Here is a 144179-nt window from a genome sequence, read left to right as displayed (position 1 = left end):
CGTGGTGCTGGCAACCCACCCCCTCGCGTGTCATGCTTCCCTTCATAGATTCACGAAAACAGCGGCTGCCCCAACAGTCTTTTAAGACTATATTGGGGATCTTTGTTTTTGTTGGTGTGTGTGTGTGTGTCTCTCTCTCTCTCCGTCCAGCAACATTTCTTCTCCATTTCAACGGAAAATGAAGACCAGGTTTGTGTTGCTCTCAACCTTGTGGCGGAATTGAAGACGTTCGCGCACGTGCAGACACAGACATGCGATGATGAAGACAACAATAATGTCAGCAATTATAACGATCGCCATGATTATTGTCATGAATAAACTAAACTATTAAATGTTTACATTTAAATTTTACCAGGTAAGGCCCACTGAGCTATATAGCTCTGTGTCAGAAGCGTCCTGGCCACAAATTATAGCTCAACGAAGTGGCTCATCATACAGAAATTTATAGCAGCCAAATACTCTAAAAGTGTGCTTCTAAATGTGGAGGGAAAAACTGGAGGACCCGGAGAAAAATTCACACGATCACGGGAGAAGAAGCATGCACACTCCAAATATACAGGCATCAGTCGGGATCGAACCCACGACCTCCTGCATTCCAGGCGAGGGCGTTAACATTTCACCACCGTGGCAAGAAAAACGCATGCGTGTGCATGCACACAGGCATGCAGACACATCAGGGATAAATTTTCCTTTAAGAAAGGTCGATACCACGAGAATACTGTGTGTTCTAGATTTAAAGCTTTCGTGACTGCTAGGATCCATACTCTTTGGTTCTATTGGGTAAAGTCACGTAGGTAAAAAATAAAATAACAAAAATCACGACGTTTCGGCCACAACACAAGCGGCCTTCATCAGGTGAAGGGACGAGACTGTCTGGAGGACAGCGCCGGAGTGAAAAAGCCACGCTCAGATCACGACCTTTAAGCTGTGTGAGAAGAAACAAAGCGCCTTGACAAAGGGATTAGCATATAATTTAGCATTGAAATGGCTCATTGAAATAGCTAAGTTAATGTATACACATCCGCAGAGGCACCCCTTGACAAAGGAATTATCATAGAATTTAGCATTGAAAGTTGAACGCCAGGGCCCTCAGTGCGCACAGCGTGAGCTAACCACTAGGCCCCTGTGTGCTTATAGCGTGAGCTCACCACTAGGGCCCCCCAGACCCCTCAGCGCTTACAATGTGAGGGCGCCCGGGCCCCTTGGTGTTTAAAATGTGAGCTCACCACTAGGGCCCCCCAAACCCCCTCAGTGCTTACAATGTGAGGGCTCCCCAGACCCCTTGGTGTTAAAAACATAAACTGACCACTAGGGCCCCCCAGACCCCTCAGCGCTTACAATATGAGGGCGCCCGGGCCCCTTGGTGTTTAAAACGTGAGCTCACCACTAGGGCCTCAGGGCACCCTCAGCGTTTACAGTGTGAGGGCCCCCAGGCCCCTTGGTGTTTAAAACGTGAGCTCACCACCAGGGCCCCTGGGCCTGCTTAAAACGAGAGCCTCTCGGAGAGTGCAGTGCTTCTGTACAACTGAGCCACTGGTTTGGCACGCTACAATATGCTGTGACATGATATAATATTCACCAACAAGTCAGTTCATTCTGCATAACAGGACAGTTTGAAGGGCGTCATACATATGGCAAGCCGTTCGTTATTTGACTTACCGTAACTAGCTATCCCTTTATTTTAGCTAGCTGCCCATTTTCCCTAGCTAGCTGCACATATGATTCAGCGTGTTAACAGAAATTAGTTAGCTAGCTGCCATTTTTGCCAGCTAGCTGCCCTTACAACCAAATTAGCTGCACTAAAAAGCCAGCTAGTGAGACCAAGGGCGTGTCGTTTGCTGAGCTTAGTTAGCCGTTGAAAAATCAATTATTAAAAATACACCGCGGTTTTGTGCAACATTAAAAAAATATGCCAAAAGCTATATTTTTTCATACACTAACGCATATATGAGACCCAATCCATACTTAAAGATTAAGGAAAACCCCATACATTTTTTTCCATAAACTGTCTGTTTTTAGATCCACAAAAGTAGATAATGCTGACGTTGACATGCAAATTGTCGACAGCTCTTATGAGGTCTTTTCATCCCCTCCCCATCGGTGGGGTGTGGCCTATGTGCATAGTCTCCACCAAGTCATTTCGCTGACTTATCAAAAACTTCGTTGGTTGTTAAGCCAATGAAAAAAAAGTTATCTTTTGAAATTCAAGCAACATAATTCTCTCTGTGTCAGGCAGGTATACAAGACATTTCTTGGTCGGAAAAGCCACAGACAGATGCCTGTTTTCTTGCTTGGTATGCCACAGCCATATAGTCAGAGACTTTTTTCATTTTTTTCTAAAACAACAGCCTTTTTAAAGGCTATTTCAACAATCCCTCATAAGGGATATTTTCTAACAGCCTTTTTAAAGGTTTAGGGTTATTATTTTACGTGCTTTACAATTTTTTTTATTTTATCTACTCAAAACTGCCTTTAGGAACCAATAGACTATAAAATACTACCACTTGATTGTATTTTCTAATAACAGTATTTGAAGGGTGTTATTATTAATAATATATTAATTAAATTATTATTTAATCAGTATTGAGATATGCTATGAATACATTCATATAAATAGCATACAAGTTCTGAAATATGGACCACAAGCGTTGGTGCTTCCAAAAAGGAAAACCAAAAAAGAAAAGGAAACAAGAGAAGCAGGTCTGCTTCAAAGTGTTCCACTCATTGTCAACTACTTTTAAAAAAAACCCTCTGATAGTAATAATGATGACAGCAGCACTCTTGTCAGCTGTGAGGAAGGAACTAGCACGAGTTCAATTTCCAGTAACGTTGTCACTCCGCAAGAGCCATCCATTGAAGGCGAACCCTCAACAGCTGATGGTATGCAAGAACCATCATTTACACCTCAGGAGCAATTGGGCAGTTCACAAGAATTAAATCAGCAACCAAACCATTCCTGGTGCTATGAGGTCACTGACCCTGCATTATGGCAAAGCACATCCAGTGACATTGTTATGTCAGTGCTTATTGAAAGTGAAGCAGTCCCCTTCCAAACCGCAGTGAAAAATACCCAGCTTTAGTCCGAAATAGAGCGCTTGGTGGAAAGACTAAAAGTTTCAACAATGAACTTCTGAACTGTATATTGCCAAATGGGCAGAAGGCTTCTTGACAGTGGCTACTGTACTCAACCTCAACAGGTTGTGTGTACTGTTCTGCATGCAAACTGTTCTCCAGCAAGCTCGGTGGCTTTAGTCAGGTGTTTAGTGACTGGAAGCACTCTGAAAGAATAGGGGAACACGAAAATAGTGCAGAACACAGATCATGCATGATTGCCTTGCACCAGCGGACAAAGGGCCGTGCTATAGATGCAGATCTCGTGCAGCAACTTGATGGGGAACGTAAATACTGGAGGGACATTTTGAAAAGAGTTGTAGCAGTGATCAACTTCTTGGGTGAAAGAGGACTTGCGTTTAGGGGAGATGATGAACGGTTTGGGTCGACCCATAACGGTAATTTCCTTGGCATCCTTGAATTGCTTTCACAATTTGACCCATTTTTTTGCTGAACATATTAAAAAGTTGGCGGAAAAGGAAGAGGCACAGTGTCCTGTTTGTCATCAACAATATGTGAATACCTCATTGAGCTAATGGGTCAGAAGACTCGCCAAACAATAGCAGATGAGATTCGGGATGCCAAATATTTTTCAGTAACTGTTGACTCCACCCCAGACCTGTCACATGTGGACCAATTGACGTTCATTTTTCGGTTTGTTAACAGCAGCGGGAATGTGGTGGAGCGATTCCTGGGCTTTGAGCCAATTGAGAGCCACACTGGTCAAAGTTTAGCAGACTGTGACTTTGATGGTGGAGGGCCTTGGGTGGGACCTCTCAAACTGTAGAGGTCAGTCATATGACAATGCCAGCAACATGTCAGGAAAATACAATGGGCTACAGGCCCACCTGAAAAAGTTGCCCAGAGGCTGACGAGTCTTTTTTTTTACATGTTGCAGTCACTATACACATTTTGCTCTTCATCCACACACAGATGGGGGAAAGTATTCCGGAAGACAGATGTCAGACTGACTTTAGAATCGTTGTCCAGTACTCGATGGAGTGCTCGGGCAGAGCCAACCAAGGCTCTGTGACCGGTTCCACGCTACAAGCATGCACCTACAGAAAAGTGACATTGACATCTCTGTAGCAGCACAGCTTTTGTCTTCATTGAGGGAGTTTGTGGCGGGACAGCGAGACCAGTTTGAGGCGTTTTAAAGGGCAGCCTTAAATGTGACAGGTGTCTCTCAGTCATATAAGCAACATCTTCAGCGAAAGAGGAAACGCAAAACATTTGCAGATGAGAGCTCAGAGCCAGGTGTAACACTTGAGAGGAAGGTTAAGTTCAAAATAGAAACATTTTATGTGGTCATTGATAAGCTAGTGACATGCCTTCAACATCGCTTGGACCCTTACATTCGTTTGACCAGTCTCTTTAGGTCTGTTTATGTCAGATCAGGTGTCTAACAGTGATGTCATAGTGGAAAAGGTAAATCCACTCTCCGCTGCATATTCACCAGACCTGGACATGAACTTTGCCAATGAACTCATCAATTCAAGTCTTTCATGTCTGACTTTGAGGGTGAGAAATGCCCAACTAAATTGCTTGAGACGTTTCAGGCACTAAATCTGCAGTCAGTGTTCCCCAATGTGTTTGTGGCACTTTTTGCTAACTTTGCCAGTGAAAAACTGCCAGGGTGAGCACACATTTTCCCCTTTTAGGCAGAATAGAAAATGAGCTGCAGAGTAGCGTGTTGCCAAACACGTCTCAGCTCTAGGAATAGGTTTTACCCTTTTAACTGGCACAAAAACTGACACCTTTATTCAAGGCATCATGTTTGCAATAACCACAACACAAGCAGTCAAAATGCAAACAAAAAAAAGACAACTCTGATAATAATATGCACTGTTACATTTCGATTAAAAGCTTTCGTGACTGCAAGGATTCATTCACCGAAAGAACCAAAGAAGGATATGCACTGTCCTTGAATTTGATTGGTCCACACCCGAGACAGCTTTTCTTAGAGCCTAGTCTCCATTGGTGTTGGACCAGAAGACGCCAAAAGGCGTGCAACTCAAAAACAGCGCACTATCAGAATATTGAGGGCTCGGGGTGAGCATTTACATTATGAGACCTCCTTTGACAGTAACAAAATATAGGAATAGGTTTTACCCTTTTTACTGGCATAAAAACTGACACCTTTATTCAAGGCATCATGTTTGCAATAACCACAACACAAGCAGTCAAAATGCAAACAAAAAAAAGACAACTCTGATAATAATATGCACTGTCCTTGAATTTGATTGGAATTTGATTGGTCCACACCCGAGACAGCTTTTCTTAGAGCCTAGTCTCCATTGGTGTTGGACCAGAAGACGCCAAAAGGCGTGCAACTCAAAAACAGCGCACTATCAGAATATTGAGGGCTCGGGGTGAGCATTTACATTATGAGACCTCCTTTGACAGTAACAAAATATAGGAATAGGTTTTACCCTTTTTACTGGCATAAAAACTGACACCTTTATTCAAGGCATCATGTTTGCAATAACCACAACACAAGCAGTCAAAATGCAAAAAAAAGACAACTCTGATAATAATATGCACTGTCCTTGAATTTGATTGGAATTTGATTGGTCCACACCCGAGACAGCTTTTCTTAGAGCCTAGTCTCCATTGGTGTTGGACCAGAAGAGACCAAAAGGCGTACAACTCAACAACAGCGCACTATCAGAGTATTGAGGGCTCGGGGTGAGCATTTACATTATGAGACCTCCTTTGCCAGTAACAAAATATAGGAATAGGTTTTACCCTTTTAACTGGCACAAAAACTGACACCTTTATTCAAGGCATCATGTTTGCAATAACCACAACACAAGCAGTCAAAATGCAAACAAAAAAAAGACAACTCTGATAATAATATGCACTGTCCTTGATTTTGATTGGTCCACACCCGAGACAGCTTTTCTTAGAGCCTAGTCTCCATTGGTGTTGGACCAGAAGACGCCAAAAGGCATACAACTCAAAAACAGCGCACTATCAGAGTATTGAGGGCTCGGGTTGAGCATTTACATTATGAGACCTCCTTTGCCAGTAACAAGATATAGGAATAGGTTTTACCCTTTTAACTAGCATTTTGACTGCTTGTGTTGTGGTTATTGCAAACATGATGCCTTGAATAAAAGTGTCAGTTTTTGTGCCAGTTAAAAGGGTAAAACCTATTCCTATATCTTGTTACTGGCAAAGGAGGTATCATAATGTAAATGCTCACCCCGAGCCCTCAATACTCTGATAGTGCGCTGTTTTTGAGTTGTACGCCTTTTGGCGTCTTTTCGTCTAACACCAATGGAGACTAGGCTCTAAGTAAAAGCTGTCTCGGGTGTGGACCAATCAAATTCAAGGACAGTGCATATTATTATCAGAGTTGCCTTTTTTGTTTGCATTTTGACTGCTTGTGTTGTGGTTATTGCAAACATGATGCCTTGAATAAAGGTGTCAGTTTTTGTGCCAGTTAAAAGGGTAAAACCTATTCCTATATCTTGTTACTGGAAAAGGAGGTCTCATAATGTAAACGTCTCAGCTCATTGTCACCTATGTCCATAGAGTCAGACCTTGTCAGACAGCTAGATTTTGACGATCAAGTGGATGATTTTGTGAGGAGAAGGCAAGAAAGACACCAATATAGGAAAGTGGGGAGGGGGGGGCATCCAAAAGACATGTGCCCAGGGGCCTCATGGGACCATGATCAGGCCCTGGGACTTAGACTAACCAAAGAGAGGTTCTGGCTTTGTAATTACACTACGTAATGTGAGCCCACCTAATATAAGCCTTGCTTACCTTTCACCTTCTTGCCTGCAGAATTCAGAAATTGTGCAAATGAAGCAGAAAAGGAAGATCAAAACAATGCAAGGAATGTGACACTCTCATACAGAATGCTCGATTCACAAATACTCTAAACGCGTGTTTCTAAATATGGAAGGAAACTACTGGAGGATCCGGAGAAAAATCCACACGACCACGGAGAGAGAGGCATCAAAACTCCAAATATACAGGCATCAGGGTCAGGATAAAACCCATGAACTCCTGCATACCATGCAAGGGAGATAACATCTCGCCACCCCGGCGAATAGGGCTCCATCCACTCATACATCACAGCTAAGTGACCCAACAACTGCTACATTTTAAGTTTTATAGTGCGCCGTCGTTGGTGGAAATTTCATCTTACAATCGCTGAGGAATCACAGCCAGGCAGTGAGCCGGCACAAACAATTATCTAAGCTTTGTAGTCCCCTATGTATGAGGATGTTTTTTTACTGATAAATGAGTGTTTGCCAGTGCAACTAGAGAAAAACCACATGCACGAAGAAGATAAGTGTTGTGTCTTGACCCTACAGAGCAACCCCTGACTCAATCATTCAGACCAGCGGCAATGAAGCTTCAGCATTAACGAGTGCTTTACTGAACGACTCCAGGAAGTGGCCTTGAACCCCAGGGATCATTACACGCTAACAACGAAACATAACACATCTTCCCCCTTAAATGGTAATGTCCACATTAACACACACAAGAACTTTCTCTAACTTGGAAGAGAGGGTATGCAGCCTCAACATTCCGCTAAACCCAAAGGGGTATTATTCTGCCCCTCGCTTCCAGGGTTAGCACTAACTATAACATACTGGAAGTTTTCTTTCTCTGGGTGGGCTGCGCCACAACACCAGAACAGGCTCAGGCGTAGATGTAGGCTCAGGCTGAGCCTCAGGTGTACTTGGAGGAGTGGTCTCCGTTGACAGTGGTGTGGAAGGGACTGGCGTAGGTGCTGACGTATTTGAGTAGGGTGTCAGCTTACTTGTGAAGGTAAACGCTGGCGTATTTATTTCAGAGGTTGTAGCCGCAGATTCCCGAGGAAGTAACTGGTCGACATGTCTCCTCCAGGTCTGGTTGTCTTGGGTGCTGGCTCTGTATGAGACAGGTCCAGTCTTTTGAAGAACAGTTGTAGGAACCCTCTTTTCCTTAGTGGTGTAGTTCCATGCATAGACATGATCTCCGACAGAGAAATGTCTGTCCTTAGCCTGCGCTTGCTCGTACATTGACTTGATCTTGCTACTTGTCTTGGACCAACATTTTTGTAGGTGTTGGTCTCAATAGATAAAAGCGAGTCCGGAGCTGTCTTTTCATGAGTAGGTAAGCAGGGGACGTTCCAGTTTATCGCATGTGGAGTGTTGCGATACTTGAGTAGGAAAGTGTCGAGTCGCTGCTTCGGTGGTCCCTCGCTTCTGGATGCTTTTAAAGCATGTTTGATTGTCTGAACCATTCCCTTTCTGCCAGTTCATTAGTAGATGGATGATAAGGACATGAGAGGATGGGCCTGATTCCCTTGTTCTGTAGGAAATGTCTGCATTTCTTTAGATGCAAAAGATGGCCCATTGTCCGCGACTATCTGCTCAGGCAGTCTTGGACATCCAAAAATCACCCTCAGAATCTCGATGGTCTTCTCCGATGTTAGATGTTATGGTGAACACCACTGAGATCTCTGGCCACTTTGAATGAGCGTCAACGGAAACCAGCAACATCGCTACTTCCACTGGTCCTGCAAAATCTAGGTGAACACGCTGCCACGGGCTCGCTGGTCAATCCCAAGGATGCAGTGGGGCCAAGCTTGGCGTGTTTCTGTTGATTTGACATGAAGTGCAGGATCTGGCTGCGGTTTCAATATCCTGGTCTAGCCCCGGCCACCAGAAATATATGTGCGCTAACTCTTTCATCTGGACGATGCCACAATGTGCACAGTGCAGCGCATTCAGGACAGGTTTCCTCAGCTTTGGCGGTACGATGACACGCATACCCCACAGTAGTCATCCCGCAGTCACCGTCAACTCTTTCCCCTGAGAAGGGTAAGGTCATAGATCAGGCGGCGCGTCAGAGACACGTGGCAGGTCACTGCTCATCCCTCGGTCGAACAATCTGGACAGTGTTTGATCTTCTTTTGTTTCCTTTTTGATTTGTTGAGCGGCCACAGGTGTGTTCTCTACCATATCGAAGGAGAAAACGTTCCGTTCGCTACTTTTAGGGCAGTTAGGGAGGGGAAGTTGTGACAAGCCATCAGCGTTGGTGTGTTCTTCAGACCATCGAAACTTGATCTCATAGTTGTGAGCACTCAAGAGGAGTGCCCAAAGCTGCAGGCTGCTCGCTGCTAGAGTTGGTATTCCAGAGTACGGACCAAAGATAGAAGTCAGAGGACTATTGTCTGTCAGCAAGGTGAATCTCCATCCGAACAGGTAGGAATAAAACTTTTAGATTCCAAAGATAATTCCCAATGCTTCTTTTTCCATCTGCGGGTATTTCACCTCCGCTTTGCTCAGCGTCCTTGACGCGAACGCGATGGGCCTTTCTGTTTCAGCAGGTGTGATGTGCAACAAAACAGCCCAAACTCCAAATGGAGAGGCATCACACGCCAGTTGAATTCGCAAGGACGGGTCGACGCTGCCTTTGCCTTCTTGAAAGCAATGTTACACTCCTTGGTCCATGCCCATGATTTGCCCTCTTTAAGTAGCCTAAGCAAAGGGCTTCAGCTGTGTCGTCAGCTGTGGAATAAATTTGCCATAATAGTTCAGGAGACTCAGGAACGACCGCAGCTGGCTGACATCCTGGGGAACAGGAGCCTCTGCAATGGCTGTCACCTTCGATGGGGCTGTGTGGAGACCTTCAGCATCGATCACATGGCCTAAGTACTCCACAGCAGGCTTTAAAAAGTCACATTGCTCTTTGCAAAAACGCAGACCGTACACTTCACGTCTTTCTAGAGTCTTTTCTAAGTTCTGCAGATGTTCCTCATCATCTTTTCCTGTGACAAGGATATCATCAAGGTAACACTGTACTCCAGGAAGACCACTCAAAACCTGATCCATGGCCCTTTGGAACAGGGCAGGTGCCGAAGTAATACCAAAAGGCAAGCGACGGTATCTGAAGAGTCCTCTGTGGGTAGTGATCGTGAGGTACTACTGTGACTCCTCAATTACATGCATCTGAATTTCTTCCCACCAGCCAACCCAGCAAACAGTTCTTTGATGATGGGAATTGGATATTGTACGACCTTTAGTACCGGATTAACGGTCACCTTGACATCTCCACATAAGACGAACGGAGCCATCACGCTTTATCACTGAAACTACAGGTGTTGCACACTCGCTATGTGGAACCGAATCCAGGACTCATATCTTGACCAGCCACTGTAAGTCGGCATCCACCTTTGGTTTGAGGGCATAGGGAATGTTTCTAGCCCTCATGTACATGGGGTGAGAGTCAGGCTTGAGCTGTAGTTTCACTATAATCCCCTTCATACTTCCCAGTTCATCTTTAAAGATAGCGCCATGTCAATGCAACAAAGCTGGCAACCCTGTTCCTTCTTGTGCCAATATGTTTACCTTCATCCAATCCAGACTAATCTTTTCCAACCAAGGCCGGCCCATCAGCGCTGGATAGTCTCCTTTGACCACGTAGATGGGAAGTCTAGCTTTTTGTCCGTTTAATTCCACCGGGACCTCTGCTTTTCCAGTGATGGAAATTCTCTCCTGTATACGTATTCAACATGAGTTTTGCATGTGCCAGTGATAGATGGTTTAGTCTTTTCTTAAATAATGTTTCTGACATCAGCGAGACCGCAGCTCATGTATCGAATTCCATCTTGATCGGCTGTCCTTCAAACAATGGTGTTACCCCATAGCCTGCAGAGCCTCCTTTTACTGTTAACACCTTGATTAGTAACTCATCTTCAGAGTCTCTGTCACCATCACTTGACTGTTCCTGCTGTACAGCATGCAGGTGTTTCTTCTTGGGACGCCAGCTGGCTGTTTTCCCTTTTCCCGACCTTTCCTTATAGGTTTCCTTCACTGGTCTCTCTCTCCTGGCTTTACAAGCTCGCTCAATGTGTCCTCTTTCTTTACAATGGCGACATGTCAGCTCCTTTGCCCAACATTCAAATAGGTAATGACCTTGTTTTCCACATCGGTAACACTCCTCTGTGCTCTGCTTTTGTTAATCCTGTGCTGCTGCTACACTGTACACTCTTGATGCAGCCTCCAGCTGCTGTGCTTCTTTTATCAGCTAGCTCCATGGAGTCTGCCACCTCCACTGCTTTTTGTAGGGTGAGTTTATCTTCAGAGAGTAAGCGCTTCTATATTGCCTCACTTCTTAGGCCACACACTAGCCGATCGCGGATAGTGTCATTCAATGTTGCATTAAACTCACAATGTTCAGTCAGTCTCTTTAGCACTGTCACATATTGGGCAATAGATTCACACTCCACTTGGTTACGTTCATGAAACCTGAATCGTTCTGCAATAACAAGTGGCTTAGGGCAAAAATGTGCTTGCAAGGTTTTCACAATCCCCTCATATGACTGGTCACCTGGTTTCTCAGACTGCATCACACTCCTTGGCAAGCTAAACGTTTAAGCTCCCATCACACTAAGGAAAGTTGCCACTTTAACTTCATCTTTAATGTCATTGGCTATCACAAAATAAATCAAACCGTTCTGAATAAACAGACCAATGCTCCCCATGTATTCAGTTCCAACACATGGGGTAACTTCCACTTAACAGAATAACAACCTAAGGTGGTGACCACCCAGCTAACTACACTAGTTACAACGTAACTGTTACTACGGACCCGGCACTACATCTGCCCGGGTCCACGTGCTGGAAGACTTGTTGAACGGAGATCGTAGACAAAGGGTTTCTTTCCCGGGATGAACAACCCTGGTCCATCTCGGGACCCGACTTATATTCTCTGTGGCGTGGCCGGCTCCACCCTTGGCCACGTCTACCTTCCAGAATCCTCAGGAAGGATCTGGGTCCCAATCATGTGACCCCCCCTAGCCCCCTCTTGGGGCCCCTCTGTCAACTTAACCAGTCACGTGTCCTCCCGGGTCAACCAGAGTGCCATGGCCTCACACAACCTTATCCTTCGGTCGGAACACACACACACCCTGTCCTGTAGGGCCGGCACTGCACTTACAGCCTGGTGCCATCCAGCGCACACCGTGCCCCTCTCGGGCCGGTACTGCACCCACCCATAGCATTGTGACATCCAGCGATGTCACGAGACATTAAATCCATGGGGCTCCCCCCCACCCCCCCCCACAAGGAAGTTCCATCGCAGGAAATTACATCACTCTAAGCTCATCGAGACACTTGGGGCGGCAATGAGAGCGATTTGCCAATTTGAAGTGGCGACACTTTTCATTGTTCGCACTCGCCCGTCGTTGCCTTGGCTTGCCTGTGAGGAAAGTAAAAAAATAATGAAAGCCACGAGAATAACAATTGCCCCTAACTCCAGGCATGCAATTCAAGTGAAGTCAGGTGAAGTCTTTTTTTTTTGCTGAACCAGGGTGAGAACTCTTAAGGGACACAGGGACGAGTCTCACTTGCGAGAGTGTCCTCGGTCACACAAAAAAAAGCAAAACAAAGCGCAGCGATGAATTCGCCACATGTTTAGAGGCAGCAATCCGAACAAGATTAAAACGGCACACTGAAAATGGCTGTTTTTGCCATTCGAACTGACAGCTCAAATCCCGCAGCAGAAACTACACCCAAGGAGCTGGGTTATTTTAATGCTTCCCCTTACTTGGGATGATCCGAACAGACCGAGAGGTCTCATTAAAATTGCAAATTAGTGCCAGGCTATTTGTTGTCAAATTTTTTTTTATCCACGGAGGTCCCACACCAATTAGACCTGGCATTTAACTCGGAATAACAAAGGCCCATTCATTACGTTCTCCCGGCCACTGGCCCCTGCGAGTACGAGCGTAGGTAAAGCGGCTAAAATGTCCTCTTTCCCATAGAGGCGAGTGAATGAGCCGCTTGTTGAGGCGAGGGCTGCCGGTGTTTGTTACACAGAGGACGGGCGAACCACCGCGGTTAGCCCACTGCGCGCTGCAATGAATGGCAATGAGTCTCATTATAAAATAAAAAATAATCGCAGACTTTTCAACTCGTCGTGATTTAGGGAACAATCGGGCCCCGCTCTTTGTTGATCCTAATAGGCGTCTCGCACATCTCCATAATGGGGTTCCATTCATGTGCGCGCTCTCCCCCTCAAAACAAGATAATAAGACGGATATTTTTTGTCGTTTGTGCGCGGAGAGAGGGGACGTTCTTTCTTCGATTGCTAAGCGATGGTGAAAACGCGGTGACGTGCTCAAATGTCCAATGAGAAAGAGCTGTGGATTTCATTTCTTGGTCAGTATTGGCGCACTGCCACAGCCATCGGCGCTTCTATTAGGACTGCGCTGCACAGGCAAGCCCGGTAGCGGATGGTGAACACACGTCCATGGTATATAGCCAGGCAGCTTACCAGAAGGTATCATGGTATCACCTGCATACGGGGTATCGCGAAAGGAAGAGTCGCGTTCCAGATAGCACTTACGTCAACTCCGTTTAATGGAAACTGATCTCGACGTTGCCATTCGTCGACCGTGGACAATGCACTGTTGAGTGGACTCCCCAAGCCATCGACACCCCTCTCGCAATCCTCTGATCAAATGATCCACCTCGCACCTGCTGCGAATCCGGTGACCTGAGTTTGATTCCTTTGATCGTGGCCACCAGCCCGCGGCGAACATCTGAACTGGTGTTGGGCATCCCCTAGACCACGGGTCGGCAACCAAAATAACAAGAAGTGCCATTTTTTTGTTCGATTTCGGTATATATATAAAAAATCAATAGTTCAAGAGCCGCAGTGCGCTGTGTGGTGAATACGAGACGGTGATGGTCCTTAATAAATGACGTCACGAAGCAGCCCTTAATGAGCCGCACGCGGCTCCAGAGCCGCAGATTATCGACCCCTTGCCCTGGATTGACACAGCCTTCAAAATGAGCGCTCGTTGTTGCATGTAAACGTCAACGCTAGGGAGACAAAGGCAGCCGTGCACGGTGTTGGCCACTCCATCCCCTTGTGCCGTGACGAGCCTCCATAGCCCGAGAAGGCAAATTTGGGGGAATCTTTGTTTGGCCGTCACTTGTGGAATGCACGCATGGCAGTGGCCATGCGTGACTAGTGCAAATCCACGTCGTTATAACCCCGTGCGGAGAGACGCAGACCGAATGGGTCAGCAGCACATTCCGGACCTAATTGCTTTACTCCTTCACTGAAATGTCACGAATGCTTTGTTGTTTTTTTTGTTGTTGTTGTGGCTGATTGTATTGATTTCAGATGGAATTGGTCCTCGCCAGAGGCTGAGGTACTGCCGTAGTAGGGTTAAAATGGCTTTTGGACGTGAGTAAAATTGCAATGCTTATGGTGTTTTTTTAATGGGTTTTTTTTGTTTTGTTGTTAATTATCGTGTGCTAATCGAGCTATCGGTCATGTTAGAGTGCAAAGAAAAGCCGTTTTGAAAGCCTCCTTGGCCAGCGCAGTCTGAAATGTTGTCAGCTGATGCCACATAACGACTTCTGAAGTCACTTCATTGGCTCTCTCTCTCTCACTCTGTGCTACACGATGGTCCTCTATAATAACAATGATCATAAATCGCATTTCTAAACGCCTTTTTTTACAAGGTAACTCACGCCATTGCACATCACAAGTAAATAAAAAAAAATCTAAACCAAACGAAACTATTTAAAATTTAGCAGGTAAGGCCCATTCAGATATACAGCTCTTTTTCAGAAGCGGCCTGGCCACAAATGGTAGCTCAACGTAGTGACTGATCATCACGTGGAACATTAAGGCAGCCAAAAACTCTAACTGCATGTTTATAAATGTGTAGGGAAGAACCGGAGGACCCGGAGAAATATCCACGCGACCACGGGGAGAGAGAGACATGCAAACTCCAAATATACACGCGTCGTCAGGGTCAGGATCGAGCCCTTGACCAGGCGAGGCAATTTACATCTCGCCACCGTGCCGTTGACCAAGGGAAGGAATAGCCAAGCGAGGTGTAGGACATCGCTGAGAGAAGCGAAAGCAAGAGTTGGAGCGTCGTTATGGCCTCAAAGGGCGGGCGAGTCAAATAAAAATTGAAAACATTTAACGTGATTTTTGTTATGGTAGCAGGGCTGAGACCGTGAAGTCACTTAGAGTACATCATTGATGCATTGTTGGAGCAAATTAAATTCATGTAATGATTCAAACAGTGGAAAACAAAGAATCACTTCTTGAAACGGTTTGTTGGAAGCAAATCGTCAGCCTGAAGCGTGACAACAACGCCGCTGAGGTGGGGTGAAGGGTGAAAGGTGAAAGGTGGAGGGTGAAAGGTGGAGGGTGAAAGATGAAGGGTGAATGGTGGAGGGTGAAAGGTGGAGGGTGAAAGGTGGAGAGTGAAAGGTGGAGGGTGAGTGGTGGAGGGTGAATGGTGGAGGGTGAAAGGTGGAGGGTGAATGGTGGAGGGTGAAAGGTGGAGGGTGAAAGGTGGAGAGTGAATGGTGCAGGGTGAAAGGTGGAGAGTGGGGTGGGAGCGAGTTAGTGACGATTAATGCCGATGCATCGTGATGATGGGCATTGTGCAAATTAAGTAACGGCAGAATTTCACTACGTTTTGTTTCCATCTCTGGATGGCAGTAACATTTGACGACGCTCCCTTTCCGCTCATCTCAACCCATCTGCCAGGTGGAAGATGTTGCGTCTGTAAGGGCAGGAGGTGAAGGTGCGGGGAAAATCGCGTTCGGAATATTTTTTTTAAATGTTCAGCCCTTATTGATAAAAAGGAAACCACTGTCATCTCTACATTGGGTCAAACTTAACATCTCTTAATGTTCGACGGCTTGTACACAAGATCTTATTTATTCACGATGTACTTACAAAAAAATCCGCAGACTACCTGCTGGATCTCCTCTCTGTTTCAAAGAACAAATTTGACCTCAGGTCTTCGCTCATTTACCAGCTTCACATTCCCTATTGCCGTACAAAAACTGGAGGAAGGGCCTTTGCTATTGATGCCCCCAGGGTCTGGAATGCTATTGCCAATAAACTGCTACTTGAATCACTACCTATGAGACCTTCACTCAAAACTGCTCTAGAGGAGTTGTAGACCCCTAGCTGCCACTGCTATTCAGTGGCCTAAAATAAAATAAAATGTTTCGCTCCGGATGGCCGCTGCAAAGTATTATCTGTATTTTGTTTTAGTGTTCTGATCTTAAAGGTGCATTGAAAAATGTGATACTCCGACTGCTACTCCTGTTGTTTGTGGAGTGACTCATGCAGCCAGCTGTGGCTCTAGGGTTTGGTGTTACATGTTATTTATGTAGTTTATTGTTAAAAATTCGGTCACAGTTCCTATGATCACTGTTACATTGCATTTATGGCTTTATTTTTTGGTGATTTCTAAAAGTTTTTTGGTTTGGCCATGTTTTTGTTTATTGTAGTACGGAGTTAGACTGATGGCCTTAATCTAAGTTTTCTTGTGGTTGTTGTTGTTTGACTTGCATCCCACTGGGATTTTTGCACACAGCGTTGGTGTACGGTGCTATTTCAGGACTATTTTGATGTTTTTTCCTGGATTTTCTGTTTGCACAGTCACATAGTCACTTTAAGATGTTTTCTTGTTCATGTTTTTTTGTTTGTTGCGGTTGCACCCGATTCAAGAGCCGAATGGCTCACAGGGCTATACCAAATAAATGAAACTATGAACTGATACAAATCACTGATAAAGATTACTGATAAAAATCACTGATAAAAAGGAAATCACTGATTATATCCCACGCGTGCATTTGCCGTCATGTCATGGGATGAAAACATAACGATGTGGAGCTATCACAGTCGGCGCAGCCTCGCGGGATGTCAGGCCACTCGCGGTCTAGGAGATTACCACTTCGTGTGCAGTCACCGCTTCGCTAGCTCTCCGTTGTAGGAAAGGGCTTGTTTTGGGATGGCAAATGATATGTTTAAACTATAAACTAAATCGTTTATTTTTTTACTTTTACCAGGTATAGCTCTTTTTCAGAAGCGACCTGGCCACAAATTATTGCTCAACGAAGTGTCTTATCGCGTGGGAATGTATAGCAGTCAAATACTCTAAACGCGTGAAAAATCCAACGCGACCGTGGAGAGAGACACGCAAACTCCAAATATACAGCAGGCGTCCGGGTCGAAATCGAACCCACGACCTCCTGTATACCAGGCGAGGGAGTTAACATCTTACCACCGTGGCGCCCATGAGTCCTCAGATTAGCAGGGGTCAGCCCTATGTAAGCTCTGATGAGTTATTTGTGCAAGCACGCCAGTCACGAGACTAGCCGTCAGCCCCCTCCACATTTCAGGAAATGCCGACGGTAAAGGCGCAACCCTGCAACTGCTCGCTCACGCTGCTGCTGGCGCAAGGGCCTCCACGAGACGGAGCTCTGGAGCGCCCTTGCAATGGGACATTTTGGTCTCCTCTTCAACGCTGGCCAGGCATCTTGCAAGAGGTGGGAGCCAGTGCCGACTCTTTACCCCTTCGCACGCGACCTGCCGATTGACTGCCGTGCCTCATTTATGCTGCTGGGCGGACAGAAGCCGGAGGAAGATTTAAAACAAAACGAACAAATACTTGCGCAATTTTTCGATTTAAAGCTTTCGTGACTGCAATGATTCATCTTCTTTGGTTCTTTCTGTAAAGTCACGTAGAATGAGAATAAAATAATAAATTGATAAAATAAAATAACACAATAAAATTCTCACGACGTTTCGGCCACAACACAAGCGGCCTTCATCAGGTGAAGGGACGAGACTGTCTGGTAGGACAGCGCTGGAGTGAAAGAGCCACGTTCAGATCACGACCTTTAAGCTGTGTGAGAGGAAACAAAGCGCCTTGACAAAGGAATTAGCATATAATTTAGCATTGAAATGGCTGAGTGATTAGCTTGTGACTGGTCACAGAAATAGCTATGTTGAAAGTTAAAGCATACACATCCGCAGAGGCACCCCTTGATAAAGGAATTAGCATATAATTTAGCATTGAAATAGCTAAGTTAAAGCATACAAATCCGCAGAGGCACCCCTTGACAAAGGAATTAGCATAGAATTTAGCATTGAAATAGCTGAGTGATTAGCTTGTAACTGGTCACAGAAATAGCTACGTTAAAGTCAGAGCATACACATTCACCGAGGCACTTAGTACAAATCAAACAGGAGAATTTAGCATTGAATTAAGTAGGCGAATTTAGCATTGAAATAACTGAGTGATTAGCTAGTGACTGGTCACAGAAATGACTATGTTGAAGTCAAGGCCTACACATCTGAGCTATTCACAGTACTATATAGTGAACCAATAAAAAACTAAAATATAAATTACCTTAATGTTATCAATAAACTCTATATTCTCCAATCAGCTAAGCTACCAACAATAAGTCGTTATATATCACAATGCTATATGGCGAAAAAATGGGTGGATTCTTACCCTCAACTTTAGCACCACGGATAGCTACGGGCCCCGTTCAGACGGACGAGTTCATCCATGGTCGGAACAGAGGAGGGGGAGAGAGACAGCTGCGAGGCGCTATTATACTCCATGTTGTAAACCATACCATTAACCGTGGTGTGAGAGGTATTAAGAGTCAATGCTGGCGAAAGAGCTGCGGTCTGAAGGTCATCGTAAAATACAATTAATTAAGAACAGAAATGGTTTAAAACATATTTCCAATGGTTACTAATCCAGAATCCATCTTCTCGGTTGAAATTGTCTCTGTGCATGTATATGTGAATGGCCTCATGAACGAATCTCTCATGGTAGCTGGTTGGTTTGCAAAGAACCTCCGTCTTGGAGAAGTCAATGTCATGTGAGCCCACTGAATTATAACAGTGATCTGCCACGGCAGAGGAGTTCGTCCTACCGTGTTTCAAGTCTGCTTTATGTTCGCGGATGCGGTCCGAGATATGTCGTTTGGTTTCTCCAATGTAGCTACTACCACAGAGGCACTTTAGTTTGTAAACGCCCGGGTACTGTATGTCTGGAACAGCATCTTTTACAGATGGAACTAAATCACGGATTTTATGTACTGTGTTGAATCGGACCTGGATCTTGTGTTTATTCAGGATTTTGGAGATCTTCTTAGTGACCCCTGCAATGTAGGGTAAGGTGATGGTTTTGAGTGGCTCAACAAGAGGATCCTTCTTCATGACTGGAGTGATGGCTTTGCGGATTGTGTAGTCGGAGTAACCATTAGCCCTGAGAGCCTGGTGTACGTGCTTGAGTTCACTGGTAATGTGTTCCTGGTCGGAAATGCATTGGGCTCTATGGTATAGAGTCTTGATGAGGGAGTTCTTCTGGGATGGATGGTGGTGGGAATCCGGTTTCAAGTAAGCATCTGTATGGGTAGCTTTCCTGTAGCCAGAGTGGCTCATTGAACCATCATATCTCCTTTTAATTAAGACATCCAAAAAGGGTAGTTTGTCATCTTTTTCGACCTCCATGGTAAATCTGATGGCTGGGTGTATGGAATTGATGTAGTCGCGGAATTGGTCTAGAGCAGGCTGGCCATGTGGCCAGATGACAAAGGTGTCATCAACGTACCTCTTCCATAAGGTCGGGCGTAGAGTGGCAGTCTGGATGGCGTCAGTTTCAAATTTTTCCATGAATACGTTGGCTACAACCGGAGATAGGGGGGAACCCATTGGGGTGCCCTCAGGTTGTTTGTAGAAAGTTCCATTCCAGGTGAAGTATGTGTTGGTTAAGCAATGTCTCACCAGGGGGGGTACATCAGTATGCAGTCCTTGATGAACCAGGTCTTCAATGATAGCGATGGTGTCAGGTACCGGGACTTTGGTGAACAAGGACACCACATCAAAACTGACAAGCAGGTCGTCTGGGGCCGAGAAATGTCTTTGATTGTCGATACCAGGTGAGTAGAATTTAGTTCCACAGAGGTGGTTTTTCCAGTGAAAGGTCGCAGTATATCAGCAAGAAAACGTGCCAGTTTGTAGGTGGGGGAGTTGATAGTAGAGACGATGGGACGAAGGGGTGTATCTTCATTGTGTATATTTGGAAGGCCATATAATCTTGGTGGTCTGGCAGCAGAGGGTTTCAACGAGAACTACTCAACGATGGCAGCTATACAAAAATAAAAAGAGATCCCACCAACAGCCTGGTCACCAAAACTAACAAAATCATCTCTGATTCAACAGCATTAATTGATGAGATCAAACAGTTCTCGTTGAAACCCTCTGCTGCCAGACCACCAAGATTATATGGCCTTCCAAAGATACACAAAGAAGATACACCCCTTCGTCCCATCGTCTCTACTATCAACTCCCCCACCTACAAACTGGCACGTTTTCTTGCTGATATACTGCGACCTTTCACTGGAAAAAACACCTCTGCGGTACTAAATTCTACTCACCTGGTATCGACAATCAAAGGCATTTCCCGGCCCCAGACGACCTGCTTGTCAGTTTTTATGTGGTGTCCTTGTTCACCAAAGTCCCGGTACCTGACACCATCGCTATCATTGAAGACCTGGTTCATTAAGGACTGCATACTGATGTACCCCCCCAGGTGAGACATTGCTTAACCAACACATACTTCACCTGGAATGGAACTTTCTACAAACAAACTGAGGGCACCCCAATGGGCTCCCCCCTATCTCCGGTTGTAGCCAACGTATTCATGGAAAAAATTTGAAACTGACGCCATCCAGACTGCCACTCTACGCCCGACCTTATGGAAGAGGTACGTTGATGACACCTTTGTCATCTGGCCACATGGCCAGCCTGCTCTAGACCAATTCCGCGACCACATCAATTCCATACACCCAGCCATCAGATTTACCATGGAGGTCGAAAAAGATGGCAAACTACCCTTTTTGGATGTCTTAATTAAAAGGAGACATGATGGTTCAATGAGCCACTCTGTCTACAGGAAAGCTACCCATACAGATGCTTACTTGAAACCGGATTCCCACCACCATCCATCCCAGAAGAACTCCCTCATCAAGACTCTATACCATAGAGCCCAATGCATTTCCGACCAGGAACACATTACCAGTGAACTCAAGCACGTACACCAGGCTCTCAGGGCTAATGGTTACTCCGACTACACAATCCGCAAAGCCATCACTCCAGTCATGAAGAAGGATCCTCTTGTGGAGCCACTCAAAACCATCACCTTACCCTACATTGCAGGTGTCACTAAAAAGATCTCCAAAATACTGAATAAACACAAGATCCAGGTCCGATTCAACACAGTACATAAAATCCGTGATTTAGTTCCATCTGTAAAATATGCTGTTCCAGACATACAGTACCCGGGCGTTTACAAACTAAAGTGCCTCTGTGGTAGTAGCTACATTGGAGAAACCAAACGACATATCTCGGACCGCATCCGCGAACATAAAGCAGACTTGAAACACGGTAGGACGAACTCCTCTGCCAGATCACTGTTATAATTCAGTGGGCTCACATGACATTGACTTCTCCAAGACGGAGGTTCTTTGCAAACCAACCGGCTACCATGAGAGATTCGTTCATGAGGCCATTCACATATACAAGCACAGAGACAATTTCAACCGAGAAGATGGATTCTGGCTTAGTAACCATTGGAAAGATTTTTTAAACCATTTCTGTTCTTAATTAATTATATTTTACGATGAACTTCAGACCGCAGCTCTTTCGCCAGCATTGACTCTTAATACCTCTCACACCACGGTCAATGGTATGGTTTACAACATGGGGTATAATAGCGCCTCGCAGCTGTCTCTCTCCCCCTCCTCTGTTCCGACCATGGATGAACTCGTCCGTCTGAACGGGGCCCGTAGCTATCCGTGGTGCTAAAGTTGAGGGTAAGAATCCACCCATTTTTTCGCCATATAACATTGTGATATATAACGACTTATTGTTGGTAGCTTAGCTGATTGGAGAATATAGAGTTTATTGATAACATTACGGTAATTTATATTTTAGTTTTTAATTGGTTCACTATATAGTACTGTGAATAGCTCAGATGTGTAGGCCTTGACTTCAACATAGTCATTTCTGTGACCAGTCACTAGCTAATCACTCAGTTATTTCAATGCTAAATTCTCCTGTTTGATTTGTACTAAGTGCCTCGGTGAATGTGTATGCTCTGACTTTAACGTAGCTATTTCTGTGACCAGTTACAAGCTAATCACTCAGCTATTTCAATGCTAAATTCTATGCTAATTCCTTTGTCAAGGGGTGCCTCTGCGGATGTGTATGCTTTAACTTAGCTATTTCAATGCTAAATTCTATGCTAATTCCTTTATCAAGGGGTGCCTCTGCGGATGTGTATGCTTTAACTTTCAACATAGCTATTTCTGTGACCAGTCACAAGCTAATCACTCAGCTATTTCAATGCTAAATTATATGCTCATTCCTTTGTCAAGGCGCTTTGTTTCCTCTCACACAGCTTAAAGGTCGTGATCTGAACGTGGCTCTTTCACTCCAGCGCTGTCCTACCAGACAGTCTCGTCCCTTCACTTGATGAAGGCCGCTTGTGTTGTGGCCGAAACGTCGTGAGAATATTATTGTGTTATTTTATTTTATCAATTTATTATTTTATTCTCATTCTACGTAACTTTACCGAAAGAACCAAAGAAGACTTGCACAATTGTTTCGAATTGCCGCACCAGAACATTGAATCGAACCAGCAAGCCGGCTCTATTACAAGCCCAGCGCGATAACCATTCTGGCGAATCTAACGTGCGGTGCTATTGCGCGCACTCATCAGATCACGGCAGCACCCCCTACAGAACCACATTCAACATTGGGTGAGTGGCGGCCCGCATCTCAACCAATGCTTCCGGAAAGGGTGGGAGGGGGGTGGTGGTGGTGGTGGTGGTGTCTCAATGCAGGGACGTGGGCCCATTATGAGCTCCCCGGGGCCATCGGGCCACCTTTTGAAGAACCTCAATGATGTGCGTCTCCACCGTGGCATTCTTCCGTCGCGGTTTGCTGTGCCAATATAGCCATCACAAAAGTTCGCTTGAAATTAACATCCTCCGCAAGAGGACTTTCCCAGGCTTAATTATGCGGTGACATCGCACGCCTCGAATGAATAGTCGTTCTCATCCCCGGTTAATTATTTATTTGCCCGCTTAATGGGTTATATAATTATTTAATTACGTAATTACCATTGCCCGTTCTGTCCCCTTTTAAGCACAGCCGAGGGCTCAGCTGCTATTGCCATGCGAGAGCCGCTCTGCGTGGAGTCGACGGTTCGGTCCCCGAAGGTCGCCGTCCGGTACGGTGGCTAGGAGATGTTTACTACCTCGCCTGGTATACAGGACGTCGTGGGTTCGATCCCGACCCTGACGCCTGCTGCTGTATATTTGGATTTTGCGTGTTCCTCAAAAACCCGTGGCCGCCTAGATTTCTATTTGGGGACTCCAGTTTTTGCCTCCACATTTAGAAACGTATTTGGCTGCTATACATTTCCATTTTTAAGGTAACTGTCCTAATAAATCTTATAAGTATTCCCTGGACATTAAAAGTCTCGGTTTTTGTCAGGTGGATCGTAATAATTATCACAATACACCACTCACCACTGTGTATTTACATGTAGTTCTTCTCTTATCCGGTATTGAGGGATATATTTATTATTCTCATATGTCCCAGTGTTTTGTGCCTCAGAGGTAGCAACCCAAGCGTGACAGTTTGTGCTGGAATCACAACCCAAATCACCAATTTTGACATCAACTGCTTTTAAAAATTAACAACTGGCTTCATGCTGCAGTTATGAAAAAAAAAATCTGTTGGACGGTGCTTATCTCTGTTGAAGCTCCAGAACCAGATGGAAATTCCACATTCATATGGCGAGGTACAGTCTCAACGCAGGACAACCACTGATGGCTTCACACAAAGTGATGAGCTTTACCGTGTGATGCAAAAATGCGTTTAGCAATCACAGATCCACAATAATAATGATAACGATTGTAATAGCGATGATTGCCTTGGTCAGGTTTTGAACTCGCGTACTTATGATCAGGATTCATTCTGCTTTACCAACCGAGCTATGTTCCCTCCTGTGACATTTGTGCACATATAAAATCATTGCAGCGTCCACCGATACTGCTTGAAAAATAGATAATGAACATGAACAGACTTCAAATAAATCAGAAGACAATACATCTCTTTGACATTTCCATCTCTCCTCATAAATGTTTTAATATATCTTACACAACCCATCAGCCGTATGACCTTCTGGGAGTTCTTAACTTAAGCAGCATTGTTTCAAGACAAGCAAACTGGACCGGTTTTGACATTTAGTGTCTCATCAGCATAGTCAGGCTCCCTTGAATCAATGCTCGTGAAGTGCCTATCTCAGAGACGAGGACCAGCCCCTAATGATATGATGTGTGAAAAGTCGTGTATTAAAGTTAGGCAATACTTTTAATTATTTTCATGTGGAGAGACGAATTTGTGAAGGGTCCACGTTTCTGCTCATTTATATTCTGCACAACGCTGCTCATGATTACTTTGAGTGATGTATCAGGATATAAACTTGCGCCAAACTGGGACCCGCGTGTCATTAGAGGAGGGCTCTTGCCTGTCACATCGGCAGTTCACCACCATTGTTTCAAGACAAGCCCGACTCTGCTGATGAGAGACTATATGTTGAAACCGGTTTTCCTTGACTTGAAAACATGCACTCCCAGAATACCATAGGTGTAATGATGTGGTCAATATTAGCAGGGGAGAGACCAAAGTGAGCAGGCACGTGCGTTATTAATCTGCTATGCCAGCCGTGCCGTGCACGCACCAGCAGCATTTAAACCAACGATAGGTTCATGCTAAAGCGGAGATCTGTCTTCCTACCTATGCGTGCGCAAAACGTGGTTCAATCAATACAATTTCATCAAATCAAATAGGTTGTTGTTGTTGTTCAGGTAACACATGCCCTGCAGATACAGAACAAGACATCGTCCAAGTAAAATTCAGTGCAGTTTACAAACGACACAAATTGGCAGTAGTTGAAGAAAATTGCGAATAGGAAAAATTAATTCACAACGGAAATATGTTTCCGTGACATTCCTGACACATCTTCTTTGGCCGAAACGTCGTGAGAATATTATTGTGTTATTTTATTTTATCAATTTATTATTTTATTCTCATTCTACGTGATTTTACCGAAAGAACCAAAGAAGATGAATCCTTGCAGTCACGAAAGCTTTAAATCGAAAAATTCCTGACACAAACAAAAATTCTTGAAAAATAAGAAGCATATCTATTTCATACATATCAATACATTATAATTTTTTAAAGTCTAATTTTTTTTTATGTTTTACTCATAAATGCAGCGATGACATCTGGATCACTTCGTCTCGGGGCAAAGTCTTGGGAAGGTCTTCATCCAGCAGTAGATTAAGCATGGCTGATGACGACGACGACGATGATGATGATAGCGATGGTGACTAGGTTTGGAACAGCTGCTACGGTTTCTGGCATTAGCCCTGTCCCAAACATTTAAAATCACGACTGACAATGAGTGAGTCAGTCTGTGTAATGGGATCCGACCAGAGATGTAGGGATGGCAATGGGCACGCAGTGGCATTCCACTTGCACGGTGCACGCAGAACATTCCCATCCAAGTGTTCTTGAATGGGAATTAAAACTAGTAGAGTACCTTGAAACCCAAGATGTCATGTTTAGTTCATCATCATCATCATCGCCAGCCATGATCAATCCTCTGCTGAACACCTGTACGTTGTACGTTGAACTTCTTTCGCGCTGCGCGTAGTCGACCGTGCCAATCGTGGGGGCTATTTTACCGGACTCCACCACGTTAGTGAATGCAGGTGACCACGTCGCTTCTACAATGCAGCAATCTATTTACCGCGTCCCTACTTGCCCCTAGGTTTTTTACTTGTCGTTTTTAGTGACCCAGGTCAACCCTTGCAAATGACGGCGAAACAAACTCAACACGTTCGTCAATAACACTGGCACAAACGGAGCGCGCAAAACGAGAGGCCACGCTCGTAAATGGGACTCCTCCTGGTCTCTTGAGTTCTCACTCCAATGAAACAAAAGCAACTGGGACGTCCTCACGCATGCGGTGGTTCCGTTCCTTGGGTGACACTCCGTCGCTATTCTTGAGTCATTGGCCACCTTGCCTGCCCCTGCGAGCCTCGCATCCTTCACACTCCCGGACGATGCCGATCCGCGCTTCCCTCTCCCGATCTTGCAAGATCTAAGAGCTCAATGGTATTGTGTCGCTTTGTATGAACCGGTACTGGCAGCGTGAAGGACAAAGCGTCCTCCTTTTTTACTCGCTGCTGGGCACAGTGTCACCTTTCTTTCGCCACAATTTGACCGTAACCCAAACCGCGACACATGGGAAACACGGAGGGTGGGTTTGGGGAATCGGTGAAATTGATGCCAGGGTTCGGACTCCGAATTCTGGGGCTTGCAGTCGTGGAGGCCACGGTGGGGGGGGGGGGGGGGGGGGGGGGTGGGGAGTGAGCGGCGGGGGGGGGGGGGCTCGTGGGAAGGAGGCGTGGGGGTCAACAAATCCCAGCCCAACATCATTTCACCCCCCGCCCCCGCCAAGACAGCCACTGAGATTTCACGCCGCGTGTATACCGCTCACTTGTTGAAAGGACGCTTCAACGGCTTGCCGTTTGAGGGGCATTCGTGCTGTGGCTGTCACCGTTTCCAACACCCAACGCTATCGCCAACAACACCACAACGCCAACAATGCCATGAATGCCATCTCCAATGTCTCCAGCATAGCCAATGGCACCCTTAACGTGACGAGCGCCATCGTCGGTACCAGCGGTTGTCCTGTGGCTAGACTGGGCCCCGCCACGGGAATGTAGAATTTCCGCCACCAGCCGAGGGCTGTGGTTCCGCCACTCCGATGAGTACTTGCCTCATGCCCATCAGAGCAGGGAGACATTGATTGTTGAAATTATAAACAGGTTGAAAATATCTATATCTTATTTTTATTTTGCAACTGCCAAAAAGCAATGCGATCGCGTTTAGACCTAGAGGTGACAACGGGGTTTTGTATTGCATGCTAATTCATACATTCACCAATCCATATACTGTGCTATAAGCTGTGTCTGTCTGTGCTCCTGTCCCTGAGCTATCATTCGCAGCCAGGTCGCTTCTGAAAAAGAAGCCAATAGCTCACTGGGCTTTACCTGGTACAATATAAAAAATATATATAGTTTCGTTTTATTTGTATATATTTTTTTCTTGTGATTTGTTTACCTTTTTGATACTTTGCGCTCCTGGCATGTTGATGTATTGTTTGTTGTTGTAAGGTGCTGCTCCGCCCCTACTGGACATTTGTGAAAAAGATCTGTATAAAACTTGATTTGAAGCTTTCGTGACTGCAGGAATTACTCTCTGGTTCTTTCGGTAAGGTCACGTAGAAAGAAAATAAATTTAATAATAGAGTACGACGTTTCGATTGCAACACAAGCAACCGTCATCAGGTAGCACTAAATTTGAGTGTCTATGTGGTGTGTCTTACTCTCTGTTTATCTGTGTTGTCTCTCTTTGCTTGTGTGTCTGTCTGTGTGTGTCTCCGTGTCTGTGTTTTGTCTCTCTCTCAAATTTAGTTCTACCTGATGACGATTGTACTCTATCATTTTGTTTATCACTCTATCATTTTGTTTATTTTATTTTCTACGTAACCAAAGAGTACTCTATCATTTTGTTTATCACTCTATCATTTTGTTTATTTTATTTTCTACGTAACCAAAGAGTAAGATCTGTATAGCTCATCGGATTCCTCCATGAGAAATACACATTCTGATTCTGATCTGGAATTCTCTTCCTCTGGAACTCTCATGTGCAGCTGAGTCTCTGCATGCTGCCCTTGTTCAAGTCCAGACCTTAGACTGCATCTGTTTTCACGTGCATGGTTTTTATTTTCCCTGTGAACCGTTTGGCGATGAGGTGGCATTTAGACACGATATTCACGTAAATTGTATTGAAGTATTCTCAATGCGCTCTCTCGTCTGTAGCGTTCGTCCCATCATTTCCCTCCTGTATGTATATATATACATCCTATATAAAGGATCTCCTCAAACTCTCTGGTTGATCATGTATTTACGTGCTTCAAGGCATCTTCAGATACGGCCACATTTAGTTGCTTTAAAAGTCCGTATTGCACGAGTGAACATAGCATTAAAAAAAACATTGACCAGCGTCAAACAGGAAAACAATATTTTCCTCCTGGTGCTGGAAAGAGACCGCTGGGAAATGTGGCCCATTGACTCGCACCTAACGAATTTAAAATATGCACACGTTTGTCTTTACATAGACACGGCCCATAATTAGTCTGTGTCTCCCTCTGCTGAGCTTTCAATAGAAGTGGTCAAAGTACAATGCAGATGACCCCCGATGCTTCACCGTGCACGGGGAAGTGTATGTACATACGTGGGGAGCGGTAGTGCAACGGTTGGTGCGCTACACTACGAACCCGGCGACCCAAGTTCAATTCCCGCTCACGGCCAACGGCACTGACGATTATCTGAATCGGCCCTGGGCCTCCCCTAGGTCGACTCAGCCTCAAATGAATACCTGGTGCGGTGTGAAAACATCGCCATTGGGGGGACACATGCGGTCGGGCGTGGTGCTGGCCACCCATCCCCTCGTTCACCGTGTCTTCATAGGTGCTCGCTAACAGCACTTGCCCCAACAGTCTGTAAAGGCTATACGGGGGATATTTGTCTTTGTAGGGTCGGTCACCAAAAATGCTACCGCGTCGCCCCTGCTGCTCGATGAATCTGGGAGAAGCTTGGACTTCTGGGATTCACTGATAGATATTTACCCTCTTCAACATCAATGAAAACCAGATGTTGCCAAGTCCTGTGCAGAAGGGCCGTTGCCCGTAACGTCGCCGATTCTGTATATTTTTTAAGGCCGTGTTATTGACGAATGTGTTGAGTATTTTTGTTTTGTGAATTTTGCTCGTGCACGACTGCCAACAGAGCAGCAGTACCAAATAGTTTGTTTAAACGCTGCCACTGTGTAATGGTCTACATTCATACATGCCGTGCACGGCCATTTCACTGAAGTTTTTTTTATAAGGAGATCACATCCAGTTTCTCTACTTTATTTTCTCGACAAATAACAAAACGCGCAGTGCAAACCTACGGGCTCTCTGGCCGTGGACAGTGATGATGATGATGATGTCTATATTTCTGTGTTGTACCCAAGCATGAATGCTGCCACAGAGGTGTCACGGCTAGAAACCATGGACTTGCAATCCAGAAGTCGCCACGTGTGATTACATTTCCCCGGCACGGCGTTTGAAACAATCATCACGTATCTTAAATCCCAGCCGTGTCTGTCCACCCAGCAGTATTAATGAGTAGGCACCATCACGCCCTCTAGAGCAGGGGTCGGAAACCTGCGGCTCTTGAAGAGACTGCGCTGCGACTCTTGACATTCGGGAAAATGTCTCTTCTTGTTATTTTGGTTGCCAACCCCTGACCATGGAAGTCCAATTCACCATGGGAGTCTAGTTCACCATGGGAGTCAGTTCACCATGGGAGTCCAGTTCACCATGGGAGTTCAGTTCACCATGGGAGTCAGTTCACCATGGAAGGCCAGTTCACCATGGGAGTCTAATTCACCATGGGAGTCCAGTTCACCATGGGAGTCCAGTTCACCATGGGAGTCTAGTTTAACATGGAAGCCAGTTCACCATGGAAGTCCAGTTCACCATGGAAGTCAGTTCACCATGGACGTTCAGTTTACCGTGGAAGTCAGTTCACCATGGAAGTCAGTTCAGCATGGAAGTCCAGTTCACCATGGAAGTCAGTTCACCATGGACGTTCAGTTTACCGTGGAAGTCAGTTCACCATGGGAGTCAGTTCACCATGAAAGTCAGTTCACCATGGAAGTCCAGTTCACCATGGAAGTCAGTTCACCATGGGAGTCCAGTTTACCGTGGAAGTCAGTTCACCATGGAAGTCAGTTCACCATGGAAGTCAGTTTACCATGGGAGTCCAGTTCACCATGGGAGTCCAGTTTACCATGGGAGTCCAGTTCACCATGGGAGTCCAGTTTACCATGGGAGTCCAGTTCACCATGGGAGTCCAGTTTACCATGGAAGTCAGTTCACCATAGAAGTCCAGTTTACCATGGGAGTCCAGTTTACCATGGAAGTCAGTTCACCATGGAAGGCCAGATTACCATGGATGTCCAGTTCATCATGGAGGTTCAGTTTACCATGGAAGTCAGTTCACCATGGAAGTCCAGTTTACCATGGAAGTCAGTTCACCATGGAAGTCCAGTTCACCATGGGAGTCCAGTTTACCATGGAAGTCAGTTCACCATGGAAGGCCAGATTACCATGGATGTCCAGTTCATCATGGAGGTTCAGTTTACCATGGAAGTCAGTTCACCATGGAAGTCCAGTTTACCATGGAAGTCCAGTTTACCATAGAAGTCAGTTCACCATGGAAGTCAGTTCACCATGGAAGTTCAATTTACCATGGAAGTCCAGTTCACCATGGAAATCCAGTTCATGATGGATGTCCAGTTTACCATGGAAGTCCAGTTTACGATCGAAGGCCAGTTTACTATGGAAGTCATGTTCACAATAGAAGTCCAGTTCACCATGGAAATCCAGTTCATCATGGAAGTCCAGTTCACCATAGAAGTCCAGTTCACCATGGAAGTCCAGTTTACCATCGAAGTGAGATCACCATGAAAGTAAAGTTTACCATGGAAGTCCAGTTCACCATGGAAATCCAGTTCATGATGGAGGTCCAATTTACCATGGAAGTCCAGTTTACCATCGAAGGCCAGTTTACTATGGAAGTCCAGTTCACAATAGAAGTCCAGTTCACCATGGAAATCCAGTTCATCATGGAGGTCCAGTTTACTATGGAAGTCCAGTTCACCTTGAAAATCCAATTCATCGTGGAGGTCCAGTTTACCATGGAAGTCCAGTTCACCATGGAAGTCCAGTTTACCATGGAAGTCCAGTTCACCATGGAAGTCTAGTTTACCATGGAAGTCAGTTTACTATGAAAGTCCAGTTCACCATGGAAGTCCAGTTCACCATGGAAGTCCAGTTCACCATGGAAGTCCCGTTCACCATGGAAGTCAGTTTACTATGAAAGTCCAGTTCACCATGGAAGTCCAGTTCACCATGGAAGTCCAGTTCACCATGGAAGTCCAGTTCACCATGGGCAGGGGTCGGCAACCTGTGGCTCTGGAGCCACATGCGGCTCATGAACGGACTGTCGTTTCGTGACGTTGTTTTTACCGAATTCGAAAAAAAAATGATCTCCTTGTTGTTTTGGTTGGCGATCCACTACCACAGGCATAGCTTCTGCTAGCAGCGAGACGAGCAGCAGTTGCAGGGCTGCACCTTCGCCTCTGAACTGAAACCAATCGGTTGCCTTGGATTCCCGCATCTGAGACTGTGGTGCACAACGCAGTGCCTGGTGGCTAAAGCTGCCGCGTGCCACTTTTCCCACACAGAGCCCTTGTCTCATTAGCGTGGCCTTAGATTACAGAGAGCCGCCAGCCAATTCCACTGGACCCTAACGATCCTACAGATCCTACGTGTTGAATGCCGCCTCGCATACCGCTGTGAATAACATCTCAATTTACTCTTGCATGCATCGTACACAATGGCAGTGGCTGTTGTACGAAGGCGCTATGAAATGGACACTCTTCGTGGCTTTGTTATGTCTCCTCTAGGATCCCTCTGAGTATGACATGGCATTTTTTGTGTTTAAAGAGTCACTACTTTCAGAATATACGTACCCCGAACACGAGTCAATGTTAATTTCCCCAAGAAAATCCAAGGTTTTTGGAAAATCGGTCCCCTCTTTCGATTATTATATTTTTCAACCAAATTAATCATGCTTTTGCCTGTGTGACTATGTATCTATGTTTTGATTTAAAGCTTTCGTGACTGCAGGGATTCATATTATTGGTTCTTTCGGTAAAGTCATGTAGAAGGGAAACAATGAAATAATAAAAATATATAACAATAAAATTATCACGACGTTTCGACAGCAACACAAGCAATCATCATCAGGTGTGAAAACCACAGCAAGAAAATTTGAAAAAAGTGGCGTTTTTTTAACGTTAGCACCACGGAGAGCGATTTGGCACTTATTCAGATGGACGAGTACATCTGTGTTCGGAAAAGAGGAGGGGGAAGACGAAAATAATGGATGCGGTCTGAAAGCCACCATAAGCGTGAACAATCAATTTAGACCCGAAATGGTTTATCAAATCCTTCCAATGATTGCTAAGCCAGAATCCATCTTCTCGGTTGAAATTGTCTCTGTGTTTGTATATGTGGATAGCCTCTCATGGTAGCCAGATGGCTTGATTGTTGCGGGCCATGGTATGGCGCCTCCTCATCGCCCACGAGAAGGGAGTTTCATGCACAACATTTGTGCGAATCCACCAACCCTCACTGCCTTCCACAGTGCTTTACTACAAGCCACGCAAAGCCACCACCACCCAGCGTTATTGTGAGGTCAGTCTCTGCCGAGCACAACCGCTCTTGGTCAGTTACAAAGCAGTACTAATTGTAGACTCCGGGTGAATGATGGGCCGATCAGTCAACCCATGAACAGTAATTGAGTTCGCACATTTTCATTTGTGAGCCGAGCGCTACGGAAGAGCCCCCGCGCGGCTGGATTGAAAAATATTGACCAGGCGATGGCTTACGGAATAGCTGTTGACACGTTCAGCAACATTAGCGCAGCTGGGACGTGACACGAGAAGAAGAAAAAAAACTGCATTCGCTCACATTTTCAGTTTCAAACGCTGTAAAAACACGAGCCGACAAACAGCGGCATTGGCAAGCATTTGTTTTCAATTCTTTGCCCAGCGGATAAGCGCAGCGGGCCATCGGTGTTGCGTTTCGGGACATAGAAGTCCGCGCCTTGTTGATTGTCCGTGACTCTGCGTTTCTAGCTCGCCCACAGAACACGATATGCTTATTTTGTTGTTGTTGTTACACGGGGAATAATATTTCCCCGAATCTAGTCGGTGCCTACGAGAGATTAACCCAGCCTTAGATCGGTATCTTGTGTGGCGTGTGTGTCCTCTGCTGGCCTGCCATGCACTTCCCCCCCCCCTCCTCCGTGTGTCACGCGTGCCAGCATAGGTGCTCACTAATAAATTTCACTTTCGCCGGCTTCAATTTCTCATCTGAGAGGTATGACCTATTTACACTCGGCTGCCTTGACAGCGCATCTACTGGTGTAACGGAACCTTTGCCGTGGTGGTCATAACTAAAGGTCGTCCGTCTCAACCAATGGCACCGTGGACCCACTGTTATCGAGGCGGGTGCAGCTCCCCTTCAATATGGGGCCAGGGTCAACTCAGCTCATCCCTATTTCCAAGGTCACTAAAACGAGCAGCACTTTGTGGGACATTAAGAGTGACCCTCCCACGGAGAGACTGGCCTTGGCCATGGCGCCACGGTGGCGATATGTTATATTTCTTGCCCGGTATGCAGGAGGTCGGAGGTTCAATCCCGACCCTGACGCCTCCTGTATATTTGCGGTGTCTCTCTCCAACGTGGTCACGTGGATTTCTTTTCTCCCGGGTCCTCCGGTTTTTGACCTCCACGTAGAGAAACTTGCGTCGATGTTGTTTAGAGTGTTTGGCCGCGATACATTTCCACGTGATGAGCCGCTTCGTTTAGCTACCATTTGTGGCCAGGTCGCTTCTTAAAAAGAAGCTCATAGCTCAGTGGACCTTACCTGGCAAGATAAGTGCCTGTCTCTCCCCATGTGTCTCTTTACGGTCTGTGCTCTATCACTCTCTTAAATTGCACACTTAACTTACAATTCAGCAATCTTTGAAATAGCGTAATCTACCAGACCATGCGTTAATTGTGTTTTAACCGACCGTCTGTGTTGCTTTATATAGTTTCCAAATTTTGCTAAACCCTGTTTGATTTAGTGTGCTCCGTCTCTCTCTGTGTCCCCTGGTGTGTCGGTGTTAATTCCCTCTACTTAAGGTCTGTATATATATCTGCGGTTATGTGTTTCCTCTCTCTTTTAAATTTAGCTCTTCTGTACCTGATGATGATTGCTTGTGTTGCAATCGAAACGTCGTATGCTATTATATAAAAATATATATATTTATTTATTATTTTACGTGACTTTACCGAAAAAAACAAAGAGTAATTCCTGCAGTCACGAAAGCACCTAATCAAGTTTTAAGATAAGTTAAGTATTATTTGTATACATTTTTAAGTGATTTTTTTTTTACCTTTCCTACACTCTGCACTTCTGTTGTGTTTTTGTAGTGTTTGTTGTTTCCTTATGACCAACCCCTACTGGACATCTGTGAAAAGAGCTTAATAGCTCATCGGATTCCCTCCAGTATAAATAAAGATTCTGATTCTCACGTGGAATTTCCAGAATGTGGCTCACAGCCACCGGTGAAGATGCTCTGTATGCATCTTGAACACCGTCCGTAGCCAACCGTGCTAATAGGAGGTGTGGCGGAGGACAACAGAGCACAAAAGAGCTCTCAAGAAATGATGAGCGCAACCCAAGACGATCTTGATCACGGGAACACGTTGCACGTTTATCCCGCTGGGAAAGGGAATGCTCCCACATATTTAGCTGGAGGCATCCCAGCTTTGTTTTTGTGATCTCTTTTGTAACAAGTGCAGTGGTTCAGGCGGGCCCTCGGTGAATTTTTACCTCCCCCCAAAGTGTCCAGATTTCCCGTGGTGCCAGGACAAAAATGAAATTCGATTATCCATCAGCGCCGCATGCCTGGGGGGTTCAGGGCTCTGGTGGCTGCTGTTGGCCTCGCCTGCGTTCATATCGACCCCTCTCGCTCCGGCCAGCAGCAAAGAGGTCTCGTCTCCTTATTCACTCCATTACGGGGGTGACTGTGGTAGTGGTGGTAGTGGTGGTGGTGAGTGGTGGTAGTGGTGGTAGTGGTGGTGGTAGTGGTGGTGGTAGTGGTGGTGGTGGTGGTAGTGGTGGTGGTAGTGGTGGTGGTAGTAGTGGTGGTGGTGGTAGTGGTGGTGGTAGTGGTGGTGGTGGCTGTGGTGGTGGTAGTGGTGGTGGTGGTAGTGGTGGTGGTGGTAGTGGTGGTGGTAGTGGTGGTGGTGGTAGTAGTGGTGGTGGTGGTAGTGGTGGTGGTAGTGGTGGTGGTGGTAGTGGTGGTGGTAGTGGTGGTGGTGGTAGTGGTGGTGGTAGTGGTGGTGGTGGTAGGAGCTGTCGACACCAGCGAAGCGGATCAAGTTCCCCCCCACCCTGCCTCCGTACAGTCTCAAAGTAAAATCCTCCGACCCCCACCACCGCCACGTCGTGCGTCGCAGCCATGGAGACGGAGGTGGAAGGGGGAGGACCCCCCCCCTTCCCCCGGAGCCACCCCGGCCGGGGAACACTGCGACGCACGACGTCTCGCCCGCGGCGTTTGCAGCCTCCCTGCTGCGGCCCCCCACACCCCGCCCACCCCGCCCGAGCGGCAGGGAGAGGAGCCACACAAACAACAACAACAACCGCCATTCGCCACTAAGTGGCGACGACGTCACCACGACGCTTGTGCCAGGCTATGTGCACCTTGAGGCCACGTGAAGTGTCGAACGCCCGCTGGCAGGAGGTCACGGGGCAGACCCAGGTGCCACGGGTCGACTGACTGAGACGACTGGCTGATGCACCACCTGTGCCCCCTACTGTGCCAACCTGCTGTGCTTTAGCCACCCGGCGCTCCGCTCGTTGTTGTGAGCGTCGCTCCTCCGCCCTCCGTTGTTGTTGGAGGGCGACTTCCTCCAACTGCCCAGTAGCAGCGTCCTTCACGAGCCTCCTCCACAGAGGCCGATCTTGACACCGCTGGTACCAGTCATCGGCAAGTCCACTCAGCTCCACGTCCTCCTGTACCACGTCACTCCATCTCTTCTCTAGCCCGTGCCGCGCCCGTTTAGCCCCCTCGATCCGGCCGAACAAAAGCTGTTTCGCCATGCGGTGGCTGGGCGTGCGGGCTACATGACCCAGCCAATGCAGCCTTGCCCGCCGGAGGAACTCACCGATGGGACCTTGCCCAGATCTTTCAAGGATTTGTGAGCTCCTCACACAATCCAGCCTGGTTAAACCCAGGATGGATCGTAGGCAGGCCAGCCTAAATGTTTCTAACCAGCGAAGATGTTCCATTAGGGGGGTCAACGTTTCGCAAGCGTAGAGAAGGGAGGGAATGACCGTGGCCGGGAAGACCTGAAGCTTAGTGCGGAGCGACAGACCAGGTAGCTTCCACACAGCATTACGCAACCGATGAAAAGATATTGCCGCTCGACTGATTCGGAGTGATACCTCTGCTGTTAAACTGGAGCCGGTCATAAGCACACTGCCTAGGTATGGGAAACTCTCCACTCTCTCTACAACTACCCCATCACCGATTGGGAGTTGTGGGGGTGGAGTGTCCGATGGTACAAAATACCCAGGCAGGTGTTTAGTTTTGGTGGGGCTGATGGTAAGGCCCCATCTCTTAGTAGCACGCTCCAGTCTCAGCAGCAGCGTCTCCAACTCCTCCTCTGAATGAGCAGCTATTACCAAATCATCGGCATACATAACATGGTTGAGCAATAGGGAGCCATCCTTTGACCGCACCCGGGCATCGATCAGCCTCCCATTATATCTGTACCATATGGAGATTCCCCCGGTACAGCTATTGAAGGCTTCACGAACTACGTGGTCAAAATAGATGTTAAATAATGTGCGAGCCAGAGGACATCCCTGTCGCACCCCAAGGTGTACAGGGAATGGCTCTGACTCCCGGCCACGTAGTTTTACTCGGGCCCACTCACCATCATGAAGGTCCTTAATGATCGTAAGCAGAGGGTCAGGTACTCCAAAAGCACGAAGAACCCAGAGCCCAGGCCTACTGATGGTATCATAGGCTTTGACCAAGTCAATAAAGCAGAGATGTAGATCTTGCTGGAATTCCCTACACCTCTGCTGTAGCAGACGGACAGAAAATATGGCATCTGTGCAGGACCGCCCTTTCCTGAAACCGCATTGGGGCTCCCCAAGCCTCTCCTCAGCGTGCCTGGCAAGGCGATGTTGAATAATCCTTGCCAGGACCTTTCCCGGCACACTGAGGAGTGAGATGCCCCTGTAATTGTTACAGTCTGTGCGGTCCCCCTTCTTAAAGAGGGGGACCACCAGGGCATCCTTCCAATCCTGCGGAACCCGTCCAGTGGTCCAGACTGTTGTTATGATGTCATATAGGGCAGTCTGTGCACAAACGCCACCCTCCCTCAGCATTTCGCTTGGGAGATCATCACTGCCCGTAGCCTTTCCTGGTCTCAGACTCCGGATCGCCTTCAGTACTTCCTCAACAGATAGCACCTCAGCCAGCCACTCAAAGGGGGTGACTTCTTCCAATATTTGAGGCACCGCAGCCTCAGCAGGGTCATCCCCACTTTGTGCCACGATGTTTTCCTGGCTGAGGGGTTTCCCCTCCACCAGGACCTCACAGAAATGCTCAGCAAATCTGCAAACCTGTTCCTGCGGGTCGGAGATTGGAACACCATTTTTTCCCCTAATTATGGTAATAGGTGTGGCACTGCAGGTTAATTTTTTATGGCGTTAAATAGAGATTTGTGATCGCGAGCCACTGAGGCAGACTCCATCTCCTCAGCAACCCGCGACCACCACCCATCCTTGCAGCGCCTCATGGCTCTCCGAACCTCCGAACGAAGGCTGCGGTAAGCCTCCTCATTCTCTGACGTGGGATTCTGTAGCCGATGACAGTGGGCCTGTCGCTTTTTCTCAACTATCCTGAACACCTTCCCTGTCAGCCAGGGTCTCTGGGGAGGACTGGACCACGTACCCAAAGCAGCCATTGCAGCTGCTTGAGTCACAGTCCTAAACCTCGCCCATTTACCCTCGACATCAGGAGGACGATGCCAACCCCAGCCGCAAGCAATGATGAAATTCTCGCTTGCAACTTTCATCAGCTAACTGAGAACAGGCCACTTTATGTTGGAATGGGGTCCTGGGTGTACACCCACCACCGGAGTGGAAGAATGGCAGGCGCATCTTACAGATGACTAATCGATGGTCAGAGGGCAGATCAGCTCCACGGTAGGTCCTGGTGTCAAGGACATGGGCTCGCATCCGCTGGTCCGTCATTATGTAGTCCAGCAAATGTTCTTGCTTGGACCCGGCATGCACCCATGATGTTGTGTGGATGCGCCGATGCCGGAACAGCGTGTTGGTAATTACAAGCCCATGGGCTGCACAAAAATCTAGCAGCCTCCTACCGATGTTATTGAGCTGATCTGGCCCATGCCCTCCAATCACTCCAGACCAGGTGCCAGCATCATAACCAACTCGGGCATTGAAGTCACCCAACAAGATGACTCTATCCCGAGGGGCCACTTTAGCCAGCACCTGTAACAGGAGGTCATAGAAGGCATCTGATTCTTCTGCTTTGCCTGCATCCCTCCACGGATGTTCGTCTTCGGTGGGGGCATAAGTAACCACGACCACCACTCCTCGCCTCCGGTTGATGGGAAGGCGAACCCAAAGTAGCCTGGGGATTACAGCTTCCCACACATCACCGCCACGCTCCCACGCACCCTTCATTATTTTGTTCAAAAGAAGAGCCACACCCTGTTGTTTGGCAGTCTGCTGCCCCGAGTAGAGGACTGTCCACCCCTCATGGTGGCAGGAGCCAGAACCGGACCACCAGACCTCCTGAATGCCACAGAGATCCAGGTGGTACCGGTCCAGCTCCCAACAGGGGAGTGGCAGCCTCTTATCCGCAGTGAGCGTTCGAACATTCCACGTGGCTACACGAAGTGGCTTTTCGTTGTTTCTGGAGGTGCCCCGAGGGTAGAGATTCCATCTCGTGGCTCCGCCAATTGGGGTTTGGCCAGGAGACGTCATAGACGCCTGTCCCCCGGGGCCTCCGACACAAGCTTATTAGTTATATATTTAAGTCGTGGTTTCGTGGTAATTTTTTTAAGGTGGAGGGGTTACCAGCCCCTCGCACCCGTCCAGAGCCCCCGTTTAGCCACTGTGGTGGTCAGAGACACCATGAGGGGGGAGGGCCAATCGGAATTGGCCCTCTCCCCACAGCACTGTCCACGACAAAGTTGCCCGTCCGGCACCGCGAGGAGGTAGGGGGTGGTTTTGCCGGACCACACACTCACACACACCACACACACCACACACACACACCACACACACACTCACACACACACACCACACACACACTCACACACACACACACCACACACACTCACACACACACCACACACACTCACACCACACACTCACACACACACCACACACACACACCACACTCACCACACACGCTCACACACTCACACACCACACACACCACACACATACTGACACACACTCATACACTCACACACCACACACACTCACACACACCACACACACCATGTGTAGGGCTGTTAACGCTGCCTTATAGCAGACAAATATAATGTTATCCATGCACACACGCACACACCACCGATATAAACGCCTTCAGATTTGATGTGAAGGACGCAGTGGGTGCGACCTGTGATCGCTTTCGTGTTTATCCGCACAAATTGCCGCTTTTATCCGCCCGGTAAACCGTGGACAAACACGAATAGCAACGCTGTACTGCGTAGCAATTGGGCTGCAAATCCCCAAATCATGCTTCGCACGCGAAGATTTTGCCGACCAGGAAAAGGTGCAGCCCCTGCAATGCCCTGCTCACGCCACTGCTAGCGAAAGGTCCTCGACTAGAGAGCCTCCTATTTTGGCCTACTCCTCCACGTCGGCCACGCGTCTTGGAAGAAGTGGCAGTACAATACCCTCACTGCACATCCCCCCAGTTTGACCGCTGCTATGTGGACACAGCAGCGTCTGATGACTCTAGTGATGCGGTGAAGTTGTGGCTACTTCCCAAATCACTCATCTTATCCTCACGAAGGCTCGGATAATAGAAATGAATTCGAGTGCGTGACAGCGCAATCATTCCACAAGTGCAAAACGAGAAACAGCATTCAATAGCTGAAGAAGAAAAAAGACGATGTTCACGAGTGTCGCAACGTCTTGTACTTATGTCTTCAGATGACTCTATTGACCGCCAGCTACACCATCGCATAATCACCAACAGAGAGAGAGAGATGCTCTATTCAAGAGCGAAACAGCTCTGGCTATCGCCTGATGATGCTAGTTGTAATCATTGGCGAAACGTCGGACTCGAATTGTAAATGCTGTAGGTTAACAATTCAACACACCGGTGTGCCGAACTAGTAAAAGAATTGGCACGTTTTGTTTACGTGACAAACCTTACTAGTTGGCTGTGTCGGGTGGTGGCGGGTTTAACGACACATGTATATATTTACGCGAACTAACCCAAAAACGTACGTTATGCATATTGGTCGCGAAAGCCTAGGACGTGTTTAACTGAGGGATTCTCTATCCACTGCTGTATTAAGGCCTCCCCCCCCCCCCCCCCACATCATCGCAAAGGGCAATTCCACACCGGCCCTGCGATGCATCAACAACAATACTCGACTCTTGCTCTCGCTCCTGGGCAGTGCGGATCCTTCTTGATGCCCGGCTCTGCGAACGATCCGAATCAATACTCTGTATCGTGTGCATGATGCTGATAGCACGGTTGAGAAATGCCAGTGGGGGTTACGTGGTTGGAAGGGAGGCGGTGGGGGGGGGTGGAGTTTAAAATGTATCGCCATCATTTGTTACCTTAGGGGCCGTCCATAAATGACGTCACGCGATTTTGGATGATTTTTGACCCCCCACCCCCCTTTCGTCACACGGCGTCACAAAAAGTCAGACCACCCCTCAAATATGACGTCACAAAGCTCTGCCCCCACCCCCCCCCAAAAAAAACATGCTTCAAATCACTTTAAACTATTGTCATTGTAGCGCGTACTTAATGTGGCGCTGCACTCTGATGTTGTAGGAGAAAACATTTTTTTAAAAGTCTAGTTAATTAAGTAGAACGTGTTGTCTATATTTATTTAAAGTTGCGCATTTTTATGTGACGTCACATTTCCCAAACCCCCTCCCCCCTCGTCACACATCGTCACAAATGTCTGACCCCCCCCGCCCCCCCCCCCCCCAGGTGCGTGAAGTCATTTATGGACGGCCCCTTACAAAAAATGTAAAGCGTCGGCGACCGATAAAATTAAATACAAAATTAGTCACTTTCCGTTTGCTTTGCATGTTTGTGTATTAGGATAGACGATTACCATAGGCTCATCCACATTGTCGCAAGCTGCTTCTAAATCCGTGCCACCAGTTGTTGGGACGATGTTATTTAGCAGAGCACTTGCCCTTTAATTTCCCTTCTTGGTGGCACCACCACCGGCATTTTCCACCCCGTGGATATATTTTAACTGCTCCACTTCGATGTAATTTGTACGAAAAAGGTAGCCCCGGCGTGGTTAAACTACTCTCGCTGACCATTTGCACGTTTCACGCACAACATACAAGTAATTTTCGATTTTAAGCTTTAGTGACTGCAAGGATTCATCCTCTTTGGTTCTTTCTGTAAAGTCACGTAGAATGAGAATAAAATAATAAAATAACACGATAAAATTCTCACGACGTTTCGGCCACAACGCAAGCGGCCGTCTTCAGGTACAGAACTGTCAGGACGACAGAGCCTTTCACCTGAAGACGGCCGCTTGCGTTGTGGCCGAAACGTCGTGAGAATTTTATTGTGTTATTTTATTATTTTATTCTCATTCTACGTGACTTTACCGAAAGAACCAAAGAAGATACGAGTAATTGGCTCAACAGAAATTCAAAAGAATTGGCGTACGTGTGTACGTGCCAGAAAGACGTGGCCACGACTTGTGCGTGTTGGCACAGTAGACAGAGAGGAAAGGGGCCGTCCATAAATGACGTCACGCACCTAGGGAGGGGGGGGGGTCAGACATTTGTGACGATGTGTGACGAGCAGGGGGGGGGGGTTTAGAAATGTGACGTCACGTCAAAATGTGCAACTTTAAATAAATATAGACAACACGTTCTACTTAATTAAATAGACTTTTATGGAATAAATGTTTTCTCCTACAACATCAGAGTGCAGCGCCACATTAAATAGGCACTACAATGACAATAGTTTAAAGCGATTTGAAGCATGTTTTATTTTCAAAATGGAAATATGTTTTTTGGGGGGGGGCAGAGCTTTGTGACGTCATATTTGAGGGGGGGGATCTGACTTTTTGTGTCGCCGTGTGACGAGGGGGGGGGGTGTCAAAAATCGTCCAAAATCGCGTGATGTCATTTATGGACGACCCCTATATACAGTGAGGGAAAAAAGTATTTGATCCCCTGCTGATTTTGTACATTTGCCCACTGACAAAAAAATGATCAGTCTATAATTTTAATGGTAGGTTTATTTGAACAGTGAGAGACAAATAACAACAAAAATATCCAGAAAAACGCATGTCAAAAATGTTATAAATTGATTTGTATTTTAACGAGGGAAATAAGTATTTGACCCCTCTGTAAAACATGACTTAGTACTTGGTGGCAAAAGCCTTGTTGGCAATCACAGAGGTCAGACGTTTCTTGTAGTTGGCCACCAGGTTTGCACACATCTCAGGAGGGATTTTATCCCACTCCTCTTTGCAGATTTTCTCCAAGTCATTAAGGTTGCGAGGCTGACGTTTGGCAACTCGAACCTTCAGCTCCCTCCACAGATTTTCTATGGGATTAAGGTCTGGAGACTGGCTAGGCCACTCCAGGACCTTCATGTGCTTCTTCTTGAGCCACTCCTTTGTTGCCTTGGCCGTGTTTTTTGGGTCATTTTATGCTGGAATACCCATCCACGACCCATTTTCAATGCCCTGGCTGAGGGAGGGAGGTTCTCACCCAAGATTTGACGGTACATGGCCCCTTTGATGCGGTAAAGTTGTCCTGTCCCCTTAGCAGAAAAACACCCCCAAGGCATAATGTTTCCACCTCCATGTTTGACGGTGGGGATGGTGTTCTTGGGGTCATAGGCAGCATTCCTCCTCCTCCAAACACGGCGAGTTGAGTTGATGCCAAAGAGCTCCATTTCAGTCTCATCTGACCACAACACTTTCACCCAGTTGTCCTCTGAATCATTCAGATGTTCATTGGCAAACTTCAGACGGGCATGTATATGTGCTTTCTTGAGCAGGGGGACCTTGCGGGCGCTGCAGGATTTCAGTCCTTCACGGCGTAGTGTGTTACCAATTGTTTTCTTGGTGACTATGGTCCCAGCTGCCTTGAGATCATTGACAAAATCCTCCTGTGTAGTTCTGGGCTGATTCCTCACCGTTCTAATGATCATTGCAACTCCACGAGGTGAGATCTTTCATGGAGCCCCAGGTCGAGGGAGATTGACAGTTCTTTTGTGTTTCTTCCATTTGCGAATAATCGCACCAACTGTTGTCACCTTCTCACCAAGCTGCTTGGCAATGGTCTTGTAGCCCATTCCAGCCTTGTGTAGGTCTACAATCTTGTCCCTGACATCCTTGGAGAGCTCTTTGGTCTTGGCCATGGTGGAGAGTTTGGAATATGATCGATTGATTGCTTCTGTGGACAGGTGTCTTTTATACAGGTAACAAGCTGAGATTAGGAGCACTCCCTTTAAGAGTGTGCTCCTAATCTCAGCTCGTTACCTGTATAAAAGACACCTGGGAGTCAGAAATATTTCTGATCGAGAGGGGGTCAAATACTTATTTCCCTCATTAAAATGCAAATCTATTTATAACATTTTTGACATGCGTTTCTCTGGATTTTCTTGTTGTTATTCTGTCTCTCACTGTTCAAACAAACCTACCATTAAAATTATAGACTGATCATTTCTGTGTCAGTGGGCAAACGTACAAAATCAGCAGGGGATCAAATACTTTATTTCCCTCACTGTAGTAAGGTTTGTTGCTAGTTCAGCAGTGAAAATATAACCATACGATAGGCTGGTGGCCCTGCCAAGAAAGCACATTTTGTATTGTGAATGTTGTGGGTTTACACTCCGACACATCGGCGTGTACTGAACTAATAACGAATTGGCACGTTTTGTTTTAACTGTCAGACCTTACTAATTGGCTAATGCAACAACAAAAAAGCCTCTATTATGCACTCCATTAATATCAAACCACTGGCTCTCGTCCATTCTAGCGGTGTCTTCTCCCCAGGCCTCCCCTCAAACTTTGTGTAACGTTCAATATGATCTCTTCAATCTGGGTATAGTCTCTAATCCACGTGTTGCCTCCTCAGTGTGTATATCTACGATCCGTCTTCTTGGCTCTCAACGCATGCACCGCATGTATCTCTGTGGGACCTTTTTTTCCAGTATCCAAAATTATGAAAAATTAAAATAGGTTTTACTCTTTCCGGAAGAAAAAAAAACAGGTGTTAAGGTGTTCAAACATCAGGCATCAATTCTGCATTACCACACATGCTTGTGACAAAACATGCCAACAAACATGCTCTGATAGGAATATATCCATTGCCTTTGAAACTGATTGGCCTACACCAGAAAAAGCCTTCTTTTTGGCCTAGTCTCACCCAGTGTATGTTTGTTGAACTTCTTTCGCAACGTAGGAAGCCAACCGGGCAAATCGGAGGTGCTGGGGGGAAGGACAATAAACACAAAATGCAGATCTAAATAGATGTGTGTTTTCATCTCTCCATGCTTATTCGTTGCACTTTTCAGCTTTGTTCGCATTTTCTTTGCCAATGTCCGCATTTCTGATCCAATAAAAACAACCACATCGGCAGCTGCTTTTCATTATTAAGTTCGGTGGTGGCTATGCACGTGGCCCGCAATCCAGCACTGTGGAGGCGAGGAGGGTTGGTGCGTCACACAAGATGTTCCCGTGGGGATCAAAGTGCCATATGCTGGCTCGCCAGAATGCAGTAGAGCAAATTGAGTGTCATCTGTTTCCATCTGTACGATGGGCGAATGCTGCGTAGGATTTCACCCGGTGCTTCGGTTTCCTCCCCACTTGTATTGTGAATGCATCTCATCATCAATGGGCTCAAAACATCTTAAAATTAAAACCCAATGTCGCAGGATCGTCCTGCAAAAAAGTCGATTGCAGTATTATTATTATTATTTAAATTTTTAATTTAACCGGTCAAGGCCCACTCAGCTATATCGGGTTTTTTTATATCGGTTTTTTTTGTGGCTTATCACGCGGAAATGTTTTAGCAGCAAATGCTCTAAACGCGTGATGTTGATTCTAAATGTGGAGGGGAAAGCCGGAGGACCCGGAGAACAATCCATGCGACCACGGGGAGAACACGCAAACTCCAAATATACAAGCGTCAGGGTTGAGATCAAACCCCCAACATCCTGTATACCAGGCGAGTTCGTTAACATCTCGCCTCCATGGCGCCCCATTGCATTACACAAATTATTATTGAATTCCAATTTCTGCCTTTTTTATTTAGATTCCCGGTGTACCTTCAATACAGTGAGGGAAAAAAGTATTTGATCCCCTGCTGATTTTGTGCGTTTGCCCACTGGCAAAGAAATGATCAGTCTATAATTTTAATGGTAGGTTTATTTGAACAGTGAGAGACAGAATAACAACAAAAAATCCAGAAAAACGCATGTCAAAAATGTTATAAATTGCTTTTCATTTTAATGAGGGAAATAAGTATTTGACCCCTCTGCAACACATGACTTAGTAGTTGGTGGCAAAACCCTTGTTGGCAGTCACAGAGGTCAGACGTTTCTTGTAGTTGGCCACCAGGTTTGCACACATCTCAGGAGGGATTTTGTCCCACTCTTCTTTGCTGACGTTTGGCAACTCGAACCTTCAGCTCCCTCCACAGATTTTCTATGGGATTAAGGTCTGGAGACTGGCTAGGCCACTCCAGGACCTTAATGTGCTTCTTCTTGAGCCACTCCTTTGTTGCCTTGGCCGTGTATTTTGGGTCATTGTCATGCTGGAATACTCATCCATGACCCATTTTCAATGCCCTGGCTAAGGGAAGGAGGTTCTCACTCAAGATTTGACGGTACATGGCCCCATCCATCGTCCCTTTGATGCGGTGAAGTTGTCCTGTCCCCTTAGCAGAAAAACACCCCCAAAGCATAATGTTTCCACCTCCATGCTTGACGGTGGGGATGGTGTTCTTGGGGTCATAGGCAGCATTCCTCCTCCTCCAAACACGGCGAGTTGAGTTGATGCCAAAGAGCTCAATTTTGGTCTCATCTGACCACAACACTTTCACCCAGTTGTCCTCTGAATCATTCAGATGTTAATTGGCAAACTTCAGACGGGCATGTATATGTGCTTTCTTGAGCAGGGGGACCTTGCGGGCGCTGCAGGATTTCAGTCCTTCATGGCGTAGTGTGTTACCAATTGTTTTCTTGGTGACTATGGTCCTAGCTGCCTTGAGATCATTGACAAGATCCTCCCGTGTAGTTCTGGGCTGATTCCTCACCGTTCTCATGATCATTGCAACTCCACGAGGTGAGATCTTGCATGGAGCCCCAGGCCGAGGGAGATTGAGAGTTCTTCTGTGTTTCTTCCATTTGCGAATAATCGCACCAACTGTTGTCACTTTCACACCAAGCTGCTTGGCAATGGTCTTGTAGCCCATTCCAGCCTTGTGTAGGTCTACATTCTTGTCCCTGACATCCTTGGAGAGCTCTTTGGTCTTGGCCATGGTGGAGAGTTTGGAATCTGATTGATTGATTGCTTCTGTGGATAGGTGTCTTTTATACAGGTAACAAGCTGAGATTAGGAGCACTCCCTTTAAGAGTGTGCTCCTAATCTCAGCTCGTTACCTGTATAAAAGACAGCTGGGAGCCAGAAATTTTTCTGATTGAGAGGGGGTCAAATACTTATTTTCCTCATTAAAATGCAAATCAATTTATAACATTTTTGACATGCGTTTTTCTGGATTTTGTTGTTGCTATTCTGTCTCTCACTGTTCAACTAAACCTACCATTAAAATTGTAGACTGATCATTTCTTTGTCAGTGGGCAAACGTACAAAACCAGCAGGGGATCAAATACTTTTTTCCCTCACTGTAACTTCCCAAGGTATACATACTCTCTTGTGTTCTCCATTTGTGTGCTTCTAGCAGATATCGTCACTGTGCCAAACTCAATGCAGCCGTTTCTCTGTATATGCATAGTATATGTATTTTTATTATTCTGATCGCATACACGTTCATTCCAAAACTCGTTTCATCTTGTCACGTGTCACAGCTGCAGAGTTACCGGACTCACAGTTGTCAGGACTGTGAGGTCAACTCCAGATCACCTTGCCACTTTGCCCATCATTCCTCCTGGACCGATAAACCAGGTACCACTTTCTAAGGAAGTCAACAATGGTGGTCCTAAGGCTGTGACCCTTGTCCCCACCATAGCAACGTGGAATATCCGCCAGTAAATCGTATCCAGAACCGGAGATGAGCAAACCACCATGCTCACGTGAAGCATGAAAGGGCTCATTGGGTCAACACATCGCACGAGGCTGACCTGAGATTATTATTATTTACATTTGCCCAGGAACGCCACGCTGAGTCCGAAGACTCTTTTCAGGAGGCTCCTGCGCGGACACTGCCGTGACTCTTTACAAAGCTGCATCGCACGAAGGAGGATGCGATGAGCCGTAACGGGCTAGGCAGAATGCCGGCTCTGGGCTTCAGTGGTCAAGTTGTGTGCGTGGCGGTTACACGTGAAGGTCAGCCACCCGCTGGGGTTTGCCCTCTTTAGTCAGTTGTTTAATTAACCGCATTCACTGCCGCGGTGCTATTAAAAGCCATCATCGCGATTTAGCTGGGATGGCCGGGAGCTCTGCATGGAACCACGCAACAGGCAAAGCGGCCTGCCGTGCTGTGTAACGTCATGCGCCCGTGGCAATGAGCGCGCATAAAATCTAGAACGTGAAGACTCGTTTCTTTAGAACTGTTCGTTGTTGTTGTTGCGTTTAGTTTGTTGTCTGCCCCCCGCACCTTCGATTAGTGCGGCTGGCGTACATGCGGTGCCAACGAAGTTCAGCGCTGTCCTACCAGACAGTCTCGTCCCTTCACCTGATGAAGGCCGCTTGTGTTGTGGCCGAAACGTCGTGAGAATATTATTGGGTTATTTTATTTTATCAATTTATTATTTTATTCTCATTCTACGTGACTTTACCGAAAGAACCAAAGAAGATGAATCCTTGCAGTCACGAAAGCTTTAAATCGAAAAATAAAAGTTCAACGTACGTACGTGCGTAAATACGTTATTGTGTTCGCAATTCGGTGCAACGTCGCATATCTGACCTGACCCATAGCCACCCACGACCAATTAAGCCGCCCACACCCAGTGCAGTCTTAACTCGCGCACGAACGTGACAGCGATGCATCATTTGTCTGGGGATGTTCCATAGATGTTCACACATTCCACAATTTTACGCACAGTGTTGTTTGTTGTACTGTTATCCCTTGCGAGTTAGCATAAAAAGGACGGTTTAGAACTTCACCCAAAGTTTTTTTTAAAGCAGTTTGCTTTTTAATGATATCCGGCGACCTATTTGTGCATGGGTGGTCATAACTGTTACATTCTCTCGATGTTCACGCATCCGACAAGCCCGAGTCAGATATGCGACGTTGTACACTGTCGCCTGTGTGTGTGAGTGTGCGCACCACGTGAAAGTTTAAGCCATTTCCAGAAGCGGTGTCACCGAGTTCGCCACTATTCACTGCATGGGTGGATAGTGCCACATGCTGGTAAGGTATGAGAACTGAGATCTATGGACCACAGTAAAAACAAACTTGTTATTTTACCGTGTTAAGGCCCGCTGAGCCACATAGATAAGTTTCTAGAAGCGACCTGACTTTCACAAATGATAGCTCAACGAAGTAGCTTATCGTGTGGAAATTTAAAGCTGCCAAATACTCTAAATGCGTGTTTCTAAATGTGGAGGGGAAAAAACGGAGAAAAATCCACGCGACCGCTGGGAAAACATGCACATTCCAAATATACAGCAGGCGTTAGGGTCGAGATCGAACCCACGATCCTCCTGCATACCAGGCGAGGGAGTTAACATCTCGCCACCGTGGCACCCTGTAAACCACCTTAGTCAGCCTGCAGTCAGCACTCCTTCGACATAGGAGGAGGTACGGCAAAACTGCACGACCCTCTCTCTCCTGAAGCCCTATCCTGACCAGCAGACATCGACATTGGCATTTAGCTGCTGAACGTGTTGCTGCCATAAGCAAGAACATAATCTGGCAGCTGTTATGTTTTCGGGTTGTTCGGCGCGATGTCCGACGTTTCGTTCCACGTGCCGGCATGGACCTTCTTCAGGGGTTACACTATTCAGTACACAGCAGTATTCAGTTCAACACAAAACCTCTTTGGTCGACAGCCTAATACACAGCACGCAACCAGCATAACCGTGACATCCTCCTACGCAGAAACTGGAGTCTAACTCAGGTGGCTGGGTTGACAAGCGCTGTGCGATAACAGCTACACCACCGATTGTTACTTCGGGTATAGCAACCATAATATACCGGCCGTCGGCTTCACAGTGCACGTTAAAGATCCCATCTGCATGAATAGGCAGGCCATTGTGTGCTGGCGCCAGAATTACGCATGCCAATCAATCATCGCTTACCGCCGGCAGACAAATGCACCCTAGGTCACTCTTGAAAATGAGACTAATTCTGGTCCCTTGAGTTGTCACCCACCTGGTTAAAACAAAATTAACTTGAACCTATTTTGGTCTACATTGTATGCACTTTAGCTGTGCGTAGGGGGGAGGATTAGACCCGCGGGTAATTGAAAGTTAAGCGGGTTGACTCGGCTTACGGGAAATAAGAAGCAGGGCAGTTGAGCGGAGTCTCACTTCAAATCAGTGGTCACAGGGTGATTGTTCTCCAATGTGTTTTTTTTTTCAGGGATGTACTACATTTTGTTTGGCATGAATTCAGTTCCTGGAGAAGCTCCCACCACGTGGAGCGAAACGTCGGACATCGTGCCGAACAACACGCGACACAACCCCAAAGCACATCGCATGAGCTATACAGCACAGCCACAAGTACCTACGCAAGTAGCCCCGATTGCTTGCCAAATGTTACCCTCCCGGCACAAATCAAATCTGTAAATGGCCAGAAGACCCATCCTCAAAAAACACGGACAGATAGTGCAGGCTGGAAAACCACGGGTTTCACACAGCATACAGAAGCTTGCAGAAAGAACACCATTAGGCCTGTGCGCGGTGTGCACAAACCAACAACAGTTCCTGAGGAACTGCATTGTGCTCCTCTTGGCGACCTCAGATGCAAGAGAACCACAATGCAGTTCTTCGGGAACCGGGCGATGGTTTTTTTTTCATAATGCACGAAGACTGCGCGCTTGTTCTACCCGTCCCCCTGTGTGTTGTTGCTGTTGTTGTTTTTGTTTGAAACCTCGCTGCGCAGTTGTGTGGGTACTGCCTGCCCTCGCACCGCGTGTCGCCCTGCGCAGCCACGAGGTGGCGATACCCCCACAAGGCGCTGGGCAAGTCGTTGCCTGCACGTGTCAAGTCTCGCAGGTGACGGATGTGTGTTGAACTTCTTTCGCACCGTACGTAGCCACGAGTGATGATGGCTTGCCTCTGGTTTTCTCACGAGTCAATTGCTTCGTCGAGGTACCGACTCTGCGCCGCTGAGGTCCCTGGGTTCGAGTCCGCGTTTGGGCCACCCGTGGATAGAACGGCGATCGTGCATGGAGCGCATTGTGCGGGGATGTTGTTGCTGCGTTTGGCAGTGGTGCGGAAGCACAGATAAAAAAAAGAACGAAACACATTCGTCAATACAACTGTGGCCTTAAAAGGGAATACGTATACAATAGGCGACGTTTCGAACAATGGCCCTTCTTCATAGCACACGGCGCTATATATATAGCGTACGGATACGAACGGGTTATTTTGCTTATTCCTATATTCCTGGCTGTGGAGGGGTAATCGAACTCAGGTGAACTGGGCTCATCGGGCAGTGCGCAAACCACTCCTCCGCCTCTGGCGTGTGGTATCGATGAGTCAAACGCGTGCTCAGTCGTATGTTTGATGTGAACGTGCCATCACATGATCACGATGGCCGTGTGCGAGCAATGACACAGCGACACCGATGTCCTGGGTTCAATTTTCATACGTCGGCATTCACGACGAATATGATTCATGATAAGCTTCGTTCGGGTTAGATGGCATGGGTATAACGTAAATTGTTTAACTACTAAAAACTATAACATATTTTGTACGAGGTGATACCAACTGAGCTATGTAGTTATCGTACAGAAGCGACCTGGCCACAAATGATAGCTCAACGGAATGGCTTATCACGTGGAAATGTATAGTAGACCAAATACTTCTACCCCGGGGAGATACATGCAAACTACAAATATACAGCAGCAGGCGTCAGGTTAGGGATCGAACCCACGACCTCCTGCGTACCAGGCGAGGAAGTTAACATCTCGCCACGCAGCGCCCCCTCTAACAAAGCTCGGCTCTCGCCGTAGAGAACCGGCCTTCGTCATAACGCCTGATGACGCTGGATGCTCTGCATGTATGTGTGTATGTTCAACTTCGTTCGCGCCGCGCTTAACCAACCTCGCTAATCGGATGCGCCACACACCACGCGTCCTCTCCAGCGGAAACGTCGTCCACAATTGTAAACAAAACAAAAAAACATCGTGCTTGCTTTTCAACATCCCTCCCTCCGGTGTTGTGGCTCACAACTCAAATCAATCGGCATATTCGTCCACGTGACGACTTGATTGAAGTGGCTCTGTCGGGTGGTGGAGGGTTATGTGTTTTTTTAATGGTACGATCTGACCCAAGAGAAACCAAGTATGAATCAGTGCTGTCGTCAGGTAGGCAATTGAGAGGCTGCAAGTTAAAATCGCAGCTGGGTTCAGTTCACCCCATCATCATTGATTCCTGTGGGGTGATTAAAAGGGGCACGATTCTGTAGTAAGTCAATTCCGCAGTCGTGCAATGGAGACGCTGGTCCCCATCATCGCAGGGACACGTGGCGTGTCACGTTCATCACCGGGCGCGGGGTTTCCGATGGTCATTCACACTGTGCACACCTGCCTTTAGATTATTTAAGCAAATCAGAGCCATCATTGGATATTTTTATATATATACAATAACTATTACATAACACCGCCTTTATGGCGCTAATGTCTAGGGGTCATAGCTTTAGTGCCCCCATGCCATGGAGACATTTCCAATGATTTTTTTTCTTTATCAAGCTTTGAAAAGGGTTGTCATTTGATTGTCACCGATTTTCATTCGAGGGAAAGCACTTTAGGGTTGTGGAGAGAAAATAAAGCCCCACTCAACCGCTCAACACAAGCCAATAGCTGACAATGTGTGATCTCGCACAAAAGACAAAGAACCCCCGTGTAGCCTTAACAGACTGTTGGGGCAAGTGCTGTTAGCGAGCACCTATGAAGGCCGGCACGGCACACGAGGGGGTGGGTGGTCAACACCACGCCCGGCCGCCTTTGTCTCCCTAGTGGCGATGTTTACACACCGTACCAGGTACTCATTTGTGCCGTGCCGGTCATCATAGGCGCTCGCTAACAGCACTTGCCCCAGCAGTCTGTAAAAGGCTATACGGGGCAGTGCCGGACTAAGCTAAAACCCACAAATATTAAAACACAAATATTTAACTTGCATAGTGAAGTAATTGTATTTTTTCATTTGCTATACAGCCAGATAATACAAATCGCTAACCTTAAACAGCCAGTCTATCATAAAAGTTGAAGGCGGTATAGTACTATAGTAATAGAGCAAGTGCAGAATCACTGAACCGGAATTGATAGCTTGAAAGCGTTTAGCGCGGGGCCCTTGAAAGTGCGGGGCCCGTAGTTACTACAAATGTAGTAGCAGCTACTACATATGTAGTAGCTACTACTACACTACTACTACTACACGTGTAGTAGCTACTACACATGTACTAGCTACTACACATGTAGTAGTAGCTACTACTACTACACATGTAGTAGTAGTAGCTACTACACATATAGTAGCTACTACTACACTACTACTACTACACTACTACACGTGTAGTAGCTACTACACATGTACTAGCTACTACACATGTAGTAGCAGCTACTACATGTGTAGTAGCTACTACACGTGTAGTAGTAGTAGTGTCTAACCCCTTCTTGGTTAGATACAAGATACACGGATACAGATCTCCCCGTATCAGTGCCGGTTTGTCCTAGTAGCAAAAGTAGCTACTACACGTGTAGTAGCTACTACACGTGTAGTAGTGTAGTAGTAGCTACTACACATGTAGTAGTAGTAGTGTAGTAGTAGTAGCTACTACATATGTAGTAGCTACTACTACTACACATGTAGTAGTAGTAGTGTAGTAGTAGCTACTACATATGTAGTAGCTACTACTACACTACTACTACTACACGTGGAGTAGCTACTACACATGTAGTAGTAGCTACTACACATGTAGTAGTAGCTACTACACGTGTAGTAGTAGCTACTACACATGTAGTAGCTACTACTACACTACTACTACACGTGTAGTAGCTACTACACGTGTAGTAGTAGCTACTACACATGTAGTAGTAGCTACTACACATGTAGTAGCTACTACTACACTACTACTACACGTGTAGTAGCTACTACACATATAGTAGCTACTAGTACACTACTACTACTACACATGTAGTAGCAGCTACTACACATGTAGTAGCTACTACTACACTACTACTACACGTGTAGTAGCTACTACACGTGTAGTAGTAGCTACTACACGTGTAGTAGTAGCTATTACACATGTAGTAGCTACTACTACACTACTACTACTACACATGTAGTAGTAGCTACTACACATGTAGTAGTAGCTACTACACATGTAGTAGTACTACTACACGTGTAGTAGCTACTACATATGTACATAGTAGCTACTACATATGTACATATGTAGTAGCTACTACACATATAGTAGCTACTACTACACTACTACTACTACACTACTACACGTGTAGTAGCTACTACACATGTACTAGCTACTACACATGTAGTAGCAGCTACTACATATGTACATATGTAGTAGCTACTACTACACTACTACTACACATGTAGTAGCTACTACTACACTACTACTACTACATGTGTAGTAGCTACTACTACACTACGTGTGCTACTTTTGCTACTAGGACAAACCGGCACTGATACGGGGAGATCTTTATCCGTGTATCTTGTATCTAACCAAGAAGGGGTTAGACAGACACATTGAGACGCACGTGAAACATTGTTTTCCGAGGACAACATCGTACGGTCGACGTTTGACTGTAACCCAGCAACTGCCGTGGGTCGTGGCAGACGGCCGCGAGACAGCAGACATCTCGCGGGGCAATTCGGTGGCACGGTACTCAGCACAGAAAATAGGTGTTCGGGGGGCGTCCATAAATGACGTCACGCGATTTTGGACGATTTGTGACCACCCCCCCTCTTGCTCGTCACACGGCGTCACAAAAAGTTAGACGCCCCCTCGAATATGACGTCACAAAGCTCTGCCCCCCCCATAAAAAGAAAAAAAACATGCTTCAAATCGCTTTAAACTATTGTCATTGTAGCGCGTATTTATTGTGCCGCTGCACTTTGATGTTGTAGGAGAAAACAATCATCAAGACGTATATTTAATTAAGTAGAACGTGTTGTCTATATTTATTTAAAGTTGCGCACTTTGATGTGACGTCACATTTCTCACCCCCCCCCCTCTTCGTCACACATCGTCACAAACATCTGACCCCCTCCCCACCCTGTCTCTGTAGTCTACACGCTGGTGTCACTACAGACTCTGTCTCTGTAGTCTACACGCTGGTGTCACTATAGACTCTGTCTCTCTAGTCTACACGCTGGTGTCACTACAGACTCTGTCTCTCTAGTCTACACGCTGGTGTCACTACAGACTCTGTCTCTCTAGTCTACACGCTGGTGTCACTACAGACCCTGTCTCTCTACTCTACACGCTGGTGTCACTACAGACTCTGTCTCTGTAGTCAACACACTGGTGTCACTACAGACCCTGTCTCTCTACTCTACACGCTGGTGTCACTACAGACCCTGTCTCTCTAGTCTACACGCTGGTGTCACTACAGACTCTGTCTCTGTAGTCTACACTCTGGTATCACTACAGACTCTGTCTCTCTAGTCTACACGCTGGTGTCACTACAGACCCTGTCTCTCTAGTCTACACACTGGTGTCACTACAGACTCTGTCTCTCTAGTCTACACGCTGGTGTCACTACAGACTCTGTCTCTCTAGTCTACACACTGGTGTCACTAGAGACCCTGTCTCTCTAGTCTACACGCTGGTGTCACTATAGACTCTGTCTCTGTAGTCTACACGCTGGTGTCACTACAGACTCTGTCTCTCTAGTCTACACGCTGCTGTCACTACAGACTGTCTCTCTAGTCTACACGCTGGTGTCACTACAGACCCTGTCTCTCTAGTCTACACGCTGGTGTCACTACAGACTCTGTCTCTCTAGTCTACACGCTGGTGTCACTACAGACTCTATCTCTGTAGTCTACACGCTGGTGTCACTACAGACTCTGTCTCTCTACTCTACACGCTGGTGTCACTACAGACCCTGTCTCTCTAGTCTACACGCTGGTGTCACTACAGACCCTGTCTCTCTAGTCTACACGCTGGTGTCACTACAGACTCTGTCTCTCTAGTCTACACGCTGGTGTCACTACAGACTCTGTCTCTCTACTCTACACGCTGGTGTCACTACAGACTCTGTCTCTCTAGTCTACACGCTGGTGTCACTACAGACTCTGTCTCTGTAGTCTACACGCTGGTGTCACTGCAGACCCTGTCTCTCTAGTCTACACGCTGGTGTCACTACAGACTCTGTCTCTCTAGTCTACACACTGGTGTCACTACAGAATCTGTCTCTCTAGTCTACACACTGGTGTCACTACAGACTCTGTCTCTCTAGTCTACACGCTGGTGTCACTACAGACTCTGTCTCTCTAGTCTACACGCTGGTGTCACTACAGACTCTGTCTCTGTAGTCTACACGCTGGTGTCACTACAGACTCTGTCTCTCTAGTCTACACGCTGGTGTCACTACAGACTCTGTCTCTCTAGTCTACACGCTGGTGTCACTACAGACTCAGTCTCTCTAGTCTACAAGCTGATGTCACTACAGACTATGTCTCTCTAGTCTACACGCTGGTGTCACTACAGACTCTGTCTCTCTAGTCTACACGCTGATGTCACTACAGACCCTGTCTCTCTAGTCTACACGCTGGTGTCACTACAGACCCTGTCTCTAGTCTACACGCTGGTGTCACTATAGACTCTGTCTCTCTAGTCTACACGCTGGTGTCACTACAGACCCTGTCTCTCTAGTCTACACGCTGGTGTCACTACAGACTCTGTCTCTCTAGTCTACACGCTGGTGTCACTACAGACTCTGTCTCTCTAGTCTACACGCTGGTGTCACTACAGACTCAGTCTCTGTAGTCTACACGTTGGTGTCACTACAGACTCTGTCTCTCTAGTCTACACGCTGGTGTCACTATAGACTCTGTCTCTCTAGTCTACACGCTGGTGTCACTACAGACTCTGTCTCTGTAGTCTACACACTGGTGTCACTACAGACTCTGTCTCTGTAGTCTACACGCTGGTGTCACTACAGACTCTGTCTGTAGTCTACACGCTGGTGTCACTACAGACTCTGTCTCTGTAGTCTACACGCTGGTGTCACTATAGACTCTGTCTCTCTAGTCAACACGCTGGTGTCACTACATACCCTGTCTCTGTAGTCTACACGCTGGTGTCACTACAGACCCTGTCTCTGTAGTCTACACGCTGGTGTCACTACAGACCCTGTCTCTGTAGTCTACACGCTGGTGTCACTACAGACTCTGTCTCTGTAGTCTGCACGCTGGTGTCACTACAGACTCTGTCTCTCTAGTCTACACGCTGGTGTCTCTACAGACTCTGTCTCTGTAGTCTACACGCTGGTGTCACTACAGACCCTGTCTCTATAGTCTACACGCTGGTGTCACTACAGACTCTGTCTCTCTAGTCTACACGCTGGTGTCACTACAGACCCTGTCTCTGTAGTCTACACGCTGGTGTCACTACAGATCCTGTCTCTCTACTCTACACGCTGGTGTCACTACAGACCCTGTCTCTCTACTCTACACGCTGGTGTCACTACAGACTCTGTCTCTCTACTCTACACGCTGGTGTCACTACAGACTCTGTCTCTGTAGTCTACACACTGGTGTCACTACAGACCCCGTCTCTATACTCTACACGCTGGTGTCACTACAGACCCTGTCTCTATTCTCTACACGCTGGTGTCACTACAGACCCTGTCTCTATACTCTGCACGCTGCTATCGCTACATGCCGCAGCCTCTGCTCAGGCCAACATGTGGTTGGCTCTGCTGCTGTTTTCAGGCACTCTTGACTTCCATGACGAAGCTCACTGCCAGCTCCGTCCAGTTGGCAATAACTTAATGATGCCACGTTAGCCCACTTTGTACCATGCTGGAAAGACGCTGATGCATTCCCAGAATCATTAAATGAATTTACTGCAAGGGGCCTGAGAGTCTGTTATTGTTTTTAAAAAAATGAAAGACCATAACTATGTCTCACCAATATGGAATGTTTTTTTTCCCCCTTAAATTATACCCTAATTGGATAAAACCCCAAACATCCCCCATTATAGTGTTGAGACCCAGTTAAGTTTTTGTTGGGTCTTTAAAGGGCAGTGTTATTGTCCTCGGAAGTTGATCAAACTAAAGGCACAGGCCTGGAATTGCCTGCCCACGCCACCGTTGGTGGACGGACGTCCACTCTAACGGGCTCTAGAGATCCCCCATGAAGGATATTTGGCCTACTCCTCCACAGTGTATTGTATGTAAAAGTTAGTGTATATTTTTATTGCATTATTATTAGACGTTAATTTCAGGTGAAATTCGCAGAGTCATCTCAAATGAGCAATGAGGTGGCGTTTATCGCCATGGAAATTCCACAGTGTCATTGTGGGGGCCGTTCTGGTTGGGTTAATTATTAACGTCGATTATTATCGCTATAGATTATTATTTTAATATTCCAATTGTGATGAACATTTCTCAGACCGTGTTAGTTTAATCACCCAGCCAGGTGTCCATGTGGCTGGGTGGCATTGGGGGTTCAAATTCACTCTGTCTCACCTCATAAGCCAATCTGACATTCATAATCATGGATATTAGATTACGTATTAAAATCCAGGCAGCCAAAATATAATTAAACGGAGTTTTCAAGTGTCGCAGGATGATTGGCTCAGGCTAATCACGAATGACTGCAACACACGTATATTGGTACTGTATATGTGGCCTACAATAGTTATCTAAGAAAGCCCCTGAAGGATATCATGCTAAGACCATGCACGTACATCAACATCACGCATGTCTCTGATGCTCGTACGGAAATACATAATGGGAAATACTCTACCTCACATCATGAAACATTTCCGAGGCATAACTTAATAATATATTATTGCATATTCTGCTTAGTAAATACAGTTATGAAATAATTTACTGTTAGAATGTATTGCAATATAGTTCACAAAGGAAAACTAAATTCGAAGGTTTCGTGACTGCAGGAATTACTCTTTGGTTCTTTCGGTAAAGTCACGTAGAAAATAAAATCAAATAATAATAGAATACGATGTTTCGGTTGGAACACAAGCAACCATCATCAGGTGTGTCTCGCTGTGTATCTCTGTGTGTGTCTCTCTCTCTGCATGTGTGTCTGCCTATGCTGTTCCCGTGTCTGTGTTTTATCATTCATTCTTACCTGATGATGGTTGCTTGTGTTGCAACCGAAACGTCGTATTCTAGTATTGTTTGATCACAAAGAAAACTCAACACCCTCGTCAACAACACTGCTTTGTATAAACTGTGTTTAAAATCGGTGACGTTTTGGCCTTTGCTCAAAACGTTGACAGTCATCGATGTATTTATTTTAAGGCAGTGTCGTAGAAAAAGGTCCAGACCCTGTTCATTGAATGCAGAGAGGTTGTCAGCTGGCTAGGTGTGCTCTGAACAAGGGACATTGCCTGAAACGTCTTGCCCGAAACGTTGCCAAGTTAATATACTTATTTTAAGGCAGTGTTGCTGACGAGAGTGTTTGTCATGAAACGTTGCGTGTGCACCGCTGCCAAATTATTTGCAACATAATTCAGCTCGAAAAGGAGAATATTCGCAAGCAATTCATTGTATGACTTGTGTTTAACTTTAATCCCTTGCTAAATAATTCAAGTTTACATTTCGCCGCCTTGAAACGGCGCCGGCCATTTAGTTTTTTTATTATCTTAATCTGTATGGCCCGCTACAGTGGAGGGATTGTGAACCCGGGTCCCATGGGCAAGGGGAAGGCGGCACTTAGAAAACGGAACGCCGTCCGTCCGTTACATCATCCGTTATATCCGTCCGTTACATCCTCCGTTACATCCTCCGTTACCTGTCCATTGGAGACAAAAGTGAGAGGCACTCACATCCGACCAACGGCCACCGGGAGGGCCAGGCCACGCCACACCGCCACAGCCCCGGCTGGCCGCATCATCACGCGGCAGGGTGGCCCTGCTCAGCGTGGGAGGCCACGCGGCAAGGTGGCCGAGGAGGCGCGGGGCTCAAGGCAGTCGCTTCCCACCACGGTCGACGGAAAGAAGAAGTCTCGTTTAAATTTATATTATTGTTGTTGTTGTTGTTAAACACAGTTCCACCCCAGTCACGCTTATGAAATCTGGCTGTCGCCTGATGAAGCTGGTTGTAATTACTGGCGAAACGTCGTTGCTCAGATTGTGAATGTTGTGGCTTGGCTCTCCAACACACAACCGGTGTGGCTGTACTAGTGACGAATTGGCCACGTTCTGTTTACGTGACAACCCTTACTAGTTGGCTGTGTCGGGTGGTGGCGGGTCTTAACGACACATTTACATATTTACGCGATCCAAACCAAAAAAAAACAACCTCTGTTATGAGATGCGTGAGTTTCAACCCGGTCGACGCGAAACGTTGGGGCCGGCGTTGGTTCCGACGGTTCCAACCCGCAGGCCAACGTCGGTCCCAGCGGGATCGCTCCTGCCTCCGATGTTTGGTCCTAAATCGGTAGAGACCCCGACACCACCTCAATAATGAGACGTCACTCGACAAATGCGACAATAACTAAGTGGCGGTTCACAACAGAGCACTGGCCTTGCGCTCCAAGCAGAGGTCACCAGTTCGACACTCCCGGCATGGAAGTTGAAATTATGCAAAAGGTTTCCTAAATTCCTCCCACCACCCACCCAGCCAACCGCATAATTGATAAACCGCAATCTTGATTTGAAGCTTTCGTCACTGCATGAATAAAGTAATTATTTCTAACTACGTGACTTTACTGAAAGAAGCAAAGAGTATGGCAAACCGCAGTTAGTAAATCGACAAATTGCGTGTGGGGTTGGTGGATCACACAAATTCATGACATTCCCTACCCAATAGTGTCAAGGTCATCATTTCCCGGCCTGCCAGCAAGTGGATTAATTCGCAAAAAGTGGATTATTCTCACCATCTGCACGGGGATTGAGCGTTACCCCCCCCCCCCCCTCTTGCACGCGTGGGTTTTTTTCAGGTACTCCGGTTTCCTGCCACATGGCTAATCACTCATGAATGGAATTGGGAAAAACATACAAGTATAGGACCACAGAGCATGGCCAAATATTGGTTTACTTTTTTACTTGTTCGTGACTTCCAGTGCCTCTGAATGATTCTGTCTCTCTATGAGAGTGAACAGAGATTGTCAACATGGCAAGTTTGCGTATTAATGTTATTCAAACAAATGGACAGATCAGCAAATGGACAGTGCCAATGCATTAAACCTCTCAACCTTAGTTGGAAAGCGTTAACGAGAACGTGCAATTGCAAAGGGGCCACTGTATTTCTGACTGTGAAAAGGATGGAATTTCAAAATTAAATATCAACTGTGTTAAAAGCTACATGTTCATCTGGAACTCAGTTTAAATGAACATTGAACCTTGATTGTCGTTTAAAAGTTGAATTTCGAAAGCGTATAAATGCAGCGTTATCACAACTCAAGAGGCTGTGCGGGAAAAGAAGCGTCCTTTGTCGTGAGATATGTTGGGGATTATTGTATTACTTCATACCGAGCAAATGATGTGACATTTCGTATTTCTTTAGCCTCCTGAAGGCTAGTTCAGAACCCTTCATTGATTGAATTGTCCCTTGCTTAACGAAGTAAAGAGTCAATTAAGATGCATTCATATATATTTCACTCGTGTATGTTGGAGCCGTGGCGCAATTACAGCACACCAGGGCTTCCAAGCCAATAACCCGAATTCGATTTCCAAGCCACGAACACCATCAGCTGGCAAGTGATTTCTTAACCGGTCTTGGTTACCCCACCCTGTCACCAACTCGCACTGATCAGCACTGGTGAAGTGCGATTCAGCAACTCTCGTTACTGAGTTACTGAGAGGCATTGGGGTGGCCTTGATCCAGCAGTGAATTGTCAAAGGCGTGCACTAATGAACGTCATTATTTTGACTCTTTGGGTAAAAAATACAATAACAAAATAACGTTATTTTTGTTATTGTATTTTTGTTTCTTTCCGGATGAGTGAGTCGTTATATGCGCTTATTTTTGTTTGCGGTTTCGTTGGAGGCAGAATGGCCGCCGTTGACGTCCGGACTGCTATTATGACATCCAAGCATACGGAGCCACTTAGACGTACAAGTCAAAATCCCTTCGTCCATTTGAAGTATTGATCTGTGTGAATAATTAAAACGAAAAAGAACTAGCCTTTTTTTTGCAGAATACATTATCTTAAAATCATGACATCATTATCATCAGCATCTGCTGCAGTCGTTGCAGCAACAGCATGATGATGATAGTCATAAACAGAAGCAATGGGATGATGATAAATCAAATCACTCATTATCTATCCACTGTGCGTTCCATGATGGCACGCAGTACCTTTAGCCATTATAAGCGAACTGCACGCTCAAATTGTAAATGTTTATGCTTAATCTTTACCCATACGAATACCTGAGGTCCCATCCATTGACAACTAACGCTGACTCCTAAACTACTAATTTCACCCTTAGACTTCAAGCACTACCCCTAGACAATTAGCCGTGTCACTAGTCCACTATCCCAACCGTTATGCCGCTAGCCCCACCTCTAGACGACCAGTAGCATCACTCCTATACAGACCTTGTTAAGCGCGACCCCACAGAACGCTGATTCGTTATAGCGCTCTTTGTCTTGGATACAAAAAAAATAGTGACTAAATTTATTGAGAGTACGCAGCAGCGCTGGCCGAGGAAATGTACCCACCCCCATCATTCACTCAGCCAATGAGAGCCCACGCACGCTCTCAGCGAATCAGATCCCCCCCCCCCGCGATTCGATTATCACGATTCGTCGTCATTATCGCAGATCGTATTCACGTGTAGTGACATAGAATCGGTCATTTAGCAGCTTAGCGCTGGCTTGCTTGCAGTGAAGCGGATCTGTAGCTTACAGCAGCCCTGACTGACAGCAGGCCACGTGATAGACCAGAGAGGGATGTAGGGGAATGGTTACGGAAGGGGCACATCGAGAACCCGCTAGTAGGTTCCAGAAGGGGGGCGTGGCCGTGGGCGGAGCCAGGCCACGCTGAGAGTATAAGAGGGGCCCCGGGAGGGGACCTCGGGGCTGTCGCGTGGAGTGGGGCGATCCCCGTGGTGCTGCTGCTGGAGTCTTCACCGTCGTCTCCGGATTCACCATCTCGGCGTCGCCAGACAGGCAGTCTACCAGCTGTCCTGACTGGGAACCGTAGTTGATTTAGTGACGAGTTATAAAGCGCTAACTGCCAGGCCGTGTTCATAAACAGAGTTCCGCCTACTCTTAGTGTCTGTGAGTCAGTCATTACACATGTATGCAGTGACGGATTCTCCTAGTAGCAAAAGTAGCCACACATGTAGCTACGGGCCCCGCACTTTCAAGGGCCCTGCGCTAAATGCTTTGAAGATATTAATTCCGGTTCAGTGATTCTGCACTTGTTCTATTACTATAGGACTATACTGCCTTAAATTTTATTAACGACTGGGTGTTTAAAGTTAGCGATTTGTCGTATTATCTGGCTGTGTAGCAAATGAACAAATACGATTACTTTACTATGCAGGTAAAAAAATTGTGTTATAATTTTTTTTATTTAGGGCCCCTTTATAACATATGCTACAGGCCCCGCACTAGCTTAATCCGGCACTGCTTGTATGTTGAACTTCTTTCGCACCGTACGTAGACAACCGTACTAATCTGAGGGGTGGGGGGAAGGACAGCTCCTGCAAACTCGTCTCTCGCCACTGCCACATGGGAGTACAGTAGAATGCATTTGTGAGTTCGGTTCATAATACTTACTGATGTCTTGTAATATATCGTTTTTATTTGCGGAATAATCTTTACCGTCTGTAATATTTGTATTATTCACGGTATTCCCGATACCCCCAATGAAGCCCTCATATATTGCTTAATACGAAGAAATAACGCTGTGGTGAACGCACCCCCATATGTACGAGCGCCACGGTGGCGAGATGTTAACTACCTCGCCTGGTATACAATAGGTCGTGGGTTCGATCCCGACCCTGACGTCTCGATATTTGGAGTTTGCGTGTTCTCCCCGTGGTCGCGTTGATTTTTCTCCGGGTCGTCCGGTATTTCCCTGCACATTTAGCCACTTCGTTGAGCTATCATCTTCTGAAAAAGAACTGTATAGCTCAGCTGTCTTAAAACTTTCGTGACTGCAGGAATTCATATTCTTTGTGTCTTTCGGTAAAGTCACGTAGATAGAAAAAGAAAAATTATAATAAAGAAAGTGAATAAAAATAAAAAACAAATAATAAACAAAAAACACTACTGTAGACTGAGTGTACTGGCAGTTTATAATGTAGACTGTAGCCTGGTTTTTAAGCTTGGTGAGCGTATTGGCAGTCTATAATGTAGACTGTCGCAATGGTTATGAAACTGAGTGAGCGTATTGGCAGTCTTTTTGAATGGTTTGTGTAAATATCGTTATCGCTTTGTCCAGCTCTCCCCTGGCGAGACAAGTGTTTGATATCAATGGGTTCCAACCTCGTAGCACAAAACCAACCGCTACTTTGTCTCATCTGGCCAGGTGGTGGCGCTTTGAGTCGACCACTCAACTCACACATCGGAAAGGTTGTGAGTTCAACTCCAGATCGGGAGCCGACTCAGCCTGACCATCCCGCAGGGGTGAAGGCTACGTCTACCACTCGGTGCCAGTTCAACAGCAGTCGTCCTATGCAGAGACCGGCCCCATTCCATGGGAATGTGGAATTTCCACCAATGGCTTACAGCTTCCAGGGCAGATGAGCCCGGTCCATTGGTCGTTTAAAGGTGTTTGTTATTAACCCCGCCCTCATTTTGTCTAGCCCCGCCTCCCCTGCCGTGCCTAGCCCCGCCCCGTTCGTCTGCGGTCCCTCCCCCTTGTCGCTAGCCCCACCCCTCCCTTGACCTCGCCCCGCCCCGTTCCCCCGGGCTGCCCGGGTTGATGAAAGGGGAAGTTTCGCGGCTCGGCAGCGCAGAGGGGAGAGCGGGGAGAGAGAGAGCGGGGAGAGAGAGCGGAGAGAGAGAGCGGAGAGAGAGCGGGGAGAGAGAGAGCGGAGAGAGAGAGCGTGGGGAGAGAGAGCGGGGAGAGAGAGAGGAGAGGGAGGTGACAGGGAGAGCGTGAAGTTCAGAGAGGGAGGAAAAGGGGAGCAAGAGGATAAGAGAGAGAGGGAGGGAGAGATAGGGCAAAGACGAGGAAGGAGAGGGGGAAGAGAAGCCACGGGTGACTGCGGAGAGGGGTGACTGGAGCGAGGGGTGACTGTGTGGAGGAGTGACTGTGTGGAGGAGTGACTGTGTGGAGGAGTGGCTGTGTGGAGGAGTGGCTGTGTGGAGGAGTGACTGTGTGGAGGAGTGGCTGTGTGGAGGAGTGACTGTGTGGAGGAGTGGCTGTGTGGAGGAGTGACTGTGTGGAGGAGTGACTGTGTGGAGGAGTGGCTGTGTGGAGGAGTGGCTGTGTGGAGGAGTGACTGTGTGGAGGAGTGACTGTGTGGAGGAGTGACTGTCGTGAGTGAAGGGAGAGGCAGGGAGGAGAGAGAGGAGAGAGAATGTCTCTCCGGGAGGAGCTGCTCAAGTCCATTTGGCACGCGTTCACTGCGCTGGACGCGGACAAAAGCGGGAAAGTGTCCAAGTCTCAGCTCAAGGTGAATTACACCACCATCACCACCCTGTATCATCATCATCTACAACATCATCATCTACGACATCATCATCTGCAACATTATCATCAACATCACCAGTATCAGCAACATCATCTACAGCTTCAACATCAATCTGGGACCTCTCTTGCCAGTATGAAAATAAAGAATAGGTCTTACCCTTTCCGGCAATAAAATTTGGTGTTAAGATGTTTAAACACCAAACAGAAACCTTTTTCAAGGATATGCAGACAGGATTCCTTTGCAAAGGTTCTGTTTGGTGTTTAAACATCTTAACACCAAATTTTATTGCCAGAAAGGGTAAAACCAATTCGTATAACATCAACATAATCCACAACATCATCAACATCTTGATTTAAAGCTTTCGTGACTGCAGTAATTCATATTCTTAGCTCTTTCGGTAAAGTCGTTTGTGTTATGGTCGAAACGTCGTGAGAATCTTTTATTGTTTTATATATATTTTATTATTTTATTGTTTCCCTTCAACGTGACTTTACCGAAAGAGCTAAGAATATCATCAACATCGACATCAACATCGTCAACAAGACCTATAACACCGTTAACATCCTCATCGACAAGATCATCAACAGCATCATCAATAAGATGATCATCTACACAACACCGTCGACAACACCATCATCGATCATCATCAGCACCGCCAGCAGCTAACAGCAGTGATGGTGCGAAGACACCATCAACGTTATACGGCCATGTTCAATGCACTGCTGGACGAGGGCCTCACCAAGCTGCACCTCCTCCACCCGAACCGACTCAATCGCTCTCCATCTCGGACGATTTACTTCTTCACTGCCGTGGCTGGCAAGGGGCGAGAAGAATTAAAATTCGTATCTCGGGTGCACTCAGATTATCAGTCCGCCCCCACCACGTATTAGCGCAGCAATCATGATCACATCCTCATCATCGTCAATCATCGATCACCATCAGTCTGTCACCACCACATTATATCAGCTATCAATCATCGATCGTCAGTATCAAGTGTCTTTCAGCATCAGTCATGTATCATTTGTTATTTATGTTATCATTATCATCAAACACATTATTTGACGATGCTGCGTTGACAGTGGCGGTGTGAAATAGGGCCATTGCCCGAAACGTCGCCGACTGTATTGTATACACTGTATATATTTTAAGGCAGTGTTTAGTGTTTTTTGTTGTCGTTGTTGTATGTTATCATCGTGATCGTCAGTGAGTTCTGGCCTGGGTTTCGTGTGACTGGCGTGTTGTTTATGGCGAAGTTAAATTTCACACATTCCCTCCACCCTGCCATGTCCATGGGGCCAATGCCGCCACTGCCGCTGGTTCTTGGGGCTGCCCGTGGTCGGCCTGAATTGGTCTGTAATAAGGTACGGCACTGATAAGCGGTTGACAGTTATGGGCATTAGACAACACTGCAGCAGTAATTAACCAGCGTAGCCGCGGGATTCGAAGCAGCGGCGAACATCACGCCTACCTCTACCACCAAGGCCGTCGCGAATACCATCATCCTCACTGGGTGGTTCAATCCCGTGAGTATGACTGGGAAATAAACGATGGTTGTTCTATAGAGATACCCCCCCCACACACCACTCCCTTTCCATGGGAATGTGGAATGTCCACCGCTGTCTCGGGAGCATCTACGAACGAGATACATTTTGTTGTTGTTTGGGACAATTTTATAAATGCAGTATTTGTTTTTGGAGACAATTTTTGTTTACGTTTGTTTAAACCACAATAGCGATGCGATTCAACAACAACAACAACATTGCCACCTAGAGAATAATGTGGAATACAGCATGCACATCGCTGCATTTATTTTGACTACGTCCACTGCATCTGTGTACTGTACGTATGCCACATTTGTGTTCCATCGCTCATAAAAACGTGACACTAACGTAAGCGGGATGTTGGAGGGAAGCTGCCGAGCATAACTTCCCGTGTGTTTTCCTGTTGGCCTGCTTGCCAATTGAATGTTCTCTAGCCCCCCAGCATGGGTAGACTACAGTAGGAATGCACTCTTACAATACACTGTGTTCATTGATAGACGCGCCGTGCACTCATTTAATGATATCCATGCTTTATTGGAGATGGTGTCAACTCCTTTTGTACGTATGTATGTTGAACTTCTTTTGCACCGTACGTAGCCAACAGTCTAATCGGAGGTGCGGGGGAAAGGACAACAAACTTAACACAAGGAGCAGTTCTAAAGAAATTAGTTTTCAATTTTGATGTAAAAGTGCATAGATCCCGTGGTTTCCGAATATCAGAAGGAAGAACGTTCCAGACGGCCGCAGAAGCGCATCTGAAAGCGCGCGATACGGTGACCGTCTATGTACTAGCCGCCGCTGCTGTTGCGAGGATGACCGGAGTCGACGTGATGGTTTAAGCTCCTTGACGAGATCAGCAAGGTCTTGTGGTTCATTTGTTGCAAGCACTCTGTGTGTCATGAGTGCGACTCCAGCAGCCGCTGCCGGATGAAGGCCTTCTTAAGTGGTCGTCATCATCATAATCATCCCTCGTGGTACTACCACAATCCATCATCAAGATGATTCCATCTCCTCTCGTTGACGCATTCCCTCCACTGGCTGCCACTCCTTCACGAGTCTCGACCAATCGGGCGTCGTCCCATCTCACAAAGTGTCCTGCTGAAGTTACTTTCCGTAACAGTTATTGCGATGCGAGGACTTTCCATTTGTTCTCTAATCCAAAAGTGTTCCCCTTTCTGCCTCTCTGTGTAACCCCATGCATTCCCGTCCTCGTGCTTTTGCGTACACTCTTAAGCTCTTGTTCCGTTTTCTTTGTCGGCGTGTGTATTGTATTTCTAACACACATATGCGTGTACGTGGTAAAACGTCTTATTCTTTAGACGTGTCACGTTTCGTTATTGCATTCACTTTTCAAATCCACTCGTCCACCTCTTCATGTTTTGTTTAAATCCCGGGCCACGTTGACTAACTACCCTCGGTGCACACCCACTCTGCTGTGTCTTCCAGTTCAGTCCGTCAGACATCGTTGGTCGTTAAGCACATTGGTTGGACACTACGTAACTTTTATTTTGCTCATGGTCGTCTTCGTTTAGGTCTCTACTGCTATACATTTTATTTTTATTCAATGTATTGCCCACGGTACACCACGCGGAGGGGTGGGGGGTGGGGGGGTAGAGTCCAGGATTTGATGAATGGGGGGAAAGAGAAGTGACCAGGAAAAGGAAGGGATGCGGGATTGGAAGTCCCCAAGACATACAAAGGGGTAAAGCTCAAGACGAGCAGCAGGAAGAGAGAATGAGCGCCGGAGATGAAGGGGAGGGGGTGGATAAGTTATCACCGGGCCAAGATGTCAGAGATCGATGTATGTATGTATGTTGAATTTCTTTTGCACCGTACGTACCCAGACGTGCTAATCGGAGACATGAGAGGATGATGAGAGCGGAGGCAGCAATCAGAATTTCGCTGCACGGTGGAGCAGCGTCTGTTTTCACAGGGGGCGGGGGAGAGGGATTCAGAGTGGGAGTGGCCACACAGAAGTCACGTGCTTTACGGGATGCTTGAGCTGATTTACAGAGAGATAATGACTGTCATCGGACAGTCTGAGATTGTTATTATTCTCTCCGTTTATATTTATGCCTTTGTTTCTCCAAATTATATTGGAGGAAAACGCCTCCTAATGCCGCGAATGAGTTTGGCAAAATTGCTCCCTTGCCACGTACACGTTGGTACTTCATTGATGACATCTCAGTGTCGCGGTTACATTTAGTAAAAATGTTTTTATTGTTTCTAAAAATATATATTGATGCCATGGCTTTTGAGAGCCAACACGTCATCTCCATACATTGTAATTTATTATCGTTACATTTTTGGACGCTGCTATCCGGCCTGGTGAAGGTGTGGTGAGGGAGGTTGCTTTACAAACGAAATTGTGCGAGGTTACAAACCCTGGTCAGGGATTGACTCGGCCTCATGATGCCGATGTTGTCGACACAATGAGTACCCCGCCAAAAATAAATGGGAATGTGGAATTGACACCGCTGGAGACGAGCTATTGCGCAATTTTCATTTGAGCGGGAAGGCGATCTGACTTGACTGGCCGTGGCGCGTACGAGACATTGCATTCGTACCTCTTGCCAAATTTTACAATTATTCATGAGTACAATTGAAGCAATATTTGTGTCGCGTAAGACCCCAATTAGTGTAACCTTGTGACGTCGGTGCATTACTCATGTTACAGTTACATTTGTTGCGACCCCAGATCTGCTCCTTTCTTTAAATCTTCGTGCGATGCAGTGTGTCCACAGTGCCCTGCTAAACACAAATTTATAAGTAAGATGTGATGATGAACAAAAAATACATCACAATAATCACGCTTCATGATCATCGCAAATCCACTGCTGGATAAAGGCCGCCGCCGTAGTGTCTCACAATCCTCTGCGATAGCTCAGTCCACCACGTGGTGCACCTGCACGTGGTGCACCTGCGCGTGGCGGACCTGCGCGTGGCGGGCCTGCGCGTGGCGGACCTGCACGTGGTGCACCTGCACGTGGCGCACCTGCACGTGGCGGACCTGCACGTGGCAGACCTGCACGTGGTGCACCTGCACGTGGTGCACCTGCGCGTGGTGGACCTGCGCGTGGTAGACCTGCGCGTGGCGCACCTGCACGTGGCGCACCTGCACGTGGTGCACCTGCACGTGGCGCACCTGCACGTGGTGGACATTGTTGTCAGCCTCGTTCCATCCCGTGGCTGCCACTCCGTCGTTATTCTCGACCATTGGCCGCCCCCCCCCTCCTAGCCACACGACGTGTTCTGCGCAAACCCATTTACTTGGGCGCCACGGTGGCGAGATGTTAACTGCCTCGCCTGGTGTACAGGAGGACGTGGGTTCGATCCCGACCCTGATGCCTGTTGTATATTTGGAGTTTGCATGTTCTCGTGGTCGCGTGGATTTTTTCAGGGTCCTACGGTTTTTTCCCACCGCATTTAGAAACGTTCGTTCTTGAGTATTTGGTTGCTATGCATTCCCGAATGATAAGCCACTTCGTTAAGCTATCATTTGTGGCAAGGTCGCTTCTGAAAAATACAGCCATATAGCTCAGCGGGCTCCCCAGACATTTGCAACTCTAGACTAAAGGACACCACTGCAGATGAGCTCCACGTGAACACGTACTTGACTTTTGTTGGCATTTCAACTTCTCCTCCCCCCCCCCCCCCCCCCGATGGTCACTGAAAAGGAAAAAAGTGAGTGTTTCACGTGGAAGTGGATGCATTCCCAGATGCAGAGGATGAGTTTTTGCAGCAAAGGGCAGTGGGAATGAGCTTTTTTACTTATTTTCAAAGACCATGAAAATGTCCCTGCTGCAAATGGAAATTACCTTCCCCGCAGTGAAAATTCGATTCGAAACAAAATTTTAGTTTTCAGCATTCTTCAAAAAGAAATCTGCCGAATGTCCCTTATTGCAAGGGTCATCTCATCTCCATTGGTGGCCCCGAACGATTGTTGGAAATTACACATTACTCTGGCAAGGCCACGCTATCCATAAGGAAAAGTGATATAGCCCAGCCACTAAATATAATCATCGCCTGTGAACCAAAGCACCCGAAATTGCGCCCATTCTCGTCAGATCTGAGATTGTCGAGCAGGATTGAGTCTGGATCGTGCTCGGATGGGCGACCACCTCGCCGAAGAACACGTGGCGTGGGCCGCCGCGGGGCTGCTATTTCATCAGAGGGTGGTGCCGTGAAATCCATTGTTGTACTGCACTATGCCCCCAACGTCTACGCTGCACCCACCCTTCGCCAACCCGTGCAGACCAACGCGATGTCGCACGGCCACGTAACGCCCACGGCCACGGGAGCCCCACACCCAGCAGAGTGCGTATGCGTGTACGCTGAACCTGTTTCGCACCGTACGTAACAAACCGTGCTAATCGGAGGTGCGGGATTGTGGATTGACCACCGAACCCTCGGTTGCCCAAGGGGGTCACTGCATGACACGTGCCCAATGCGAAGCGCCGTCGTCCTCGTGACACTTTAGGCTTGGACAGCGCCTGAATTCCATCCCCGCATGCCTGACCACTGTGCTCTCTAAACTAAAATTGAACTTAAGGCCCCACTGAGCTATCCAGCTCGTTTTCAGAAGCGACTTGGCCGCAAACGGTGGCTGAATGAAGTGGCTTATCACGTGGAAATGTACAGTAGCCAAATATTCTGAACGCACGTTGATGCTAAATGTGGAGGGAAAAACCCGAAGGACACGTAGAAAAATCCACGTGACCACGAGGGAGAGAGAGACACACACAAACTCTAAATATGGTCATGGTCGGGATCGAACCCACGATCTCCTGTATACCGGGCGTGGTAGTTAACATCTCCTAGCCACCGCAGCGCCCCAGATGAGCGGTTGCTGCTTGTTGGTTTTGCTGCGATGAGTTTGCGTTGAGCAACAGCGCGTTCTTGGAAGTGCCGCGGCAGGAAGTCGCGACGTTCGCCTTGTACAGTGTTGTGGATGTACCTCTGAGCCAAGGACGGCTTGTTTAGAACCGTGTGTTGGTTGGCTTGTGTGTAGAACCGTGGGTTTGGTGGCTTGCATAGAATCGTGGGTTGGGTGATTGTGTAGAACCGAGGGTTGGGTGGAATGTGTAGAACCCAGTGTTGGGTGGCTTGCATAGAACCCGAGTTGGGTGTTTGCTCGGCATCCCTTATTTAAACCCAAGTGATGCAACATTGTGATCTCCCTTCACTTCGTTTGCGAGGGAAGCCCTCGTTTAGTCCGTGAGCTCAAGCGAGATGCGTTTACTTGTGTCGGTACCACATGGGCGGTGGTGTCACCTTGTCGCTTCCAATTTCTCAGTGTGGCCAAGAGCAGTTTAAAATGAGTGGGATTATTAAGCAATTCACTCGTATTAGCCATATATGTACATACATTGTTGATGAATGTGTATTTATGTTAGCTACCTCTCCTGTTATAGAGGTTGCGGGTTCGATACTGACCCTGACACCTGATAGTGGCATTGTCTTTGTGCTGTACGCCTTTTGGCGTCCTCTGGTCTAACACCGTTTGAGACGAGGCTCAAAAGAAAGCCGTCTCTGGTGTGGACCAATCAGTTTTGAGGACAATGCAAATATTATCAGAGTACTTTTTTGTTTGCATTCTGACCACAAGCATGGTGCTTAATGCAGACATGATTCCTTGTAAAAAGGTTTCAGTTTGGTGTTTTAACTTCTTACTCCTGCTTTGTTGTCATACAAAAAGGGGGGAAACCCTGTTATCATCTCTGTGTCTTGTCTACATCTGTTCCTTAATCTCACAACATTTCACTCTCTTCTCACCATCTCACTACAGCACTCTCTCTTGCTCGTGCTATGCATGTAGCGGGATACGTACTCTATGCATGACAGGTTTTATCGGATAAGCAGGCTCTCAGGATATCAGTCAATATGGCATTCAGAGCAGAGCTATTGATCACCCCCCTGCTCTCAGTGCAGGATAACCATCGGAAAACTTCAGAACAACACCGGCAATTATGAAGGCAAATGCAATCAGAGCCGTAATCTTCGAGAGCAACGAATGCGTGGAGTTCATCGGCCGGTAAGATAACAACACGGCCGATTATCATTCCTCTTGAGTCGCATTGGTGAGTTAAATGTCAATTCATTCCGGGTTCGTAAACAACTCGATGCAAACGCTCCTGACGTGCGAGAAAACTGGTCAGGTGACTTCACCGGCGGCGAGGAGAATTCGCGTACACCCTGGGGCTTGGCAAGATATTATTACTCCTATTATTATAGTTTCTTGTTTATTTGGTCATTGAGTGTGACGACGGGATGGTTTTACGTGGACACCCGAGACGCTGTGAACCGTCACCAATCACGGACCTTCGCTCGCCAGGGTCCACCCTTCCCTCCCCCCCCCCCCCAATATTTTGTTATTGATGGGGTGCAGGAGGGAGGGGGGGGGCAAATATTTAGTTTGTTTTTCCCTCTAATGTTATCCCAACTGAGCTCTCTCGCAGTCACAACGTCACCAGACGAAGAGTCCCTCCGCATCTCTCTCTCAGAGCAGTGCAACCCTTGCGTGTTGGAGAACGGCCCGTGGAAGAGGAAGTCACAGAGCTACCTCTGAAATCCCTTTCAATAACGCCTGATTCACCAGGTAGGCGACCGCGGCAATTTCCCCGCACACTTTGCCACAGAGAGAGGGAAATGTTAAAATCGCAACGGTCAAACCGATTCATTTTCGGAGCTGAGGTTTAACAAAATTCAGTGCAGAGCTACATTTAATGTGATGTTGTTTTTGTGTGTGTGTACAGTCACTGGTAACTTGGGCTGAGACCATCAGCTCACTACGCTTGGGAACCCGTTGGAGTTCAAAATAACTCACAAATACGTTGTTGTGAAAGACTCGGCACAGAATATGCCTGGGCTTGATCCTCCACGAGGCTCATGGTCCACTCTAAACAGGATCCGCACAAACCATGGCAGCAGATGTGGATTCCTGATACATAAAATGGAAAATGTAAAACTCTCCAGTGTACCACTGTGGTCATCCAGAACGGACCGTACAGCAACCAGAAGAGAGCGTACGACTGATAACGATGCAACGCCCGATCCACAAATACAAAGGAGACATCACGGCGATGATACACTCGCTTTCGATTTAAATGCTAATTTATATGTAAACTCCCCCTGCCTCCTCCAGTCCCAGCCCGTTCGCTCTCCGTAATGCTAATCTCCCAGTTACATGCTAATTTATATGTAAACTCCCCTCCTCCAGTCCCAGCTCGTTCGCTCTCCGTAATGCTAATCACCCAGTTACATGCTGCTTTGTCAAGGCTCTCTGTTCCTCCCACACAGCTTAAAAGCCGCTGTCAAGCTTGACAGGGTTCACTCAAGCGCTGTCTTCTGGACGGGTCCTGTTTCTTCACCTGAGGACGGCTACTTGTGTTGTGGCCGAAACGTCGTGATGATTTCATTGTTGTATTTTATTATTTTATTCTCATTCTACGTGACTTTACCGAAAGAACCAAAGAAGATACACTCACTACTCCGCGAACTGCCGGCGCAGTGAGCTTGGCTTGACCATCTGAATGTGAAATTGTCGTCGTTGTCTCTACATCTACATCTACATCAGCCACACGAATGGAGAACAATAAGTATGTTACGTTATCTCATTTGTACTGGCCCATTTGTTTAGTACCTTACGTACAGCCTTTCCCATATCCGTTGCCTCCTACTATCTCATTCATTCCGGTCACGAGCCCAACGGACACATTGCCATGACATTTGTATTGCTGTGGATATCATAGGTTACCTTGCACACCATTCAAATGCACGGCACACGAGACTAAGAATAGATTTGAAAGGAAGAATCCCTACACGCCTACTTCAAGACGCCCACATAACAACAGCCATGCGTGGGTTGAGACACCACGATCTCTAGGAAGGGTAAATTACTACTACGACTAAACTAAACTATTTTTTATTTTACCACTTAAGGCCCACTGAGCTACGTAGCTCTTTTCCAGAAGCGACCTGGCCACAAGTGATAGCTTAACGAAGTGGCTCAGCATGTGGAAATTTAAAGCTGCCACATACTCTTAAACGCACGTTAATTCTAAATGTGGAGGGGATAGACCAGATGACCTGGAGTAAAATCCACGCAACCACGGGGAGAGACGTGCGTACTATATACAGGCATCAGGGTTGGGATCAACCCCACGTCCTCCTGCATAAAAGGCGAGGGAATCAACATCTCATCATCATGGCGCCCCTTGCAGTCTCAGAACGGAGCTTATCACACGGAGATGTGTGTAACGGAAGCGTTAATTTTGTCTAAATGGGCGAGGGAAACATCGTGAATAGCAGTGCTACGAGCATGGAAATCTCGTGGTGGGATGAAGGCAGAGGAGAAGAGGATAATATTGAGTCTGGAATGAAAAGCAGAGGAATGGTCCTCAGCAGGTGCAGACACAGCCAGAGGAAGGGAATTCTAGACACGGGGGGCAGCAGAGGAGAAAGAGAAAGCGACCTCCCATTGGGAGGAGGTACACCCGGAGGCTTTCAACAGAAAATAAACTTTGGGCATTTTGCCAACGTCGGTTCGAGCCAAGCCTGACCGCTGATGAGACGCCGCATATCGAAATCAGTCCAGAGTTTTGCTTGTGTCGACCAAATGCTGCTGAAATGATGCACTCCCAGAAGGCTCTGCGGCTAATGAGATGTGTAAAAAACACTTTTAAATGTTTTCACGAGGGACAGATATATATGAAAAGCAAAGAACGGGATTTGTGATAATGCAAGACACGAGTGGCTTAAATCGTTTTGAGCCACACGTGCAGACATTTTAATGGCATCGCGTTTGTCACCTTTCCCGTTGATATCGTGTGCCAAGTAAATAAATAAATGCGAATTTCGAAAAGTGGAAGCTTGGACGAGCCCACATCTCGTGTTACCTCAGCTGCGGTGGGCGCCTGTCTTCCGCAAACGAACATGCCATCTCACGTCCCGTGATCTCCACCGGGTCTGACTCGGTTCTTCGTTACCCACACAAATGTTTACCGCTTTCTGTGAAGTCGACAGGTGGTTGGTGATGGTACGAAGGGAACTGTTTTACCCCCCGCACCACCGTGGAAATGTGAAATGATCCACCACTGCAGCAGAGCTGCCCCAGGGGACATAACGACAGAAATTTGTAAATAGTCTAAATGAAAAGCTAGGCCTCTCCACTCAGTTCACCATTCTCCCGACTATCAGGTCCGTATGCCCGGGCTGCGGGATGACACGGGAATAGCTGGGGGGAAATATCTCGCTGATGTTCTCACATGTGCCGCTGGACGGGCGGCGATTAGTGGAGACTTGGTGATGTCATCATCGACCTCATCATCCACGTCATTTTATTATGTTTTATTTGTATTATTGTATTTCCATTCTGCTTCACTTTACCGAAAGCACCAAGAAGATGACATCCACGTCACGTTGGGTGTCGTGTTTATGGGGGGGGGGGGGGGGGGGTTCCTGCCTTCGGGAGGCCGTCCAACACTCTTGATCCACGGAGTGCCCATAGAGGGTTTTTGGCCTACTCTTCCGTGCGGACGAGACGTTTTGTAAGAGGTGGAAGTGCCTACACTTTGCCCCACCACAAGCGAACTGCCATTCAACTAACTGTGGTCTACCCGATTGCGCGACTTGAAGAAACATGCCCGGTTTTTTTTTTAAACTGCCGCTCTGGCAGATTGAACTGGTGACCTCTAGATTCAGACTCCGATGTGCCGGTAACCCACATTGCACATCCACTTTTTGCTTATATTTATTTGTATGTACGTGTGTTGAACTTCTTTTGCACCGTACATAGCCAAACCGCGCTAATTGGAGGTGCGGGGGAAGGACAACAAACAAAACACAAAAATCCGTTCTCAAGAAATTAGTGTTAAATTTTGATTTAAAAGTGCATAGATCCAGTGGCTTCCGAATATCAGAAGGAAGAACGTTCCAGAAGGCCGCATAAGCGCATCTGAAAGCGCGCCATGCTGTAACCGTCTTTGTACAATGGCTAGCAGCCAAAAGCCACTGCGAGGATGACCGGAGTTCGTGTGATGGTTTATGGGGCCGTCCATAAATGACGTCACGCACCTGGGGGGGAGGGTCAGACATTTGTGAGGATGTGTGACGGGGGGGGGGGGGGGTGAAAAATGTGACGTCACATCAAAATGCGCAAATTTAAACAAATATAGAATTGTTATAACAACACTAATTGTTCTAACACTCCTACAACATCAGAGTGCAGCGCCACATTAAATAGGCACTACAATGACAATAGTTTAAAGCGATTTGAAGCATGTTTTCTTTTCAAAATGGAAATATGTTTTTGGGGGGGGGGGCAGAGCTTTGTGACGTCATATTTGAGGGGGGGGGGTCTGACTTTTTGTGACGCCGTGTGACGAGGGGGGGGGGGTCAAAAATCGTCCAAAATCGCGTGACGTCATTTATGGACGGCCTCCTATGCACCTTGACGAGATTAGTAAGGCATTGTGGTTCATTTGTGGCAAGCACTTTGTGTGTAATGAGCGCGACATTACAATAATGTGTTCGTTCAGCAACCGGGAGCCGATGCAGCTAGGCGAGCTCCGGACGGACATGGTCGGATCTTGCAGTACGCGTCACGACACGTGCTAAAGCATTTTGTACGCGCTGCAGCCTGCTGATGTTTTTGCCAGATGTCCCATAGGGTAGCGAGTGCAATAATGGAGCCATGTCGATACTAAAACGTATTATTCGCGTGAAATAATCGACCTTCTGAGAGATAATGTACCGAGCCAATCCTCCATCAGAATGTGAGCCAGGAACCCTCTTGCTGTGAGCCCCGGTGCTCTGTCAGTGTCACGTGGCTCGTTGGTGTGCATAGTTTCAAATATATCTCGGTAACAGTGAGGTTATTTTTTAATCTGATGTCGTATATTCGCATCTTGGTAGCCACCTGTTATTCAACGCGTTCATGACATCTACTCCATTGCCAACGGCTGCACAGAATATCCCCCGTAATATTCAGTGTTGTTTTTAAATGTGGCTAAATTCCAGATGTGATCATGTAAAAGAACACTATTCGCTTGATTCTCCCATTGGACAAATGTGATGTGGCACAGCGAGCCCTGGTGGGTAAGCGCGATCGGTATAAAATTGGGGGGCAGGGGAATACAAAAAACGATAATTAAAAAAAATCACCTCTACAAAATCATATTTATTTATACTGGAGGAATCCGATGAGCTATACATCTCTTTATCACAGATGTCCAGTTGGGCCGGGTAAGAACGATACAACAAACAATACAACAACATGATAGTAGTGCAAAGTACAAGGTAAACAAACCACCCAAACGCAAACAATTACAACACGAAACCATCCCCTATCCTACCAGGCAAAGCCCACTGAGGTATGAACTTGTGTTTCAGAAGCGACCTGGCCACAAATGATAGCTCAACAAATTTGTACCATCATTTTGACATTTATAGCACCAAAAGCATCTAAATAATCTCAGCGAGGCTTCCTGGCTAGACGAAGTAAACTAATCGTTTTTAACACGATTCCAAGGGCCTCGCATCCTTCCCAGAAACGATGGTGGATTCTCTGGAACGTTCTGCGCGTTAACTGAGATCATCGGGCGGCGCGGAGGGAGGTGGTGGCGCACGAGGTCTTCCCCTCTCCGAATGAATGTCTGCAGGCCGCCCGTTTTCCCCCCCACCCCACCACTCTCTCTCTCGCGCGCTCGGCAGCCAAGTTTCACGAACACAACAAAGGGGTCCAGCTCCCACCACCCCTTCCTCACCATCCCCCAGCCCCGCTATTGTGAACGCTCGTCTCTCGGAAGGGAAAGATGCCGGGCCTCTCCAGGGAACTCGAATATTTCCCGTATTGGAGCTCGAACATGAACGTTTGTAATATTTCCTGCCCGCCCGCCCCCCCCCCCCCCCCCGTGTCATCCTCGCCGTTGCTCTTCTTGCGAGCGGCATCGCTAGGCGGGTACAATTCGCACGGTCCAGGCGTTCGCGTTTCGTGAGTCCGCTCCTCGACGGCGGCGGCGGCGGCTTTCGGGAGCAGGGCCACTCGAGACCGCCCGGTCAGCCGCCGGAGAAGCGGCCGCGGAACGGTGGAAATTGTTGAGCCTCGCAAGTTGTGGGCGAAGCGATCCGTTGTGTGGCTCCATGTGGCCGCGGTCGCTGCACCGTGTGGGGTCGTGGTTAATGGGCGCCGCGGTGGCTAGGAGATGTTGACTACCTCGCACGGTATACAGGAGGTGCTGGGTTCGATCCCGACCCTGACGCCTGCTGTATATTTGGAGTGGGTGTCTCTCTCTCTCTCTCTCCCCGTGGTCGCGTGGATTTTTTTTCCGGGTCCTCCGGTTTTTCCCTCCACATTTAGAATCAACAATACGCGTTTAGGGTATTTATTTGGCTGCTGTAAATTCCCACAATAAGCCATTTCGTTGAGTCATCATTTGTGGCCAGGCCGCTTATGAAAAAGAGCTGTATAGCTCAAGTGGGTCTTACCTGGTAACATTCTAAAAAAAAATTTAAGTCCCACTCGGGGAAGAGGCGCGCAGTCAATTACCGGTCGCTGTTCTAAAGCCAAATCACCCGACACGGAACGTCCTGGTTAAGAGAACTTTATTGTTACAGAAACAAAGACAAAGATTCCTCGTGCACTAGGGATTGGGTGGCCACAGCACGCGATGTTTACACACCACCCCAGCCACTCATTTGAGGCTGAGTTGACCTCGGGAGACCCAGGACCGGTTCAGAAAATCGTCACTGGGTGTTGGCCTTGAGCGAGAATCGAACTCGGGGCGCCGGGTTCGTAGCGCTCCCCATTATATTGTTCCAGTAACGCGCACTGGGTAACAAAGACAAAGATCCCCCGTATAGCCTTAACAGACTGTAGGGGCAAGTGCTGTAGCAGCACCTATGACGCCTGCTGCTGTATATTTGGAGTTTGCGTGTCTCTCTCTCCGTGGTCGCGTGGATTTTTCTCCGGGCCCTCTGGATTTTTCACTCCACATTCACAATCAAGATCACGCATTTACAGTATTAGGCTGCGGTACATTTGCACGCGATAAGCCACTTAATTGAGCTATTTTTTGTGGCCAGGTCACTTCTGAAAAAGAGCTAGATAGCTCAGTGACCCTTACCTGGTAAAAAATATATCCTCAGCATACCCCCGCACCACCTTTGTACGACCAATGGACCGGGTTCATCTGCCCTGGCAGCTGTAAGCCATCGGTGGAAATTCCACATTCCCATGGAATGGGGCCGGTCTCTGCATAGGACGACTGCTGTTGAACTGGCACCGAGTGGTAAACGTAGCCTTCACCCCTGCGGGATGGTCAGGCTGAGTCGGCTCCCGATCTGGAGTTGAACTCACAACCTTTCCGATGTGTGAGTTGAGTGGTCGACTCAAAGCGCCACCACCTGGCCAGATGAGACAAAGTAGCGGCTGGTTTTGTCCTACGCGGTTGGAACCCTTTGATATCAAACACTTGTCTCGCCAGGGGAGAGCTGGACAAAGTGCAAAGAGTAAATATGAGAAAAGAGATAACGATATTTATAAATCTTTCTACCGAAAGAACCAAAGGGTAGTGATATCTAGATTAATATGGATATTTATCAAATTGCCTACACACACCATGAAAAAAGGATGCAATATTATGAACTGTGAAACCTAAAATGTTCCAGAAGTCATCACAGGCAATGCCGTAGATGTTTGTACGTCCTGCTGTCACTCCTTCCTTTTGCCAGATTCTGCACTGGCTGCACAGTCGACGCTTGACTCCCTCTTGCGGTGTCCCACTTGTCTGGCATTTCAGATACTGTCGGTAACCTGCCCTCCTATGTATGTTGAAATTCATTCGCACCATACGTAGCCAACCATGCTATTGGACACGTGCCCCATCCATTGTCACGACCCGTTGTATGCGTCTACATTTGCCGCTCCCCTTCGACACGACGCTCCGAACTTCCAAACTGCTCGCCCCGGCGTGCCGTGACAGAACAAGCATCGGTTGTGCGGCATCGGTTGGGATTAAGCTTAGAAACGAGCATTCGCCACCAAGAAAACTTGGCAGGGCCTTCCTGAAATAGTCATGAGACTAAGTGAGGCTTTCCTGGGTTAACAAACGCTATTTGAAATAATAAGAATGAGGGGGATTTTTTTTTATAACTGTTGGTAAAGGCCAGCACTGGTAGGGGGGGGGCTCGGTGCCCCCCTGCCGAGAACTCAGGGCCACACTGATGGGAAAGGCTGCCAAGGTCGCACGCTGTATTTGCGGGCCAGAGAGGTGTCCTGACTCATCAGCGATGGTGCCCTCAATCGGTGACAGCACACACATACGCGCGCACACAAGCACACACGCGCACGCACATGTATACACGCACACGGATATGCAGACCCATATACACGTACACACACAGGTATACAACGACAAAGATCCGCAGTGTAGCCTGAGTCGACTGTTGGGGCAAGTGCTGTTAGCGAGCACCTACGAAGGCCGGCACAGAACACGAGGGGGTGGATGGCCAACATCGTGCCCGGCTGCGTTTGCCTCCCCAGTTGCTGATGTTTACACACCACACCGAGTACTCATTAAAGGCCGTTAACCTCGAGGACGTCCTGGACCGGTTCAGATATTTTTCACCGATGTTGGTCGTGAGTGAGAATCGAACTTGGATCGCATGGTTCCATACTGAATAACACAGGCAGACATCCAAGCACCCATTTATTAACACACTGAAGGTGATCTTTCAGCTGTCCCAACATTGGTCTGTGTGCTTCAGCAAATACCCCTACGGGCGAATGCAAATGCACACGAGGTGGTGGAGGAGGACTTGTGTATTGAGGAAGTAGCGTAGAGGCGGTGGTTGTAGGATGGACACGCCACACGCCACCACCAAACCTTCAACCGGTCACCGTGCGAGACCACCCATCCCCACCTGTACTCCCCCCACCACCCCTCCACGCCAGCTCCCTTGCTGCTGATGTAACGCGATCTCCTGGGTGAGGGAGCGAATCAGATTGCTGGGAAATGACGGACAGACTAAGGCGACGCTGCCTTTTGTATAATGTGATTATTTTTGGTTTAGAACGTGGAATGCGGTGACGAAAATGCTGAGCCATGCATCGACTGGCAATGGTTTTGCCTGCGGACTGACCCTCACCCTCCCCCACACCTCTCCCCCATGCGCAACATTCCCTCACGCAATCGACCCCGTTTGCCTCGTGGTGCCACCGCGCGCGCTTTGTGACGCTGCCGTCCGTCGAAAGGCGGCGCACGGCATACGCCCCGGACATGCGGCCTCGCATGCACGGTCAGGCCCGGACCGGCCACAGGTCAGCAGTCCGTGGGGAAAGATTCCCGGTGGGGCTGGTCCATTGCAAGATGCTGGTGGGCCGGTCTGTGTGGGGAAATTGCAAATGTAATCAGGATAAAAATGTTTTGCTAAAATCTATTATTACCTCGAATGTGTACGCTTCATTGCTAATTCACACTCTCGGTTGGCATTAAGTCCCCATATTTGGCAGCCTCAAAGATTCTTCCTCACCGACCTCATTTAGTTTTTTTGGACCCAGGACCAAAAGGGCCAAAGAGACCGCACGGCAAAATCACGCTCACACTTCGTCACATCGCAACATCTAGCCAGTGTACAGTTTGTCTCACAACCCATAGCCCCAATTTGGGCCGGTGTGTTTACAAATGCCTGGGCTGATGTTTAGTCCCAGCCCGTCACTCCGCGCAGTCACGGATGAACAGACGATTAAAAGGGGAAGGGGTGTGGGGGTGTTTTTTATGATACGAGTGATTACAAAGCGCTTACATTTCCACAGTCAGTTCTGTTTGCACTCAGACTTCATCTGCTTCTGCGGCCATCTGGAACGCTCTTCCTTCCGATATTAGGAAGTCACTTGAGCGATGCACTTTTGAAATCTGGATTGAAAACGAATTTTTTACAACTGCTCTTTGTGTTTAATTTGTTGTCTTTCCCCGCACCTCCGATTAGCACGGTTGGCTATGTACGGCGTGAAAGAAGTTCAATATACATTGTCCGTGATGACCTCTTGACCTTTGACAGTATATAATAACACCACAATTAAATACACAGGTGTGCACTGGCATAACACCTCCATAGCCTGTACAGATAATCAAACTAGTAGTTGTAGTTAATAATCGCTGAGCGATCAATGGGGCCTTTCGAATGTTCCTCCAGGTGTCATACGTGCTTACGTTTCCTATTTCGCTTTACAGACTGCTGGGGGGATACGCTGTTAGCGAGCACACGTGAAGGTTGATGTGATCCGCTGCAAGTGGTGTAGCGCGGTTTTGCATGGGCCCCGGTGCAGGGAACTAAACGGGGCCCTTCCTCCCCGTCCAACTTCCTGCCCTCACCGCAGCCTGGCACCTGGGCCCCTCCAGCACGTGGGGACCGCGGTGCAATTGCGCTGCCTGGAGGCTCGATGGCCGCGCCACTGCGAAGAGGTGGCGTGAGCACCTCCGTAAGGGTCCGTCCGCCGCCTTCGTCTCCGCGGCGCTTATGTTCAAGAACGGCACCAGACATCCACTTTGTAAAACGTTTCACCCGTGGTCAGGGGTCGGAGCCAGGGGGGGTGTAAGTGTACGACACTCGGTCCGGCGGACTCCGTGCAACTGCATTGTCAGAGCGTGTCGCCAAACCGATGGCGTCTAGTTCAACAGCCTGACTCTCTCTAAATCATTCTTGATGTTAACGTTTGTTGAATGTCACCCCGGCCTGAAATCCTGGCTCCGCCCCTGCCCGTGGTAGGCCACGGGCAGGGGAGTGCAGGATTCTTGCTATTCCATGGCAGGCTAGGGGAAAACAACGACCAGTTAATGCCCACGGCGCTAGAAGGCTCTTTGTCGGAGGCGACCTGACCACAAATGATCGCTCAATGAGGTGGCTCATTGTGTGTACATCTATAGCAGCCAAATACTCTAAATGCATGTTTCTAAGTGTGGAGGGCAAAACTGGAGGAAAATGAATGCCACTGCCACGCAGAGAGAGATCACCCGAACTCGAAATATTAAGGAGTCAGAGTCGGGATTTAACTCACGACCTCCTGCGAATCCGGCAAGGGAGATAACTTATCCTCGCCACTGCAGCCGGGAAAGGGAAGGGGTGCTGGGATGGAAACTCAAAATGAGTCTACCTGTTCCATCTGTATGGAGTAGAGTGTTTCCCCCTCGCACGCATGGGTTTTCTCGGGGTTCCTCCCACATGTAAACCCTCATTAATTGGCCAAGGACACCTTAATATATGGAGGACCGCATAGCTTTGGGTAAATGTTGGCGACGGCTCAACAAGTGGCTGCTGCTGCTGCCTTCCCCGCTTGTCTGTGGTTCCTCCTCACGCCTCTGAGTTGTTCTGTCTCTTCGAGAGCGAGCGGCTACTACATTATAAGTTGAATTTATTATGGACTCCGATTGCGAGAAGTGTAACGCGGTGATACAGTCCGTTCTAAAACGCGGTAGTTACTTTCGTGGTCAACACCGCATTATGGAAAAATCGCGTTATAATAGGGTAAGACACAGTCCGTGATAACGCTTGATATGCGTGCGCAGGCTGAACAAAGACCGAGGCGCGTGGGCAGCGTCTAGAAGCATCCAGCAGCATCCCGCCTCGTGTGATGCTGCACCAAGGCAGCCGTACAACCGCTTATCCCTACACGCGCGGCGTAGTTCTGTTCACTCAATCGCGTTATATCCAATATCCAATTTATTATGAAAACACGCGTTACAGGAAAACGGACTGTATAGATAACCACACCGTCGTGAGGCACGCACGCACACGCACACACGTGTAGCCCGCACACTCATGGCGGGGACCAGCTGCCGTGTGCTGATTGCGGCTCGGCGATGCCGCGCAGTTCCTGCTTCTTCGCAGAGCTCGGCGCCGCCTCTTGCGACTTTCCGTTCATGTGCCCGATAAGCGGCAAGTGGTAGAAGTCTGCAGACGCCTCGAGATGAAGCGAGGCGAACCCACCTCTGGTCTTCGATTTCGCACACAAACTAAATGTCGACCGACGCTGGTGACGGCTCGGAAACAGAACCCCGCGTTCGGTGAGAGCGCCGCGCTTACGAGCGTGCCGATTTTCGGGTTTTATTCAGGGGCACGGCTGACATCGGTGGCGAGTGACCTCTGACCTTGTCCTGGGACATCCTCCACACCCCAGCACTTTCCTCCTCTTCCCCAACCCGCACTGACCAGCGTGGTGAAGTATGCACAAACAACTCCCACCCCCCGTGGACCGACGTGGCGTGGAAGGTACAGGTGCCGTTGCACGCGTCTTTTGCCGTGGCCGAAATGAATTCACACGGCAGGTGACCGCGTTGCTAACGGGGTTTACCTCTGTTATTTAAAAGCGGGGTTCATACTTTTTCCAATAAAGAAAAATATCCGTGGAGTTTTCTTAACGTTAACTAATTATTATCAATGTTAAATACATCGTTGTGTTTCACTCTCCTGCGCATAATGCATGTTTTCGGTTTTTTGTAGAGTTATTAGTTCTCAGTAAATGTTAAACTTCCCAATTCTTTTTTTTGCATTTCCGCTCATCTTGTGGTTTCCCCCACGCACTCCTGAGTCGTTCTCTCTCTACGAGAGCAAGCGACCACTGTGGTGGCGGCGGTGGCGCAGCGTGACAAGTTGACATTACTCTCATGATTATAATGATTATTATCATCTGTGATGATCGCCGGGACTGCAGCACTCCACAGTGCTGGATTGCAGGGCACTTTTTTGGGTGTTGCGTTTATGCAAGGTGGGGATGCGGTGGGAGGTTGGAGCGGTGGTGTAGTGGCAAAGTCACTCGTTTCAAACAAGACACAAGTGTGTAACAAGCACACAGCCATTGTGCAAGGATGTTACCTGTACTGTTAATGTAATTATTATGATCACCACCGGCTTTTATCGTAGTGTTTTAGTGTGTGCAAATGTAGTTGTCATGACTATTATGAGCTTAATAATAGGGTTTTTCCCCTTTTTTTCTGGCAACAAAACTGAAATGTCTGCATTAACCACAATACCTGCAGTCAAAATGCAAACAAAAACATACTATGATAATATATGCATTGTCCTTGAAACTGATTGGTCCACACCAAGGGACGGCTTTCTTTTGAGCCTCGACCCAATTGGTGCTCGACCAGGTGACGCCAATTGGGTCGAGGCTCAAAAGAAAGCCGTCCCTTGGTGTGGACCAATCAGTTTTAAGGGCAATGCATATATTATTATAGTATGTTTTTTGTTTGCATCTTGACTGCAGGTATTGTGGTTAATGCAGACACGAATCTTTGTTAAAAGGTTTCAGTTTTGTTGCCAGAAAAAAAGGGGAAAAACCCTATTATTACATTTGGTACTGGCAAAGGAGGTCTAATGATGTAGATATTATCAGCTTTTACTGTATTTCGATTGGTTATTCGTGTCTTGTTTATACTTACAGCGCTTTGATATATTTCGATATTAAAGGCGCTTCATAACATAAAGATCACTAATATAATAATTATTATTCTGTGCAAACCCCAATTACCATTTCCTGAAGAAGTGCATTGTGGTCCTCTGATAGCAGCAGTAGCGCGGTGCCATTTGCACATTTTTTTGTTACCTTGTTGTTTGAAATAAATGGTTTTCCAGACTACGCCGTATTTCCTTCATCGTGGGGTTTTCTCATCGTTTACAGATTTGATTCCCAGCCATGGTTAAAAAACATCAGTGTTGTGAGGATATATCTCATAGAAGTAGGGGTTGACCTTACGGCCTCTCTTACCCCACGTTAGTTATTCAGATATATGTGTTGTGAGTGATGGCGATAGCATAATAATAATAATGGTGATGGTATGAAACTGGTGTGGTTCATTTGAAGTTTGGATGGGCAATGCAGATGTAGGGGTGTTGCGGGAAGGGAACACAGTCACATCATGGTGGCTACAACCACGTCCGCTATAGCCCCGCCCCTCAGTGGTGTATGGGTATAAAGGGCGGGGAGCCAGAGAGCTCGGGGCAGTCTGTTGGGGCCAAGAGTGAAGAACCAGTGAAGAAGGAAGGCCGGCTAGATTGACCCTGGGATTCCCCTGACCGCTGTCCTTTTGAGGGCCGGCAGGGTAAGCCGGTTGTGCGGCCCCAGAGCCTCAGAGCCGGAGCCCTTTTAAGGGTCGGTCTGGTTGGTGGGGTGCCGTGACCTGTGCCATGACCAGGGCCAGGTCAGATAGCCTCCCCTAGCGCCTGTAGCAGAGGAACTGGGAGCACAGGAGTTAGGCTAGATAGCCTAGGGGGTGTCCCAGAGTGTATACGGGTGAAGGGGCCATTACCCCTTCTCAGTGTAACCCTTGCCAAGCTTGAATAAACAGTGCTGCCTCTACTCCACCGTCTCCGTGTCCCGCAAACCCACTACACAAAGACCAGGAATTGTAGTGGCCCCAGAGATCCGTGACCCAGGGGCAAGACCTCAGCCCAGATGGCGGAAACTGTAAACACGAACTCTTGAGGGCAGACGGCGACTGCGACAGCTGAGAGATGCAGCAGAAGGAAGCAGTGGCGATGTGTGGTGGTGCTCGCTGGGTGAACTCTTGACCTTTTTGTGGTGTAACGCATGAGAACCTTTCAAAGCATATGTGCTTTTTTTTTAGCAATCTGAAAGGCAACAAAGCTACACAATGTAATTCCCGATGAATGGCCCTCGTTCAGCGAAGGCGTAATGCAGTGGTCCCTCGGTTAACGGTGACATCGTTTAACGGTTTTTTTTTCGGCAAGCGTTTCGCCTCCCATGGTTTCGACGAACCATAGAATTGTGTTGAACGGCACGTTTACGTTACGCACGCAGCTGCCGATTTCAGCCAATCCGAGCGCCCGTAAGTGGCACTGAGCCGTGCCCTCAGCCAATCAGCGACGCCATTTATGAGCATTTAGACCTCGACTGGCTTTGTTTACATTACGTGTTGCCTGTTTTGGCAGTGGAAGCAGCTCTCTTGCAGACTCAGCGATTTTTACTTATTCTTCAACTTACAAGTGAATTCGATGAACGGTTATTTCGGTTAACACTAGTTTTCGTGGAACGGATTAAAAACGTTAACCGAGGAACCACTATGGTGCATTTCTGAGATGGCTCGATGGGCTGTACCGCTTCTGGATTCTTGAATAAAGATATGTATTATTATAACGATAATATCAGAAGAAACTCCTCATCTGAAGCCCTTATGTCTGCTCCTCATATTTATCCACACCCCTAATCGATCTAAGGAAAGTTGCGTTATCGACAGGTGAATGCGTCTTCCTATTATCCACGTGTTGCCACACGGGATAAGCGAGATCGGCCAGAAGTGGTGGAAAATTCATCAAAAATATCCAGGGATAACTTGCTAGCATAATTCCACATTGCTATGGCAGGGAAGGTGGGGGAGGAGGGGGTCTATTCTCTCCATAGGACGACCACACAGTAGTAGCAATTTTATGGACCCCCGGAAGAATGACGTCCTTAGTCAACAACCCCCAGCCAGGATCCGAACTCACAACCTTCCTATTGCGAGTCACTGGTTCAAGCATCGCAATGCTGAAAAAGTTACCCAAAAACTCCTCAATTAGGATCACACAGCAGCAACATCGAACCCCACCTCTACTTGCGAAAACTGAGCAGGACCCTCCTGAAAAAGAGTCTTGAGACTCGGTGAGAGCTCTCCTGGTTCATCAAGCAGAGTAATAATGATCAATAATAACGTATCACATTACCACGAAATGTGGGCTCTGTTTTGTCTCCAACAGCCCACAACCTCCCCCCCTCCACCCCCGCGCGAGTTCAAACCGCAAAACCTGACCCCCACTGGGAACGTTGAGCTCCGGGAAGATTCTCTCAACCTCGCGACCTTCCCCCTTCTTCTTTCGTATGGCGGCTGATGGTGTAGGTGCAGAGCAAAAAACTACAATTTCACATTCAGGTGGTCAATGCCAGATAACCGTGTCTGGAGCAGCGGAGTGATGTGTCCTTCGTATTTTTGTGGATCGGGCATTGCATTGTTATGCGTTGTACGGTCTGTTCTGGATGACCAGAGTCGCATACTCCTGGAGAGTTTTTCAGTTTCCATTTGTGCATCAGGTATCCGTATCTGCCCTGGTTTTTTGCCGATGCGGTTTAGGGTGGGCCATGGACTTCGTGAAAGATCAAACTCAGGGATCTTCTGCACTGGGTCTTTCAAAAGGTGTTTGTTTGCGAGTTTTTTTTTTTTAACTCCATTCAGTTATCCAAGCTTCACCAGAGTTATATTACCCCTGAAACTCGTTAAATCTACTAATGTGGCTAAGTGCAGAGATGTATTAGTCACTTTAGCTGCTGCATTAGCGCCTCGCCGATTATTTGCTGAGTTGTGCAGTCGAAGGTGTATAGCGGCGCATTTGAGTCACAGTGAAAACGCCCATGCGGGGTGGAACCTACACGTGCATCTCGGCCCTGGGATCACGCGACACATCTCACTTGTTGCTACCACCTCAAGTAGCGACGCACGTAGTAGTTTTTTTTCATACCAATAAAAAATCACAGTTTACTTTTGTTGACTATAAAAAAAACTATTAAACTTACGGTTATTCCAGTTTATGATCTGGCCCATGCAGTAACGATTCACCCCCTTGTGGTTCGGTCACTCTGTAGCATATCGGTCACTCTGTAGCGGTCACTCTGTGGCGGTCACTCTGTAGCGTATCGGTCACTCTGTAGTGGTCACTCTGTAGCGGTCACTCTGTGGCGGTCACTCTGTAGCGTGTCAGTCACTCTGTAGTGGTCACTCTGTAGCGGTCACTCTGTGGCGGTCACTCTGTAGCGTATCGGTCACTCTGTAGCGGTCACTCTGTAGCGGTCACTCTGTAGCGGTCACTCTGTAGCGTGTCGGTCACTCTGTAGCGTGTTGGTCACTCTGTAGCGGTCACTCTGTAGCGGTCACTCTGTAGTGTGTCGGTCACTCTGTAGCGGTCACTCTGTAGCGGTCACTCTGTAGTGGTCACTCTGTAGTGTGTCGGTCACTCTGTAGCGGTCACTCTGTAGCGGTCACTCTGTAGTGGTCACTCTGTAGCGTGTTGGTCACTCTGTAGCGGTCACTCTGTAGCGTATCGGTCACTCTGTAGCGTGTCGGTCACTCTGTAGCGGTCACTCTGTAGCGGTCACTCTGTAGTGGTCACTCTGTAGTGTGTCGGTCACTCTGTAGCGGTCACTCTGTAGCGGTCACTCTGTAGCGGTCACTCTGTAGCGTGTTGGTCACTCTGTAGCGGTCACTCTGTAGCGTATCGGTCACTCTGTAGCGTGTCGGTCACTCTTTAGTGTGTGACTCTGTAGCGTGTTGGTCACTCTGTAGCGTGTCACTCTGTAGCGTGTCGGTCACTCTGTAGCGGTCACTCTGTAGCGTGTTGGTCACTCTGTAGTGGTCACTCTGTAGCGTGTTGGTCACTCTGTAGCGGTCACTCTGTAGCGTATCGGTCACTCTGTAGCGGTCACTCTGTAGTGTGTCGGTCACTCTGTATCGGTCACTCTGTAGCAGTCACTCTGTAGTGTGTGGGTCACTCTGTAGCGGTCACTCTGTAGCGTGTTGGTCACTCTGTAGCGTGTCGGTCACTCTGTAGCGGTCACTCTGTAGCGTGTCGGTTACTCTGTAGTGGTCACTCTGTAGCGTATCGGTCACTCTGTAGCGGTCACTCTGTAGCGTGTTGGTCACTCTGCAGTGGTCACTCTGTAGCGTGTTGGTCACTCTGTAGCGGTCACTCTGTAGCGTGTTGGTCACTCTGTAGTGTGTCACTCTGTAGCGTGTTGGTCACTCTGTAGCGGTCACTCTGTAGTGTGTCGCTCACTCTGTAGCGGTCACTCTGTAGCGGTCACTCTGTAGCGATCACTCTGTAGCGGTCACTCTGTAGCGTGTTGGTCACTCTGTAGTGTGTCGGTCACTCTGTAGCGGTCACTCTGTAGTGGTCACTCTGTAGCGGTCACTCTGTAGCGGTCACTCTGTAGCGTGTCACTCTGTAGTGTGTTGGTCACTCTGTAGCAGTCACTCTGTAGCGTGTCACTCTGTAGTGTGTTGGTCACTCTGTAGCGGTCACTCTGTAGTGGTCACTCTGTAGCGGTCACTCTGTAGCGTGTTGGTCACTCTATAGCGGTCACTCTGTAGTGGTCACTCTGTAGCGGTCACTCTGTAGCTCGGCAGTCACTCTGTAGCGGTCACTCTCTTTATGTCAATGACTTGGGCACTGAACTGAATCATTCCAGGGTAAATCTTTTTTCAGATAACACGATACTGATTACTGCTGGCCGCTCTCCGGATGACGTGATTGCTAAGCTCCAGGGTGATTTCAACAAACTACAACATCAGCTAGTTTATCTTAAACTAGTCCTGAATACCTCCAAAACCAAGGTGCTATGCTTCTCTCCGGGACTAAAGCAGGAAGTTATTTTTCCCCAATTACATTCCTTGAATAATTATCAAATAGAGCAAGTCAAGATCTATAAGTATCTTGGAGTCATCCTGGATTCAAAACTTAGTTTTGAAGATCACATTGATTATATTGGTAAAAAGACAAAAATAAAAATTGGTTTTCTGTATCGACACAAGCACTGCTTCCCCCCAATGTTCCGTTTGGAATTGATACAAGCTACCATACTGCCTCTACTTGACTACTGTGACATCGTGTATAAATCAGCCCCAAGTACTGTACTGAAGAAGCTTGATTCCATCTATCACTCGGCCTTAAGATTTGCATTGAACTGCCCATATAGAACTCACCACTGTGATCTCTACATTGGGTCAAACTTAATATCTCTTAATATTCGACGGCTTGTACACCAGATCTTATTTATTCACGATGTACTTACAAAAAAATCCGCAGACTATCTACTGGATCTCCTCTCTGTTTCAAAGAACAAATTTGACCTCAGGTCTTCGCTCATTTACCAGCTTCACATTCCCTATTGCCGTACAAAAACTGGAGGAAGGGCCTTTGCTATTGATGCCCCCAGGGTCTGGAATGCTATTGCCAATTAACTGCAACTTGAATCACTACCTATGAGATCTTCACTCAAAACTGCTCTAGAGGAGTTGTACAACCCTAGCTGCCACTGCTATTCAGTGGCCTAAAATATGGCTCTAGATTTTGGTGTTATAATTTATTTATGTAGTTTATTGTTAAAAATTCGGTCACAGTCCCTATGATCACTGTTACATTGGATTTATGGCTTTTATTTTGGTGATTTCGAAAAGTTTTTTTTTTGTTTTGGCCATGTTTTTGTTTATTGTAGTACAGAGTTAGACTGATGGCTTTAATCTTAGTTGTCTTGTGGTTGTTGTTGTTGTTGTTATTTGACTTGCATTCCACTGGGATTTTTGCACACAGCGTTGGTGTACGGTGCTATTTCAGGAATATTTTGATATTTTTTTCCTGTATTTTCTGTTTGCACAGTCACATAATCACTTTAAGATGTTTTCTTGTTCATGTTTTTTGTTTGTTGCGGTTGCACCCGATTCGAGAGCCGAATGGCTCACAGGGCTATACCAAATAAATGAACTATGAACTATGAACTCTGTAGCGGTCACTCTGTAGCGTGACGGTCACTCTGTCGCGTATCGGTCACTCTATAGCGGTCACTCTGTAGCGTGTTGGTCACTCTGTAGTGGTCACTCTGTAGCGTGTCACTCTGTAGTGGTCACTCTGTAGTGTGTCGGTCACTCTGTATCGGTCACTCTGTAGCGGTCACTCTGTAGTGGTCACTCTGTAACGGTCACTCTGTAGCGTGTTGGTCACTCTGTAGCGGTCACTCTGTAGCGTGTCACTCTGTAGCGGTCACTCTGTAGCGTGTTGGTCACTCTGTAGTGGTCACTCTGTAGCGGTCACTCTGTAGCGGTCACTCTGTAGCGTGTCGGTCACTCTGTAGCGTGTCGGTCACTCTGTAGTGGTCACTCTGTAGCGTGTTGGTCACTCTGTAGTGGTCACTCTGTAGCGTGTTGGTCACTCTGTAGCGTGTCGGTCACTCTGTAGTGGTCACTCTGTAGCGGTCACTGTAGCGTGACGGTCACTCTGTAGCGTGTTGGTCACTCTGTGGTGTGTCGGTCACTCTGTAGTGGTCACTCTGTAGCGGTCATTGTAGCGTGACGGTCACTCTGTAGCGTGTTGGTCACTCTGTAGTGTGTCGGTCACTCTGTAGTGGTCACTCTGTAGCGGTCACTCTGTAGCGTCGGTCGTTATTCGATTCAATCATCAACGATGGTTGTTTGTGTTTTCCCATTGTAGGGGTCACGCGAACCCATCACGCCCACCTTATGCGAATTCATATCTGCTGCTCGCGCTCGACTACATGCGCGCAGTTACGCGACCGCGTCTGCGTGTACCATGCACGGATAAATCTATTCGAATGCGTCATTATTTACGTTTTCGCTTGTTTTCCCATGAAAGTCTTCGCCGAGTCTATTGAATCTCTTTTTGCAGGAGGGTCCTGCCGAATTTTTCGACGATTGCGGTGTCATTTTTTGTGTTCAAACCCTGCCAAATTGAGTCCAGCGCGTCGTTTCAGCCCCGCACTCAACTTGCCTTGTCACTCTGTATCGGGGACGAGTTACTGTTTATTTTTGTTTTACCCACAGGAGGGAAATACCACCGTAGAGTTTGCGGTGCTCGCTGCGTCTCCTCCTTGATCACAGAGGTGATGCCCTATGGAATGCCTCACGTCGTCGTGACATTTCCGTCGTTCGGACGCTGTGGTCGTGACGCGTGCGTGCGCGTGTGTGTGTGGGCGCGTTGGAAGCCAGCCAGCTGTCTAGAATCATCTGCTTTTTTATTTACTCGTATTTTATGAGCATCCATTGAGCACGTTTGAAATTCTGTGCGATTTGCTCAATATAATTTCCAGTATTTTTTACGTAAAAATAATAGCACCCCGCCCGAGTGCTACATCCATTCCACTTGTTCTTTTACCTTGGTTCTGCATTTAGGAAAAAAAACCCAGAGGGATAGGGAGCGAGGGGACGGGAGATGGGAAGAGTGAACGAGTGAGGGAATCTGCCCGTATCTCGCGTTCCCAGCGGGGCTGGATTTTGAATATCTTGGGGAGGTGGTGGACGGTTGGAGACAAACAGGGCCCAGATTTATTGGTAGTCTCAGATGTATTGTCATTTATCATTATTATTACTGCACTTGATGAACCAGGAGAGCTCTCACTGAGTCTCAAGCCTCATTTTCAGGAGGGTCCTGCTCAGTTATCGCAGGCGGGGGCGGCGCGCGGGGGGGGGGGGGTGTTGCTACTGTGTGTGATACCAATTGAGGAGTTTGCGGGTAACTTTTTCAGCACGTTCGGCCCAATACCAGTGACTTTGCCCGTTATCTTTAGCGGTGGAAGGGAATCGTAGAGCCGAGAGGAGACCCACGCAGAACAGGAGGAGAATGTTGCGTTCGCCACACAGTCGGGAATCAAAACCAAGCCCTTCCTGCTGTGTTATCCATCGCGCCCTCGTCGCCACCAACCTGCCGCTCATGTTATCCCTTCCGCTGTAGCGGCCGATGCGTCACGGTGGATGTTTCTTGGAAGTTGCAGGTGTATGGAATGAGGTTTTTCTATTTGTTTTTATTTCTGGCAGTGGAATTTTTGTGCAATTCATTGCGCCACACCGCAGTGGAAGTTTGGAGAAATGTCTGATTGGGTTATCGAGAAATATCCGATGGTCTCGTAAACGTTCGTGATTATACGGTAAGGCAGCTTCGCCAGGTGGCTTAGTGACGGGGCGAGCAGCTCCAAATCGCAAGGAGGTCAATTCCTGGTTGGGGAGTTGACTCGGGTCATCATCCTTATGGGGTCGATAAAATAGATACCACTTTCTCTAACTTGTGTATTCTCTCGAATGCACGTCTTTCTTTCTCTCGATGCATTTGTAAGCGAATTGCCCGATGATGCTGGATGTAATTACCAGCGAAACGTCGTACTCAAACTGTAAATGTTGTGGATTCACTCTTCAACACACCGGTGGGCTAAAGTAGTGAATTATTTGTCTTTTGTCAACGTGACACTTTTTCTTGCTGATTGGCCGTGTCGGGTGGTGGAGGGTTACGACACATTTATAAATAACGCGATCTAACCCAAAAACCTTTATTATGAATGGTATCTCTCCCTGCTTCATTGTCTACTTTTTCTTTGCCACCGTCCCTGGCTGTGACCTCGATGATTGCCCTGCTCGTGGCTTGACTTTTACGCGTTTATTTCACTCGTGTTTATCTTGAGCCCCACGTTGCAGCCCTCCTTATTAAGTTCTTCAACCGTTTCCGCTTTTTTTTATTTCCAATCGTTGATATAATGACCGTGTAATCGGCTAATCCGAGGCGTCTCGTACTTTCTCCTCTGCTATTTGCGCCGTAATTTCTCCAACACGATTTGTTTTTACGTCTTCTAACGTAGCCGTGAATCGCTCTGGAGAGAGCATGTCTCCTTGCCTCGCTCCCCTTGCAATAAGTTTTTACATTTTAATTTGTAACCTCTTAGTGTGGTCGTGTCATTTTTGTAAATTGTTTTACGATTTCGAAATATGTTTTCTTCAGGCCTTGATTCGTGAAGGCTTTGCATGACTGCGTGCATTTTCCACCAGGTCAAATATTCATTTTTTTTCTCTCTCTTACAAACAACATTCCAGGAGTCGTATCTTTGCACCTTCTCCCTTCGGGCGACCATTTGAGAAATGGCCAAACAGATCAACTTTGCTGCTCCCGTGTTTCCTCTGTTTGCTGTGACATCCGTCAACCATCTTGGGCGTTGTGCATAAATTTAGGTACGTCTCTTAAATCAGATAAAGCTCATCACAAGTCCACGTGACTTGTGTGTGGCCACCCCCACTGAATCCATCCCCCTCTTTGGTGTACGGTGCTTTTTCAGGAATATTTTGCTGTTTTTTTCCGTAGATGTTCTGTTTGCACAGTCACTTTAAGATGTTTTCCTGTTCGTGTTTCTGTTTTTTGTTTGTTGCGGTTGCACCCGATTCAAGAGCCGAATGGCTCACAGGGCTCTACCAAATAAATGAAACTGAAAAACTGAAACTCTTCCCGTGAGAACAGACGTCACTCCGTGCAGCAGCGTAGAGTCCCTTATGCAGCCCCCTTGCACCGTATCCTCATCTCTCCTGACCCCTTTTGCTCCCATATTCCCATTTATTTCCCATCCCTTCCCTCCTGTCTCCAATTCTTTCCCTTCTCTCCATCTCTTTCCCATTTATTTTCCCCGCACAGTATAGCCTTCATTCTGACTGCCCTTTCCGTCGTGTGCCACAGGGTCCGTTGTTGCTCGTGAAAAAAACATTCGTTTCAACATCATCATAAGCAATCTTCAACATCGTAACACCTCAGAGGCAGCCTGGAGAAGATGGTGACTCAAGGCTCCGTATTAGGAAAGCGAAGCAGAGACCGAGCTGCTGCTGCTGACTGCTGCTGGCTGCTCCTGACTGCTGTTGACTGCTGACTGCTGGCTGCTATTGGCTGCTGTTGACTGCTGACTGCTGGCTGCTACTGGCTGCTGCTACTGGCTGCTGCTGACTGCTGGCTGCTACTGGCTGCTGCTGACTGCTGCTACTGGCTGCTACTGGCTGCTGCTACTGGCTGCTGGCTGCTACTGGCTGCTACTGACTGCTGCTGCTGACTGCTGGCTGCTACTGGCTGCTACTGACTGCTGCTGCTGACTGCTGGCTGCTACTGGCTGCTGCTGACTGCTGGCTGCTACTGGCTGCTGCTGACTGCTGGCTGCTACTGGCTGCTACTGACTGCTGCTACTGACTGCTGCTGCTGACTGCTGGCTGCTACTGGCTGCTGCTGACTGCTGCTGCTGACTGCTGGCTGCTACTGGCTGCTACTGGCTGCTACTGACTGCTGCTGCTGACTGCTGGCTGCTACTGGCTGCTGCTGACTGCTGCTGCTGACTGCTGGCTGCTGCTGACTGCGACCCCTCACAGGAACCGCCGAGGATGGAGCTCTGCGTTGTGGGAGAGTCCCATCTCTCGGCCAGCCCTCGAGGGATCGAAGGAGGCCAGAAACAGAAATTCGATCTTTTTGTATCGATATTCCTGCAACGGCTACCTTGTCCACCGACTAGCACGGCTCTCTATTCAGCTTTGACGTCAGCTCTGTTGCTAATGAATCATTCATGATATATTCTAACGTGAGTATAAACAGGGAACTCTTTATCCCAACTCCCATTATCGCCATGCATAAAAACTTCATTAAATTGCTTATTCCCAGAGAGTTTTATCAGCATTGTAGTATTTTCAACGGCAGTACTTCACTTACACCCTTATCCACTCTGGCGTACCATTAATAATACCCTCGTGGCGTTGACGATATTGACACAATCCCTTTCAGTGGGAATTTTTTTTTTTTAAACAAAAACTGCTCGTGTTCAACTTTTATTTTGACGAGCAGGCGACTGCGACCAAACCGTTTGGTCCGCCCCGTGACTTAGTGGACAAGCGACGCCACCCGCAGCGAGACGCCGTACGAGGGGAGGGGGCCACGCGGTTACGTGTGGGGGGGGGGGGTGGAAACAACAGAACACTGAAAATTCAAGACGAGTACAAAAAAATAAAATATATAATTATGTCTTTGTTATTCCGCCGCGTGATTCTCATCGACGACGTTCCACAATGTGATGGGCGCCTGAGATTCGAAGCAGGAATCTCGGCGGTGCCGGCTCGCTCGCTCGCTCGCTCGCTCCCGACTCGGGAACGGCGTGAGCCGCCAGACATTGCCCGCTGTGCGTGAACATGAATGAATGAATGGCCGTACTGATGCCGTTTGGTAATTGAACACCGCAGGAATGCCGTTCGTTGGGCTAATTTGCGCACGCTTTAAAGTGCCTCTTCATAACCCCTCACCCCACGCCGAGTAGCGGTTAAGCGCATCGCGCCATGCATCCCGCCGACCTGAGTTCGATTCACGACCATAGCGAACAGTGTCGGCCATGACCGGGTGGCGAGATGGGTCTCTGTGTGAGTCTATGGGTCTCTAATCTCCATACCCTTTCTCATTGCATCGTTATTGTCGCTTCTCAGCTTCTGCCCAAACCATTCGAATCTCACCTCCCTGACCTCCAGAATATGAGTGCTATCCCCATTCAGGCTCTACGCTCCTCGTTTCCTAGAGAGATATTCCCAACCTCCCTCTCCACATCCTCATTACTGCTCTTCCAAGTACTGTATCTTCCTTCTGTATCCCAGAGTGCCCACGTCTCGGCACTTGGAAGCATCGCTGCTCTCTTAATGTCGCTTTCAGTTTTACCGCCACCTTGCTCTCTCTGCGATTCCTGAAAACCTATCTCGATGTGCTCCCATACTATCCCGGCTCTTTCCCCTTACATCCGATTTACATCCAACGTACATCCAAATTACACTCTTTGCTTCCTCACTAGACTTACTGCGCCTCGTACGTTTTTTTTCTCTTTCTAAGAGTTTTTATTTTATTTTAACAGGAGCCCGGTACAGAGCGCGAACCGTGACACCGGTAGGGGTGGCGGAGGGAGGGTACAGAAACTCTGCGGACAGAAGTCCCAAACTTTGTGCCCCTGGGTTTAGAGGAGGAGGGGTTGGGGAGATTGGACTCACTGCCCCACCCAAGGGTGGAATTGTGAGCGGGGTACTCGTTGTATTTGTAGGTGGGGAGGAAGGGGAAGATCAAGGAGGAATAACTTAAGAGGATAGAGGGAGTGGGGAGGAGGGGGGGGGGGTAACACGCCTACATGACACTTGAGGGTGTAAGACAAAGGTGGACTTCTGACACAAGTGTAGTGGTATAGAATAGTCATGTAACAGCGTAGCTCCGGCTGCTGGCAGGGAAGGGGATCTGCGGCTTACGGCAGCCCTGACGTCAGCAGGCCACGTGATACACCAGAGGGGGATCTAGGGGAAAGGTTACAGAAGGGGCCCACCAAGAACCCGCTGGTAGGTTCTAGAAAGGGGGCGTGGCCGGGGGCGGAGCCAGGCCACGCCGACAGTATAAGAAGGGCCCCTGTAGGGGACCTCGGGGCTGTCGACTGTAAGTGGTGTCCCCGTTGTGCTGCTCAACTCCATGGTCGTCGTCGTCACCATTCTTCTCTTAGTCGCCGCAGTCGTCGCCGCTCGATATTGCGCTGTGATACAGTTGTTGGCTGTATCGGTCAGGCCTTCATAGACGCTGCTTGCTAACAGCACTTGTCCCGCCAGTCTATTAAAGCTATACTGGGGATCTTTGTTTTTGTGGCAGTACAGTAAGCAGCAGGTTCCTTACCTATCTGGAGTTTGAGTGTCTCCAACCACTGTAATTTTGCTCTAAAGGTAAAAGATACATAGAGTTAAAAAAAAGGAATTGGCTAAATAGTCCAAGCACAGGAACCTGAAAAAAAAATGTCTTGCATCTCGAAGAGATTGTCCTGGCAAAATAAAGAAACTCGGAGTCAGAATATCAGTCTTCGTGCTCAAACGAGCAATCGGGTCGCGCTGTCAACCCCATTCACAGCGCTGAGCCAACGGCGGATAAATCTCCCGTCACCTAATCAGCAATAAGCGCGTGGGTAGCGTCCTACTACTGCATGTACGTCGTACGGGGTGGTGCCGCGCCTCGTAAGGGCGCCGATGTTCGGCGTTTAGCTCCGCGCGCGCTGGGAGCTTCCTCGTCGAACTTGACGTCGTGCCAAGAGAAACACTTTCCGCAGCCTCGGAAAACGGGGCGGAGAACCGCGCGGGGTTTGTCCGTCCGTGCGTTTGTCCGTCCGTGCGTTTGTCCGACCGTGCGTTTGTCCGTCCGTCCGTCCGTTCAGATCTCGTTGAAAAACACGGAGCTATGTGCTCAAGTCCCTTGAAACAATTCTAACCCAAACTTATCTTTAAAAAAAACGCACGCAAAAAAAACGCCAGTTCTTTTTGCTTTTAAAGGTCAAAGTGGGGCGAAAGGGGCTGCTGCTGGTGTCGTTTTGCTTGCAGTGAAATAAGGCTGTTCATAAGCCTGACAAAGCAATCGCGATGTTAAGCTGCTCGCACGAGTGGCCACGTTGTATAGAATCTCAGTGTGGGCACGTGGTTAGACGGACATAACTCCTCGCTCCCTACGGGGGCACGAATGCCTCGTTTTACTCGCCACTGGGCCACGTCTACACCCAAGTTGTCTCGCTGCGGAAACTAGCAGCGTTGAACGTTAGCGCGGTCTGTCCCGGCTGGCAACACGGAGAAAATATTTCCACACCCGGCACACCACATCCAGTATACACATCTCAGATTCTGAATATTTATTTATATTGGAGAAATACAATGAGCTATGAAGCTCTTTTTTATACAGGATTTCCAGTAGGGGCAGGGGTCAGAACTTATATCTGGTGCTGTGGCTACCAGTCCCGTGCCGACTCCAGCGTACCGGCTTGCAAACAGACAACGGCTGCAACCCTCTTTGGTTCTTTCGGTAAAGTCACGTAGTCAGAAATATTTCTAACTATAGATGCCTGCAATCAGGAAAGCTTCAAAACGGGTGCAGTGTGCGCCTCTGCTGGCCCTGGGCCAGCTGGTGGGAATTCCACATCTCCTGCACAGTCTCTCCACACGACCACCTTTCCTTCCTCTTCAGCGACGTGCATTTTACAAACCCTGGAGGACATTGTGTGCCGAGTCCGCCCCTGACCAGGGCTTGAACTCTTTTGTTGTCCGCAGTGCGTCAGTGGATCTCAACCCAATTTTTTGGCCACTGTACCACCCCCCTTGTTGAATTGTGTTTCAACCGAGTGTGTCCGAGCCAACACGGTTCCGAGAAATGTATGCATTAGTTTAACCAATTGATCCTTATGGCGGTTCCCCGGGGTACCAAATAATACAAAATGGGCCGAGGCAATTAAAATATTTTATTTCTGGGACACTATTTTTTTTCCAGGGGTTTAGTTCACTCCGCGATTGGGGTACCAATCAATTCGAAATCAGTGCCACACCCCGCGATGTCGAGGACGATTGCGCTGAAACCCTGAACGCTCGCACGCACCGTAGTGGTGCATCGTGAGTACAGCTCGTCGAGATGAGTCGATTGCCGCATCGCCGACCATCCACAGACTAAAAATGACTGCGTCACGGACATTATGCGAGAGCCGGGGTACTATGGGACCCTGGGGTACGGCCATGAGGTTAAATTGTTCATTTTGTGAGTTATCCTAACTGGATAGTAACTGCAGGCGAACTATAACAACTTCATTTTGTGAGTTATCCTAACTGGCTAGTAACTGCAGGCGAACTAAAACAACTTCATTTTGTGAGTTATCCTAACTGCCTAGTAACTGAAGGCGAACTAAAACAACTTCATTTTGTGAGTTATCCTAACTGGCTAGTAACTGCAAGTGAACTAAAACAACTTCATTTTGTGAGTTATCCTAACTGGCTAGTAACTGCAAGTGAACTAAAACAACTTCATTTTGTGAGTTATCCTAACTGCCTAGTAACTGCAAGTGAACTAAAACAACTTCATTTTGTGAGTTATCCTAACTGGCTAGTAACTGCAAGTGAATTAAAACTTCAACGAACGCTCTGCACGCGTGACGTCATTTGTCCACGCTCGCCGCTTCTTCTGGAAGACCACATTGTGTACGACCAACGAGCTTAGAAAGGTCTTCAATATCGCTCTAGATTTACCATATGGGATTACATTTCGTCGTAGTTATTATATATTGGCAGATTCGTGCGCGATTATTCACCATATTTATAAATCGCCTCACGTACCCCCTGGGACACTGCAACGTACCCCCTGTTGAGAAGCACTGCAGTATATGGTCCTGTGCAGCTGGGGTGGTGGCGCAGTGGTTAGCGCGGTGCACGGCGAACCCGGCGAACTAAGTTCGAATCCCGGCCGTGACTAACATCGAATCCCGGCCGTGACTAACATCAGTTGGCAAGAGGTGATATCTGGACTGTTTCCTGGGCAGCCCTGTCAATCAACCCGCATTGACCAGCATGGTGAAGTATAGTCAAACAAACCCCGACAGCCGATCGACAAAGGGCTGCACATTATATTGCGATGACCCGTCTCTCTGAATGCTACACGCATTTATTTCTTTAAAAAAGCGTACTGCGCTTACAATAAATATTGAGTTCACCGAAGTTTGAGCTCCCGGCGCAGCGGTAAAAAGGACGACGCAGGTTTCTCAAATCCCCTGTCCACCCAGCAGTAGACATTGGGCACAGCCCCCAGTCGCTTCAAAAGTCGCGTGTGGTGGGGGTCACGCTTGGGTAGGACGTGTGTCCGGCATGGAAGGGTAAGCCGACATTTCCCCTCGATCACGGTGTTTCTAAAACTTGTTTGGCCTGCGGACCACTCAGCTGATGCAAACATTTCCATGGACCATGAACCCAGCCAGCCCGCCCACCGCTGGCGACAACACGGATTCACTTCTCTCTCTCTCTAAATGGCAGTTATACAAATTATTCAGATTACAGGAGCATACAAAGTTTTTATTACGCAGCTATAATGTTTATTTGGGGCAGGGGGGGGGGGCATTTAGGTGTCAGGATTAGTCTGGTTTGATCATTTACCTAATTTAAATTGTGTTTGGATTAAATATCTTCAGTACAACGTTAATTTTCGAAAACAATCGGTACAATCATCCGTGTCATTTCTTCCGGATCAACCGGGGTTTGCATCACAAACCCCGCGGCCCACCAGCTGGAGGACCGTCGCGAACCACTCACCGCTGGTCCCAGGGACCACAACGCCCTGAGAACCACTGGGCTAGAGGGGCTCTCAAGAGGGGGCTCTCTTCTGCCACCAGTGCTGTGGGCAGCACACCGCAGGGGCCGCACCGTGACCCGTCCTGCCGACCGGTAGATCTCGAGCGCGAGTTTCTGTGGCATCACCAATCTTGTTCATCGTCCTCACTGCCATCGATGCCCTCCCGCAGGTGTTGTCCTACAACCTGTGCACGGTGCTCAACGTGAGCCACGACCCCGTGGCGCTGGAGGCGCACTTCCGCGATGACGACTCGGGCCCTGTATCCAGCCAGGGCTACATGCCCTACCTCAACACCTACATCCTAGACAAGGTGACACCTCGTCACACGCACGCCCTACCTCAACGCCTACATCCTATACAAGGTGACACCTCGTCACACGCACGCCCTACCTCAACACCTACATCCTAGACAAGGTGACACCTTGTCACACGCACGCCCTACCTCAACGCCTACATCCTAGACAAGGTGACACCTCGTCACACGCACGCCCTACCTCAACACCTACATCCTAGACAAGGTGACACCTCGTCACACGCACGCCCTACCTCAACACCTACATCCTAGACAAGGTGACACCTTGTCACACGCACGCCCTACCTCAACACCTACATCCTAGACAAGGTGACACCTCGTCACACGCACCGCCTACCTCAACACCTACATCCTAGACAAGGTGACACCTCGTCACACGCACGCCCTACCTCAACGCCTACATCCTAGACAAGGTGACACCTCGTCACACACACGCCCTACCTCAACACCTACATCCTAGACAAGGTGACACCTCGTCACACGCACGCCCTACCTCAACACCTACATCCTAGACAAGGTGACACCTCGTCACACACACGCCCTACCTCAACACCTACATCCTAGACAAGGTGACACCTCGTCACACACACGCCCTACCTCAACGCCCACATCCTCGACAAGGTGACACCTCGTCACGAGGTGTCACAAGGTGACAACCTCGTCAAGTCTCCCATGGTGCCCGGCGGCCACGCTGGTACCTTGGGTCTCGTTATGTTCGCGTCATCTTCCACCGCTCCACCGCTCCTGCACTGCCGCCACCTTCCCCGAGCGGCGTCTCTAAGTGCGGCAGCATCCACGTGGGTTTCTGTGGTCGTCGTCGTCGTCATCATCACCATCAGCCTCGATAAATCAGTTGCTCGAACAAGGCCTCCCTAAGCCATTGCTCCATTGACGTAATGATTTAAATGCGATTCATACACAAGCAAGAGATATTAACTACCTCGCCTGGTATGCAGGAGGTATATATGGAGTTTGCCTGCTCTCCCCGTGGTCGTGTGGATTCTTCTCCGTGTCCTCCAGTTTTTCCATCGTCATTGAGAAACATGCGTTTCGAGTATTTGGCTTCTATAAATTTCCACATGATAAGCCACTTCACTGGGCTATAATTTGGGGCCAGGTCACTTCTTAAAAATAGCTATATACGTAGCTCAATGGTCCTTACATGGTAAAAATAATAATAACATAGTTTAAAAAGTTAAAACAGTGTTGATAAATGCATCATATCGTGCATGTGAGAATTGGCACACAGTGCCATGCCTACGTTACGGTTAGGCTCCTGTGTTAAAACGTTAATCGACAACCAAGACAAAACTGTTACGACGCCGCAAATGAGACGGCGCCATACGACTTCGAAGAATCGATCCTCGAATGAAATCGTGACCACCAACGTAGAGATACGTATAATAATGCTTCGACTGCATACTCTTGCTCACCAACTGCATTGCTTGACAGCACAGTCGGTGTGAGCAATGCAGGCTCCAACCGCCAAGATGAGAGCAGGCCTTTCACGAGTGTTTGAATCCTCTCAATGCCTCAGCGCGGTTACTGATGAAGAGATCAAAACGTTATCATCATGAAGATGTTGCCTCACCCGGGGGTCAGCAACCTGCGGCTCCATAGCCGCGTCCGGCTCTTCAAGAACCGCTTCATTGCATCATTTAATTAAGCGCCAATCACCGTATCTCGTATTCACCCCACAGTGCACTGCGGCTCCTGAAATATTGAGAGTTTTTGTTTTTACCAAATTCGAAAAAATGGCTCTTCTTGTTTTTTTGGTTGTCCACCCCTGGTCTAACCTGTTGGAAGTCAGCTGATATTGTTCAATGTATAGAATGGTCCTTGCCACAGGAATGTGGGATTTCTGCTTGTTCTTATTATATAGCCGCCTATGGGTATAAGAACTGGCCAACACATTCTGAGTGGGACCCTCCTGAAGATGTCAATCAATCGATTAAACTTTATTTCATTTTATTTTCCCTTCCCAATAGAATCGTGACAGAGCACTTCACGTGCGTCATTAAATGATGGCATGCGCAAAAATAGTCAAAAACTGTACACGGTTAAAATTATATCAAAGAGAGCCTCTCATCGTGCCTTTCAGGGACGCATCCCCCGACATAAACCGGTGTATCTCTGTACTGTAAATTCATAGCGGTTGTAGACATCGTAGCCAGCACCATAGCAGCCCCGCACAATGGACGTGATGCATGGCGCGGGGTGGGTGAGCAACAGTCAGTGTCCAATTAAGCAGGGAGACATTTTCACGAAGACTGGAATTAGCCGACGGTAAAAACACTTGATTGAATTTTCCACATCGGTGCGGTACGCACACACACACATATATATCTTGCGTGAAGCAATCAAGTTGACAAGCCAGAAGATCGTGTAAAATGTAACCACGGTAAATGGTTTCAATGAAAGCGGTTGTGGTGCGACCCGTTTCAGTGCAGTGAGCTGCCGGTCATTAAACTCCGGTTCCTGCAACGTGGCAAGAGAAATGTAACGGTTCCTTGGCAAAACTTCATCTTTGATGAAAAAAAACTATTCCTAGTGCCTGCTCAACATGAAGATAATAACATTTGTTCTGTCAGAGCCCCCTCGGTGGTTTGCGAAGTCACAGCACTGTTCGCATGTCAAGAGTAACCGGGACAAAATAACTCAAAGTGACCCATTGATTGGCACGGGAAAAAAGAAAAAAAAACCTCAAACGCGTTCATCAGTAACACTTTGTGTGTGTGGCATTACAAGGAATAATATATGATAGGCGACGTTTCGGGCAATGGCCCTCCTTCTTGGCAGTTGCAGTTGTCACGGCAGGTACTCAAAGCGCGGAAGTCCGCTGATGAAGCGGCGGCCTCGACCTCCGCGCTCGCCGCCTGACGAATCTCGCCGCAGTTTCGAGTCACGAAGCTGCGCCGCGGCCATGGCCCAAGAAAGGCAAACGGACCGATGATCAAGCAAACCCCCGGCTCACCAGTGGCAGCGATTGCGAGGGGCCGGTCGAGCAGAAGCTCTGGCCGTGCAAGCGCTTGGCTTGCACGGCAAGACCAGCAGCAGCACCAGCAGCAGCAGCAGCAACAAAACCGCTTCTCTCGCGCCGCACGTCCGTTCACTTCTCCTTGGCATTGCCCCCTGCGCCAGTTGGCAATCGCTCAGGGCTCTCCGAAAGGGCTTATCCCGTCCGCGCTCACAAAGACCCCTCTGTTTTCCGTTCGCCCTCTCAGCGCCGCGGCGAGCGGGCCCGCGAGACCGACGGCAACGCACGCTAAACGTGGCGGGTCGCAGACCTCGTCGGGGAGGAGCGTCAGAGGGCGAACAAAGCAGGCGGCGCGGGGGGTAGCGATCCCGCGGCGCGGCGTTCAGCTGGCGCCCCTGGGGGCCTGGGGTTCGAATCCACCGGTGGCAACTTTGTTCGTGCAGTCGGTTTTTGTTTTTTTAGTCAAATAAAAAAGACCAACGACGACACGTGGACGAGAATCGTCGCGCGCGACGACGATCGCCACCGCTCCCCGACCGCAGATTGCTCGCGCGACCGACTGGGACTCCGTCTGCCTCGAGACGCAGGCTCAGCCACGTTTGCGACGTTGTTACGAGGCTGCTGTGCTGATCTGATTGTATGGGCTGGCTGGTGGTGGAGGGGTCGATTGCATCCCCTCTCACACCAACGGTGAATAGCTGCAAGTCGACTACGCTAGGAGAACGATTTAAATGAAAGCCACCGACTGAAACTGTGGCTATAATTCCACAGATTATCGTTGACTCCGACGGTAAGGGTGCGGCAGCCCTGCAACTGCTCGCTCGTGCCACTGCTGGCGGAAGGGCCTGCATTAGAGGGAGCTCTGGGGAGGACGCCTGGAGGGGGTGGTTCTGCCCAACTTCTGTCACGCCGGGCCAGAGACGCCTCGGGAGACTTGAGGCCGTGACTAAAATGGAAAATGCTGAATAAATTAACGCGGCCGGCCACCAGCGTCCCTGAGTTGGTGGTCTCAGGCCGGTCGCCGTTGACTACACAAGAACAGGTCACCGGAATAGTTGCATTTGTTTGTCACTCAGCGTGGCGCACTCCGGGTTTTAAGGATTGGCTTTCATTGTTCGTCACGTGTGCGTGCACTCTTTGAGAAGCAGATGAGCAGCGCGTGAAAAGTATTTTCTTTTATTTCAAAAGTAGCTGTCGCATCAAGTTCAAGTTTATTTTGTTTAAGTCGTTGAGGACTCAAGCTTGAGACCAGGATAGAGTCTCATTTGGGTGCCACGGTGGCGACAAGTTAACCACCTCGCCTGGTATGCAGGAGGTCGTGGGTTTGATCCCGACCCTGACGCCGTTATATTTGGAGTTTGCATGTTTCTCTCTCCGTGGTCGTGTGTATTTTTCTCTGGGTCCTCCAGTTTTTCCCTCCACATTTGGAAACATTCCCTTCGAGTACTAGGCTGATATAAATTTCCACGTGGTGATAAGCCACTTTGTTGAGCTATCATTTGTGGCCAGGTCGCTTCTGAAAAAGAGGTATATAAAAAAGTTTAGTTTTAGTCTCATTTGCAAGAGTGACCTGCGGTGCATTAGTCTGCGGGTAGGAGTTGATTTTTTGCTCTGTGTAATCCCAATTAAGTTATTTGCGGTCAAATTTTTTTTTTATTTGGCTAATTTTGGACCTTTACACCGAGACACACTGCCCTTGCGAATTATCTCAGGGGGATCTGTAACGTCCACTATGAAGTAGACTGCGCAGACTTGTTTTTGTAACTCTACCCCTGAGTAATAATTGGGGTGACCGCTGGCTTCGAACTGTGAACCTCCGAAACAAGCGGTGAAGACACTACAGCTGGGCGACGTTACCGCCCCGGTATCATACTTGAGCGCCATTCCGTAACCCTTTCCCGTTCCGATGACGTTCGTGTACGTCATCGGAACGGAACCTGAATAAAATAATTGTATCAGTACCGAGGCTCCCACAAGGCCATGCGGGAGGGCTTGTGGCACAGTTTGGTGCCAACTATTGTAGAGTGCGGTCGTGTCCGCTACAGTTCTCCACGGTGAGTACAAAGTCTTTAAAAACAGCGGCGCTACGCCTCTCTAAATCAAATTCACGCTGGGCCACTTGTGCGTTCTGAGATTCAGCGGTGAACAGGACAACACCCACCCGGCGACTTGCAGACGTCTCGAAATGGGGAAGGGTTAACCCACCGGGTTTCACGTTACGCTGCTCGCAGGGAGAGTTCCGAACGGAAGGGTCTTCATCTCATGCCATGCCACCTTGAGCCGATTCGAATAACATTGTGAGAGAAAGGCAACAACATTATTTCAAGCCGGATTCCTGAACAAAAAATAATATTACCAATGGCAAGGTACCAACAACGTCCGGTCACTGTTGGCCAGCTTGCGATCGGATAACAGTTACCTAGTGCTGGTGTGTCACCTAGCTTGTAGTGTTTCATGGCATATACGATTACGTTCCCTTCCCTTGAAAGAAAATAAAACATTCCAAAAAGAACAAAAAGTGTGTGTAGGGGGGGAGGGAGTTAAACTAATTATTTGGTGATGCTCCGTTGACAGTGGTGTAGGAGCACAGTTGATTTGCCTGCCACGAAGAACAGCCACTCCCTGAAACGTCGCCTATTATACTTTTCCTTTAAGGCCACACCGGTGTTTTTTGAGGAACGCGTTGAGTTATTATTATTATTTTCGTGAACAGAGGGGCAAATGATCGTGCCAGCGGCTTGGGGTGACGCGAGGACAGAAGCAGCAACAGAGAATGCGCGCAGCTCACGACACACCGCCAACGATGATCGCAGCGCTGACGTTTCCGACGGTAACGTCAAATAGTTTCCCCATTCAAACAAAATCTTAAGGACCCCGGGCCAGAGCAGGAAGCGCTTTCTGTTCGACGTCTGAGCTTCTGCTGAAACTGAGGATGCTGGATTGTGGCCTCCACAATCCATGCTGCAGCCATGTCAATGTCGTCAGATTGTGTTCAACAACAACAACAACGTCGTCATCAGATTGTGTTCAACAACAACAACGTCGTCAGATTTTGTTCAATAACAACGTCGTCAGATTGTGTTCAACAACAACAACAACAACGTCAGATTGTGTTCTCCAACAACAACAATGTCGTCAGATTGTGTTCTCCAACAACAACAACGTCAGATTGTGTTCAACAACAACAATGTCGTCAGATTGTGTTCTCCAACAACAACGTCGTCAGATTGTGTTCAACAACAACAACGTCGTCAGATTGTGTTCTCCAACAACAACAACGTCAGATTGTGTTCAACAACAACGTCGTCAGATTCTGTTCAACAACAACAACAACGTCAGATTGTGTCAACAACAACAACAATGTCGTCAGATTGTGTTCTCCAACAACAACAACGTCAGATTGTGTTCAACAACAACAACGTCAGATTGTGTTCTCCAACAACAACAACGTCAGATTGTGTTCTCTAACAACAACAACAACGTCAGATTGTGTTCTCCAACAACAACAACAACGTGGTCAGATTGTGTTGAGTTCACACAAACAATATGTTGATGTGAAGTAAATAATGAACATACGTAATCAAGGAATCTCAGCGTCCTGCTTGGATTGCATCACAAGTGGGATTACGTTGATTGTACGTTGATTGCAATCGGGGCCGACCCTCCCTGTGTCGCACACACGCTGCCCGGTAGCCAGTGCCGGGAACTTCGTTTGACGGCGTTTGCCTTGGAGCTGTGGGGTCACTGCTTCGCACTCTCACGCACGAGACACAGAGCCAGCGCCGCCGAGATCCTGGGTTACAGATGCCTTCATGGACTTGCTCCACCGTATCTCGCCACGCTTGTGTCTCTCTACGTCGCCTTCTCGCCCTTTGCTGTCTCTCTCGCTCTGCTCACTCCTTCTCCTTGTGCCCAATCACATGCTCTCGCTCTTTCTCCCGCTCCCTCTTCTCGCCCCCTCACTGGAACAAACTTCCCCTCCGCGTTAGGCAGTCACCTTCGCTCACTCGTTTTCACTCCTCACTGAAAACTCCCTTGTTTTCCCCTAGCACACCCCTTACTCCTCCTCTCATAACCACCACTATCACTGTTCCCTCTTCATATTCTCATCACATGGCTATCACTCACCATTCATTCAATCCATTCATCATCATTTACTACCATCAATTCACTCTCATCACAGATTCGCCCACTGCCTCCTCTCTTGTATTTAATTCACCTCATCTCCACCATTGGATAAGGCACTACATATATTCCTTTAAGACACGATGAGAGTTCACAGCGGGGTCAGGCAGAGCCCTCGTTGTACGGCCGCGCTTGATGGCAACGTTTCCCCCCGTTCGGCCACGTCCGCACTAAAAGCGCCTGGGCGCGTGCGGTCTGCGCACAGCCGCACAAAAGATTCAATCCCTCCCACGGCGCAGAGTACGGCGATTTTACGGCCGGTGCTGAAAGCGCTCTTCGGCAACTGAAAGTCCTGGGACGTGGAGCTATGCGGGACAACCACTTTTGAGAGTGACCTGCCCTGCAACATAGAGCCGTTCACCACATGGCAGTCAAACCGATCTTTTTTTGATTCTCAGAATTTGTACTTTGCAACAAATTAAAAGGTTTGCAAAGAACTTTCAACGCGGACGGGTTGTCTCAGTGCGGCCGTTGGCGACTCGGCTGATGACCCTTCAGCTCGCCGCACTTGAGAAGACCCTGTTCAATCACGGGTGGCGGAAACTTTGGGAGTCGAACCCAGGACTCTCGGCAGCAACCGTGGTTCAGCGCTCGGACCTCTGAGCGGCAACTGCCGTCAAAGCGTTTCACGAAAGTCACTCGAGGCTGCATTGTTGGCATTGCAAGCTGCGGACGGCGCCACTTTCGCAAGGCCTCACACGGTTACTTAAAAGTCAGAGCGACTCTCCCCCGGGCGGCACTCATCACCACTGGCCGCCCTGAGCCAGTGGTGGAAATTTCTGCATTCCCAACGCCAGAGACCCGTCTATCTCAAGAACAGCCGAGGTCGACATCCCACCACCGAATAGGGCGCATTTAAAATGAGACCGAATGCTCAAATAATATTCCTGGCCGGGCGGCGCTGTAAGGGCTCTGGACAGACTCACGGTGGCGAGATGTCAACTAGCTCGCCTGGTATGTAGGAGGTCATGGATTCGATCCTGACCCTGATGCCTCTATATTTGGAGTTTGCAAGCCTCTCTCCCCGTGGTCGTGTGGATTTATCTCCGGGTGCTCCGGTTTTTCCTTCCACATCTAGAACTGACACGCATTCAGAGTATTTGGCTGCTACGAATGTCCACGTGATAATCCACCTCGTTGAGCTATCGTTTGTGATGGCCAGATCGCTTCCGAAAAAGAGCTACATAGCTCAGTGGGCCTTACCTGATAAAAAAAAAAGTTTAGTTTAGCAGTGGATCACCTCATCCTCCCGACGCTGCGGACCACCCACGGATGTCGTGGGCAACCGCACGTCACGCTCTGCATCGTTGCTGCCAAGCGAGTGGGACATAGCGGATAACTCGGTGACTCTCGATGCGGGAGGGAGTCGGGGAAGGGCCGCAACTAACCCGCGTGTGGGTGTGATGCGCAGGTGCAGAAGGGCGGCTATGACAAGTGCCAGTTCGACGAGGTGTGCTGGATGATCGCGGCAAAGAAGAACTTCTTGCGCAACCGTGCCGACGCCGCCATCATCAGCCACAACGACGCCTTCAAGCTCTGGAGGATCTTCAACTTCCTGTCGGAGGATACGTATCCACTCGTCATGGTGCCCGAGGAGGTGAGCACAAGCTCGCGTTTTACGCCCCGCGCAGTCGGCCGCAAGGGAGGAAGCCGTTGCCTCCTTCCCCAGTGCCAAGTCTCGCAACTGTTGTTCAGGCAACTCCTGTCCCTGTATCCTTTCTTATGATACGCCACCGTCTGAGCTTCAGGTCTTCCGCTTGGTGGCTGAACTCTGGGTGCCACCTCGGTGTCTGTCTCAGTTGGCGTGCCCTCCTCTGGCACGCACACGCGTCCCACCCATCACAGCCGTCCGCTTCCTGTTAACGTCCGCAACAATGCTTTGTAGCAACATCATACGCCTTGTGCGTCGTGCGAAGCCGCAAGCATTCCCCGCGTGCACCGGTTCAAAACGGCCAGAGGCTTCTTTGCAAATTATTTTTAAAGTCCCTTTGCTCGTTCAACTAAATAAATAAAAACGTCACACGTGAAATGCTAAATGTCAGCGAGACCCACAGGCCGTTGTGGAGGAGAACCAGTTTTTGCTCCTACGCGCAAAATAACTCAATTATTTCAAGCATCTGGTTGAATTAAGTGCCCAAATATACTGCACGGGCCGCAGCCCTGCCGTTGTGAGACGTCACGGCCGTGCTTTTGTCTCCGTGATATCTCGTCACATTTTCAGACAGCTGCGGCCCCGTGATATGGCCGGGCCCAGCCGGGCCATGTCGGGCCGTGCCACCTGTCGCGGGGAAGTTCGCGAATCAAGCCCGGCGGCCGCCCTTGTCAATACCGCGTGACTGCATTAATCACAGAAACGTTTGCCGCCCCACTCCACGGTGGACGTTAAAGATCCAGTGACGTCACTGGCGGAAGGCTCGGCCGTTGTGCGGCAGTGGCGGCGGTGGCAGCGGCGACGTGGTCAAAATTTGCCAAATTTGGAAAAAATTGTCCGGAAATTGTGATGACACGCGGCAGCATAGCTCCCTTTTGGCAAGCTAGGCCCATCATGAAGGAAGGCGCTATGTTTCAAAGGTGGATATACGTATGTTGAACTTATACGTACGGTGCGAAAGAAGTTCGACATACACATATATTCATCGGTGACACATAGCTCCTTCCTCGTGATAGGCTTGCACTGAGGGCCTTACCTGGTAATATAAAAATAGTATTTACTTTTTTAAAGAATCGCATGAGAGTACCGAATGTAGTGCTCAATCGACGATAACTTACACTGCTTATGTTACACTTTTTTAACTTTTATTTTTGCTTAGGTTTGTGTTGCCGTGGTTCGCTTCGGCAATGAGCTGGCCTCACTAACGTTAGGCTCCGCCCGAGCACTCGAAATCCCGCTTTGTTTGCAACACTAATCTTGTACTCCTTCCGAAATGAAATAATAAAACCTCACCTCATGCTTTTGTTGATGCTGCTCGACGGACAGAAGCATGCGCATTCGGCCGGTCGGCACGTGTCCGTAATATATCAATTCGTCGAGCAACATAGGCGCTTACTCACATGATGCGTGAGATAATTGGTGCGTGTAAGAAGCAACTGTCTGGGATTGATATTCATCGTACGCACATATAACGTTGGGGCAAATTGTGCGAACCTAAACTGTACAAATTTGGACAGAACAATTGGGAAACGATGCAAAATGGGAGGATTAAAAACCGAGGCTGGGTTGTTGGCAAGACGTGCAGAGTAATCAGAGACTCGCCATAGATCTGCGGCCCCGAACACGGGGTTTGCGTCGCTGCTTTATGCCGTGAAACAACACGCTCATGACTTTCCATTGGAACGTCAAAAATAGAACGTCGATTCTACAATCATGTTCACCGAGTCACATCCTCTCTTGGTTGAAAGAGGTCGGAGAGATTTATTTTATTTTACCAGGTCAAGGCACCCCGAGCCATCATGTAGCTCGTTTTCAGAAGCAACCGGGGCCACAAATCAAAGCTCAACAAAGTGGCCTTGTCGTGTGTACATTTAGTAGCTGCCAAATACTCCAAACGCACGTCGATTCTAAATGTGCAGGGAAAAAGTGGAGGAGCCGGAGTTTAGAGCAGCAGTGGAGTGAGCGAGCAATTACGGGAGCCACCATTCAGAATCAGAATCAGAAAGGGGTTTAATTCGCCGTGAAAGTTCGCACAGACAAGGAATTTACCTTGGCAGGAAGGTGCATACAACCAAGCGCTAACGCCGCAACTCATTAACGTTGCTGCTTCTACCTTCTCCCCACCGTCCCCGTACCATTTGTGCCAACATCCTCCCCCCCCCGACTCCTTGACCCCATGACCCTCCCCACCCGCACCACCTCTACTCCCCCCCCCACGCGTCCTGCGCGCCCGGTGGGGGGCCCACCGCTCCCCCCGGCAGGTGGAGTTCCTGCTGCGCAAGCTCGTGGCGGCGATGGGGGGCGACTGGCAGTCGGCCGAGACTCCAGAGCTGCGCATGCTGCTGGGCGGCAGCAAGCGCAGCAGTTCGGCGGAGGAGCGGGGAGGCGGCGGCGGCGGCGTCTCCGTGTGGGAGCTGCTCTCCTTCCTGGACGCCCAGCCGCTCACGCCCGGCCTCGAGCCGCGGGCCGTCTCCTTCGCCATCGACGACGTCCACGAGGAGTTCCTCCTCGACGTCATGAAGAAGGTGCCACCACCCGACCCGCGCGAATTCTCCGCGCGGGTCGCAACGGATGGGGCGGGCGTCTCGGAAATATTGGACATATGTGGAAAAGAGCTTTGAAGCTAATCGGATTCCTCCAGTATAAAGATTCTGATTTGTGGATGGGACGATGGATGGGTTTTTGGCTTGTCGGGGGTGACTGGATTTTTCGTTTTTGTTACGAGTGGTTAGGTAGTTGAATGGGTGGGGTGATATATGCACGGATGTATGGATGGATGAGTGGCTATATGTTGAGCTTCTTTGGCACCGTACGTAGCCAACCGTGCTAATCGGAGGTGTGGGGGAAGGACAACAAACGAAACACAAAAAGCAGTTCTAAAGAAATGATGATTTTAAAATGCATAGCTCCAGTGGCTTCCTAATATCGGAAAGAAGAGCGTTCCAGGTGGCCGCAGAAGCGCATCTGAAAACGCGCAAAGCGTTAACCATCTTTGTTCGATGGCAAGCCAAAAGCTGCTGCAAGGATTTATATAATGGTTGGATGGCTGGATGGATGGAAGGTTGTTTGTCTGTTTGTATGTAGAATGGCTGGCTAGCTGGCTTGTTGGCTAGATCGTTGGAACTTCGTTTTTTTCATTGACCGTGTGGTCCTTTATTTGGATGTCTGACTGACCTGAGTGACAGGTTGGATGTTTGAATGGTTTGGTGGATTTTGGTATGGTCGTTTGGGCGGTTGTGTGGTTGGATGAAAAGTTGTCTGTTTGAATGGCTGGTGGGCTACCTGACGCGCTGACTGCCCTGCCTGGCTGATTGGTTTCACAGTTGGCTTGTCGGCCTGGTTAACTGAATGAATGACCGGCTGTATGGCTGCCTGATTGCTGTGACACCGTCATCATCATCGTCATCATCATCATCGTCACCATCGCCAGTCCGGTGAATCATCCACCCACCCACCTGAACGAGGATGAATGCGTTCAAACTAATTATCCGATTGTGCTCACGACAGGGCAGCCTCAGCAAAAAGGGCCACCGGCGTAAGAATTGGACAGAGCGATGGTTCGTGCTGCGGCCGGGCACCATGTCATACTACATGAGCGAGCACCAAAAGGAGAAGAAGGGAGACATCGTGCTGGAGAGGCCCTGCTCTGTATCGGTGAGTCACGCAGAGATACGCCCACTGTGCTCCCCAGTGTGTCATTTCGCTGCGTTTTAGCCGCCCGGCGCTCTGTTCGCTGTTTTGAGCCAAGCTTCTCCACTCTCCGTTGTTGCTGGGGGTCGACTGCCTGCAACTGTCCGGTTGCGTCCTTCTCGAGCCGATCTTGACACCAATGTTACCGATCATCGCGCAGGCGAGCATGCATAGACGCACACACAAATACACGCAAGCACACATGCAAAACAAAGACAAATATCCGCCACCATAGCCTTAACAGACTATTGGGGCAAGTGCTGTTAGTGAGCACCGATGAAGGACGGCGTGGCACACGAGGGGGTGGTTACCCAGCACCACGTCCGGCCACCTTTGTCTTCCTATTGGCGAAGTTTATACAACACACCAGTCGACCTAGGGGAAGCCCAAGACCGGTTCAGATATTCGTCACTGGTGTTGGTCATGAGTGGGAATCGAACTCGGGTCACCTGGTGTACACACACACGGGTACACACTGACACGAGCGCACACACACGTGCTCCCACACACAACAAGAGCTGCCATACGCCACTAAGTGCTGGGCTAGGTGCACGTGTGGTGACGTGGAGTGTCAAAGGCTCCCTAGCAGGTCATTGAACAGAGGTACATAGGTACCATGGATTAATTGACTGAGATGACTGGCAGATGCACCACCCGTGCCCGCTATTGTGCCAACTTGCTGTGTTCTATCCACCCGGCACTACATTCATTGTTGTGAGCGTCACTCCTCCGCCCTGCGTTGTTGTAGGAGGGCGACTGTCTCCAACTGCCCAGCAGCGTCTTCCATGAACTTCCTGCACAGAGGCCGATGTTGACACCGCTGGTACCAGTCACTCTGGTCGTCGGGTCCATAATCCAGTGCGCTAACTACGACACCACCACTCTCACACGTACACTCCGAGCACCACCTGTCCGCGCAGTGCCTGTCTATGGATAAATTTGACCCTGTCGCAGGAATGCAGAACTACCACGGCTGGATCGGGGCCGCCACGCGAAAAGACGCGCCTCGGCCGAGCGAGTCGGTCGCCCATGCGTTGTTCTCGTGCCGTCCCTTGGCAGTCGATCGTAGACAAAGACGGCAGGAAGTGCTTGTTCATGATCAAGGGCTTGGAGAAGAGCTTCGAGATCAGCGCGTCCGACCCGCGGCAGAAGCAGGAGTGGATCACGGGTACGGAGCCCCTCGCGTCCAGACCCTCCGCGTACCCTCCGACGTATTCCATGCCCCCCCCCCTGCCCCCGTGTATCACCGCCCAACGGGTAGCGAAATGCAGTCGTGTTGGGCGTTAACTCGTCCAAGGTGCCGGAAGCCAGCCCTGGGGTCTCCGCGCGAGACGGACGGGCGAAGCGGCGGCGTCTGAAGGCCGCCGGACGAAGTCCGTGGAGTTTTTGTTGCGTAAAAAAAAACGTGACAAAACCGTACGAATTGGCCTGCATCGAGTGTATGGTGGGTTGCCGACGCATTCACGCGATCTGACCCAACAAAGAAACGTTATTGTGAATGATATTGGTCGCGAAAGCCGACTGCTACGCGTTGAATTGACAAGTTGGGTTCCGCTGCTGAGGTCGCTGATTGCAGCCCCCTGTGGGGACCGCCGCGGTGGCTAGGAGATGTTAACTACCTCGCCTGGTATACGGGAGGTCATAGGTTCGATCGCAACCATGACGGCGCCTGTGCCGCATTTTCAAACGAGCTGCATAGGTCACTTAACCGTAGCCGTCATCGCACGGCTCACAAACGTACACCCGGACATGCGATTTACGCCGTCTTGCCATGCGCTAGAAGGAGATTGTCATTTAATGGAACCTCTCCGGCCTTAATTAATAGTGATTTAGCACATTTGGTATTTGCGCTGTTTTTGTCGCCAAGGCTGTCAGGAAGGCACTGCTGTGTTTCGCAGACAGATACGGTGTTGCCAATCGGAAGCGATTTTGGCACTACTCGTTTCGCATGACGCCAGAGGATCCTTCACGGCGCGTATTCGTAATGGTTGTCCAGCACCTTGCAGTCACAGCCAGGGCAGCCTGCCGGAGTTGAGCAGCGAAACCCTCCGCTGGGCCACGCCACGTGGCCTGATCAGTGCCTTGGCATCGACAGGTGCCGCCCGCTGGCTTGCGTTGCTGCTCTGGAGACCGGGAGATCGATGATTGATGTTCGGCCACGGCGGCCGAACATATTTTCCCACGCGCTTAACCTTCAACAATGCACGTTCGACCCCGATGAAGCTTGGAGAGCCGAATGGAGTTCAAAGGAACTCGCAAACAGACACCTTCTCGTGAAAAACGCAACGCAGAATATCCCTGGGTTTGATCTTCCACAAAGCTCATGGCCCACCCTAGACCGCTACGGCACAAGCCATGGCAGATGCGGATACCCGATGCAACAAATGAAAAATGAAAAACTTTCCAGCGGGCAACTGTGGCCATCCAGAACAGACCATAGTACAACACATAACGGCGCAATGCCCCGATCCATAAATACGAAGGAGACATCACAGCGATGATATCACTCCGCTACTGCTTCAGATGCAGTTGTCTGGCTTGACCACCTGAATGTGAAATTGTAGTCGTTGCTGTGCATCTACATCAGCCATACAAAAGGAGGAGGACGGAGAGGCCCGTTGGCCCACACAGGACTTTTGCACTTCCCCTACGCTGCTGTTCAGCTGCACTACCCTGTATATATTTATAAATATACATTCGTGCACACCAACATCCGCATTCTGTGTTTATTCCTGGATGCACTGCGGCCGTTCCGGGACAAATCTGCGGTTGGAATTGCGAGCGAGTCGACCCCAGGTCACGTGCTCGAGTCGTGCCGCTGACGCTGGCTCGTTCGTTCGGGTTAGGTGTAGGCCTGGTACCTGGTTTGTTGTTACAATTAGTGCTCATGTGTGGTTGGCTAGTTTTATAGGGTGAGTGGTAGGGCTAGTCTCTAGTTGGTTACTTTAATAGTGTGCGAGGGTTAGACTCTGGTGAGCTAGCTTGGCAGGGCGAGTGCTAGGACCAGTCTCCGGCTGGTTGGTGTGCTCTGGCTCTCACGTGACCCACCTTCCCGCGCATGGCGGTCTCAATGGGGGTATGCCACAGCTGGCCCAGCGGCGGGTCGCGCGCCGGCCAGGCGAGGCCGCGGGGGCAATCTGCCCCGACGACGGGGCCGCCCTCGTGAGCTCCGTCTCGCGACCAGATGGAGACCCTTGGCGCCAGCGTGTGACGCGCGGAACCAAATCGCGGGCGGGCGCCTCCGCCGCCGCCGCCCCCTCTTTACCTCTCCCTCGCCCCCTCCCCCCAACGTGCCACCTTCCCCCGGGCCCGCAGCCCTGCAGGCGTCGATCCGCCTGCGCGACGAGGGCAAGTGCTCGCCGCACGCCGAGCTGCGCCAGCGGCGGCGCGAGGAGCGGGGGCGGCGGCGCGAGGAGCAGGCGGAGCTGGCGCGGCGCATGACGGAGCTGCAGGCGGCGCGCGACACCCAGAACCGGGAGCTGCAGCAGCTGGCGCAGGCGAGGGCGGCGGCGGGGTCGAGCCGCGGGGGCGGCGAGGGCTCCCCTGTGTCCGGCATTCCGGATGACGGGGAGCTCTCGCTGCGCTGGGGGGGGGGGATAAGCGCGTCTCGCGATCGATAGCCAAGCAGGGCTCAAGATCCCGTGGGTTTAACGTAGCTACCCGCGCTTACAGGGGCTGCGCCCGTAGGCGCACGGTTTTATTCGTTGTGCTGGCGAGCCAGGGGTGCCACTCCTCCTTGACGCCCACGGTGCACCGAAACCTCACGGCCGCCACGGTGCTGGGTTGCAGGCCACTCGCGGAGCCACCGCCGCCCGGCAAACGCGACGTCGCCGCGTCACCACGACGCCGCGACATTCTCGCCCGCAGCCCGTGCTGACCCTGCACCTGACCTGGCTCCTGACCCGGCTGCTGACCCTGCACCTGACCCTGCTCCTGACCTGGCTCCTGACCCTGACCCTGCCCCTGACCCTGCTCCTGACCCTGCTCCTGACCTTGACCCTGACCCTGCTCCTGACCCTGCTCCTGACCCGGCTCCTGACCTGGCTCCTGACCCGGGCTCCTGACCCTGCTCCTGACCCTGCTCCTGACCCTGACCCTGACCCTGCTCCTGACCCTGCTCCTGACCCTAACCCTGACCCTGACCCCGCTCCTGACCCTGCTCCTGACCCGGCTCCTGACCTGGCTCCTGACCCTGCTCCTGACCCTGCTCCTGACCCTGCTCCTGACCCTGCACCTGACCCTACTTCTGACCCTGACCCTGCTCCTGACCCTGCTCCTGACCCTGCACCTGACCCTGCTCCTGACCCGGCTCCTGACCCTGCTCCTGACCCTGCCCCTGACCCTGCTCCTGACCCTGACCCTGCTCCTGACCCTACCACCTCACCCAGGCCTCTGACTCGAGCCTCGACTCTCTGACTCGCCACAACCCCACGCCTCACCCCGAACATCGCTCTCACAGTCACTCCGAACCCCCGCAAATCCTCACGACAACGCTTACCCCTACCCTCACACTTAACCCGAACGCTTAACTCACGTTTTATTTAATTATGACGCTTTACTCTAACACCACCTCTAACAATACCACCGCCTGTAGCTATAACCCTAATATTTAACGCTGCACACACGAGACTTCAATTCCTGACCAAAGATCGCCACGTATCACCTTCACAGACTGCTGGGGCAAGTGTTGTTAACGAGTAGCGGCACGGCACACGAGGGGGTGGGCGGCCGGCACCACGCCCGGCCTTTTTGTCTCCCTAGTGGCGATGTTTTTACACCGCACCAGGTACTCATTTGAGGCTGAGTCGACCTTGGGAAGGCTCAGGACCAGTTCAGATAATCGTCACCGGTGTTGAACGTGAGCAGGATTGTAACCAGAGTCGTCGGGTTCGCAAGCACAGCGCGCTCACCGCCACGCTTCCCATATATTCCTGACCGCTCACCCTGCCACCAACGGCGCTCGTCGCAACACGACCTCTGTTCCTGACCGCTGACCCTGCCGCCACCCAGGCCCACCGCGAGGCGGAGGCGCGAGCCGCCCTGGAGGAGCAGCTTCGTCTGCAGAGCCAAGTGGAGCTGCAGAAGCACTACGAGTTCGAGCTGCTCAAGGAGAAGCAGGTGCGGGCGTGCGTCTTGGTCTTTGTCTTTGTGTGTGTGTTTGTGTGTGTGTGCGCGAGTGCGCACGTGTGCGAGGTGGGCTATCATGAAGCGCTACGGAGCCGGTAACCCGGGTCCGATCATTTGAATCGGTCCTGAGGCTCCCCTAGGTCGACTCAGCCTGCAATGAGTACCTGGTGCGGCGTGTCAACTTTTTCACTTGGGAGACAAAGCTGGTCGGGCGCGATGGTGGCCTCTCACCCAACGTGCGCCGTGCCGACCTTCATAGTATTTTCCCTAAGAGCCTGTGAAAGGCTACATTGGGGATCTTTGTTCGCGTGCGTGTGTGTGTGCGTGTGTGCGTGTGTGTGCGTGTGTGCGTGTGTGCGCGTGTGCGCGTGTGTCTACCTTCATGTGCGATCATCGGTAACGTTGGTGTTAAGATCGGCCTCTGTGGGGGAGGTTTGTGAAGGACGCTACTTGGAGGTTGCAGGCAGCCGCCCTGCAGCAACAACAGAGGGTAGAGGAGCGACGCTCACAACAGTGAACGGAGTGCCGGGCGGCTAAAACGCAGCGAATTGGCACAGTGGGGAGCACAGGGGGTGTATCTGTCGGTCATCTCGGTCAGTCAACCCATGGCTTCCGGGTCTGTCCTGTGACCTCCTGTCAGCGAGCCTTTGACACTTTACGTGGCCTCACCGTGCACCTAGACTGGCATAAATGATGCGTTGATGATACCATCACTGAGAGGTGGATGATGATGATGATGATGGCTGTTGTTGTTTGCATGCAGACATACAGCGGGGAGTGGTGGCGCAGGGCTTAGCGCGTTGTGCGATGTTTCCCAGTCACCTGAAATCAATTCCTGGCCACGGCTACGGCTAACATCAGTGGTGGGTGATATCGGATCCGTCCCCCGCTTCACAAAAACCCGCACTGACCATCGTGGTGAAGCATGGTCAAACAACCCCCGTGACCGGACACAACCCAGGCCTTGGAGCCCTTCATTCAGCACTGGATTGGCAAGGAGGACTGTACATTCTCATATGTGCTCGTCTGACTGTGTGGAATGGTGAGCCCCAACCAGGTCTCCTGTGTGGGTTTTCCCAGCTGTGCTGCGTATCTCTCCGGCGCCTTTCCGGGAACCGAACCTTCCGGCACATGCAGCTGGTTTAGTCACTCTAGGACGTTTTCTTGGTCGTGTTTTTGTTTTGTTTTGCGGTTGCACCCGAGTCAAGAGCCGCATGGCTCACAGGGTTATGCCCAGTACATGAAACTGAATGAATGTCCTTCGTGAACGCGAGAGCACGTAGGCGCTCGTGCGCGTAAAGCGAAAGTTAAAACGAAGCGCAGAAGCGGCCGTCACTCGCTCGTGGAAAAAAACTCACTTCTCGAGAACTGCTTTTTTTGTGTTTAGTTTGCTGTCCTTCCCCCCGCATCTCCGATTAGCACGGTTGGCGACGTACTGTGCGAAAGATGTTCGACGTGCATACATACATGCATACACACGTACGTACATCAGCGGAGTTCTGTTGTAAGCGCTCTACTGCCGTGCTCACGGTGCCTGCGTGCGGGACTGCCACAGTTCAGTCGATGCAACTCGGCGTCTCTGTCCCCCTGCTGCTCGTAGAACTGTCAACAGTTGCTGCCGGTCTGGCTGTTGCTGGCTCTAGAGGACTCGTACTGAGTTGGACGATTTCTACGAATATCAAACGTGCTCTGCTTTCACGTGGGTTTATCCAGAAGCAGGCTCGCCGAGTCTCGAGACTCTTTTCAACAGGATCTTGCACTGGGATTTCTGATTAGATTCTACTTTCAAGTGATCAGGATACTGAAACTGTAATCTGTTTGAATTGTGCGGTCGGTTCATAGTTCTATCATCGTGTGCAGGCTGGTCGTACCTCACGATTACTTTCATCAAATTATTTTAATGAAAGTGGGGTGCCGCGGTTTGCGAGATGTTAACTACCTCGCCTGGTATACAGGAGGTCGTGGGTTCGTTCCCAACCCTGACGCCTGCTGTATATTTGGTATTTGCATGCATCTCTCCCCGTGGTCACGTGGATTTTTCTCCGGGTTCTCCGGTTTTCCCCTCATTTAGAAACATACGCTTCGAGTATTTTGTTGCTATACATTTCCACATGATAATCCACTTTGTTCAGCTACCATTTGTGGCCAGGTCGCTTCTGAAATACGTTGTAACAACAATGTTTCTGAAAGTTGTTAAAATTGCGTAAATGATGGCAAGGTTTAATTTTTATTTTTATTTTGTTTAACCAGGCAAGAACCCAAGTGACCAGGATAGGGCCTCATTTGCAAGAGTGACCTGGGGCACGAGTCTGCCAGTAGGAGGGGCCAATGATTGCTGCTGCTATGTGTACACAGTACAACAATCCCAATTGAGTTACATTGCGGTGAACTTTACATTTTTTCGGTCACATTTGTACTCTGACGCCGGCACACAACCAACGGCCCGCACTTGCGAATGACATCGGGGATTACTCATTGTTTTTTTCGGTAAAGTCACGTATGTAGAAATACAATAAAATTATATGAAAACCAATGAGTAATTTTATGCAGTCACGAAAGCTTTAATACTTTATTGACATCGGGGATTTTTAACGTCAACTGCGAAGCCAGACAGCGCGCATTTTTGCGATTAATGCACCCCGCGGTATTAACCAGGCAGGCCGCTGGATTCTAACCACGAACGTCCGCAACAAGCGGCGAACGTCACGGCAGCAGGAGGAAGCTGAGTTAACGTGAGGGCAGCAGGCGACATGGGGGCGAGGCCACAGGACCGGTTCGGATTAGCGCCGCTGGTGTAGGCCGTGAGCGTGAACAGAACGTGGGTGTCGCCGGCTTCGTAGTGGCAGCGCGCTAAACCGCTGCACCACCGCTCCCCCACACATCTATTTATAGACACACACGCAGATGCGTTGGCCGGGGCTCTTGAGGAACTTCCCTGCGAGGGTGGTTATCACTGCACAGCTGGCAGGCTCCACCGCTCATCGTTATTTTTCATTATTTTTAACCCACGGACGCAAATAACTTCGGGCGCATTTTCCGTGAAATGTCGCCCCCACGCTAACGAGAAGCGATTTGAACGTCCCTCACCCTTAATAGAGGTGTTTGGGTTAGATCGCGTAAATATATAAATGTGTCGTTAAAACCCACCACCACCCGACACAGCCAACTAGTAAGGGTTATCACGTAAACAGAACGTGGCCAATTCGTCACTAGTACAGCCACACCGGCTCTCCAACACACCGGTGTGCTGTACTAGTGACGAATTGGCCACGTTCTGTTTACGTGACAACCCTTACTAGTTGGCCGTGCCGGGTGGTGGCGGGTTTTAACAATACATTTATATATTTACACGATATAACCCAAAAAACCTCTATTATGGATGATATTGGTCGCGAAAGCCTACGTGTTAAACTGTCCCTCACCCTGCAAGTTTGGTGGCCTGTCGTGCAATTCACGCACTGAGAGGCAAGTGGCAGCATAGGCTTGAGGGTCAAATTATCACATCAATTCTAGATTTGAAGCTTTCGTGACTGCAAGGATCCATACTCTTTGGTTCTATTCGGTAAAGTCACGTAAGTAAAACAACAAAAATCACGACGTTTCGGCCACAACACAAGCGGCCTTCATCAGGTGAAGGGACCAGCCTGTCTCGAAGACTGCGCTGGAGTGAAACAGAGCCAAGCTCAGACTGCGACCTTTAAGCTGTGTGAGAGGGATTAAGGTGCCTCGACAAAGGAATTAGCATAAAAATTCGCATTTGATTGGCGGACTTAGCATGATGAAAGGTGTAGCACGCGGCAGTGCACCTTTAAGCTGTGTGAGAGGGATTAAGGTGCCTTGACAAAGGAAGTTTCACGTTAAGTAAATGAACTTGACCCATGATCAACATTGAATCATTCACAGTAATATACGAATGTCATGATCTATCCTTGCCTGTCCAACAATTCAATGAGTTTTTGAGATTTGTAGCCTTGCTGGTTTATCCCAGGATGTTTCTGTTGCGCGTCGTCGCTTTAAGACGTTCATGTTTTGTTGGTTGCAGTTGCACCCAAATCAAGAGCCGCGTGGCTCACAGGGCCATACCTAATAAATGAAACTTGAAACTACTTCAGCGCGAGCCCAACAAAGGGCATGCCTGCACTGTGGGGAGCGGTGGTGTCGCGATTCGCGCACTGCGACAACAAACCCCAGCGACCCAAATTCTATTCCCGCTAACGACCCCGTACGCATTGCTCTGGCACAGGAAGTTAACGATTTGTCTCCTCGGTATTTGCTGATTGATTTTAATCGACACTATGATCTTTTTTGGGGCGCCACGGTGGCGAGATGTTTGCTACCTCGTCTGGTATACAGAAGGTTGTGGGTGCGATCCTGACCCTATGGCCTGTATATTTGGAGTTTGCGTGTCTCTCTCCCCGTGGTCGCGTAGATTTTTCTCCGGGTCCTCCGGTTTTTCCACTCCGTATTTAGAATCACCGTCACGCATTTAGAGTATTTGGCTGCTATACATTTCCACGCAATAAGCCATTTCTTTGAACAATCATTTGCGGCCAGCTCGCTTCTGAAAAAGAGCTATATAGCTCTATTTGTTTTTTGCATTTTTGTTTACGTTCGTTTAGATTTTTTTTTTTTGCAGAATCTGCAATGAACACAGGGGCAATGTGAACCAACCGCGCGCAACGTGTACAGCCCAAACGACGGTGACTCACGCGTATGACTTGATGCGCGCGTTGTCGGCATGAGACTACAACTTAACTCGTGAGCCGATCCGTAATTCGTGGCCAGGTCGCTTCTGAGCTCTAGAGCTCAGTGGGCCTTGCCTGATCAAATAAAAAATAGTTTCAATAGTCAAATAGTTTTGTTTGTCCTGCTCGCGCGCGTGCGTGCGTGCGTGCGTGTGTGCGTGCGTGTGTCGCAGGTGATCGCGGGCATGGAGGCGGAGATGGCGGTGCGGGCGCTCGAGGCGGAGATGCAGCAGCGGCGGATCCACGAGCTGGAGGAGATGCACACGCAGCTGCGCGTCGCGCTGGAGGCGGAGCGCCGCAGCAAGCACGACGAGGAGGCGGCGCGCGAGCTGCAGGCGCGGTGAGCGGGACGACGGCGGCGGCGCCATGCAGCGCAGTCACCCAGACACTCACTCAGACTCACTCAGACTCTCACAGACTCTCACAGACTCACCCAGACACTCACCCAGACTCACCCAGACTCTCACCCAGACTCTCACCCAGACTCTCAAAGACTCACACAGACTCACACAGACTCACACAGACTCTCACTCAGACTCACACAGACTCTCACAGAATCTCACAGACTCACCCAGACTCACCCAGACTCACACAGACTCACCCAGACACTCACCCAGACTCTCACCCAGACACTCACCCAGACTCACACAGACTCACCCAGACTCACACAGACTCACCCAGACTCACCCAGACTCTCACCCAGACTCACCCAGACTCACCCAGACACTCACCCAGACTCACCCAGACTCACACAGACTCACCCAGACTCTCACCCAGACTCACACAGACTCACACAGACTCTCACACAGACTCACCCAGACTCACACAGACTCACACAGACTCTCACACAGACCTCACCCAGACTCACCCAGACTCACACAGACTCACCCAGACGCTCACCCAGACACTCACCCAGACACTCACCCAGACTCTCACCCAGACACTCACCCAGACACTCACCCAGACTCACCCGACTCACCCAGACTCTCACCCAGACACTCACCCAGACTCACCCAGACTCACCCAGACTCTCAACCAGACTCACACAGACTCACCCAGACTCACCCAGACTCACCCAGACTCTCACCCAGACTCACCCAGACTCACCCAGACTCTCAACCAGACTCACCCAGACTCACCCAGACTCACCCAGACTCTCACCCAGACTCACCCAGACTCTCACCCAGACTCACCCAGACTCTCACAGACTCACACAGACTCACCCAGACTCACCCAGACACTCACCCAGACACTCACCCAGACTCACCCAGACTCTCACAGACTCACCCAGACTCACCCAGACTCACCCAGACCCTCACCCAGACTCTCACACAGACTCACCCAGACTCACCCAGACTCTCACACAGACTCTCACCCAGACTCACCCAGACACTCACCCAGACTCACCCAGACCCTCACCCAGATTCACCCAGACTCTCACCCAGACTCTCACAGACTCACACAGACTCACCCAGACTCATCCAGACTCACACAGACTCCCACCCAGACTCCCAAACATACTCTCACCCAGACTCACCCAGACTCACCCAGACTCTCTCAGACTCACCCAGACTCTCAACCAGACTCACCCAGACTCACCCAGACCCTCACCCAGACTCTCACCCAGACTCACCCAGACTCACCCAGACTCCCACCCTGACTCACCCAGACACTCACCCAGACTCTCACCCAGACCCTCACTCAGACTCCCACTCAGACTCCCACTCAGACTCTCACTCAAACTCTCACTCAGACTCCCACTCAGACTCCCACTCAGACTCCCACTCAGACTCTCACTCAGACTCCCACTCAGACTCCCACCCAGACTCTCACTCAGACTCTCACCCAGACACTCACTCAGACTCTCACCCAGACTCTCACTCAGACTCTCACTCAGACTCCCACTCAGACTCCCACCCAGACTCCCACTCAGACTCTCACCCAGACTCTCACTCAGACTCCCACTCAGACTCTCACTCAGACGCTCACTCAGACTCTCACTCAAACTCTCACTCAGACTCTCACCCAGACTCTCACCCAGACTCTCACCCAGACTCTCACTCAGACTCTCACTCAGACTCTCACCCAGACTCCCACTCAGACTCTCACTCAGACTCCCACTCAGACTCTCACCCAGACTACCACTCAGACTCTCACTCAGCCTCTCACTCAGACTCCCACCCAAACTCTCACTCAGACTCTCACTCAGACCCTCACCCAGACTCTCACCCAGACTCTCACCCAGACTCTCACCCAGACTCTCACTCAGACGCTCACTCAGACTCTCACCCAGACTCCCACTCAGACTCTCACTCAGACTCCCACTCAGACTCTCACCCAGACTACCACTCAGACTCTCACTCAGACTCTCACCCAGACTCTCACCCAGACTCTCACCCAGACTCTCACCCAGACTCTCACCCAGACTCTCACTCAGACGCTCACTCAGACTCTCACCCAGACTCCCACTCAGACTCTCACTCAGACTCTCACCCAGACTCTCACTCAGACTCTCACTCAGACTCCCACTCAGACTTTTACCCAGACTCTCACCCAGACTCTCACCCAGACTCCCACTCAGACTCCCACTCCGACTCCCACTCAGACTCCCACTCACACTCTCACTCAGACTCTCACCCAGACTCCCACTCAGACACTCACTCAGACTCTCACCCAGACTCTCACCCAGACTCTCACTCAGACTCTCACCCAGACTCTCACCCAGACTCTCACTCAGACTCTCACCCAGACTCTCACCCAGACTCCCACTCAGACTCTCACCCAGACTCCCACTCAGACTCTCACTCAGACTCTCACCCAGACTCTCACCCAGACTCCCACTCAGACTCCCACTCCGACTCCCACTCAGACTCCCACTCAGACTCTCACTCAGACTCTCACCCAGACTCTCACTCAGACTCTCAACCAGACTCTCGTTTAAAGAAGCAAAGACAACGAACCCCTTCTATAGCCTTCTTAGGGGCAAGTGCCGTGAGCAAGTAGTGTTACCAATCATCGCACAGGCAGGTAGCTGCATGCACACAAAATACAAAGATCCCCCGTATAACCTGGAACAGACTGTTAGGGCAAGTGCTGTCAGTGAGCAGCACCTATGAAGGCCGGCACGGCACACGAAGGGGTGGGTGGCCAGCACCACGCTGGGCTGCCTTTGTCTCCCCGGTGCTGATGTTTACACACACCATGCCAGATACTCACTTAAGGCTGAGTCGACCTAGAGCACAGATAAAGTTTATTCAGAGCAAAGAGACACAAGTGCCCTGAAACACGGACGAACTCATTTTCTTTTTGTACCAGGCAAGGCCCACTGAGCTATGTACAGTGAGGGAAAAAAGTATTTGATCCCCTGCTGATTTTGTACGTTTGCCCACTGACAAAGAAATGATCAGTCTATAATTTTAATGGTAGGTTTATTTGAACAGTGAGAAACAAAATAAAAAAAATCCAGAAAAAACGCATGTCAAAAATGTTATAAATTGATTTGCATTTTAATGAGGGAAATAAGTATTTGACCCCCTCTCAATCACAAAGATTTCTGGCTCCCAGGTGTCTTTTATACAGGTAACGAGCTGATATTAGGAGCACACTCTTAAAGGGAGTGCTCCTAATCTCAGCTTGTTGCCTGTATGAAAGACACCTATCCACAAGCAATCAATCAATCAGATTCCAAACTCTTCATCATGGCCAAGACCAAAGTGCTCTCCAAGGATGTCAGGGACAAGATTGTAGACCTACACAAGGCTGGAATGGGCTACAAGACCATTGCCAAGCAGCTTGGTGAGAAGGTGACAACAGTTGGTGCGATTATTCGCAAATGGAAGAAACACTAAAGAACTGTCAATCTCCCTCGGCCTGGGGCTTCATGCAAGATCTCACCTCGTGGAGTTGCAATGATCATGAGAACGGTGATAAATCAGCCCAGAACTACACAGGAGGATCTTGTCAATGATCAAGGCAGCTGGGACCATAGTCACCAAGAAAACAATTGGTACCACACTACGCCGTGAAGGACTGAAATCCTGGAGCGCCCGCAAGGTTCCCCTGCTCAAGAAAGCACACATACATGCCCGTCTGAAGTTTGCCAATGAACATCTGAATGATTCAGAGGACAACTGGGTGAAAGTGTTGTGGTCAGATGAGATCAAAATGGAGCTCTTTGGCATCAACTCAACTCACCGTGTTTGGAGGAGGAGGAATGCTGCCTATAACCCCAGGAACACCATCCCCACCGTCAAACATGGAGGTGGAAACATTATGCTTTGGGGGTGTTTTTCTGCTAAGGAGACAGGACAACTTCACCGCATCAAAGGGACGATGGACGGGGCCATGTACCGTCAAATCTTGGGTGAGAACCTCCTTCCCTCAGCCAGGGCATTGAAAATGGGTCGTGGATGGGTAGTCCAGCATGACAATGACCCAAAACACACGGCCAAGGCAACAAAGGAGTGGCTCAAGAAGAAGCACATTAAGGTCCTGGAGTGGCCTAGCCAGTCTCCAGACCTTAATCCCATAGAAAATCTGTGGAGGGAGCTGAAGGGTCGAGTTGCCAAACGTCAGCCTCGAAACCTTAATGACTTGGAGAAGATCTGCAAAGAGGAGTGGGACAAAATCCCTCCTGAGATGTGTGCAAACCTGGAGGCCAACTACAAGAAACGTCTGACCTCTGTGATTGCCAACAAGGGTTTTGCCACCAAGTACTAAGTCATGTTTTGCAGAGGGCTCAAATACTTATTTCCCTCATTAAAATGCAAATCAATTTATAACATTTTTGACATGCGTTTTTCTGGATTTTGTTGTTATTCTGTCTCTCACTGTTCAAATAAACCTACCATTAAAATTATAGACTGATCATTTCTTTGCCAGTGGGCAAACGTACAAAATCAGCAGGGGATCAAATACTTTTTTCCCTCACTGTAGCTCTTTCTCAGAAGCGACCTGGCTATCACAAATGATAGCTCAACGAAGTGGCTTATCATCACGTGGAAATGTATAGCAGCCAAATGCTCTAACCGCACGTTGAATCTAAATATGGAGGGGGTAAAAAAAAAAAAAACGGAGGACCCGGAGAAAAATCCACGCGACCACGGCGGGAGGGAGACACGCAAGCTCCAAGTATACAGGCGTCGGGTTCGCGATCGTAACCGCGACCTCCTGCATACCAGGCGAAGGAGTTAACATCCCACCACCCCAGCGCCACAAACATGAGTGTGAACTCCCCCCCAACGCGTCCCCCACTGACACGCGAGCGGAGGGCTCCCGCGGGCGGCCGGGCGGGCGGGCGGGCGGCATGTCTCTGAGCACGTGGCGCTCGCCGGCACAGGCTGCTGCAGGAGGAGGCGGCCAAGCGGCACGAGCTGGAGCGGCTGCGCCAGCAGCAGGAGCTGGAGATGGAGGTGACGCGACAGGAGAAGGCCGTGCTGGTGATGGAGCGCGCCGAGCGCGACGCCGCGCTGCGCGAGGCCGGACAGCAGCTCGAGCAGCTGGAGCTGGAGCGGCAGCAGGCGCAGCTCAAGTACCAGGTGCGTGTGTGTGTGTGTGTGCGTGTGTGTGTGTGCGTGTGTGTGTGTGCGTGTGTGTGCGTGTGTGTGTGTGTGTGCGTGTGTGTGTGTGCGTGCGTGTGTGCGTGTGTGTGTCTGTGCGTGTGTGTGTGTGCGTGTGTGCGTGTGTATGTGTGCGTGTGTGTGCGTGTGTGTGCGTATGTGTGTGTGTGTGCGTGTGTGTGTGCGTGTGTGTGCGTGCGTGTGTGTGCGTGTGTGTGTGTGTGTGCGTGCGTGCGTGTGTGTGTGTGTGCGTGCGTGTGTGTGCGTGTGTGCGTGTTTGTGCGTGCGTGTGTGTGTGTGTGCGTGTGTGTGCGTGCGTGTGTGTGTGTGCGTGTGTGTGTGTGTGCGTGTGCGTGTGTGCGTGTGTGTGCAAAACAACCCCCTACCTCCTCGCGGTGCCGGACGGGCAACTCTGTCGTGGACAGCGCTGTGGGGGGAGTTCCAATTTTGATTGGCTCCTCCCCTCATGGCATATGTGTCCACCACAGGGGCTAAACGGGGGCTCTGGACGGGTGCGAGGGGCTGGTAACCCCTCCACCTTCAATTAATTACCACAAAACCACGAATTAAACTGAAATATGTAACAACTAAGCTTGTGCCGGAGGCCCCGGGGGGCCAGGCGTCTATGACGTCTCCTGGCCAAACCCCAATTGGCGGAGCCAGGAGATTGAATACCTACCCTCGGGGCTACTCCAGAAACAACGAAAAGCCACTACGGGTGGCCACGTGGAATGTTCGAACGCTCACTGCAGAGGAGAGGCTGCCACTCCTCTGTCGGGAGCTGGACCGGTACCGCCTGGATCTATGCGGCATTCAGGAGGTCCGGTGGACCGGCTCTGGCTCCTGCCACCATGAGGGGTGGACAGTCCTCTACTCGGGGCAGCAGACTGCCAAACAACAGGGTGTGGGTCTTCTTTTGAACAAAAGAATGAAGGGGGCGTGGGAGCGTGGCGGTGAGGTGTGGGAAGCTGTAAGCCCCAGGCTACTTTGGGCTCGCCTTCCCATCAACCGGAGGCGAGGAATGGTGGTCGTGGTTACTTATGCCCCCACCGAAGATGAACATCCGTGGAGAGATGCAGGCAAAGCCGATGAGTCAGATGCCTTCTATGACCTCCTGTCACAGGTGCTGGCTAAAGTGGCCCCTCGGGATAGAGTCATCATGTTGGGTGACTTCAATGCCCGAGTTGGTCATGATACTGGCACCTGGTCTGGAGTGATTGGAGGGCATGGGCCAGATCAGCTCAATAACAACGGTAGGAGGCTGCTAGATTTTTGTGCAGCCCATGGGCTTGTAATTACCAACACGCTGTTCCGGCATCGGCGCATCCACACAACATCATGGATGCATGCCGGGTCCAAGCAAGAACATCTGCTGGACTACATAGTGACGGACCAGCGAATGCGAGCCCATGTCCTTGACACCAGGACCTACCGTGGAGCTGATCTGCCCTCTGACCATCGACTAGTCATCTGTAAGATGCGCCTGCCATTCTTCCACTCCGGTGGTGGGTGTACACCCAGGACCCCATTCCAACCTAAAGTGGCCTGGTCTCAGTTATCTGATGAAAGTTGCAAGCGAGAATTTCATCATCGCTTGCGGCTGGGATTGGCATCGTCCCCGACTCCTCCTGATGTCGAGGGTAAATGGGCGAGGTTTAGGACTGTGACTCATGCAGCTGCAATGGCTGCTCTGGGTACGCGGTCCAGACCTCCCCAGACACCCTGGATGACAGAGGAGTTGTTCAGGATGGTTGAGAAAAAGCGACAGGCCCACTGTCATCGGCTACAGAATCCCACGTCAGAGAATGAGGAGGCTTACCGCAGCCTTCGCTCGGAGGTTCGGAAAGCCGTGAGGCGCTGCAAGGATGGGTGGTGGTCGCGGGTTGCTGAGGAGATGGAGTCTGCCTCAGTGGCCCGTGATCACAAATCTCTATTTAACTCCATCAAAAAAGTAACCTGCAGCGCCACACCTATTACCATAATTAGGGGAAAAAACGGTGATCCAATTTCCGACCCCCAGGAACAGGTTCGCAGATTTGCTGAGCATTTCTGTGAGGTCCTGGGGGAGGGAAAATCCCTCAGCCAGGAAAACATCGTGGCACAAAGTGAGGATGACCCTGCTGAGGCTGCGGTGCCTCAAATATTGGATGAAGTCACCCCCTGTGAGTGGCTGGCTGAGGTGCCATCTGCTGAGGAAGTATTGAAGGCGATCCGGAGTCTGAGACCAGGAAAGGCAGCGGGCAGAGATGATCTCCCAAGCGAAATGCTGAGGGAGGGTGGCGTTTGTGCACAGACTGCCCTATATGACATCATAACAACAGTCTGGACCACTGGACGGGTTCCGCAGGATTGGAAGGATGCCCTGGTGGTCCCCCTTTTTAAAAAGGGGGACCGCACAGACTGTAACAACTACAGGGGCATCTCACTCCTCAGTGTGCCGGGAAAGGTCCTGGCAAGGATTATTCAGCATCGCCTTGCCAGGCACGCTGAGGAGAGGCTTGCGGAGCCCCAATGCGGTTTCAGGAAAGGGCGGTCCTGCACAGATGCCATATTTTCTGTCCGTCTGCTACAGCAGAGGTGTAGGGAATTCCAACAAGACCTACATCTCTGCTTTATTGACCTGGTCAAGGCCTATGATACCATCAGTAGGCCTGGGCTCTGGGTCGTTCTTCGTGCTTTTGGAGTACCTGACCCTCTGCTCACGATCATTAAGGACCTTCATGATGGTGAGCGGGCCCGGGTAAAACTACGTGGCCGGGAGTCAGAGCCATTCCCTGTACACCTTGGGGTGCGACAGGGATGTCCTCTGGCTCCCACATTATTTAACATCTATTTTGACCACGTAGTTCGTGAAGCCTTCAATAGCTGTACCGGGGGAATCTCCATATGGTACAGATATAATGGGAGGCTAATCGATGCCCGGGTGCGGTCAAGGGATGGCTCCCTATTGCTCAACCACGTTATGTATGCTGATGACTTGGTAATAGCTGCTCAGTCAGAGGAGGAGTTGGAGACGCTGCTGCTGAGACTGGAGCGTGCCACTAAGAGGTGGGGCCTTACCATCAGCCCCACCAAAACTAAGCACCTGCCTGGGTATTTTGTACCATCGGACACTCCACCCCCACAACTCCCAATCGGTGATGGGGCAGTTGTGGAGAGAGTGGAGAGTTTCCCATACCTGGGCAGTGTGCTTATGACTGGCTCCAGTTTAACAGCAGAGGTCTCACTCTGAATCAGTCGAGCGGCAATATCTTTTCATCGGTTGCGTAACGCTGTGTGGAAGCTACCTGGTCTGTCGCTCCGCACTAAGCTTCAGGTCTTCTCGGCCACGATCATTCCCTCCCTTCTCTACGCTTGCGAAACGTGGACCCCCCTAATGGAACATCTTCGCCGGTTAGAAACATTTAGGCTGACCTGCCTACGATCCATCCTGGGTTTAACCAGACTGGATTGTGTGAGGAGCTCACAAATCCTTGAAAGATCTGGGCAGGGTCCCATCGGTGAGCTCCTCCGGCAGGCAAGGCTGCGATGGCTGGGTCATGTAGCCCGCATGCCCAGCCACCGCATGCCGAAACAGCTTTTGTTTGGCCGGATTGAGGGGGCTAAGCGGGCGCGGCACGGGCTAGAGAAGAGATGGAGTGATGTGGTACAGGAGGACGTGGAGCTGAGTGGACTTGCCGATGACTGGTACCAGCGGTGTCAAGATCGGCCTCTGTGGAGGAGGCTCGTGAAGGATGCTACTGGGCAGTTGGAGGCAGTCGCCCTCCAACAACAACGGAGGGCGGAGGAGCGACGCTCACAACAGCGAGCGGAGCGCCGGGTGGCTAAAGCACAGCAGGTTGGCACAGTAGGGGGCACAGGTGGTGCATCAGCCAGTCATCTCAGTCAGTCGACCCGTGGCACCTGGGTCTGCCCCGTGACCTCCTGCCAGCGGGCGTTCGACACTTCACGTGGCCTCAGGGTGCACATAGCCTGGCACAAGCGTCGTGGTGACGTCACCGCCACTTAGTGGCGAATGGCGGTTGTTGTTGTTGTTGGTGTGTGTGCATGTGTGTGTGTGTATGTGTGCGTGCGTGCGGTAGTGTAGCGGGTAGCGCGCCGCACTATAGACCTGGCGACCCGGGTTGGATTCCCGCTCACAGCCACCACAAGTGACAATTATCTGAACCGGTCCTCGGCCTCCCCTAGGTCGACTCAGCCTCAAATGGATACCTGGTGCATTGTGTGTAAACATCGCCACTGGGGAGACAAAGGCGGTCGGGCGTGGTGTTAGCCACCCACCTCCTCGTGTGCCGCGCCGGCCTTCATAGGTGCTCGCTAACAGCACTTGCCTCAACAGTCTGTTAATGCTATACGGGGGATCTTTGTCTTTGTGTGTGCGTGGGAATGCATGGATGTGTGCCTGTTCGTGTGAATTCGTCGGTGTGTGAATGTGCGAGATTATTTTTGGCAGTTTCTGTAGAGGGTACTAAAGAGGCACGTCACGGGCTAGAGAAGAGATGCAGTGATGTGGTACAGGAGGACGTGGAGCTGAGTGGACTTGCCGATGACCGGTACCAGCGGTGTCAAGACCGGCCTCGATGGAGGAGGTTCGTGAAGGACGCCACTGGGCAGTTTGAGGCAGTCACCCTCCAGCAATAACGGGGAGCAGATGAAAGATGAGCATAACACCGGGTGGCTAAAGTGCAGAAAGTTGGCCGGGTGGGGCCTACAGGTGGTGCACCTGCCATTGATCTCAGCCAATCAATGCATGGCAGTTAGGCCTGTCCTGTGACCTCTCAGCAAGCCTTAAACACTTCACGTGGCCTCAAGGTGCACCTAGCTCGTGCCAAACATTAAAAAACTTTTTCAGAAACAACCTGGCCACAAATGACAGTTCAGCGAAGTGGCTCATCACGTGGAAATGTATCGCAGCCAAATGCTCCTAACGCACAAAACCCGGAGGACCCGGAGAAATATCCACGCGACCACGGGGAGAGAAACGTGCACACTCCAAATATACAGCAGGCGTCAGGGTCGGGGTCGAACCCACAACCTCCTCCACACCAGGCGCGGGAGTTAACATCTCGCCACCGGCGGGACCAGGGAGGCAAAGGAGTGGCTGGGGCACGATGCCCCGGCCACAACGGTCCGCCGAAGACCGTTGCCTCCCTAGCAGTGTGTTGAAGGCTGTACGGGGGACCGTGTGTCTGTTGCGTGCCTTGTGCGTGGCGCCCCGTGTTGCAGGAGGCTTCGGAGCGGCTTGTGTCGGCGAGCACACGCACCCAGAGCTGGCGCGAGCGCGTCAAGGAGTGCGAGTCCCTGCTGAGACCCATCAGGCCAGGTGCCCGCACGCCCTCCGTTCAGACCCTCCCCTACCCATCCCCACACCGTCCCCTACAGGCGATCCGCACGCGCGAAGTGAGCAAGCGCGATCCTGTAATCGTGTGTTTAGGAAGTAGTTCACCGTGCTGACGTTTACACACCGCACCAGATGGTCATTCGAGGCTGAGTCGACCTAGGGGAGGGCCAGCACCACGCCTGGCGATGTTTACACACCGCACAGGGTACTCATTTGAGGCTAAATCGACCTAGGAGAGGCCCAGGACCGGTTCAGATAATCGTCACTGGGTGTTGACCATGAGCGGGAATCAAACTCGGGGTGCCGGGTTCGGAGCGCAGCGCGCTAACCGCTGCACCACCGCTCCCCACAAATACTCACACCCGCAGTCGCCCATTGCAGTGAAAGCAATCAGCACATCCTTTGGGAGCAAGCACTGTGTGCTTATATAAAAAATAGTGTGCTTGTATCAGAAGTTTCCCTTTGTCTTACCCCCACCAGTGTCATGTAGGGGATGTGTTGCTTACTGCAGAATTGTGCTTACAAGAGGATCCAGCTTTCACTGTTGCCACATTTTAGAAAGTTAAAACAAAATTTTATTTGTTTTCATCGCTGGTCGAATTCGTATTTTGCTATAGTTTTTTTTCTTTTTAAAAAGAAAACGTGCTTCATTGTGAGTAGATAGCCGCCTATTCATAGCCGGAGCATCCAGACTGGCAGCCAGTGTGGCTGCGCCGACACCTCGTGGCGGACGTGCAGCCCCACCAGATGGTCCGGGAGGCTCGCACGACGGGAACGTTCGTGACTCGCCAACGCTGCCCGCGCGCCGTCGGCTTGGCAAGGGGGTGATCGGTGGTCGGCTCGGGGCCCCGCCATCCTCGCGGGTTCAGTTTGAGAGTGCTGCTGTCGCTTTTCGTGAGCAGCGAACGGTGTTGCCTCGAGGTTGGAGAGGCCGGCAAAATTTTTTTTTTGCAAAAGCGAGTGGAACGTGCAGAAAAAAAGAGGTGAAATGGGTAAAGGGGCCGTCCATAAATGACGTCACGCACCCTGGTGGGGGAGGGGGGGGGTTCAGACATTTGTGACGAGGCGGGGGGGGCGTGGTTGAGAAATGTGACGTCACATCAAAATGCGCAACTTTAAATTAATATCGACAACACGTTCTACTTGATTAAATAGACTTTTTAATAAATGTTTTCTCCTACAACATCAGAGTGCAGCGCCACATTGTTAGGAGGCAGTTTAAACTTCATCCAGAGTAGCGTAGCGCCGTCGCCCTCACACAGAAGCCGCCCCCACCCCCCCACCCCGTTCGTCTTCCCCTCGCGCAGGCGATCGGCCGGCAGCCATCGTCACCCACCGCGGCCAGGGGGCCTTCACAAAGGAGGAGTTCAATATCTACCGCAAGAAGAAGGAGTCTGTGGACGCCGGCGACGACGGCGAAGAGGTGGCGGCCGCGTCGGCAGCTGCCCCCATCGCATACGGCCGGGAGTGAAGGGCGGAGACCGGAGCAGTCACCCCATGAACCTCCCGGGGCCGTGACGAGGGGGTCGTAATGGCCGTGACGACCCCCGTCTGAGTGAACTCACGTGTCTCTCGTGTCTCTCGTCACGTGTCTCTCGTGTCTCTCGTCACGTGTCTCTCGTGTCTCTCATCACGCGTCTCTCATCACGTGTCTCTCGTGTCTCTCATCACGTGTCTCTCATCTCTCACGTGTCTCTCGTGTCTCACGTGTCTCTCGTGTGTCACGTGTCTCACGTGTCTCTCGTGTCTCTCATCACGTGTCTCTCGTGTCTCTCATCACGCGTCTCTCATCACGTGTCTCTCGTGTCTCTCATCACGTGTCTCTCATCTCTCACGTGTCTCTCGTGTCTCACGTGTCTCTCGTGTGTCACGTGTCTCACGTGTCTCTCGTGTCTCTCATCACGTGTCTCTCGTGTCTCTCATCACGTGTCTCTCGTGTCTCTCGTCACGTGTCTCTCGTGTCTCTCGTCACGTGTCTCTCATCACGTGTCTCTCGTGTCTCTCGTCACGTGTCTCTCATCACGTGTCTCTCGTGTCTCTCATCACGTGTCTCTCGTGTGTCACGTGTCTCACGTGTCTCTCGTGTCTCTCATCACGTGTCTCTCGTGTCTCTCATCACGTGTCTCTCGTCACGTGTCTCTCGTGTCTCTCATCACGTGTCTCTCGTGTCTCTCGTCACGTGTCTCTCGTGTCTCTCATCACGTGTCTCTCATCACGTGTCTCTCGTGTCTCTCATCACGTGTCTCTCATCACGTGTCTCTCATCACGTGTCTCTCGTGTCTCTCATCACGTGTCTCTCATCACGTGTCTCTCGTGTCTCTCATCACGTGTCTCTCATCACGTGTCTCTCGTCACGTGTCTCTCGTGTCTCTCATCACGTGTCTCTCGTCACGTGTCTCTCGTCACGTGTCTCTCGTGTCTCTCGTCACGTGTCTCTCATCACGTGTCTCTCGTGTCTCTCATGTCTCTCATCACGTGTCTCTCGTCACGTGTCTCTCATCACGTGTCTCTCATCACGTGTCTCTCGTGTCTCTCATCACGTGTCTCTCATCACGTGTCTCTCGTGTCTCTCATCACGTGTCTCTCGTGTCTCTCATCACGTGTCTCTCGTGTCTCTCATGTCTCTCATCACGTGTCTCTCGTGTCTCTCATCACGTGTCTCTCGTGTCTCTCATCACGTGTCTCTCATCACGTGTCTCTCGTCACGTGTCTCTCGTGTCTCTCGTCTCGTGTCTCTCATCACGTGTCTCTCATCACGTGTCTCTCATCACGTGTCTCTCGTGTCTCTCATCACGTGTCTCTCGTGTCTCTCATCACGCGTCTCTCATCACGTGTCTCACGTGTCTCTCGTGTCTCTCATTACGTGTCTCTCGTGTCTCTCATCACGTGTCTCTCATCACGTGTCTCTCATCACGTGTCTCTCGTGTCTCTCGTCACGTGTCTCTCATCACGTGTCTCTCGTCACGTGTCTCTCATCACGTGTCTCTCATCACGTGTCTCTCGTGTCTCTCGTCACGTGTCTCTCATCACGTGTCTAACTGACTGTGACGACCCCCGTCTGAGTGAAGTCTCTCTGACTGTCACAACCCCCGTCTGAGTGAAGTCTCTCTGACTGTCACAACCACCGTCTGAGTGAACTCTCTCTGACTGTCACAACCACCGTCTGAGTGAAGTCTCTCTGACTGTCACAACCACCGTCTGAGTGAACTCTCTCTGACTGTCACAACCACCGTCTGAGTGAAGTCTCTCTCACCGTGACGACCCCCGTCTGAGTGAACTTTTCGGGCACTGCCGTCATAATTCTGGCCTGGTGGCTTCATGGGGGGCCGGGGTTTGTGTCGATGCACCCTGAAGATGAGTGTATGGGTGACTGGAGCTGGGTAGATATCTTCAAATGGGCTGTGGGCTGCGGTCTTTGCTGAAGCACCTCTGAGGTCCTGGGTTCGAACGTCGGTGCCTTCGTGTTCTCATGCTTGCTGATGGCTGCGCTGGGGAGGCTAAGTCTGGGGCGTCCAGGTTCTGAGTTTAATTTCTACGTAGGGCCCAGCGTAAAATGATTGAAATTTCCAAGACCATCCCCCGCACCCCCACCGCCAGATCCGCCTCCGTGGCAGCCTGTGTCTGACTTTGGGGCCAGCAACTTTAGGCACATAGGTTCAGTTCCTGTTGCTGGTTGCACCTCACTGGGCTGCGACTGAGCCATTCTAACTGAACTGATCGGTTCAAGCTCTGAGGACTTGAACTCCGAACCCCAGTCTAATGCACATAGCATTGTATGCAGAGACTCACTCACACATGATTCTTGATATAATAACATATAGCATTGTTTCTTTTTGGTTTTTCGGTAAAGTCACGCAGGTAAAATAAAATAAATGAAAAACAACTAAATTAAATCGCGACGTTTCGGAGGCAACACAAGGTTCCGTCTTCAGGTGGAACAGACACAGCAAAATTAGCTGTATCAAGTGAACAGCTCTGGACACACGAGATTATATACAGGTTAAGGGGGGGGGAGGAGCCAGGAAGGGAGGGTTGAGTTAAGCTTCAAATCTAGAATATAGCATTGTGTTATATTGCTTAAATGAGCATATGGGGCTTCTTCCATCAGATTACCGTCAGGTTTTATTAGTAGCTACGAGGTTTAAACGTGTAACCTTAACAGCAGGCTTTAAACTTAGGGCTGACATTAAACCGTGGGTCATTGTTGCAAAGCTACATTGCCCAGAATAGAAATCGCTTCCATGTGACTTGAAGTCATTAGCACAGAGTGTTAAGTGTAAAAATAATTGTATTAAAAAAAAGATAAACGAATGGTCATTAGTCTGGCTTCATAAGGTGCAGCGGCAGACCAGTGCTGTTAGCAAGCACCTGTTAAGGCCGGCGATGCACGTGACCTGGGAGGCGTGGCCAGCACCACGGCCAGCCACCTTTATCTCTCCAGCGCTGGTGTTTAGGCAGATTTGACCTCAGCAGAGGTCATGGACAGGTTGAGATACCACTCGGTTGACGTTGTGCACATCCACAAATCGAACCCAGGTCACGGAGGTCATAGAGTAGTGCGCTAACAGCTGCACCACTGCTCCTCATACATTCGGGAAGATTTTTTTCATTTGCAAACTTGGGATGCAAAAAAAAATCCGATTTTTTTTTTAGGACAATTTTGGGTCCTTCATTAGATTTAAGGACCATTTTCAGATTTTTAAGAATAAGTTTGTTTTTTTTAATCAGATTTATGGACCGTGTGCGTGACGTGATTAGTTAACACATCTTTCGTTGTGCTCACGAAAATGACCTCGCCCGATGCCACGAGAGGGCACGGGACTCAAGTCATGTGACCTCCTCTCCTGTGATGTCATACACATCCGAAATACGTATTTATAACAACACGTATATCTGTTTCGCCACGTAAAATATAAAAGTATTTCTTATATAACCCAGCAGCCACCACAGCCTCTTGGGAGTGCGTCATTGACCAGTTTGGACATCCAGTGTCTCATCATGAATAATACGCGCACACACATATAGAGTGGGTGTAGGGCATATGGACGATATATGGAAGGATATATGTTTTAAAGTTGTAGTGTAGTTATAGGTTATACAGATCGATCTATATATATGGGTTTTATATATATGGCAGTACGGCACGTGAGGGGAGGTGATGCAGCTATCCTTGTCTCCTTCAATGCTAATGGCTACTTTTCATCAGGTATTAATTTAAGGCTGAGTAGAACTAGGGGAGATACAGGGCGGGGTCAGATGCCACACACATGTCCGGAAATCAAAACCCAGGGATCCACAAAAGCAGTGCGCAAACCTCTGTGCAACCGCTCCAAAGAGAACTGACTTGGGGAAAGCGCTGTTAGCGAGCACCCGCTGTTAGCGAGCACCTGCTGTTAGCGAGCACCTATGAAGGATGGCACAGAACACGAGGGGCTGGGTGGGCCAGCACCACGCCTGGTAGGCTTTGTCTCACGTCTTTTTACGCACACATATATAGGCGATTTTCGTTGTTTAAGAGCCAAAGATACAGCAGGAATGTCAGCGAAAGGGCGAGAGACTGCGTGCTTAACACGTAGGCTTTCACGACCAATATCATCGATAATATTGTTTTTTTGGGTTATATTGCATAAATGCCACGTGCGTTTAAGCCGAGTCCGGTTACAGTCAACCTGCTCAACTGACCAATGGCGTGACGCTCATCTCCATTGGTGGCACCAAGCCGATGGTGGAAATTCCACATTCCTATGGCGGTGGAGGGGGGGGGGGGCAAGGGGAAGCAAAATCTTCATGGGATGGACTTAAGTGTTGACTTCCCAGAAAGTGTTTACTCAGTTTATCAACATCGGCTCAGCCGACCCCTGAATGGGAATTTAACTTGCATGCTTCCCGTTGTGAGTCAAAGTATTCAAAAGCACAGATAACAACAACAGACAACAACACACCCAACACATCCGCCACAAGGTCTCCCCGCCATCGGTCGAGTTTAATGTGGAAAGTGTTAAGGTCGGACCCCTGGAGAGGAAGGCCTCGCATTGTGAACTTCAACAACTTACTCACCCTGCGTGGCTAAATAAAGGACACCGGATTTACGTTGCCGCGTGTCGACTACGCCTTAGTCTGGATTATAATACCAATCCCAATACCCGCCATTCACCCCTGCGACGCGTCACCACGGGGCCCGTGCCAGGCCGGGTGCACCTTGAGGCCACGTGAAGTGTCGAAGGCTCGCTGGCAGGAGGTCACGGGACAGACTCCAGCAAGGTGCCACGGGGTTGGCTGAGATCACGAGCAGATGCACCAGCTGTGCCCCCCATACTGTGCCAACTTTTGCTGCGTGAGGATTATAATAAGCACATATTCCCACCTGTGTTCGAAAGCAGAAGTCGAGTGCGCATCTTTGACGTGTGCGTGTGTGTGGGTTCAACCGAGACCCGTGCAAAATTAGAATTGGTTTTATCCCTTTCTGGCAAATACAGCAGGTGTTAAGATGTTCAAACACCACAAATACCCGTTGCAAGGAATCGAAGTCTGCATTAACCACACGTGCTTGTGGTAAACATGTACACAAACATGCTCTGATCATTATATATATGGCCATTGTCTTTGAAACTGATTGGCGTACACTAGTTGTTACCAGTTTCAGACCAGAGAACAACGCCAAGAGGCGAACAGTACAAGGACGATGCACAGAGGATTTATAGCTCGGGGTGAGCAACTGCATTGACACGGGACACAAGATTGGAAGGAGGGTGGTGCTGTTTCACTTCCTCAGAGTGTCAATCAATTAGCAAAATACGGCGCAGCTTTAAACCATTGTGTGTACATTGCAGAAAATTAGCACAAGATGCTGTTCTACAACTCGACGTTTATTTCAGTATTGACGTAAGATTCTAGATTAACCTAATTCCTGTACATTGTTTTCCAATAAACCATTTGGATACGCAGTTCAGTACTCGACTTACTGCACGTCGCATAAATATCTCAACGAACGGTGATGCTCTGGTTTGTCATATAACTTGTTAATCCATTACTTAATTCATCAACAATTTTCGTTTACTATTTAGGAAAAAACTAATATATATATACGATATACCATGACAATAACAATTACACCGCAATGTGATTATAAGTAATGAACGAAAAGTTATACAGGATAGTGTTTGGAAGTATGTTGTTGCTTGTAAAATACTGAAGAGCCCTTTGAGATGCGATTTTTTATATTGCGGGAATATTGTATGTTTTACAATTATTTAGATTTTGATTTAAAGCTTTCGTGACTGCAGGGATTCATATTCTTGGCTCTTTCGGTAAAGTCACGTAGAAGGGAAACAATAAAATAATAATAAAAAATAATAATATTTTTTATTATTTTACAAATAATAATACTTTTATTATTTTATTGTTTCCCTTCTACGTGACTTTACCGAAAGAACCAAGAATTTAATTATTTAGATGTCTGACATATGTAATAAGCAATGTAAATTTAATGAAAACTGTATTGTTAGTCACGTTTACTCTTTTTTTAACATTGTTTTTTTTTTACATTTGTCTTGCAAGCAAAAAAAATTACGTTTTAAAAACGTAAGTTTTATCAAGTCTTGTAAGAGAGTGTGGACTTTTAGAAGTTTTGCTTTTCTAAAGGAACCTTATCAAATAAAATCTCATCTGACTAATAAAGTGTATTGCTGTCCCCATTATGAAAACAGCCAGTGTTAAAATGAGATTTTGTACATCGCAAACCTTCCACCGCGTAAAAAATACTTCAATACAGGAGGGACCCAACATTACGGATCATATGATCCGTGCGGCTATCTGTAATTTCAACAACTTGTCCGTGGGAAAAAGAAATGCGGATAATAGGACGAATTTGCCGCTCAACTTCTCTCGTCTCTGACTAAAATGTGTGGATAATAGGGAAACGGGACGGGGAGAAATCGTGGATAATTAATCATTGGCCATTGGAAGAATAGGGCCACGTATAAAAGTATTCGCGGACTCTACAGCTCCTGAGGATAATAGGAGTCACGGATGATAGGGTCGCGTGTAAGCGGAATTTCTTCCTGTATCGCTCTCACCGTGTGGCAGATACATTTGCTCTTGATTCTCATCGTTTCTTTCCTTACCCCAGGCAGCCCAATGATTCTCTCGGTACAGGA

The 144179-nt window shown here is 49.1% G+C and overlaps 1 protein-coding gene across 4 annotated transcripts; it reads left to right on the top strand.

The window, feature by feature from the left end:
* The first annotated feature begins 64521 nt into the window (after positions 1 to 64521).
* Positions 64522 to 143700, top strand: LOC116945516 (switch-associated protein 70-like). 4 transcript variants are annotated; one of them, XM_032959856.2, is made up of 12 exons: positions 64526 to 65171; positions 102606 to 102746; positions 111323 to 111508; positions 113824 to 114087; positions 115070 to 115216; positions 116312 to 116420; positions 118568 to 118749; positions 120263 to 120370; positions 125298 to 125464; positions 130463 to 130661; positions 135909 to 136005; positions 137331 to 143700. In XM_032959856.2, exons 1-12 carry the CDS (start codon positions 65076 to 65078, stop codon positions 137492 to 137494), a joined length of 1860 nt encoding a protein of 619 aa, XP_032815747.1. In that variant the 5' UTR covers positions 64526 to 65075; the 3' UTR covers positions 137495 to 143700. The 4 variants fall into 4 exon arrangements, with proteins under 4 accessions (XP_032815748.1, XP_032815747.1, XP_032815749.1 ...); XM_032959858.2 differs by lacking the exon at positions 64526 to 65171 and adding an exon at positions 65192 to 66712; XM_032959857.2 differs by lacking the exon at positions 111323 to 111508 and having other exon boundaries at positions 64522 to 65171.
* Positions 143701 to 144179: the final 479 nt, after the last annotated feature.

This window comes from Petromyzon marinus, chromosome 24 (assembly GCF_048934315.1).
Source record: "Petromyzon marinus isolate PM22_M1 ecotype Great Lakes invasive population chromosome 24, UKy_Petmar_22M1.pri1.0, whole genome shotgun sequence".
Lineage (NCBI taxonomy): Eukaryota > Metazoa > Chordata > Hyperoartia > Petromyzontiformes > Petromyzontidae > Petromyzon > Petromyzon marinus.
This window is presented reverse-complemented; position numbering and strand designations above follow the sequence as displayed.

Bases quoted from the DNA above. Each gene is read 5' to 3' on its own strand.
- LOC116945516 (XM_032959856.2), top strand. From the start codon at position 65,076: ATGTCTCTCCGGGAGGAGCTGCTCAAGTCCATTTGGCACGCGTTCACT. The intron at 65,172-102,605 runs GTGAATTACACC...GCCCTCCCGCAG, and splicing joins TGTCCAAGTCTCAGCTCAAG to GTGTTGTCCTACAACCTGTG. The intron at 120,371-125,297 runs GTGCGGGCGTGC...CGTGTGTCGCAG, and splicing joins AGCTGCTCAAGGAGAAGCAG to GTGATCGCGGGCATGGAGGC.